The sequence below is a fragment of the Parasteatoda tepidariorum genome, chromosome 2, assembly GCF_982258835.1.
Source record: "Parasteatoda tepidariorum strain Cologne lab strain chromosome 2, Ptep-v5.0, whole genome shotgun sequence".
NCBI lineage: Eukaryota > Metazoa > Arthropoda > Arachnida > Araneae > Theridiidae > Parasteatoda > Parasteatoda tepidariorum.
In genome coordinates, this window is record NC_141756.1 from 20,370,770 (window position 1) to 20,490,846 (window position 120,077).

General features: G+C 29.7%; 2 protein-coding genes across 3 annotated transcripts; one reads left to right on the plus strand and one right to left on the minus strand.

Moving 5' to 3' along the window:
* Window positions 1-605: 605 nt before the first annotated feature.
* On the minus strand, window positions 606-23,220 carry thoc7 (THO complex subunit 7). The gene is made up of 6 exons (XM_016049416.4): window positions 23,070-23,220; window positions 22,878-23,001; window positions 12,262-12,389; window positions 10,054-10,140; window positions 6,702-6,899; window positions 606-821 (listed from the first exon to the last, which is right to left on the minus strand). The coding sequence occupies exons 1-6, from the start codon at window positions 23,107-23,109 to the stop codon at window positions 793-795; spliced, it is 606 nt and encodes a 201-aa protein (XP_015904902.1). The 5' UTR covers window positions 23,110-23,220; the 3' UTR covers window positions 606-792.
* Window positions 23,221-23,311: 91 nt separating this feature from the next.
* Window positions 23,312-77,660, plus strand: LOC107437414 (pre-piRNA 3'-exonuclease trimmer). Of its 2 annotated transcripts, XM_043043152.3 has the most exons (23): window positions 23,312-23,521; window positions 24,093-24,173; window positions 26,193-26,244; window positions 26,396-26,469; window positions 28,098-28,134; window positions 28,897-28,972; window positions 30,480-30,527; window positions 32,391-32,485; window positions 33,365-33,492; window positions 34,341-34,417; window positions 35,642-35,709; window positions 35,791-35,851; window positions 36,706-36,775; window positions 38,899-38,984; window positions 39,073-39,137; window positions 40,619-40,683; window positions 41,126-41,179; window positions 42,334-42,379; window positions 42,474-42,573; window positions 47,808-47,897; window positions 66,424-66,515; window positions 74,892-74,990; window positions 77,497-77,660. In XM_043043152.3, exons 2-23 carry the CDS (start codon window positions 24,095-24,097, stop codon window positions 77,570-77,572), a joined length of 1,638 nt encoding a protein of 545 aa, XP_042899086.2. In that variant the 5' UTR covers window positions 23,312-23,521; window positions 24,093-24,094; the 3' UTR covers window positions 77,573-77,660. The 2 variants fall into 2 exon arrangements, with proteins under 2 accessions (XP_042899086.2, XP_087013080.1); XM_087156954.1 differs by lacking the exon at window positions 74,892-74,990.
* Window positions 77,661-120,077: the final 42,417 nt, after the last annotated feature.

Here is a 120,077-nt window from a genome sequence, read left to right on the forward strand (position 1 = left end):
TATTAATTACTCATTTTTATTAATAAATTAACAAATATATATTGAGTTAACGAGCTAATTAGCTTAGTAATTTATTTAAAATGCATGCATATATTAATAAAATAATAAATGTATGTTTTGAAGTGTCTGTAGTTACGATTTAATAATTAAAATGATTAATAATAATCATGATTTAATGATAGTGAAGTAACTGCAAACTTTCAAAGACAAGTGCAACAAGGGGGTGTGGTGGCTATTTTTCCTTTCTCATATAAATCTATGTATTGACAGCAATGACAAACTAAATAAAAAGAGTTGAAAATAACAAAAGTTTAAGAAATCCATTGTAGAGTTTGGGGAAAAAATAAAGAAGGGTTGCGGAAAGAAAGGGCAAAAAGTGTATGGAGTCTATTACATCAGGGCACTAATTTACTCCAGGGACAACAGGATGGATTCTTTTGACTAAAAGGGCAGCAGGGTGCTGCGCCCTGTTTACCCTGCCTAGAATGAGCTCTGGATTACTGGTATTAATGATTTATCCTTCAATGTAAAATTTCATCTAGGATTCAATTTTATTCTTTGAGTAAAATCAATATTGAGATAAAATAGATAAATAATAAACTAAAAGAATTTAAATTTATGTTTATTTTTTTTATACATAAAACAAATGCGGATATATAAACATAATGAAGAAAATATTTTTACAACACTTCATATTGAATATGTTTATAAAATGTCGACTATATCACAGGATATGAAATTAAAGTCCAGTTAATTAATGACAAGAAATGAAAATTTCTATGAAGTTTCACATCAGTCAGAATCTGAACACGAATCATCATCTGGAAAAGAAAAAAATATTAAGAAACAAAAAAATTAGAAAGTAGGATTTCAATGTTTTAAATCCTGATAATTACTTGATTTAAAAGAAAATCTGATTTATAGGGTTCAGGAAAATACTCAAAGTTATTGCATCTTAAAATAGATGTCATCTAATTTTTTTTAAATTTGAGCATTCATTTCTTTTTGTCTATTACTTTAATTAAAAAAAATATTTTATAATATATCTCTAATTTTACATATTTTTTTGGGTTGTACATATTACATAAGTTTACATATTTTGTTGCAAAGATCTGCCATTTCAGAGTTGTTTAAGTAAGGAAAACAATAGTGTGAAAGCGTTCTTTTGCCCTGTATAAAATAGTTTGGACTCTCTAATTCAATCGCTTCAAGGGCAATTAAACTGGCAACACATTGCTGATTTTGTATACGTTATGCCAAGTAAGCTCAATGATCAACATAAATGGCATTGTAACCATATTTATGAATTCTAAAGTTATATAAAACCACAAGTTTATTTTGTATAAAGTCATGCTTTTAAAAGAAGTGTTTATAAAACTATATAATTAAAAACAATGGTATTTGAAATAAAAAGAAAAAAAGTTACATACTAAATAGAAAATAATAGGAAAAGGTACTCATTCGCCTGAGGAACTGAAAAAAATCAACATAGTATGATTGATATCGATAATACTTAATTTTGTTGATACATTTTAGTTTCATACATAATTTTGTAGCTTTGATTTCCACAGATTTAATGAATATTTACTTTCACTCTGTATGAAGAACAGATATTCCGCTAGTTAACTAGGGCCAGCGCTAAGGATTTTAAATTATTAGCTATTAAATCACCCAAATATCAAACCTATTCACCAATTTTTGAAAAATCTTCAAATGCAAATCGTAATAATTTTTTAGGATGAATTTTTTTCCCCATAGAAAACTATTTTACAGTAGTTTCTTTCAAACTTGATTTTTGAGGATCAAGTTAAATATATATTTTTCTTTCCAGTAGAAGAAAATCATTCACCAAAACACAATTTTATTCACCAAATTTACGATTTTATAGCATTTGGTAAGGTGGCGAATGCTTAGCGTTGGCCCTGTACATTAATTTATAAGATATCTTATCTAACTAACTAAAATGACTATCTGTGTGCATTACTTAATTTTAAGCCAACTTAATTGATGCAGAAGAAAAAAAAACAGCGAAACAAACTCTGTCTTCTTCAAAGCATGTGAGTCAATTATATATCTCAAAATATGGATGTACATTTAAATATTTATAAGTTATACTGTTTAAAATTTTTTACTGAAAATTTTAATCTTTTTTTAAAGCAATACCTTGAATTGATAGAAATTCAAAACTTTGCTTCTTAAGAAATGTATAAGCAAAGAAAGAATTTTAATAATAATTTTTTTTTAGATCATAACTGTAAAGAGCATTAACAAAAACTGACTAAGAAACAAGTATATATACACATTTTTTTAAGTAAATGAGTATTGTTTTAATTAAAGACTGCATTTTTAACACTAATGTATTTTTTATTCAAAAAATCATCACTTTAATAAATTCAAAAATATGTGAAGAAAAGAGATTTATTTGTAAATAATTCATAAAATTCTTTTATTTGCAATAGTTTTAAAGGAAAAAATTTCTTATTTGCTAGAGTAATTCTTTGTGATAATATAAAATTTAATTTAAAATAACATTTAAACAACACAAATCGTAAAATTAAAACCTAGCATCACATTGGTACACCTTTATGAGTAAGATAAATGGCCTGAATGGAAAAACAGAGAATTTCAAGAAATTTGTCTTAAATGATTTAAAATGTAAATTTTTTTATTTTTTATGTAGGAGGTTTTCAGACGCAGTGATTATTTTGACGCATTATAACAGGTTATGTATGCTAAAAATCATAAAAGGAACAAATCCTCTGGGAAAAGCAATTCCCCGCTTCAAAAAAAAAAAAAAAAAAAAAAAAAAAAAAAAAAAAAAAGTTATGTCAGCAAAATTGAACCAAACATTTAAAAGAAAAATGGAACAAAATTTCTTTTTCTTCTGTATTAGAAAGAGAAAATTAAAATAATTCTGAGTATTAAATTACATGGGTGCTTTTGCTTGATGCAGGTGATTGATCAGTCCTAATTAAACATAGAGTAATAAATAAGAGGAGACGGCATGCCCGCACACTCGTGAAGCCTTAACCGCAACCGCGGCGCCATATTGGTACAACCAAAACACATCGAACTTCGTTGAACTAGAGCTGTATGTGTTTAAACATTCTTCAAACTGAGTTCTAAAATGTTCTAGAAGAGATTGTGTGTTTCTTTTAACAATTTTATATAATTTAAATTATTGTATTTATTAAAAGTAATTTAAATTTTTGGTTGTTTTCTTTAATATAATTCCTTTAACATAACTCTCTTTCCTAAAAAGCAGGGTTCTCCAAGTGGGCCCACCTTGAAAAAACCCACTTGGAACGAAAAGTGGTTTTTTAAAAAAAAAATAATAAAAAAAATTTATAATAATGTTTTTATTAAAAGTTAGTGTTGCACATTCACTTATATATAATTTATTATGCAGCATAAATTTGTCTGATTAAGTTTCTAATATTTGTAAAGTAAAAGAAATTCGAATCTTACAATTTTGTAGTACTATTGAAAACTTTGAGCGGGTTTTTTCAGAAAATAATATTTTAATGATATTAAATCAAATAGAAATATAAATAATACAGTCTGAAAAGATCAATTTTTCAAATATAGTTGCATACTTTATATATTAACAAATAGATTATAATTATTAATTCATATGTTTAAAAAAATTGAAAAGAAACAATTTTTTCTTTTTTTTTTACTAAGTGATACATTAACAAATTTAAACAGTTTTATTTTCTGAATTTAAAAAAGTAAGCTAAAACTTTTTATAAGAGAACTTTTTAAAATTATTTATCTAAAAATGAAATAATTTTCTTAGGGTTAATTATTTGAAAAAAAATGGGACAAGTACCAGATACTCTTTATAATTACATGTAATTTTAATTTCACTTTCTATTAATCTTATTATAAAAACATGGAAGACCATTAAATATTTATTTCAGTTTTTTATTAAAGTCAAAAGTCAGATGAAATTTTAGTTTTCACTGATTATAAATATTTACAGATCATAATTTTATGATATATATATATATATATATATATATATATATATATATATATATGTGTGTGTATGTTTAATAAATATAGTAAATAAATGTGTGTAAAAACAAAAAGATTAATAAACTTGTTCTTTTTATACTACTGCATTTATATTTTACAATGCTTGAGTTAAAAATTGTGAAACATTAATATTATGTACTTAACACTAAAAAAGATTCAAACATATATTAGTGATAATGCGTTATTTAAACTTAATATAAAACACATATAACAAAATTTAAATAACTTTTTGGATTTATTTCTATTTTTAAGCTTATACGACACTTTTTAATAAATAAAAATATTTACACAGTAAATGAAAAAATCCAATTTTCCCCGGGTTTTTTTTAATAAAACCCAGGCGGGTTGGGCTTTTTCAAATCCTGCTAAAATCAGCAAGTAATTATATATTTACTCATTGTACTTTCAAAGTGTTGACATTTAAATCTTGTACTTTGCAGGATTTCTATGTGCCTTAAAAAGGCTTTAGTATTCATTTTATCTTTTAAAGTTCCTTAAGAGCCTTAAAATTTGTTTCATCTGAGCCTCCACCTTCCTCCACTAACGTCTCAATTGCTGTCTCAAAGCTTTAATTCATTATAGAGCATTCATTATAGATAATAATGCCTGGGCATTTATTTGCTCATACACTTCATGTATTTTGTGAATGAGATAGAGCCTTTCATGAGTGGAGTTTAACCCTTTGGGGACGGGTGATTCAGAAAAGAATTCGTACAAAATCAGAATCAAGTTGTAATTAAAGAAAAAACGGTAACTTAAATGTAGTCGTTGCTAATTTGACGGACTCACTTTGCTTTTAATTTAATTATTGTTAGTTTAAACATATATATAATCAATGTTAATTCAAAGTATAACTAAATAGTTTTATTTTGAACACAGGATTGGTGAATTAAATAAATCAAACAATTATTACTCCGCCCACAAATAAACTGTTAAAGAAATACTTTGATTACCAGTTTTATATTTTTAACCTGATTGATGCGGTTTTATGCTGTCACGTATTTGTGACAGTCGACCCGAAAGGGTTAAACCTCAATTGGAAAATAAATATTCCTATATATTAAGTACTCTGGTTATTTACCTTTAAAAATAAATACACAGTTATTTTACGTTGTTATTTGTAAATTACAGTTTTGTGCACTTCATATGATGAAGTGCTTTGAAAAAGAAATTAGACTTCTCTGTTTAGTAATGAACAGTAGGTTATGGACTAGTTTTATTACCCAAGTGTTTACTCAAATGGCTTAATGTTGATTATTGCTATTCTTTTAGTACAAACCAATATTTTTCCCTTTTAATATTCTAACTTTTAAGGAAAAGTGCGTTTCATATTATTTTGTTTGTATTCAAAATAGTGTGGTTTTAATGTGATATTCTTTGAATAAATTTTTAATTGTAAAGCTGCCCCCTTAAATAACAATAATATATTACTTTTAATGCCTAGAGAAAATATAAAGGAACCTAAGTTCCCGAAAACTGCTGTAAAGTTCTTTTTTTAATTCAGTTTTAAAATAGAGCTATCTTAAAAACGTTATTTTTTGGGAAGAAGAAAAGAAACTAATGTTGAAAAATTGAATGAAAAAAGGTGTTATGTATTAACAACAAAACTATTTCAATCTAGTTTTCGAAATTTTCTAATCATAAGAGAAAAGATCAAAAGCAACCTAACTATTCCTCTTGAAACCTGAGCGACTTCGCCAGGTTTCTGGTTATACCAACATGGCCGCCGCTACTTGACAGTTACTTCACTCGCGCTAACAGGGAAAGGGAGGAATGCCCACTCCTTCTTATTTATAACTCTATGTAATTAAAAGCCTTAAATATTCAAATACTTTTTTCGTGTTTTGGAATTCTTTAGTTGATAGAATGTAATTATAAATGGACATATTAATGGATGCAAAAAGAAGTAAAAAATATATTCTCTGATCCATATCCCAGATCATTGATTATATTTCTTTATGGGAATACATTTACTTATTTGTTGTTGACTCAAAGTTATTAGTAACTGCTCAAATTTTGAATATTTCTACATACAAGAAGTAAATTATCAGTAGTATTATCCAATTTTGCCTGATATACCTGTTTTATCCTGCCATTAGCAAAAAAATTTTTTTTAAATGACCAATTCAGTATTACGAATTAAGAACACACTAAAAAGGAGAGTATGTCTTTTATTATCTTTTGAAAAGTCTGATTTCCAACTTTTTAAAGATAATTGATACAGAAATTTTAGTTTTAATATTTGTTGAACTATTACAAAATCAATTACTGGTTCCAATTTCCCCCCTAATAATTAAATATTTACTTCTTTTAGTGTACTCTTTCTTTGTACCTATAATTAGAGATTTATATAATATTAAATATGGACCTCTTTTCAGCAAAAAAGTATGAATAAATTTGGAAGTTTTTAGTCCTAAATACTTAAAAGGAGCTAAAGGGTTCTGTAGTTTCTCAAAATCTAGCAAAATTACTGCAAACCAAATAATTATTTCAGCAAAAATTCGAAATTCTTTACTGTAAAATAAAATACCCTAAAGGGATGTATCTTCAAATAATATAGATCTCAATAATAACAATAAGCAACACATTTGATCATTAAGCTGTAGGATCAGGTGAAAAAGTAAGTAAATGATAGAGGGTTAAAATATTTCAATGCTTACTCTTTTCAACAAATTTTTGCAATTCATATGCTGCACCCAGTAGCACTTGAAGCTCTTTATGTCTTTTATCTAATTTTTTCTCTAAATTCATTTTGGACACAGCAAGACTTTCAATTTCTTCATTTAATGCTTTGAGCTTAGCTTCTGTCTCTTTTCGATCCGGTTGCTGTGCGATGATTCTTGCTAAAGCATCATATTCTAACGTATACAAAAAAATAAATTAGAGAATATTTTTAAATTCATAAATAGGGATAAACATTTAAACTAAGAGTTTTATGGAACACTGATAAAAATCTTGCAACAGATTAAAAAGGAAAACGAAAATCATATTATATAAAACCATAATTACAACCTAGCTCACATATAGTTCAGAAACCTGACATGAGGAAATTACAAGAAAATTGGCTAGCTATTTCAGAGAGAAAATTTTTGAGAAGAATTCTGGGTGTAGGGAATATCAATGGTACAAGGCGGCACAAATGCAATTACAATTTGTTTGGGCTGTATAGAGAGGTAAATATTACCAATTGCATAAAAGTAAATCACATCGAATTTGCAGGATGTATCAGCAAAACTGATTCATCCTTCTTAACATCCAGAATCTTTCACATTAAACTGATCGGAACTTGTACAAAAAGTCTAGACTAAGGTGTACTACTGGAACACTCTGGTGAGGGGAAAAGCAGAATGGAAAAAGATTCCAATGAAGGCTTTGGCTCCCAAATTGCTGTTATGTCAGTAAAGAAGTCATTCACTTTCTGTGATATATATTTTTAATTTAGAAATGTCATAATTACACTTTCAGGATAAAATTTATTTATCAAAAATTTATTATTTATATTATGTTATTATCTTCCTCCGGGTCATGAGTTTCATGGACATTGTTTAGCCCTGCTAACTTTGGGGATAAGGAAGAAGAAGATGTTTTTATACAAAGAAACAAATAACCAATAGCATTTTTATGGAAATTGTTTTTAAAAGATACGAATTTTAATATAAATATATATATCTCAGAAACTAAGAGAATATAGTCTAATTTAAAATATTGTCAAATAAGTAAGGAGCTGTTCACTAAAATATCAACTAAGGGAAGGAATCTATTTTAATCATACACTATCTTATTTTCAACTTAAAACACAAATATTTTAACAGTTTAGAACACAGAAAACAAACCCATAAAAGCAAGGGTAGAAATTAAGAACAGCAAGTCACTAGTCTGGAGATCCATTCACATTTTAATGAAACAGTTTACATGCCCTAACTAGATTTTCTTTTTAAAAAAAAGTTCATAAAATTAATTAAAATGAAGAATTACAATGCAGAAAATGTATAATATTCACAATTATGGTAAAATATACTGTTTTGTGACAAAAACATTGACCAAAACCGGAAGAAAAAAAAAAAAAGAAACCACACAACAACATACATCTTTTTACATCAATTCCTGCAAGAAACTTTAACTTAAATATGGAATTTAAAACCATAAATATTTTTAAACGAAAATTTAAATTAATTTCTTCATAGTTCAGGTATGAGCATGCAAAAACAGAAAAATAAAAAATATTTGCAGCAAATTAATAAATAAACAGTATTTTTGTTTACTGCTTATTCATCTAAAATAATAAAACATACTACAAGCTTTGAAAAATTAAAAACAATTTTAGGAGAAGAAAATTAATAACAAACAATATTTTAGTTTAAATGCTGCTTAATTCTTTTACAGTAATAAAATTTACTGCAAGTTTAATATAAACAGTAAAACAAAAACTGCGAAAAAAATCAATAAAATAACAATACTTTTGCTTAAATGTTACTTGAATTAATTCTTTTACAGTAAAATTTAGTGTTTGAAAAACTTTAAAATAATCTTACAATGATGGAATGTTAGTAACATAAATTTTAACGAAAGAAACCTCAGTTAAATTGACAAATTTAATTTTTAAAAAAATAAAAACTGCTTATAAGAAAATTAATTAGTCCTAATAAGTGACAATGAAGAATCCAGTTTACTAGCATCTGATCTTTAACAGTACAAAGATTAAAAAATTTAATTTATAAATTTCTAAACATTTTAAAAAAATACAGGAGAGAATCTTTTTAAAAGAGAAATTATTTATCAATGTCCTTAGAAATGTAATAAAATAATGAAAAATTGGGAACACACAGGAAGGACCTTGATAAATGTCAATAATTCATTTCCAATGTAGTTAAGAGTAGCTGTGCAATGCTAACCACACTGCCACCATTATGCTGTTGGTCAAAATATTGTGGAGCCCTGATTTCTGTGACCCCTCCGAGTGCACGTTGAGCTGTTGCCAAAAGCATTACTCAGTTAAGAGTAGCTATATTTAAGAAAACAGATTTTTAAAAAAAATTACAACCCTTAAAATATATTTTTTACTTTACAGATCATCAATTTGAATTACGTTTAATATTCTAAAACGTACATTAACTTTTTAAATTATTAACAATAAAACAACTTATATCTCAATTCAGTGAAAATCCACAATAAGATAATAAGTCATTTTAAGAATAACTAATCAAGGTCACTCTTAAATATTTCGCATATTTAACCATTTTTTAAAAAAATTAAAATTAATAACAATAAAAAAAACTATTGTTGTCTGCAAAAATCAATTCATGCCAGAAATTTCATATATAAATTTAAAACAATTATTAGAATTAATGTTTACCTTAATTAGAGTTTTGATTTTTTTGAGTACCTAAATTACAATTTTAAATAAATGAACATTAATTAAAATGAACATAATCATTACAAACATATTTTTTATTGAAAATATCTTTAAAGTTACTCCTATAACTTAATATAAAATAATAAAAAACTGATTTCATTCAAAAATCATCTTATTATGTGACTTCATAATGCCATGGTAATAATCATCATTTTACTGATACCTCTTAAGTTGATTTTTTTCTGGTCTTACTAAAAAGTTCCTTACAACTTTATGCATAAAACAGAACAAAACATTGCAATAATTGAAGCTTGGCAATAACAGTTAAAACAATTTTAAAACGAGATATAGATCTAAAAATTTCAGAAAAAAATAGAAGTTCGTCAGTAATTGTAGATACGTCTGGAACTGCGAATCACAAAAACATCATTGATATGATACAATGATTATGACAGTTATCTAGTGGTTTGATGAATAATATGTTGTTTAATGAATAATGACTGAAAATTTTTATTATTACATGTATACACCTTTTACTTTAAAAGTTTTGACCTTGCTAACTTATTTTTCAAACTATTAAAAAAAAAGAACAATACATTCAATTTTTACAATAACACTGAATCTAAATTTAACAAAATATTTTTTCCACCATAACTCACGTTGTTTATGTTCACGAATTTTCTTTGCTTGCTGTAAATCCAGCTTTTTTTGCACAATGGTGTCTTTAACTTCAGAAATATTTTTTCCTGAAAAAAAAAAAAAATATTTATAACATAAAGTAAATTGCATTTAAAACAAGATAACACTATAAGTCACATTTTAAAGTATTTTGAGAATTGATATAATTAAAAGTTGAGAATTAAATGACATTCTCATAAAATATAGGAAAAAAAAAATATTCTAAAATAGCATTTTTTATTTGATTTTATTAAAGTGCATTTTTAAGGAAATGGATCGTTTTTTAAATAAGGCATTCATTTTATTGAACTTAACCAAACATAACGCAAACTAATTAATTAATTAGCTTCTTACTGCAATTCTTTATTTTCAAAGATCCGAGTAAAAATAAAATGAGGTCGTAAAGGCCTTACTAAAATTTTTTTTAAGCGGGATCTGCTGAAATTGAATTTTAGTATGATTACATTCAAATGAAACAGATTTAAAATAACTGATATTTTTTAAAAATCTTTTAAATATTTAAAGAGCATATTCTTTATCTCCTTGAAACAATACCTCTAATAAAAACCGATTCTCACAAGGATTATAAACAGGTGCAAGTTAAATGCTGAACAATTAATATATTTTATTTCCCTCTCTTCTCTCCTGAGGACAATTTTAAAATCTTTTCTTTCTATTTTAGTCAATGTTCCTTCTTAGACTTAAAATAATAACTTGTTCAACGTTAAGAGAAAATTGTTCTTTTGAAAGCTAAATTTATGTTTTGAGAATGATTTTCAATTCAGTAAGTTAATGATTTTTTCTACCATGCATACTTATGCTTAAATAATTAAAATGAATATATACAATGAAACATTGAGAACAGGGTGCATAGACAAATTTTTCAACAAAAAATAAGCACCTTTTAATCACTTTTGAAGCACTCAAGAATATTTTTAAGCACTTTTAAGACATTATAATAAGGCAGGGTTGGCAAGTTTTCGACAATTGACAATTTTATCCGGATTTAACAGTCATGTCAAAAAAAAACTTTTGGCATTGTTTTTGACAATAGTCAAAAACCATGAAATTTTGAATCATAAAACGAATGGATTCATACACTAAGGACCGATGGTAAGCCAAAATAGATTAGGGTTGAAATAATTGTGAAAACGTTGAATAGAACAATATGAACAGTGTCTTTTTGTATAATGCGTGGCTAAAATCAACTAAGTAAGGGAAAATTAAGTATTTTTTAAAAACACCCAACGAAAAAAGCACCTTCAAGGGCTTTAAAAAAAACCTAAATAAGCACCTTTAAAAAATGCTATGCATCCCGGTGAATTATCTTGCAGCAGAGCTCTTTAAGTGCTGTCAAAATTGAACAACATTCTGGGTGTTTAGGTTTTTATTCTCTACCATTCAATAATTTTTTTCTTTTTCACGTGAAGAGAGGCAGTTGGGAAGAATTTGTGATAACTAGCAGAAATGAGAACACATGGTAGTTTAGTGAGAAAATATACATTCGAGTTTAGATATTAGCATATCACTTTTTCCACCACAATTACATTATATTTTGGCACTGAAAATTAAATATGCCAATAATACAAATACAGAGATGCCAACTTGCTCTGGACAGAGGATAAGTATTTTTGAGTGGTAGTCTTTTAATGTATGATTCTTCGTTTAGTAAATTCTATTTATGATTATACTCACCACTACTTCTAAATAATTTGAAGGGTTATGTGACATGCAATTTTGTTGCTTTTAAATAGTGTTGAGCGTTTTAAAAAGTTGGCAAAATTAACCAAAAATCTGCAAATTTCAGTTTGTAGATTTTATCTTGATCTCTGGATTTTATCCTATTTGGAGCAGATGGCATCTTTGCTAATCAATGATTTTTATTCATAGTGTATTTAGTTCTTGAAAACCACAGTCACACTGCACTTAATCAGGTTTATTTCAGTCTAGCAAAAAAAGAAACTCAACTAATTTATTTGCATAGGTAAAAAGTCTCGCTCTGCTATTCACAAAGCTCATTTGATACAGATGTCTGACCAGTCTTAATCAAAAGCCTTGATTGCTCAAATATAATTTCTAACTAGCTTTACTTAATTTAAATATTTTTTAGAAAAATATCATAAGTATTTACTACTCAAAGGTAAAGTATTTATTACATTGTCAATTTTGAAAATAATTAAACAACATACCAATTTCATCTTCTAATTGTTTATAATTTTCAATTTCTGCTTCATTTGCAACTTGTGCTCGATGAGATTTAACCATGAGAAGTTCACAGGTGGATAAAGAAGCTAACAGATTTTCATACCCAGAAACACTGTAGTAAAAACAAATATAATACATGAGTAAAACTTTGGATTACTACCAGTAAACATTTTAAATTACAATCTATTCAGTGTAACTTACTAAGTGTACTTAATTTAATCATTTATAAATAAATAAATTTTTGACAATAACATGCTTTTAATTCTTTTCAGCTGAGGAAGTTTGGGATGAAGATTTAAATCAAACAGCCAGCAAATTACCAGCTACAATTGTAAATAGTTAAGTTCAACTTACTTCGGCACTATACGCAGCTTCAGAAATAACTGTTGCTGAAATAAGATTAACAATAAAAAAAAAAAAAAAAAAAATAGCTTCCCTTTTTAGTGGTTTGCAATTGTGCAAGTATTGGAATATTAATAGTATTGGAATAAGTGATCCCAGTCTGCATAGAAAGCATTTAAATTTAGTAACAAAAACAAAGGCTTTTCATATTCTTTTTGCTTTGTTCAATAATAGATCAAATTATGAATAAAATATATAAAAAGTTAGCTTCGAAATATAAACACAATATATTCCTGATTGTTGAGAAAATTAAAAAAAAAAAAAAAAGGGTATGTATGGACACCAGCACAGGGGCTCTATATGAAAAGGTCAATTTTCTTACCTTCTAAGATAATAATTTTTCTATGGTCAAATTTTTTGCATTTAAAAATGTATTAAAAAAAAAGTCATTTATATGCATTAAATTTGGAAATGAATATTGAGTCGTAGCTTTAGCTACCACTAGATAAAATTTAAATACAAAGAGCATAAAAACTGACAGTTATGATGTAAATTCTCAATAAAACCTACAACAAAGCATCTATATAAAAAATAAATTATATCTTAAATTGTTTACGGCAAAAGAAGAAATGTACTGAAAAAGTTAGATCCTAAAAACTATTTATAGTTATCTCTAGGAACATTTTTAGAAAGGTAACCCATGCCACCTGCTTTTCTTACATGCTTTTCTCATATCTACCCTATTTGTTAAAATATTAGCTCCTAATTTAGAAAACAAAACATTCTATTGTTATTTGTATGAATAACCATTTAAACTTTCTATAAATATATGCAAGGTTGAAAAAAGTTTTTTTTTTCCCTTTAAAAAATAAATGTTTCTTCTTTTATTTTAAATAAAATGTTAAGCGTAATACTTTATCCTCTAAATTAAAAATACGTAATTAAGCTATTATAAAGTATAATTGTAAAAACTTATTAAGAATTAATTAATATTATCAATCATCTAAAAAATATCTATTTTCCTTCTATAAAAAAAAGGTATACACAACAAAAAGGAATAACATGAAATTTTAATATACATTTACATTAATGTTACTTAACATGCAAATAAGAATTTAATTTTAAAATGATAGATTAGTTATGTAAGTAAAAGAATGAGTTCTCCTTTGCCACTGCATATGAAAATATTATAATTTGGTATTATTTAATGTCAGTATTTAACAGTATTCAATTTATATTACTTGCAAAAATTTATTACTAAAAATGAAAAATGCAAGGTAGGATGACCCGGGGTAATTCTTGATCAAAAAATGCAAACATCTATTTTGTGAAAAAACTATTCAAGATAGAATTTTAATATTTACTGGAAGTTTGAGGCTATATGAGATGAGTCCTATGCCTCTTTCTTTTGTTTGAAAATCTAATTAGAATTTAAAAGATTTTAAATTTTTAGTGATCAGGAATTACCCCTGGTCTTGATCATTTCTGGGGTAATTCCTGATCACTTCTGGGATAATTACTGATCACCAGTTTTTATTGTAAAGGGGCTGTTTAAAAATAATTATATAATGGTAATTAACAAATAAGACATCAAGATCAAACAAATAAACCAAAAAGATATGTTTAAGCAGCTAATAAAACTATTTATTTAAAAGCAAGAAGAAAGATTAACACTTTAAATTGCAAAAAATCTTTGCATCATGCCATACATTTTAGGCAATCAGCCAACTCATTCTCATGTTCTGCTGAAATATAAGAGAGTTCCCTCATGGATTACTTTTGCTGGATTTTTTAACTTCATTAAGTGAAAGTGTAAGGTAAAGTAAGGTATGTCAACTCAACAGCTCTGGCAGCAGCTCTCACATTGAAATTTTCATTTTCAATCATTAAAAGAAATTAACTAATTTAGCTTCTATAAGCTTAGTATCCTTTTTAGGCTAATAATTTCTCATCATATTTATACTAAGCTAATTTATAAACTTAAAAATTATTCTAACAATGTACACACATAAAATTAAGATAGAAGCAAGGTATGACAAACCAGAAATGGTGCAAATCAGAATACAGTCTTGTATACCGTTAAAAACAAATTTTGTGATGATAGTTAAAATATATTTGTAATGTTTGGCAACTGTTTGGCGATCGTTCAGGCGCACTTGGCGCATTGTGTCACCCCTTCGGGGGCATGCTAGGAATCGAGGGAGATGTATGTTTTTCTTGGTCGGGAGAGGTTCTCCCTTGGTTGTTTAAGAGCTGGATGCTCGAATATAAAAATAATGACTAGTTTCTTTTAATTTTTAATAAAGTTAAGTTTATTGTTATGGAAATCTGGTGTGATTATTTGTATGAAATATAGTCATTACAACACGCTCTCTTTCGAGAACCAGAGATTTGCACTTATAGAAAGCAATTTCGGAAGTAGAATCAGAAGTTAGTTGGAGAATTCTGATCAGAGTGAAAAATGTTCAAAAACGTACGAAAAGAAGATTTGGTGACAGTTTTGTCAGAGATAGGTGAAGAAGCCAGTTTGGAACTGAAATTAACGGAGCTGAAACATATGTTGCAAAATAGCAAGGAATACTTAGACGATCCGGACTTTGTTAAAGAAATACTAAATACTACAGTAGAAAACAGGAAGAGAGCTGAAGAGACAGAAAAAGCGAAATTAGAAGAAGAAAAAATACGATTAGAACGGGAACACGAAATTGAGCTGGCGAAGATCCGAACGACACGAAGTATCGAAAGCAGAAGTCCAACCCCAGACGCTCAACACAGCCGTGGAGAAAGCGAAATTTCCCTGGATAAACTGATAAAAGGAGTAGAAACCTTGACGATTCCAGTACCGAAGAAAGCGGAAGCATGGAATATGTTTTTCGACTCCATCGAAAGAGCATTTAAACATAAGAATGTTTCGGACGAATTCAAAGCAGAGATATTGTTGAAATTAATTGGGGATAAAGCGGCCACTGTTCTTGTTTATATCAAGGGAGAAGATTTAAAGGACTATCAAAAAGTAAAAACACTGATTCTGAAGGAATATGAACCGACCCCCCAAACCTGTTTGGAAAATTTCCGAAGAGCAAAACGATATTCAGGAGAGACACACATCCAGTTCGCTTCACGAATGACCGCAACATGGGATTATTACTGTAAATTAAGAAATGCAGAAGATATTGATACACTTAAAGAACTAATTATATCCGATAAGATATTCCAAACTTTAGACGGAGAGACAGCGTCCCATATCACAATACGACAAGGAAATACATGGTTGAAGCCTCAGGAATTAGCTAGAGAGTGTGATATTTACTTTTCAGCGCGAAGAAAATCTTTTGATGAATTCCGAAGTGAAGGAAAACGCCCGAGATTTGGAGACGCAACATATTCACCCGAAAAGTATGTTCCCCCTCAACTGAGAAAAGAATATCCGAGACAAGAAAACAATTTCGTCAGGCAAAGAGAATGCTACATTTGTGGGAGCTATCGACACATTGCGAGAGACTGTTCCGATAGAAAGAAAAAGAATGAAATGACGGGAAAGCGAAATGAAAGGGATCACACAAAAATTTCAAGAAATTCGAATAAAGTATCAAGCCGAGAAGAAGCGGTAGTAGCGAAAGTAGATTCATCTCATCTACGGAGTGACGTCAGAGAAACCATTATTAAACCCCTGCAGAAAGTTAATATTTTTATCAACTCCGAAGAAATCGAAGCAATCGTCGATTCTGGAACTCAGATTTCAATTCTACATTCGTCATTCATTCCGGATGTAAAGGAGAGAGATGGAGGGAAAATTTTGTTAACTTCTGCATTCGGACAACAGATTGAAGCAAAAGTTTGCCGTACGCCGATTTATTTAAGAAATGATGGAACTAACTTATTTAATTCAGTGGATACCTTTATTGCTGTGACGGATGAATTAAATGTGCCTTGTTTATTAACTCCCGAAATACATGAACTGTTGATCAACCCCCCAGAAAAGAACATGGATTCCGACATCGCAGAAGAAAGGCGTCAGAACGAAGAAGAAAAAATGTTCGTTTTATTTACTGAAACAGAAAAAGAGAAACAAAATACGACAGAAGAGAGAAATGAAGAGGTGGAGGAGAGGGAGAAGGGCATTGCATCAGTTGCCCCTGGCAACCAGTCAAGCTTTGGGGAGTGGCTAGAGGATGATGCAACAGCCAATCCCATCGAGTCTACTGCATCGCCAGCCAAACAGCTGTTCGTAGAACAACAAACATGCCCGACTTTACACGAGCCTTGGAAGTTGTCGAAGGAAAGGAAGGGAAACTATTTTATTATGGACGGACTCTTCCATCATGAAGAAAAATTGTTTGGAGAAAAAATACGCCAATTAGTTCTCCCATTAAGTAGAAGACAGAAGGTACTTGATCTAGCTCACAACTCGGTATTTGGATGCCATATGGGCATGCGGAAGACAAAAGAAAGAATAAGGTATTCCTTCTACTGGCCAGGAGTTTCTCAAGATGTGGAACACTTTTGTAAAACATGCAGCGAATGTCAATTAAGAAGCCCTGAGAAAAGGTCGGATAAAATTCCAATAACCCCAGTAGCAAGACCTGGACTGCCATTCGAAATAGTTAACATCGATATTATTGGGCCCATTGATCCACCCTCTGCTAGGAAGCACAAATATATTTTATGTCTTATAGATCAACACTCAAGATGGCCGGAGGCCATTCCTCTAAAAAGCTTAAGTGCAAAAGCTACTTGCACAGCTCTCCTCGAAATATTCATGCGAACAGGAATCCCGCATACTATTGCAAGTGATAATGGTACAAATTTCGTGTCAAGACTGACTAAAGAATTTCAAGAAAGATTGGGTGCCCATCCTAGATTTTCAACCCCTGGATACAGTGCTTCCAATGGACTAGTTGAACGATGGAATAGGAGTTTACAGCAGATGCTACATCATGTGATAAGGAGCGACCCATCTAACTGGGATAAGCATATCCCATTCCTGTTATTTGCTTATCGGGAAATCCCCAACTGCACCACTGGAATATCACCTTTTCAATTGATGTATGGAAGACAGCCAAGAGGACCTTTGGCAGTGCTAAAATCATCATGGTCTGGTGAAATACCCATTCCTCCAAATTTGAGTGAATCAGCTGTCGAATACTTACAACAGTTGAAAATAAGAATGGAGCAAGCTGCAGAACAAGCTGAATTGATCGCAAGTGGAAAACAACAAAAATACACTGAATATTTCAATCGAAGATCTGTGCCAAAAAGTTTCAAGAATGGTGACCTAGTTTATTTACTTATACCGGACTCTAACAACAAGCTTTATGCTAGATGGAGTGGTCCTGGAGAAATAGTGAGTCTTATTCCTCCTCACTCGTACAAAGTAAGACTACCAGATGGAAAAATAAAACATGTTCATTCCAACAAAATAAGAAAATTTCAAGCTCGTGTCAACGCCGTTGGAGTGATATTCGAAAATGAAGAAGATTTTGAAGAAGTCATAACTCTACCAAGAAAAGACTTATCAACCCCTTTGGAATATTTAAAAATTGAAGGAAATTTAGATCTAGAAAATTTGGATAAAACTCAGAAGAATAGTTTAATGACCCTCATCAACCAGCATCAAGCATTATTTACAGGAAAAGTAAAAATGGCTAAAGTGGAATCCCACAAGATCAGATTGATTCCAAATGTAGAAAGAAAGAAACCACATGTATATAGGATCCCAGAAGCGTTGAAAACAAGAGTTGATGCAGAAATAGAAGATTTGTTAAGTTCAGGACTAATAGAGGAGAGTGAAGCTGAGATAGCTCACCCAGTAGTTTGTGTAAACAAGAAAGATGGAAGCATCAGACTCTGTGTTGATTATAGAGCTCTGAATGCGGTTACCAAAGCAGACGATTTTCCGATGGAAGATGCAGTGGATCTAATGTACAATATAGGAAGAGCCAATGTAATAAGCACGCTTGATCTTCTCAAAGGCTATTACGCCGTTCCTATGGAGGAAGAAAGCAAAGAATTTACATCTTTCAAAACTCACCGTGGGCAGTATCAATTTAAAGTTCTCCCATTTGGATTGAAAAATGCCGCTGCCACTTTTCAGCGAGTTATGAACAAGTCACTGAAAGAGTTCAAAGAATTTTCAAGATCATATATTGACGATATTGCTATTTTCTCAAAAGACTTCGAAACCCATCTTCAAGATTTAGAAAAAGTCTTTACAAAATTAGAATTATTAGGATTTACCATCAACGTGAAGAAATGTTCTTTTGCGAAACCTCAAATAAAATATTTAGGGCACGTGATTGGATCAGGAAAACATCAACCTGACCCGGAGAAAATAATAGCCATTCAAAAATTGGAATCACCAAAGACGAAAACTCATCTGAAAAGCCTTCTAGGACTGACGAATTACTACAGGGAATACATCCCAAACTATGCAGACCTCGCATACCCCCTCACCGAACTCACGAGAAAAAAACAACCGGAGATGCTTGAATGGAGAGAAACACATGAGTCTGCTTTCCAACGGCTGAAGGAGAAATTGGCGAAAACAACGGAATTGATTACCCCTACCCCCAACGAGCATTTCATCATCCACTCTGATGCTTCACAGGTGGGAGTAGGTGCCTGCTTGTCTCAACGGAAAGGCGACTCAGAAATACCAGTGTGTTATGCCAGCCAAAAGCTTTCTAAATCTCAACAGAATTGGCCCACTATTGAGCGAGAGGCCTATGGAATAGTGTGGGCATTGAAGAAATTCGAGCCTTGGATATTTGGCTCCCCAATCAAAATTGTGACCGACCACAACCCACTGGCTTTCATTGTTAAAAATGCTCCCCAATCGTCTAAGCTCCAAAGGTGGGCGCTTGTATATAATTTAAGTATCGAGCACTGTCCGGGAAGAAATCTTAAAAACGCAGATGCCCTTTCCAGACTCCCAATCTCAGGTGATTAAAAATATATTAAAAATAAATAAACTGTCGAGGTCAATGCAGACTAGGTCAGTTAGTGTTAAAAGTTATTTCATGACTCTTATATTATTTTATTAGAGACTCTAAGTGTTTATATGCTTATATTGATATTTACTTGTGGATAAATTTAAAATAACAGATATTTGAGGTAAGTGCTTAATTAATTTGAAAACATATTTTAAAGTAAGATCTTTATAATTCAAAAAAAAAAAAAAAAAAAAAAAAAAATGAAGGATTTAGTGTTTGAAAAATAGTAAATTTCATTGTTTACTTGCATAATTTTAAGATATGATTGAAATCCATGGAAATATAATTATTGAATTGTAATGTTTATACATGATCTTTAAGGTGTTATGGTTTAAAAATATTTTTTTATTTTGGTTTGTAGCAATAATTGTTTAATTAATAATGTGAGTATTAAATATTATTAGTATTACTGTGTGTCAGTAGGGTATAGTTAAGGTGGATAATTATTCTTGTATTAGATATTATTTTATAACTATTTTTGCTATAAAAAAAAAGGTTATATAGGATTGAATTGTTGATTGCTAGCGTTATAGTGTATAATTAATGATAACTGAGTTTATATATGAGTAGTTTGAATATCTCATCTGTTTATTATTCCTATTATGTTGTCATTGGAAATATTGCATAATCATGTTTATCGTATGTATCATTCTGTATTATTATTTTTTTTGATCGCAAACAGTTGTTTTTTTTTTAATTTTCAGATTAACGATTAATTATTGTGTAATATAATCATTATCTTAGGGGGAAAGGTGTAATGTTTGGCAACTGTTTGGCGATCGTTCAGGCGCACTTGGCGCATTGTGTCACCCCTTCGGGGGCATGCTAGGAATCGAGGGAGATGTATGTTTTTCTTGGTTGGGAGAGGTTCTCCCTTGGTTGTTTAAGAGCTGGATGCTCGAATATAAAAATAATGACTAGTTTCTTTTAATTTTTAATAAAGTTAAGTTTATTGTTATGGAAATCTGGTGTGATTATTTGTATGAAATATAGTCATTACAATATTTTATAGTTGTTCCACTTAAAAAATATGAACTGTTATTTAAGAAAAGACAATTAGCTATTTTATATACTATTTATAAGAAGAAATGACAGTGATCAGGAATTACCCCAGTGATCAATAATTACCCCATCTGCAGGGGGCAACATTTGATACAGTTTTCTATAATCAATTATAATGTTTACAGTAGATGTGAAACAATTAAACAAAAGCTTACACTATTTCTATATAAAAGAAATATAAAGTAACTCAAAATATTTATCATTAAGAGAAGGAGGGGGATCTTTGCAGAAATGTGCACATTTTGAAACCCATCTTAGAAATTGAAAATACAGAAAGCAGTTTAAAAGATACTTATTTTGTTAGATAAAACAAAAAGCTATTATTAAGTAAATGTAGTTATACTTTAGTAAAGTGTACAAGCATTCTTGTCCATGTCTCAAATTTAAACTTTTTTTTTTTTTTTAAAAATATAACTTAGGTGATCATTATTTACCCCAGAAACAGAGTGATCGTGAATTACCCCGGGTCACCCTAATAATTTTTTCTATTAAAAAATATCTCAAAATAATGGAATGATGAAAATGACTAAAAATGCCAAATGGGCTACATACATGTCTTAGTACTAAAGGTTTAAAAATAGATAAAGAATAAACTGTTAAAATAAATGAAATTTCTTTTAACACAACAAAGCTTTAAACATAACAATGCTTATGAATAATGCAGCATTAAATGAAATAATAAACATTGATAATGTTTCAAATTAATTTTGAATGCTTTTCAATAATTTTTAATCATGCTCTTGCATTGTATTTTGAAATTATTCAAATAATTTATAAAGACATATACTGCATGCATACAATTTGATATCAGAAGAAACTAAAAAAATAACTGCTAAATAAAATATAAAAGAGCACATCTTTCCTCATTTATGTTTTTGACTATTATCTTAACATAACATACTATTTGTTTAACAAGAATAAAAAACAGAGAAACCTTTGACCTTTATAATTATATTTTGTTAAATAATTTTAAAAACTATCAGAACATAAAGTTGGTGATAGGTGTCAATTAAAATTTTTTTAGTGACATTATGACATAATTTTACATTCACTAACATTAATTATGTCATAAATATATTTTTGTAGACAAGTAATATACTTATAAAACTTACATGTCATAGATGTTTACTTAAAGTAACTAAGATTTTATGGATATATTTACCGTTTTTTTTTAATTGGTTATATTTAAATTAAAGGTATTTATATAAATAATAGAAAAATAAGATATTTAAAGAAATTTTTTTTCTCCAAATAAATACCTATATATAAACTTGCTTTTCTTCTTTAAAATAAAAACATGTCTGGTTTTAATTGTAGTTTAAACCAGCCAACCCTGAATAATTGTTCAAATAACAAATAAGTGTTTATAAATAGTGTTTTTAAAAACTAGTTATCCATATTTTAGAGGAACAAATAAGTGTTTTTAAAAATTGAAGTTATCCATATTTTAGAGGCAAGCACTTTATCTTATTTTTTAATTTCTTGGGAGTTCTTTTCCATATATTTATAGACAATTAACAAAAACCAAAAATTGAAAAAGAAACGTATTTTGTGTCAATGACCATAATCAAGAGCCAAGACTGAAAAATATTAAATGTAAAGGAGTACACTGTTTGTGTCCACAAGGCGACTGAAGGAGTTTCACACTTCGATTTGAAGATGCCTACATCGATGGATGGTATACATTGAACAGTTGACTTGCTATTAGTGACTGCAACATTGTCCTCCTCACACTGTTGCTAATCATTCTCAATCACACACCATTGGAGATGGTACACACTTGACTACTAATAGAACACAGTAGCTACCACGTACACACAACTGTGATTTTAATACAACGCAGTAAATCCAGTAAACTTAATATAGCTTTCATCACCAGAGCTCACAATCCGATGAAGTTAATACAGCTCTCCCAGTCTTTTGAAAAGAGGCAATGAATCAAGTTGTGATATCCATTCATGGAACTTTACCCTAGATAAAATTCTGGTGGAGGTGGTGTGGGGGGAAGGCAGTTTAACTACCATTACAATAATAGAACTCCAATTCACTTGTATATAAAACATGCTAACTAACTATAGGTACCTTTTGATAGATGAAGGTCGACATCGTCCGCATCCAAACCCTCACAACGCAATAAAAATAGAATTATTCGAAATTAAAAGAATTGAATATCTATAGTACTGATATTAAGGAGTAATGCTTACATTTGTTCTTCAGATAAACCTTTAGAATCACACCAATTGTAAAAACTTTTCAATAATAGTGTCAGTCTTCGTTCATCACCCATCCCTTCGCCATCCATTAAAAGTTTACGTCGGAACACCTCATCTGAAATAAAAACTAATTGAAAGAACAATAGTTTAAAAGAATAAATATAAATTTAAAACAGAACCTACCATCAGTGATTTGTATTTGTTCTTGAACAGGAGTAGCCATTATTTGATAATCTTTAATATGTTAAATACCATTCGCAAGCAACGAAATCTACATTTACAAACAACCGGTACTACAACAATAATATTTCGACTGCCTATTTTTGTATGATCAAAATTTTAATCAGGGTAATTTTTAAACCTAAATTGTTGTTGACGCTTGAAGCTTACATTGTTAGTTATTCATTTTTCTCCAAGTATTTTTCAGAATGGCAACATATTAGACATGTGTTAGTTTCTATTTGTAAACAAACATAACTCGAAATCAAATATCAAAAAATAAAAAAAGAATTTTTTTAAAAATTCACCGATTTTTTTCGTCTGTGAATTTTTACATTTTTATACTTTTAAACTGTGATAATTTTTACTAGTTTTTATTAGCATTTTTGATGATTTCAAGTCCTTAAAACTAGCCGGTAACAAATTAAATACTGGAATGTTTTTATGCTTTACTATCTATTTATAGTACTTGAAAATTGCGTTATGTACAGTTATTTAATAACGAAGTAATTTCGTTACTTCATATTTTCTATTTATTTACTGTTATCTAAGTTAATCATTTATATCTTTCTTTGAATTTAACAAATACATACAAAATTGCAAACTATAATTAAAATGGTGAAATTTCAATTATTGTTTTGACTAATAATAAAATAAGCATTGAAAGACCCTTTTCATTAACTTATTGTTAGTAAAATGTTGGAAGTGTTAAAAATAAAATATTCGAAAATTTTCTTTTATTTTATGTTATTTTTCGTTTTTGAACTACGAAAATTATATGTTTGGCATTGTGACTAAAGTTTTATCAAATTTTGGTATTCTTTTTTTTTTAATTACAGGAGTCATAAGTTTGTTTCTTCTTTTTTTACAATACAGCTTTGAAAATATGCTAGTTCTAACATATATAGCTTTGTCCATTCTATAATACACTTTCATTGAAATTTTCAGTGCTTTCATTTATGTCTTATTGTTTTATTCTTTTTATAGTTATGGTTGAAGTTACTAATTCTAATTTTAAGGAGTTGTTACCACAAATTAAAAATGCAATTGATGAATCTAGTTTTATTGGTAAGTTCTTATTTGTGATCATATGATTTAAAAATGGTTTGTTTTATTTTTAATAATTTCTTATCTTTATTATTAATTATAAATAACTTAGTCTTAGGAACAGTCTATAAATTATATTAAGCTTAGAGAGAGGGTGCAAGGAAAAGTTACAAGAAATTGTAAAAAGAGAGAAGGATGGGTTGACAAGTAGACTTAGATAAAATGAAAACCTTTCTGTTGGCACAATATCTCAATTAAAAAACTTTCTGCACGCATTGTTTAACTCTTTGTTGCCACCTCATTTTGGCAAAATTAGTTTGAAAATCTAGGATTCTTTTAAATTTTTTATAAAACTCTATGTTGATTCATACCTCAGAGATGTGTATATGGGTTTGGTGACAAAAAGTATGACATTAAATATTTTGGTAGAAAAATATTTTTAAAATCATCAAATTTAATCAATAATATTTATAAGATGTCATCAGAACATGTGTCATAAAAACATATTGTTAAAATTTAAAAATGAAATTTTAAGTATGATCTATGATGTGCATTTTGTTTTTTAATTGCTAGCATTTGTTTATAGATTATAACACGACCAGTGGTCAGAGAAACTACATTATATTTGTAGTTAACTATAACTACTTTATAACAAATGTTTTAACTACTTTTTTTTCTTTAAATGTGGTGACGGCTAACAATTTTCAAGATGTAGTCCCTTCGCTTTTTAAGGTGTCTAACTTTGTTAGAGAACTTAATTTACACCCATGTCCAAAATGATTTTGAATAAAAAATTGGTCAATCCGTAAGGAAATAAGAAATATTTATTGATCATCATAACCAGTTAGTTAGTTATTCAAACCATTTTTTACAAATTGTTTTTTTAACCCTCAACTTTTTATGCTAGAAAATATTTAATTTAAGAAGCGTTAGAAAATTACCAAATATTTTTCAATTTTGTTAAGTGTTTAATGCTTTTCTATTTCCTTCTAAGAAATAAAGTACACCAAAAATTACACGAAAATATGTTCCTTTCCTTTTAAATAAGATCAATGATTCATGAGTGTACTCTTGCATTTAAAAAGTGACGAAACTAATAACTTAGCTATTATTCCTAACAGCTTGTTTTAATATTACTAATGCTTAATTCTTATTAACACTCGGTCATAAGGGCCATTCTCATTGCATCCATTGATGAACTGCGAAGACTTGTACCTATCAGATTTGAAAAATTAGTTGCAAACTTTGTTTCTTTACTAAACAAATGTAGAAGTAGAAATCTGTAAAAGTAGTTGCTAGGAATTGCTACAAACTACTGTTTATTTATAACACACTACATTGTACTATTTTTTTTAAAAGTAGCACGCTACACTACAAACTACTAAGGAAACTTTGCTACTTCAGACCATTGAACATGACATGTGACAAGCAAAGATAGGAGTTATGGTTTAGTGTGACATTTTGTGATAAAAAAGATGAGAGGTCAAAGTATTGGAAAAAAGTTTAATATCATGTATGGATGGTTCCTTATTGCATTATTTGAAACTAATTTTGTTTTATCTTGTAATGTGTAAATCTGATTTTTAAATTTTTTTTATTTTATAAAGCTGTTTAATTATTGGCCACAAAATAAACTGCAATAATTGCTTATTTTTATCGATAAAATCCTTGGAAAGAATTTTATCAATAATGGAAGCAAAGTAATGTACTAAATATTTTTGATTTTGTATGAGGAAATGGAAATAATTGAGGTTATAATCAGTGTTTTCACTACAGCGCGAGAACGCGAAAATCTCGCTTATTTTTTTCTTTTCTCGCATTAAAAAATTATCAACGCGAGAAGATCAGTAAGATCAGAATATTAAGAAACTAATTTTAAAAGATTAATAACTTTGGTATAGGAATGTTTTATGATTTAATGGGGATACATCATTAAATTTGGTTTGGAGTACTAAAGCATGTAATTGGAGATGTATTTTTTTGTTTGTTGGTACCGTATGAAAGGAAGAAATTGAAATTAAACATGTTATTCTTTTTTAGCTATTGATGCAGAATTCACTGGTCTATATTTAGGTGCTACAAATGAAGCAAGGTATACAATTTGTGGTTTTTTCATTTTATAAACAGTTTCAAATTAGGAACAATAGTTTGTTAAATATATTTGATTTAGATATAAGATAAGATAGATTTTATTAGATTTATTTATTTTTACCTACTAACTTTTTTTGCTTTTTTTTTTAAAGCTTGTTTGATAGCATGGAAAATCGATACCAGAAGCTGAAAGCAAGAGCTTCATCTTTTTTACCATGCCAGATTGGTATGTATGCTGGAGTATAAAATTTCATGGCTTTTATGGAGTTTTACATTTCTAGTTCTTAAATTTAATATTAATTTTGCTTACACAAACAGAAATATTATTCCTAAGAAATTTGAAAAAAAAAAACAACAACTTATGTGCTTGTTAATATAATTTTAAATCTTGAAACAATATATACTTTAAAAAGACTATTATTCCAGTCTAAAAAAAAGACTATTATTCTGGCCTATTTTACTTTTGGTTTATTTATTTTAAATTGACTGTATGTATAGCAGTATGAATTGGTAATTAAATGAAGTAGAACTATCTATCAACTAGCAGATAAATGCTTATATCCTGTATCAAAATGATCACTTCTTGATTTTCAGCAGAGTATAAATGTTCATTTTTTTTTTTTTGTAATAATCCTATCAGTTTTTAGAGGTGTCCTAATCAAACATTCAAGCTGATTATTTTTATAGTATTGAACTACTATAATGGCTTATAAAGTATTCTCTTATTATATTTAAAATATATAAAAACAGTCCTCAAAGTTGCGTAAATTAAATTAATAGTATTAGCATATCTTTTAGCTTTTATTTTTGTCTGTATGCAGATTTCCTTGGTAAGCAAAGTTCCTCCTCCTAATAATGGCATAGAAATTGGTTCTTGTGTATATAACAAGAATTGTAGAATTAAAACGTTAAATTATTATTGATTAACAGTTAAATTGTTTTTTTTGTTGTTGTTACCCGGTTAATTTAAGTTTAATTACAAAAAAAAAAAAAAAATCCTAATAAAATTTTGATACAGGACTTTCCACAAGTAAATTTTTATCTATCTCTATTATTCTTGAAAAGAAATTAAGCAAGAAAACTGTGTGGAGAACTGAAGGTCCGAAGTAAATATTTTAAGTGAGAAGAAACTAAAGCAATTCTTAATGCTGATAAATCATTAATTGATATCAGGAAAAGCAATTAAAAAGGAAAATTTTAATTGTCTAGTGAGACAGAAATGTATTTGCCTTTGGGTCAGAGTTGCTTTTAAGTTTCCTCCTTAAATAAAACTGATTTTACATGATTCTTCTGTTACTCTTATTGACTTTATTAGTGATTTGTTTCAAACCAACCACTATTAAGGTTATTAAGACTCTTTGCTTAAATACTAATTTGAAACTCCACTGTGCCCATATTTTTTGCTTCATTTTTCTTCAAGAATTTTAAATTAAAGTATTAAAATCAATATTTGCATAGTTGTACTTTCCTGGGAAAAATGGTAACTAGCAATTTCAAGCTCTGTAGAAAATTAAGGGGAACAGTTTAAAATCTTATTCTTATCTTGAATCATGGTTTTTAGCTCGTACATTTTTGCTTGATCAATATTCATGTCTAGGTTTTGATACAAATTGCATGCTGTTAAAGTACCAAATTTAACAAAAACTTTATAAATAAAAATTATAAGTTGCTCCATTTCATCTTCTCCAAAAAATAAAATAAAAATAAAAGCAGGTATATTTTGATAGAAATATTTTCATTATTTGTGAATGTGGATTATAGCACTTTCGTTTCATTTAGTTTTGCTTCTATTAATGTAAATAATATAGATGATCATCTCATGAATTCTTAATTTTCTTTCCATTGTTTCATTAGGTCTATCGACGTTTAAAAAAGATGGGGAGGAAAACATGTAAGACTTTACTTAAATATAAATATTCTATAATTTTGTGTGTTTGTTATGAATGAGAATTTGTAATTTAATTATTTTCCCTATATTGTTTTTATCATTAAAGTAAGTGGAAATAAAGTAATATCTTAACATAAAGAAACAAGTAAAAACCTGTAAATTACACTTATTTCAAACCTTAACATGAAATTTATTTTAAAATTAGTGAATTAAATAATACAAAAAATAAGTTCATTATTTATTAGATTATGAAAGTGTGCCATTTTGAATTTATAAATTTAGAAATTCTCTATAGTGCATCCATTTAAATAGTTTTAGTTTTTATTGTTCTATTATACTTTTTTTTGATATTGTATAATAGAATAATTACCATAAAAACAATTGAGATATTACGGTATGTGAAAGAAGGACTGATTGTTTATAATTATAATATCAATGTGCATTCTTATTTCTTTTGTAACTATTAGTAACCAAATATTGAATTTGTTTCTGTAATTTTGAACAATAATTTGATTGAGGGAGGAATGAATATGTTAGAAGAATATAAAACAGAAATTAAGATAACTTTTTTTGTAAATAGATCTTTTTTATAGGCATATTTGCACCATTATATTAATAAAATGTTTTAAAAACTTGATTGACCTTTATATTCCATTTTTAATCTCAATTCTCTTTTAGTTTAATTACTTTGTTTTTGCATATTATTCTAAGATCTGTTTTTTAAAAATTGAATTGTTAATTTCCGTTTTATACTTTTGTATTTAGATACTTGGTGGAAACTTATGTATTTTACATAAGACCTTACATGTGTGGTAGCATTGATCGAAGATTTATGTGTCAGGTTTGTATATTATTTATATGAAATTATATTCAATATATCATAATATCTTTGTATACTCTATACATTTTGCATGATGCAAAATGTATTCAGTATACAAATGAATTTTGCATGCTAATTTAAAAGATCACAAGTAAAAAAGTATGCATTAAAAAAAACTTTGATGTCTTATGTTCTTTGAAAAAATTTTAAAATAAAGAAAAAGTTTTTTTAAATTAATTTTATAAATAATCTATTTTGTGTTCTCTTTTATTTTTGTTCAATTTATACTGTTCCTTGAAGCTGAAAAATGAAAGATGTGTTAAATTTTTTTTTTATTTGAAATTTATGATCATTTATAAATAACACTGATAATACTTTATTATGTGCTCTATTATAAAATAATCTAGTATTTCTGATAAAAAAATAGGTAAATAAATAATTATTTATGTCTGAAAATGTGTTTTAAATTAACTAATAAACCATAATTTAAATGTTGTTTCACAGCACATATTAGTTCATTAATTTTGCTATTAGCAGATTGCATTAGATTATTTAAAAGTTATTCTTTAAAACAATTTAATTTGTTAAAAAGTAACTTTTCTGGATTTTTTCTTCGTAAAAAGTGCCTTTTTAAGTATGCATGTTAAGTAATGAGGGCAATTATTATACGTTAAGCTGTGGTAAAGTGCTAGTCATCACTTATCTTTGTAGTCATCACTTATCTCATTACGACTCAATGAAATAAAAAATACAAGCAAAAAAACACTGAATGATGAACACTAAAAAATTCTTATTAGCTGCCATATTTAAATTGGATGAAAAGGAAACAGTCACCTTCATTGCTTTGGTTTGGTTCAAGCAATCTAATCCTACTAAATATAGTTTGTTTGCTTATTTCACTTCTTTTAGATGAATAATGTATCACTACGGTAATAAGTTTAGGGAAAACCGTCAATATCAATTAACAATCAGTCAATTTGATACAGAAATTTTTAAACTTTTGTGTTAACCCCTTCCTTCTTGCTCTCCTGAAAATGACGGGGGGAAATTTCGCCTGCTATTTCTTGCTCCCGTGATATTGACGGGCTGGAGTGTTCAGTAGTAACGCGCCAATAAGAATAAAACTAATTCATTTCTTTTTGCCCGGAAAACATTTTATTTCTCATTTTACGCACCTGATGACAGTACCAGGATATTTTTAAGGTAATTGTGGATAGTTAGTTTATTTTAAACTAGTTGCAGCACTAATCAAATACGTAATACAAATACAAAAGCCAAAAAAATAGGCACTTTTATGACCTTTTCTTGATAAATTAACCGATCGTTAAGGGATTAACAAATATTGATTTTGTTCAGGTATGAGTACCGAGCAAATATCTAGGGTCTGATATTATAGCTAAAATAGTTGTGTTAGGTAAATATTAAATTATTTCAATTTATATCTAGATTGTCGATCATAGTAACAACGTTTTTTTATCTATAATATTTCCAGATTTTTTAATTATAGTGTTTATTTTTTTTTCTATAGGCATCATGCTTAGATTTCCTTTGCCAATATGACTTTGATTTTAATAAGGTAATTAGTTGAATTTTTTTCCTATCTTGTTGCAAATTTGAAACATGTTTCAGTCATTGTAGAACTGTCTTTATTCTCAAACTCAAATTGCTATCATTCAAATTAATTTTAAGAGTGATGACAAATATTTCTAATGATCCCTGTTATAATTTATCACTATCTAAGAATATTGTTTGACTAGCCCTGTTATTGTTGTTATCATAATTCCTAATTTTTATTAAAGTTAATTTTTATTTTACATTTATTAAGAAATCTTCTGACTTAAGAAATATGTAAAGATATAAAGATTAGAAATATATAAAGATTAGAAATATATAAAGATATGTTTAGAAATATGTACTGTAACTTTGAGAATTTACATAAAAAAATACAAATTTGAAATATAAGTTTTCATGTAAAAAAAGTTTTCTGCCTAAACTGGTATCAATTATTATAATCAGTTTCAAAGCACACTTACTCTGCTTTCAATGCCAAACTTACAGTTGTTGAAATATATTAATAGAGGATTTAAAAAGATTTTACTATTGTATTTTGTTACTCCATGATAGATTTTCTGTAAATTATTGTACTAACATCTTTCTATGTATTTTTTAACTAAACTTTTAAAAAGTAGTAATAATATGCAAATAGTAGTAGTGTATATAGTAGTACAGTAGCTTCAATGACATTTTTAAATAGTAATATTTTTTATGAAACTAAATTAACATGGTCAGTTGTGTAAGATTTTATATCATATAACTAGCTTTTGTTGAACTGATTTAAAAAATAACTGAGATAAGCTTGAAGTCTTACTAGAAGGAAAAGAATTCTAAATTTTACACAAAGAAGACAATTGTATCAAAGTATTTTTTAGAATCCTGGGCATTAAATTAAGCAGTAACTATATTTCTGCTGCATCGTTTCAAATATATTTCAGTTGCTATTTTGTTGTTTAATTCAAATTGAAACTCTGGCCAATATAATTTAAAAAAATTTTCTTGGAAGTACATTCAATTGTATTGTGAAGTTTAAAATTCAATTTTGTAGTTTTTATTTTATTAATTATTTAAGCATCATCTTGCTAAAATGCTAGACAATTCAGTGAGGGGTCCGTAAGCAACAAGTTTAAGTGGGTGATCAACATGGTCACCAAAGACGGCTGGTATACATTACCGTATATTTAATTAAGTAATAAATTAATAAAATAGAAAATGTAAATTGAATAAATCAATAAAAAAACTATTAATGATTATAAATAATGTTGTTGAAGTACAACAACTGTTAGTAAATGGACATTTCTCCATTACTTTATGTAAATATGTTGTATGTGCTATATTTATTAATGAGTTTTTTTATTGATGTCCATGTTGGCATAGGGAAATATAAATTTTGAAGTAGCATTATTTGCTCAAAGAAATACAGAAAAAACATTATGTGAATAAAAAAATTTTCACTTGTATTCATTTGTATAAATTAGGTTTGTTCAAATTTTTTCATTACCTTGCGCCACCTAGCTCTTGTAGACACCATATAAAATGAGTATTTCTCAATAAATCTAATCTAGAAAAATTCGTAAAATAAGTAGTTTTTATGATTCCATAAGTGCACAGAGGAGCCAACTATTATGATTTGTCTGTAATTATTATGATTTCCGATTCAAGATTATTATCTTGAGATTGAATAATAAATGTATGATTAATATTTTATACAGTATATTTCTGTGTTATTTTACTTTTGATTACTGATAGTTAGTTTTGAATATTAGCATCTCTGAGCATGGATTGCAAATTTTCAATATCTGTATCTTAATTTTTCTTTTCAATTTAAATTTGATTTAAACATTTATGTTTCGATAAACCTTTCTACGATTGTATATATTTGTAGTTTATTAAAGAAGGGATTCCATATCTCAATGAAGTGGAGGAAATTGAAATCCGGAAACAAATCGAAGAAAATACAATCAGTTACAGTCATATGAAGTAAGTATTTGAATAATTTCTTGTCAAATTTTTTTAAACTTTATTACTTGCATTTATACTGTGTGACTATTTTCACTGGAAACAAAGGAAAACTGGAATCACAGAAATTTTCTGTTCATTCTGGAAATTCTTTAGGTATTAGCTCATAAAAATCACACATAACTTTATTGCAAGCATGTTTCAATCTATTCTGAGTCTTTGTTATGTAATTAATCATATCTTATACAAATTAATTTAGTGATATTATCAATTATTATCATTAATGATATTTTAATGAACATTTTTAATAAATTTTTCGGACAAGCTTTTTTTAAAAATTTAAATTAAATATTTAAAAAAATTAAGATTTTATCTATTTTAGAAAATTATTTCATTTCTAGAAATTTTTATAAAACTCGTAGTGAGTTTATTATATATAGACTTTGTTTAATATCATGAATTTTTCAGTATGAAGATCTGAAGACTAGTAATTATTTCCCCTTTTTTCTGTTTATTTTTTAAAAAAGCAGCTTTATTTTACCGCATCATTTGATCAGCTTATTTGCTATACATATTACCATTTTCATTTGGCAAAGTATGATCCACTCTGATCTTGTACCATTTAATTCAGCATTCAATTCAGAAGTAAGTAAAACCACAATTGGAAAAAATAACATTTAAATTTTGATGTGTATTAAATTTCAAAAATATTTCTTTCGTCCCGAAGACCTTTACTTTTCTCTACAAAATCTGAATTTTACTAAGCAAAATCGATATAATTATAATAATATTACAAAAATTTGTATTAAAAAAATTTAAATAAAGTAACTTTTTTAGCTATATAGTATATTTTTTAAAAATATGATTTGTTGTAACTTACATGTATACATATATTTTTAGATTAATGGCATCAAAATCAAAAATAGAACTAGATATGCTGATAAATAGTTTTCTTAAATTAAAACCAAGCAATAATATCAGTCAAGAAACTGAAAAGGCAAACAGATTAGTTCTTGATAGGGAGACAAGTAAGTAATGCCTATATATTTTATTAAATTTAGAAACTTTTTAAAAATTTTCATTCACTTTTCCTATTTCAAATTATATTCAAATATTTTATTTCAGTATCATTTGAATGTCAGGTCTAATCAGTAAACATTAAGTATATGATTAAATATATTCAGTACTATTTCAGTATTCATTACATGCAATTTTAAATACCCTGAATTTTTAAATCCAATTTATAAAAGGAAATACAATAGCATTTCCTTATATTGTGCCTGGTTAAATTCCAGATTCGGCTCTACAGCTTTCAGGTACATAGACACATTGAATGTCTCCTGAATAAACAAATGGTAACCCTCATACGATTTCTATTTTACAAAATTCTGGAAATAAATGCAAGATGTTTTTAAAAAATGAATGATGTAGAAAAGCAATTGTGGTTACAACAATACAGTAATTGTATGATAATTAAAAATTTTCTTGATTAATTTATATAAATATTAATATTGAGTCCTTTTATTAAATTAATCAATTTTTTTAGAAATAAAGGCAGACTATGTGGTCATGTTCGTCTTCCAAAAAATTGAAAAGAAATAAGAACTTCTGTTAATCTTTCAGATTTATATAAGTGAATTTCGGTAAGAAGTATATATCGTAAAAATTTTCTGAAACAATGACAATGTCATGAACTTTTTTTTTTTTTAAATCAAGATGTATTTTGATCAGTACATGCATCGAATGAAAAACAAATATTTGACTCTAGAAAATCTATTTACATTTTTATATTTTTTACCATTTTAAATATCCACATTATACCATGTAATTTTTACATTTTAATTTACCAATAAATTCTCAAGCATTTTTTTTTCAGTTTACCATGAGTATTTTCAAATTAGTGAATTAAGGCGGAAGTATCCTACTTTGAAAATTTATTCCGAAAATGATAAGGTATGATAATGTTAGTTTTTGGTTTTATTGAATTTTTATTTGTTGCGTGATATGTTATTTTACTTTATAGTTTTGTTTATTTAATTGATATTTTGATTATATTTGTTGTATGTTTATTGTCATCATTTGTGTGTAGCAAAACTGTTTAAAATACTGCATCACAAAATTATAACCTCACTTCTTTTTTTTAGGCTCTTTTTAGATCAATTCTTCAAATTAAAAGATATCCTAAATTATTATTTAAAGGAGAAAGTGATGAAAATGTTCATCTGCTAATTATTTCAGACAAACCAGAAAATACTCTTTGAATTGTTTGTGTAAACTTTTAGGCGTTATCTAATTTCCAGTATGGCAGCAAGTTCCCTTGATATTTAATTTTTAAATACTTTCATCTTGAAGCTTCCATAATTTTCAAAATAATTCACTTATTGCTAAAATTAAAGTTTTGATAAAGACATTGATATGGTTTATTTAATATTTTTAAATGAAAACGAAATCATTTAGTAAAGAGCATAATTTTTTTTAGTAAAAAGCATAAACTTTTAAAAAAAGTATAGCAGTGAATGTTTAAATAGTATAGCAGAGAATATAATATAGTATAGTAGAGAATTATAAGATACTCCCATTGAAACTGTTTTACTTTTTGCTTAAATTTGATAGATCATATTATATAAAAGTTTTTTTTTAAAATTAAATTTCCAATTCTTTAACATAAAATTATTTTTATGGACAGTTGCGAAGTTTTTTAAACTGTTGTTGCATTTTCAGTCTTTAATTGTTCGTTTAATTAAAGAAAAATCTTTTACGGCTTATAGCGTACGTAAACCTTGTAAAATAGGTTTTAATAATAGGTTTTTTAGAAATACAACAGATCTTTTATTATCTGAATTGATGTGTACCAAGAATAATTTGGATACTAAAAAAATCCACTAAAGCGAAAAGTGTAAATAAAATAAATCATGTATTGTGAAATGTATATTTTAACATACATAAGAGTTATATTAATAAACCATCTGCATTTTATGTAAAAATTTTATTTTTTTATTAACAATGAATGACAAAAACAATTAACTATTTTATATATATATAAACATTTCTTTTCATTGGGAAAGTTAATGAATTTTTTATTTGTAACATTGTGCTGCTGTTTATTTATTCTAATGCAAACTTATAAAAAAAAATTAAAGTGGTAAACAAGTGCTTGATTTCATAATTTTTTTTTAGATAATTGTTGAAAAGTGTACTAAGGAAAATAATGAATTTGTTTTAAATTATGAAGCTGAGAAAGAAAAGTAAGTAAATAGTTCTTATTTAAACAAAAATGTCTTCAATTCAGTTATTATTTTGGTTCTGACCATAAAACATTTTTTTAGTCTCATAGAACATTATATTGGCTTTTCTAAAGTCTTGAAGCATTTAAAGTCATGTAATAAAGTAAGTTAATTAAATTAATAATAAAATTGAATTTTAATTACTACATTATTATTTAGTATGAAATATAGATATTTTTTGTTATAGGATTGTTTGTGTGATAATATTGATTCCTCATTTACATGAAATTTACTTGTTTGGCTTTAAGAATATCTTTTTTAAAAAGCTTGTCAGAAAAAACTTAGCTTAGTTAATTGTCATCGTTTTAAGTATCATTATAATCTTAAGTATTATTGTTTTTTGAAGTTGGTTTGTTATCATTGTTTGTAGTTGCTTGAGAGAATCCTTTTGTTAGGTGTAGATATATTTGAGAATCAGTTGCTAAACATGTATTTTCATTAAATAACAACTTGTTTAAACTGTTAATAAATAATAATAATAATATTTTTTACCTGCAGCAAGCCATAACTTGTTTGAAACTATGGGATTAGATGTAAAAAAATACAACACTTAACATTTCATTTATTACATAAGTCCTACATATATTAGATATTTTTATATAATCACAAAACAAACTGTTGTTTGTTAAATTGTATGTTTTCCCTTTATTTAGTCATATCTCAAAACATAATCTGATTGTCAAACTGAAGCGTTTTTTTTAATATTTAAATAAACAGAAGAACTTAAAATGGCACTGAAAATATTTAAAGATAGGTACTCAGCACTAAAAAAAAAGGGGGGGGGGGAACTGAAATATTTCTGGTAAAATTTTATTTTTTCTGTTGATTAAATACCAGTTTTAAAAAAAAGATTTGTAGTAAATGTTTTTCTTAAATGCAATATTTGTACTTATTATTCATTTCTTTTGAAAGAATATATATTTCTTTTTTTTAACAAACCTTTTTTTTAAAATTTAGCCTATGATTGGGCATAATCTTCTTATGGATTTATTACTCCTCTTTCACAATTTCTACAAGCCTCTTCCAAGTAAGTCCTAAATAACTTTATTTTCACAGATTTTAATTGATTTTTTTAAAGTATTTTTAGTTATGCATTTTCTTCTAAATTTTTAATTGATTTTTTTCTAAATTTTTAATTGATTTTCTTAAATTTTTTTTCTTGTATTAAAAACAGGATTCAATGAATTACCTAATATATTTTTCAAAATCAAAAATTCTTTGAGTTCAGGCAGCATTTATGAATTCTCCAGGGAAATAATTTGTTTAAATAAATAATTGTCTAAAAGAAGGAATTTGCAAATCGCAATTTTTTATCAAGATTTAATAATTTATGAATGTCAAAGAAATAAAATGATTATTTAAACTACTTAAGCTATTTGTTTGTGAAAATAATAATTTTGCTTTTTGTATGCTTAAAAATGTGTTAAAACATTTAAACTGTTGAATTATTGTTTTGTTCTTTGCAAAATATTTGTTTGGGCATTTGTGCTTTATAATATATATTTTGAACCTAACAAGTAATTTTCTCTCTGTTTTTAATGAACATTAAAATAAATTGATTGCATTTTTTTTATCTTAGCTAAATTATTTTTTTCATTGATATTGTTCTTATTTCGTAATAAATAATATTTTATGTGCATATGATTGTATTTCCTCTATTTGTTATTAAAATCACAATATTGTGTATTGTACTCTGGTGTTCAATATTAAAAGAAATTTTATATTTCATTTATTATCTCCAGAACTATTTGGCAGATTTTAATAAAATTTGGTTTCAGTATAGGTTAATTTATTCAAAAATAATAACCATTCAACAGTTATAATGGACGCATATGATCATGCATAACACTCATCAGAATTGGACGTTATCCAAAAGTGGTTATAGAATTGAATTTGAAAAATGGTTAAATATGCAACATGGCCCCCTTGTACACATATATAGGCCTCATGCTGTAATTTTATACTAGAAATAAAGCAGCTTATGAGTTCCTGTGGCATTTTGTCCCATTCGTTCAGTAGCACCGTTTTTAGACACTGGATTGTTCTCGGAGGGAGGTTGCGTGTTGCAATTGCCCTCCCCACAGCATCTTAAGCATAGTCTATAAGGTCGAGGTCTGGAGATCTGGTTGTCTAATCCAACCAGGAAATATCTCCCTTTTCCTGAAAATGGTTGACCAGAAATGCTCTGTGTGGTTTTACATTCTCATCCATTAAAATGAAATTTGGGCCCTATTCACCCACATAAAGGCAAATATAGGGCTTCAAAATCTCAGCCATAAGCCTCACACCAGTCACAAAAGTCAAAGACATGGGATCCCTGGTTCTGTCCATATAAAAGTGCGTCTAGAGTCAATAATCAGGCTGAAGTGGAGCTCATCCTTGAAGGAACATTTGACTTTTGATCCTTTCTCCAATTTATATGATCTCTGCACTGTACTAAATGAACTCTTCTGTTAGCAGCGGGATGTAAACAGCCGTTTCTCATGAAGCTTTCTGGAAATAGTCATGCTTTAAATTCGGTTTCCTGTGGTCACAAGAGGAACTGAGTAGCTGCAGCATTCTTGATACAATTCATATTAGTTGACAAATACCCGCCATTGTGGCTTGTGGTCGACCTTGGTCAGGTTTTCTCTTTATAGATCCAGAATCCTGAAATTATTTCCATAATTTGCACAAATCGCTGGGCATTAAATTGAATTCTCTACCAATCTGGACATCTTACTGTTCTGCTTCAAATCTCCTCACTATTCTCCACCTCATTCCATCATTTAAATGTTAGTGGTTACTTTTTGTTGTTTGAAATTAAATCAAAAGAGTCAGTTAAGATTTTTACTTAAAACTCCAAGAAATTTAGCAAAATGTGAGAGGGCACAAAATGCAAACTTCACCATGAGCACTTATAAAGTCTATTCCTTTTCTTGCTCCGCCCACACGTTTGTATGCATTTACATATTCCACACTCAAGATTTACATCCTTGTTTCAAATTTTTTCAGAAAATGCAGCAAATTCAATGCATATTCTCTTAATTTTTAACAGTGTATAATTTTGATCTGTTGAAGTTAAATCTTCTATTTATTAGATGCCTTTTACTTAACTCTATACGCGCTGTTTTTGATGAATATCCTTAATAAATATATGATTAATTTTAGATACTTATAAGGAATTCAAGCAAGAATTGCATGGTTTGTTTCCTCTGATTTTTGACACAAGACATATTTGGTTGCATGTAAAAAAAGTATGTTTGGAAATTTTTTGTTAGAAACTTACTAATTTGATGTATTATTTAGATTTTACTCTTTTATTAATTATTGTTCTGTTTTCAGTTCTACAAGTTTAAAGAAATTTCAACACAATCTGGTTTATTTGACTTATTCGAGATGTTCAAAAAGTGAGTTTACAACCCTCTAAAATTTCACTTACTCATTTGCTTTGTTTCTGTTGGGTAAAAATGTTTTTTAATAATACTCCATTATCCAGTACATTGTGATGCAAACTTACATGGTTTTAATGATATTACTGTGATTACGAAAACTTTTAGGAGGATTTTTTAGTTTCTTAAAGTATTGTGAGGCAGCCATTACCTTTTTAAAGGTAACTTGTTGATCTGCAAGAAGTGGTGCTTGGTTATGAATATAATTAAAAATAGTATTTTCCCTCTTTTATTAAAAAACCATGAATTGAAAGTCAAAATGATTGATAATGATGCAATATTCGTAAGTAGAATTTGCATTTTGTTTTAACTGTTCTTAAATTCTTGTCAACACATTTTCTAATCCCATTTTGAAGTGAACGTATTTAAACCTTTTCTGTATTTACTTTTGTTTTGTTTTTCATCAAGTTAATTGCAAACCGAAATGTGTTTAATAATATTAAATATTCATTAAAAAAGATAACTTTCCGTTTAAAAAACATAATTGTATATTTTAAAAATTAAAAGCAAGTTTGTGTTTATTCCTTATTTAATTTGTTAACGATTAAATCAGCTTCTAGAAAATATTGCTTCATAAGATAAGAAATAAGAGAAGTTTATTAAAAATTTTTAATTTTGGTACAAATCAGTAATTAACACTCATATTATATTTGATAATATTGATTTCATAGAATACTGGTTTTAAAGCAAATTAAATTTTGCTTAGTGTTTATTTTCTTTAGGTACATAAATGGTACAAGACCCTGAGATGCCTCAGCAATTTTTTTGATTTTTGTTGCTCCAAATTTAATTTGTGACACTATTTCATTTGATTGCATTTAACTTCTGATAACTTTTGTGCTTGACACAGCATGTAGCTGTTTCTGTCTAATTGTATTTTAACACTAGTGTCAAGCAATCAATCAATATCAGATTTGTGATTATATTAATGTTCAACTTCCTAGCTTTGTAATACTAAACTCAAGCCAGAAAACAAAAGAGCTCCAGAATCAAATATTCAGCTCTCCTTTCTAGAAAACTTTCTGAAAATTAATCATAATTTAGAATAATTATAATGTGTTAGATAAATTATGTGAAGATGAGAAACACGAAAACTTTCAGCGGTTGGTCCAAAAATTAGGTGAATCTAACGCATGATCTTTCTATCATAGAATATTTTTTTTAGTATTGTACAGAAAGCAGTATGCAAATTGACCGACCATTGTCGGGATTCAAACCTGGATGGCTTCAGGGTCTCTCCTCTGTACAATCCCGTCTTTCTTACTGTCTCTTTTCTACTTACTAAATTATGTTTTATTAAAAAGTCATATTTCTTTATCATTTTATGTTGTGAAATAATTTGCATGTTCTTATTACTTGTGTATTTTTGTTATAAGGATGAAATTTGCATAAAATGTTTTTGTTTTTTATAACTTTATTCGTTTTCTATTTTATTTTAGGCCTAACGACAGTTTATCAACGCTGTTTTCGCCAGATGTTAAACACACTAACTCTGATAAATATCGTAAGTGGTTTTCATTATTTTATATTGGTGGAGTTTTATGCATATCCTTTGTGATGATTTTTGAAAGTTTTAGTTAATTATTTTAACTTATATTTTTATAAATACATGCTTATCGTAAAACATTTTCTATTTAAATGATTAAAAACGTTCTTGTGAGCAATCCTGACAAAAATGGTTAAGTCACTTTTCTTGATTATATTGTCAATATTGAGTTAGACTAAAAATCTGTAGTAATCAAAACCAGTAATATTACTTAGTAGCCACCCTGTAAAATAAAAAAAGTGAACAAAATACAAAATAATGCAAATTTTGATCCACAAAGATTTGTCTGTCTTTAAATTAAATTACATATTATGTATTCTTTTATTATATTTATTTTTTGATACATAATTCTAAGTACTTTCATTGTATATATTTATGCTCAATTTATTTTTTATTTTAGTATCTGAGAAATTTCCCCATGAATCTGGTTATGATTCTTACGTGACAGGATGGGGTATGTATCTGCTTTGTATCCTAATTCAATTCTTTAAAATATCCAAATAAATTAAAACTCTTTATTTATTAGTTACTAATTATTTTTTTAGAATTTGAACAAAAAATGCTCCTTACTTCCCGAATTTCTTTTTGATGTAGTGCTATTTTTAATAAAAAAAGTAAATTATAAAAAATTGTTTTTTTGCAGTAATTCTTATTCAGCAATTCATAGTATAATGTTTTTAAAGTTACATATTAATTATGAATGACTTGTTTTTCAATTAATTAATCAATTTTTAGCAATTAAGTGATTTATACATTATAATTAGAGGAATTAGTATAATTCTTCTTAACTGTTAAATGAATCAATGTGATTCATTTTTAAATGTACCTTTGTAGTATTTACAATATTGTACGCTTAATTAATAATTTCCAAAACTCCAAAAATGATGTCTTATTTTTTTTAAAAAAAATATAAAAATCTCTTTTTATTTCTGTAATATTTTTATCACATGAAAAATTGAATGTTTCTCTAATTTTCTATGCAATTGCTAAATTGATAATTTCATTTTTGTAGGTGCTTTGGCAATTTTTACACTCATAGTAATTGCAATTCCTTGCCACGTCTTTGAGAGAATGATGTTTAAAGTTATAAAATTGCAAGACATTCATAAATTTTTAAATTTTTCAAAAATGCATAAATGGTTAAAAAATCTGAAATTTGGTATTTTTAAACATTTTTCTAGTTCTACCATACCAACTAATGAACCAGAAATAAGTTAGGTACAATCATTGGTAGATTTAGAGTAGAATCACTCTAATGTGTTGTAATGTTTCTTAATTTTAGTAGCTGTTTTTTTTTTTAAAATTTAAATATTGTACTACTTAAGTGTTCATTTATTAATTTAGAAATTCATTCTAGTTATCAAATTATCTTTTTTTTATTAAAAAAGGTTATTTATTTATTTTCTTAAGTATTAAGCGAAAAAATATGGTTTTATTTCATTAGATATTTGCACTAATTTTTATTTTCTCTTTCTTTTCTTTTTAGTGTTCCTTAAAATTTGTCATGCTCTAGCATTACTTATTTTCTTAAGTATTAAGCGAAAAAATATGGTTTTATTTCATTAGATATTTGCACTCATTTTTATTTTCTCTTTCTTTTCTTTTTAGTGTTCCTTAAAATTTGTCATGCTCTAGCATTAAACAAAATTTCGAAGTAAGTATAAAACATGTTAATTTTTTTAAATAGGGTCATTTTATGTGTCTAAAGAGAAACATAAATATTGATGAATAATTTTTCTTTTTTTCAGCCCTGTATTTGTTCGACCTCAAACTTTTAAGCAACATTTAAAAGCTGTATACCCATTCCAGAACAAAATTAATATTGCTAGATCAAAAATCAGATATATTGTAAGTTTATTTATTTATTATTATTTTTTTTTTACAGTTTGTTATTATAAATTAATGTGCCTAATATACTATTCAATGTATAATAAACCAACACTTTTCCTTTTTCAAACAATTAAATGAAAGATTATTTTCAATAGAGTAAGCCTGCGGTTTCCAACCTTCTTAGGTAAATGGAGCCTAATTTCTTTTTAAAAATTTGAGCCGAACTGACTAGGTACTAAATATACAAGTAAAAAATATTACAATTAGACGCATATTGTATATTTATGACAAATATATATATATACAGTGAACTCTCGCTACTACGATATCCAATACAACAATAACTCCCTCTATTACAATAATGTTACGTGATCTGCACGAACTTGCATATGAATTAATGTTATCCACCTCTTAATGTTGCGATATTCTCTGAAGCAATAAACCTCTGTAAAACGTTTTCTTTCTAATTTCAACCTTATTCCCTCCATTTATTATTGGTTTTCAAATAATGTAAAAAATCTTATTTTATCATATTTTGTCATTTTTTTTCTGACAAGAGAAGACTCAGTGCTGATTATCAGGGGTCTGTCCAGGCCGAATTTACTACCGTTTAGCGGTACCTTCACAAATTCAACTTTAGGAAAAACGGTAGTTTCACAAATTCAATTTTAGGAAAAACGGTAGCTTCACAAAATACTTTTTCTTAAAATTTCATTTTTGCATCCCTTAAGAAACGATAAATCCATATTTTTGTGTTGATTTTTTAATATAATTTTTAATTTTTCACAAATTATGTCTAAATTTTCACAAAATAGGTACCTCTCAGAAAAACCTAGACAGACCCCTGATTATGTACTTGTCTTATTTCTTTTCACCACAGTGAATAGCTTTTGTATTCAGATTTCAACACCCCATCCTTGTTGTACATAGACCCCCCCCCCAAGACCTTCCATTCTTAGAATTGCCTATTACCTATCTGATTGCGAATTTAACTATAATTACCACTTTGCAAATTCAATTTTTTAAAAATAAATAAATAGATTTATAGTTAATACGGTAGCGTATCTACCACTACAAAATTACAACTACAATTCACTAGTATATAAGACATTTTAACTCGACTCTATGCCGGGGTACCTTTTCCTTTTCATAGATGACGGTTGACATGGTCTGTAACTCCGCTCCCCACATTGGTGGCCTTCGGACGTGATGTGAACACACCTACCTCGGCAGTAACGCCCACTTCGATATGAACACGCCTACCTAGACAGTAACGCCTACTTCGATGGATGATCCACATTGAACAGTTGACTTGCTACTTGTGACTGCGGCATTATCCACCTCCTCTCACTGTTGCTACTCAGTCTCGTCTCGATCACGCACAACTTCGGCTTGCATACTTGTGATTACTTGACTGCTAACGGCAACAGAGGAGCGACTGCGACCGTGAAGTTAATACACCTCTCACATTCAGCACTCAAAAAATACGGTGATCATAGTACAGCTCTCCCGGCTTCTCACAAAACAGCAATGAATCAACTAGTGGTATTCGTTCATCGAATTCTATCACAGGTATAATTCTAGTGGGGGAGTACTGTAGCGTATCTACCACTACAAAATTACAACTACAATTCACTAGTATATAAGACATGTTAACTCGACTCTATGCCGGGGTACCTTTTCATAGATGACGGTTGACATGGTCTGTGACTCCGCTCCCCACAATACGTATATAGAATTAAAATCTAAAATTTTTTTTTATTGTGTCCCCAAAGTATGTAGGCCCTTGATTTAATAATATATCCCTCTACAACAATATACATACTAAGTCCCCAAAATATTGTTGTAGCGAGGTTTTACTGTATATACAGTTAAACCTCGATTAAGCAGGCATTCTTGAGCCCGAAAAAATTTTTGGTTTATAAGAGTTGTCCATTATGGGGTAGGATACACTAATAGCAAAGACCTATGCCATAAATTGTTTTTAGAATAATTGCAATGATATAGAAATAATTAAATAATCTATAATAGCTGTTTACATTGACATTTATTTAAACTTAAAGAAATTATAATATTTACCGTAAAAAAAGAGAAAATTAATAATTCTGCTACATGCCTTTGTTCTACATTTATCCAGTTGAAAAGAAAGATATAATAGAAGTTTGTTTTAAGCTGTTCCAACTAACCGTATCTTTATGATACATTTTTTAAATAATTTTGTATTTTTGCACCAATTCCATCAGTTTTGAATAGGAAAAATTAGTCTCAGTTCCTCAATACAAGTTTGAGCATCATATAAAGTTTTCACTTTTGGTTTGTTTTCAGAAAGTAATTAAGTAACAGTTTCTTTATTTTCACTCTCGGCGTCATTATTTGCCACCATTTCAACAATTTTGCTCTTATTTGAATAATTCTTTTGTCATTCAATGTTTACAAAATCATTACCGTTGATAACAATTGTCCAATCACGTGAATCAAATTTGTTAATTCAGAAATGGGATCATCAGAATTTGTGTCATCTATGACATCTGCAAGGATATTGCTTTCTGATGTATCCTATTTGAAGCCTGCTTTAATGAAACAGTTTAAAATGGTTGAGATTATTACCTTCCAGACTGCAATTATCCTCAAAGAAGCTTTGAAGAATTACATTTTTTTATTTAGAAATTTTATGAAAAATAACTTTTTTTTAATTTTTTTAATTCTGAATCAAATTTGTTAATTCAGAAATGGGATCATCAGAATTTGTATCATCTATGACATCTGCAAGGATATTGCTTTCTGATGTATCCTATTTGAAGCCTGCTTTAATGAAACAGTTTAAAATGGTTGAGCTTATTACCTCCCAGACTGCAATTATCCATAAAGAAGCTTTGAAGAATTAAATTTTTTTATTTAGCCCATCTAAGCTCGTAATCAAGTGTTTTCGAATTAGTTGCCAAAGCCACTCTGAAGTTTTTAAGAATACCTTGATCAAGTCGTTGGCAAACAGACATTACATTTGGAGGAAAAAAATGCAATTTTTACATTTTTTAGATTAATGTTAGGATGAGATGCTGCATTATCAAGGAAAGGAAGAACCAGTCTCATCAGCATTTAAGATGTCTCCAGATGCATAGTCCTTAAATAAGGATGGTAACTTCTCAATCGTTCTTTAACCGTGTCAGCATCCACAGAAGCGGACTCTCTGCTTATTGATTTAAAGGAAATGCCTCTTTCTTAACTTTTTTAACTATCCATTAGAAGCTTTAAAATCCTTTATCCCTAGTTTCTCAGCTATTTCTCTAGCTTTTTCCTGTAATGTTAGTCCTGATACTAAATATTTATTGCTTCTAATTTGAGAAAACAATTTAAGAACATATTTGCCGATTTTGAATCCAGGTCCATTTTCCAAACACATTCTAATTTGGTACTTATTTACATTTTTGTAAGAAAGTTTTATTCATCATTATCATCAAGATTCTTTTTACGCAAGTCTGGCGCATTTGAGTCTCATCACTCATCGCTTGCGGTCCAAAGCAGCCTCCCTAACCAAACTTCAGCTGGACCATCCAGGTGCAGAGAGGTTTAATTAGTTTTTCTTTATTTTTAATAACGTTTGAGAAAATAAATAGTAGCAATGAGTAAAATAATAAAAACATCTTTAGTACAATATATTATGCTTAAACTTTTGATTATATTGAAATTCTTGTTATCAGATTTTCACACTGTAACATATTTCATATTAATTATCTTACAACTTAGAAAAAAACATAATAAAAATTTAAAACTAGCTAAAAATTCTATCATGGGAGAAAAACATTTTGACACTTTCTCATTTTTTTATTTTTATGAAAATAACAAAAATAAAAGTTTTATACATACTTACTTTACACTAATAGAATTATTATATGTTGTCTCTATTTTTTTAGTTTTTAATTATCAAGTTTAACTTTTTGATGCTTCGATATTATTTAAATTTTCGGTGTCTCTGGTATCTAGTAGCAAGAGCACCTGGCCTGGATAAAGGGGGGGGGGGATTACGGGTTTATACCCCAGACCTCCAAATTTTTTTGAGCCTCACCTGAGAACCCAAAAAAAGTCAAATTGATTTTTATATTGTTTATTTTTTAAATTTTTTTTTTCATTTTGTTTAATATACCCCTTAAAAAAGACATATTAAGTAAATTTTAGCAGCAGTCCCTTCCCAATTCTTTATTTTTATTGATTATCATCTTTTTCAAGTTAACAGGGTTTGATATTTTTAACCATCCATTTGCAACCACCTATGAAACAAATTAACTTTTCTTGGGTTCTGGGACAATAATGTAACAAGCTTATTATGTTAGTGAGCATCAATTTTTTATTTAAAGTTGTCTTTTTTTCAACTTTCATACCATTTCTGCAGATACTGTTTTTTTATCCACTAAAAATATCACCTCCTTTTAAAGTGATTTTTAAATTTATTTCCATCTATAATTCTATTTAATTTCCATGTATTTTGTTCGAGTGTATTTTAAATTCTCCTAACAATCATAGAAGGACTGTAATATAAACTGTAAAATTAGCATTTTACAGGTCATATATATAATATTCAGTTTCATTCAGAGTTTTTCTTTAGCTATTATAAATACTCAACAGTTAACATATTTTAATGTACAATTCATTTTATATAAAAATCTAAAGATTTTTTTTAAATGTAAAGAAAATAAGATATAAAAAAAATTGAAATTTTTAAATTTTTTTTTATTTAAAAAAAACATTAAACGTATTAAGGTGCATTTTCTTTCTATATTTTTGTAAAATCTGTTCAAAATTGCTGTTTTTGGACTGTAGAACAATTTTTTCTTCTAGTCACTAATTGTAATCACTTTCTCTAATTGTAATATCACAGTGTACCAATTTTTCTATTATACTTTTGCTCCAAATTTTTAAGAAACATAAGTTTAAAATTTATAATTTAAAAAAGAGTAATATATATTTGCTGTATGTAAAATGATAATTTGCTAAAAACATTTTTACTGTTTTTCTCATTTTTAAAAAAGTGTTTAATAAATAATAAAATAAAACATAACAGATATTCAGATGCAAAATATAAAGAAATCTATAGCTGTTGTTTAAGTTTAAACTCGAAACGTAATTTCATTACTTTTCATAAAAGTTTCCCTGCACTTAAACACTTGGTAATACAACTGCTTTAATTACAAATTTGAACCAAAATTATATAATTTACAGTATGTTTTAGTGATATTTGCAAATTTTAATTGTATTAGGACTTAAGTGGCGACGATCCAACTCCAGTGGAATCACAATTACTGCACATACGAGTACGAAATAACAAGAAACTACTAAATCAATCTGAAGTAAGAAAATTACTTTTTCTTTTCTAAGCCTTTGATTTTTATTTTCTCAAGAACTATTCAATCATTTTCATTCTAATTTTGAATTTAGCATTCAACAATTTGATGTCTTAACGGAATGAAAAATTTGTATTAATCTGTAGCTCCAATTATTATTAAATATCATACCCAAAATTTCAAATAAACTAAAAAGTTTTAACATTGTCACATATTTATAAATTATTTAAAGTGACCTTTGGCCATAACATAGAGCTGTAAACGTCATTAAGTTTTTTGCTATGGGCCGCAACTCTCCCATCTATATTTTGTCACATTCCGCACCTAAATATTTTTATAGGGATGCCAAAGTCTTATGAAGTTCAGTAAAAACCTGTTTCTCCAAAATAAATTAAACTTGCAGTTTAAATATGGTGGCTATTATTCTGTTGTAAAAAAGTTTAAAAAAATTGCCTTTCATCATTGAGTTTTTTTCGGCCTGTGCACTGATGTAGATGCTGTTGGGAGATGTAGTTCTGGTTTTCAAAGAACTTAAGTGACCTAACAAGTATAAAATCTTCTGAAATAAATAGGGGTTGTGATAAAACTATTCGGTTTTTCAATTCGCCCTAAATTATTTTTTTTGTCTACTTGTATTTATTCATGGTTTAGTATATAGAGAATAGATATATTGCATCATTGAATGTTTTTAACTCTGTGTGCTGGAACAGATTTTGTTGAAAGTTTTGATTTTCAAAGAACTCAGTGACTGAAAAAGTATAAAACCTTCCAAAACGAGCCCAACCTACTGATGAGTTGCGATAAAAATATTTGGTTTTAAACTTAAGTTAGATATTTGTCATCCTGTATTATTTTATCTTCATCGTTAAGTATACAGAGATATATTCTTTACTTTACAACTCATTGGTGCATTTCTTTAACTACACTTTTCAGCGGTATTTTTAAATTTACCCATACATGCTCAAAACTCCCTTTTTTAGTTAACGAGGCTTCTCTCTGTAATTAACTCCCATCTTTTAATTTAAAACACATCCTTTAAAGAAAAAAGTTTTAATGATGAATAAGGTTACCATGGCCTTGAAGTGTTTAAATGACATGCCTTTGTTTTTATTCTGTTTCTTCATCGAAAATAATTTCTAGCACTATTTAATTTTCTCCTTTTAATTGCATATATTAGCAGAGATTTATGACCTTGAGTTTGGTGCAGCATAGCCACTGCTGTCTCTTATCCACATTCAAGTCATTCTTATTTAACTGTGAGTACCTGTTCTGATACAGCTACAAGCTACTTATAAGTGCAACTTTCAGGGTACATTTAATCTTTTTCATCAACTTTTTTTCATTTCGGAACGGGTTTTGTGCTTTATTTATTATTATTTTTTAAAAAAAAATAAATCAGATTTATTTGATTTAAATTAAGATTTTCTTTAGTGAAATAAAATTTTCTTAAATGGTACTTTGAGAATTTTACTTTAAAATTAGATAAATTCTATAAATATAAATATGATTGAAATATAAAAAATAAATCATAACAAACTGTATTACTGCATTAAAAATTGTTTTGCGGTAAAAGATATAATATGTACAAATGCAGGTTTCAAATTAATTGAAAATGAAATTAAACAAAAAGCAGGTTAAAGTTACAAAATTAAATTCACACATTTAAAAAAAAAAGTTAAATGACAAAATAGATTGTGTGCCTTATACCTTATTTTAACTGCATATTGACAAGTATTTCTAAATAAAGTAACTTAACCTCCCCATTTAATAAAAAAAATACTTCACTACAAGAAATAGATAGATAAATTTCCCTTTAAACACATTTTTACACCTGCCTAGCATTGTTTCCTTAAATTTTGTATGTACTTAAAGGTTTAGAATTAAATTTGCAATATTGAAATAAAATTTATTTCTAAACGTTGTGTTTTTTAACTAGCATTTGGTAGAATTTTCATTACCATCATGTTTTTTGCAAAAGATCCTTATATCCATATTTTTTACAGATGCATTGAATTTTGAAATTTTTTTTTTCACTTCGCCCTAATTTTGCATTCTAAAATATTAATCACAATTATAAGATTTTTAAAAGTTAATTTTAAAAATGCTATAATTTATGTAGTTTTAATAATTGAACTTAACATTCTTATTTACATAGCAATTTTTAATTATATTTTTAATATTGAAATAAAATGTAATTCTAAAGGTTGTGTTTTAAAACTAGCATTTGGTAGAATTTTCTTCATAATAATGTTTTTTTTTTTTTTTTTTTTTTTTTTGCAAAAAAGCTTTAAATCCCTATTTGATAACTATTTTTTACAGATGCATTACATTTTGAAAATTTTTTTCACTTTGCTCTAATTTTACATTCTAAAAAATTTATCAGAATTATAAGATTTTTAAAATTTAATTTTAAAAGTGCTATAATTTATGTAATTAGTCTGATTGAACTTAACATTCTTATTAACGTAGCAGTAAATTTACATTAAATTTTGAACTTATGAAAATCAATAAAAAATTTAAATAGTCTCTTACCAAAATGCATTGAACATTTTGAAATGAAAGATTTCTTTTGAAATATCAGCTCATTTAAATAAATGAATTCTGATGAAAACCTTAATTATTTATAATCACAATTGTGATAAACCTGTTTTTTTAAATTTTTTATTTATTTATTTATTTTTTTGAAACGTAAGGTCAAAATGAAATTAAAAGATTACTAGTAGTTTCTTTTTAAATTCCTGGAAACATGTAGCCTCCAACATGTAAAATCTCACTTTTAATGAGTAAATGAGAATGATGAATTATTTATTTTAATTTTATTTATTACTTTTATTGCTATTTACAATCAATTTTTAAATTGTAGAATCATTGTATTTGTACAGTGCACAAAACAAAACTTTTGATCTAATGATTTGATTTTCTTCATGTTATTAGATTGAATCCTAAAGAGTCAAAGGATAAACCTTAAATGTTTTAATTAACTAAAGCTACAAAATTAGATTAAAGAATGGAACTTTTTCTAAATAAACTTTTTCTGCCTTATTTTTGATGGATATATATTTTTAACCCAAGGAGTATAAAGGGTAGTCGCAATCTGGGAAATATGTTGTTCTCAATCTCAATTATTTAGAATGCAGCTTGTTCGAAAATTCGGCTCCCTTAATATCACTATCTTTTCTTCTTTTTCTGTGTGTTTTTTTTCTTATCTCCAGAGCTATTTTATTTAATGAGAAGATTTTTATGCACAATTATAAAACTCTTTTTCCAAATATAATTCGGTGTAAAAACAAATTTATATAAATATTATAATTGTTTATTATTTTTATAATGTTTTTTAATACTGGTCAAACAATTTTTAATTATAAAGCATAGAAATTTTTACGTAATTTTTAAATGAGTAATATTCAATGACGAAAATCCAAATTTTTAGCAAAATCAGTCAAATAATTCTTGTGAAAAGTAAATTCATAAAGAGTCAAAGATATGACTCTGTTGATACTATTCAGTGTAGAATGGTGAAATTCAGGGATTGAAACATTCGACCCCTCTCCTGTCGAAGTTATTTTGACTATGTTCTTCAGATTGCAGCTATCCCACATATTTTGAAGGTCGAGAATCTAAATCAGTCGAAAAATAGTCCTGTTTATTCATAGAAAGTAGTTTTTTTGTGACTGATTTTGAAACTTATAATATTTTGAGGCTCGTGAATCTAAATCCGTCGAAAAAATTTCAAATTTATTCGTAGAAGGTTAGTTTTCTTTATAATCGATTATAAAAAAACTACTTTCTATGAATAAATTTGACATTTTTTCGTAATTTAAAATATTTTGAATATTTTAAAATAGATCGAAAAACTGAATCCGTAGAAGGAAATAATGTTTATTCATGGAAGGAAAGTAGTTTTTTCATAACCGAATTCGCAGTAAAAAATGTTTTGAAGGTCGAGAATCTGAATCCGTCAAAAGAAATTGTGTTTGTTCGAAGAAAGTTGTTTTTTGCGACCAATTTCGTAGCTTAAAATATTTTGACGGTCAACAATCTAAATCCGTCTAAAAAAAAAGTCATCGTTATTCATAGAAAGTAGTTTTTTTTACAACCGATTTCGTAGTTTACGTTCTTACAAGATATTTTGAAGGTCGAGAATCTGAATCCGTCGAAAGAAATTATGTTTATTCATAGGAAGTAGTTTTTTGTGTCTGATTTCGTAGCTTAAAATATTTCGAGGGTCAACTATCTGAATCCGTCGAGAAAAAAAAAAGCCATGTTTATATATAAAGCAGTTTTTTTCGTGACTGATTCCATAGCTTAAAATATTTAGAGGGTCGTGAATCTAAATTTGTTGAAGAAAAAGTCATGTTTATTCATAGAAAGTAGTTTTTTAAAAACCAAATTCGCAGTAAAAAATATTTTGAAGGTCGAGAATCTGGATCCGTCAAAAGAAATTACGTTTGTTCAAAGAAAGTAGTTTTTTGTGACCAATTTCGTAGCTTAAAATATTTTGACGGTCAACAATCTAAATCTGTCTATAAAAAAAAAGTCATCGTTATTAATAGAAAGTAGTTTTTTTTTACAACCGATTTCGTAGTTTATGTTTTTACTTATATTTTGAAGGTCGAGAATCTGAATCCGTCGAAAGAAATTATGCAAAGTAGTTTTTTGTGATCGATTTCGTAGCTTAAAATATTTTGAGGGTCAACAATCTAAATCCATTGAAAAAAAGCCATGTTTATATATAAAGTAGTTTTTTGTGACTGATTCCATAGCTTAAAATGTTTTGAGGGTCGTGAATCTAAACCTGTTGAAGAGAAAAAGTCATGTTTATTCATAGAAAGTAGTTTTTTTAAAACCAAATTCAAAGTGAAAAATATTTTGAAGGTCGAATATCTGGATCCGTCAAAAGAAATTATGTTTATTCAAAGAAAGTTGTTTTTTGTGATCAATTTCGTAGCTTAAAATATTTTGACGGTCAACAATGTTAATCCGTCTGAAAAAAAAGTAATCGTTATTCGTAGAAAGTAATTTTTTTTAAAAACCGATTTCGTAGTTTACGTTTTTACAGATATTTTGAAGATCGAGAATCTGAATCCGACGAAAGAAATTATGTTTATTCATAGAAAGTAGTTTTTTGTGTCTGATTTCGTAGCTTAAAATATTTTGAGGAGCAACAATCTAAATCCGTCGTAAAAGAAAAGTCACGTTTAATTAGAGAAAGTAGTTTTTGTATTTGATTTCCTAAATTACAGTATCGTCTGTACAAACAAACAAAACGTTTGTAAGATGAATCTGAAATTAGCATATTTGAGATTAATCTTACTTACGATTCTTGATAGTCCGAATTTTAAATCAAAAGTTATTAAAGTATTCTCTTTTTTATTTTTAACACTGTACATTGTCTTTCGTGAAATGAAATTGAGAAGTATGATTTTTTACAAAATTAAATTTAAATTATCATTCGTAATTGTTTTAGTTCAAAATTTATTCTGATCGATAAAGTAAATTTTTTGGCACCACACTTCTGTCTTTAATCTTTGGAAGAAAAGTTCATTAGTTGTTATACGCTTAGTCTATAGTCATGGAGAGTTTAAAAAATAACATTGTTTTATCTTATTTAACTTATGAATGCTGTTATTTTGAGAATTTTAATCTTTAAGTTTGTGATTAAAAGCTATTTTTTACCAATTTTACGTCATTTGCTTTCGTCAGTAAAAGTATTCTTTCATGACATGATGCACAGACATTATAATGTTTGACGTGGTTATTGATAAAAGAGCGATTTTATTTTATGTAATGTTTTTCAAAGTGATTCAGTATAAACAAGATAAGCTGAACTCACTATTTGGAATCTTTATCAACTTTCTGTGATAAAGAACAAAAGATGTGTATCTTAATCTTCTTTTTTTTGAAAGAGTCATTGTGTTCTTTCTATTTTACTTTATCCTTCGATTATTTAATTTATTGAGACACACTTCTATCTTATGCAAAGCGGTGGCATTGTATTCCTAATTTTGTTGCAAATTCCTCCAATCGAGCTGGATGATAAATCGATATATCTTGAAATATTGATAATTATTAAACATTTTGTTAACAATATATTTTTTTCTTCTTATTATGTAACTGTCGTTGAACAGCTGACCCAATTTCGCGTCTACAACTGTCAATATTCAACTCCTTAATCTTGTAATTTTGAACCCAATCCAGATAATGAGGGAACTCCTGGACCATGCATTGGGAAAAAATTAGTCTTCGTGGAGGACTTTTTGAGGGAACTAAGTCGCATTACACGGAGAGGAAACCTCTCATGGTTAGCCTGACGGAAAGCGGAATCTGACCCATGATTGACTGATCATGGGTTGGAGTTCCCATCACTGACTCACTGAGCATATTTTACGTCAGCCCTGTGGTGTGCAGAATTCGACTTGGCCAGCCATCGCTGGGATTTGAACCTTGGTTACCTCATTTGGGAGGCAAACGCTCTATCCTCTGAGCCACCACGACTATTTTAAACACATTTTATTTATTTATTTTGTATTATAACCGTCGTTGAACAGCCGACCCAATTTTTGGGTTTGCGACTATTCCTGTTCAACTACTTAGCCTTGTAATTTTGAACCTAATCCAGAAGACAAGGGAGCACCTGGATCAAGTATTGGGAGAAATTTGCTTTCGTGGGGGACTTCTTGATGTAACTAACCCGCATTTGTTACACGGAGAAGAAAACCACGAGAACCTCCCACGGTTAGCCTGATAGCAAGGGGTCTAACCCATGATCCATCTACCACTCAGGATATTTCACGTCAGCACTGTGGTCGGTGCAAGCCGAAAGCGGAATTCGTATCGACCAGCCATCGCTGGGATTCGAACCCGGTTCACCGCAATGGAAGGCGAACGCTCTATCCCCTGAGCCATCACCACTCTTTTAAACACACATGTAAAATAATGGAAGAATATAAAAATTCACCTTTATAATTTTTTTTAATTTTAGAAATGGACTATTGACCGAAGCTGAACGTTAGTTTTACAGCCCTAGTTACAAAATTACTGTGAGTCTTCTTTCCTTTTCCCAAAACAAAAAAAATCTAATTTGCACAGTTGTAAAATTTTTGTTGTAAGAGCCTATATTAAAAATTATAGTTTTTATAGGTTTATGAGGGAATTATCTTTAGTATTCCTTTGAAATATTATTTGAAAAATACAATACTCTTTATATGGAATTAAAAAGGGTTCTGAGAAAATTGTTCCCTCTCCATTGGAGTAGGTCTTGATTGTTTTGTTCAATACAGGTGATAACTGACTTTTGAATTGTTTGAATTCAATGTAGGAGATATTTGTCTCACATTGCTTTGTCCAATATAGGAGGCAATTGTTTCTTCCCTTTTTTGTACAATAGATAACATGATTGTTATAATGAATCAGGTAAATATGGATTCTAGGATACCCAGGGTCCAGTCCAGGACACCTTCTTTTTCTACCTGTTTCTCTATCAGATTTAGTTTATATTGGTGTTTGATTAGTTTAATTTTCTGTTTAGTTTATTTACCTTAAGTATGCATGTGATTTACATTTAAGCATTTATACCAATCGATTCTATATGTGATCTAAAGCACCGTTTAAATATTACGTTATCATATTTTTGGACTCATATTTCCGGACTTCTCTTCCACCTTGTCAGCAAAAATAAGCCAATCACAAAAATCCTCCCACGCTTATGTATGAAATTCGTATCTCTGGTTCTTACTTGAACTTTTTTTTTGTTGATATAATAATCTAATTTTAGGACTAAATTCAAGTAAGCAGCGTAATTGTGTATCAAACAAATTTTATAATTTGAGACCTTTCACGAAATCTTGGGTGAAATATTCTTTAGAAATCTTTTCTGTTTCTTTTAATGTTCGAAACTCTTGACCTCTGATTTTTTTGCCCAATTTTTTCTTTCCCAAATTCAACTTTTATTATTGATTCGATTTTTATACGTTTTTTTTATTTTTTTCATTTTAAGGACATTTTAAAAATAAAATTATTTTAATGGCTTACGTAAGCATCGCTCATACCCTCCTCTCCCCTTGTCTGTAAGAATAAGCTAATTAGAACCTTGTTAAGTGCTTACCGTTAGTTTATTAAATAACCCCTTATCAGATGACCATCGCTTCCCCGCAGACCGTTCGCTTCCCAATAATGTGAACCGAGCTCGAATCCCAGCGATGGCTGGTCGATACGAATTCCGCACCCGGTTTGCACCGACCACAGTGCTGACGCAAAATATCCTCAGTGGTAGACGGATTATGCATTAGAGTTCTCTTGCAGTCAGGCTAATTCTTGGAGGTTTTCATGGTTTTTTTCTTTCCATGTAATGCTAATGCGGGGTTGTTTCATCAAAAAGTCCTCCACTGAGGCAAAATTTCTCCCAAAACTGGATCCTGGTCCTTTGTCTTCTGGATTGAGTTCAAAATTTCAAGGCTACGGAATTGAACATTGGTAGTCGTAAACTCGAAATTGTTTCGGCTGTTCAACGACGGTGATAAAATAAGAATAATATAAAATAGCCTATTGTGCTACTGCAGTGTGACGTAAAAAAAGAATTACTACTAGTAAAAAGCTTCATAGGGAAAAAAATTACATTTGGATTCGTAGCGAAATTGATAGCATACCTTTTGAAGGGAAATCTTCGAATGACCTATTATTTGTCATCTTTTGTAATGTATCTTAAACGTAATCTCATAGAATCTGATAACTATGTTCTTGTTATAACGGCATCACATTGGAAAGAAAAATAGTGTATAGACTGATTTAGAAATCATTAACTTTCTCTATCTTAGGAATAATTTATCCTTTAACCCCTTTCCTTCTCGCTCCTGTGAAAATGACGGGGTGAGTTTTCGCTCGCTATTTCTCTCTCCCGTGATATTGACGGGCTGGAGTGTTCAGTAGTAATGCACCAATAAGAATAAAACTAATTCATTTGTTTTGCCCGGAAAATATTTTATTTCTCATTTTACACACCATATAGCAGTACCAGGATATTTTTAGGGTAATTGTAAATAGTTAGTTTATTTGAAACTAGATACTTGCTCTAATCAAATACGTGTATTTGGCAATAGACACTTTTATGACCGTTTTCTTGAAAATTAACCGATCGTTAAGGGGTTAAAGAACAATCTTTGATTTATATAATTCTAAGTTAATAATTCTGCTTATACTGGTTTAGAAGTGATTGCGGTCAAACACAGAGCTCTAGTCGAGATTTGAGTTCTCTAGATTGGATCAAAGTGGTCGGAATTTCGATTGTTGAAAAATTCTGTTTGGCTTTAAAAATAACGATAAATTCTATATGTAGCTGACTGGAAACGATATAAACTTATATTGCCACGATTCATGGAGCTCCAGTAAAGATTGAGTGTTCTAGCTCCGCGTTTCCCACTTTTTTCGGTTACGGAACCCTAAATAATCTTCTTTGGACGAAGCTCCTACTTTGATGAAACAGTGCTGTAAGCTAGCAAACCTTTCTGATATCATCTTTTCATGACTGACAAAAAAAGTCTGCAGTTTATGTCTGAAGCAAAACCTATGAGAAAAACTCATTTTTCAAACGGACTAATTAATACTTTGGAAAATTTTTTTGGATTGGCATCTAAATCTGCCCCTTGAATCAACACCTCCTAGAATAAGGAAGGCCTCAGCACGGATCAATTTAGTAGTCCGATGTGACGAAGTTAACTGCGCAGTTGATGAAAAATAAGAAAGATGTCATTACGTTAGGGGTACTAAGCTGCGCAGTGGTTGAAAATACGAAATATGTTATTACTAGAGCCCGGATTTTGATGACCTAAAAAATCTCAACTAATGCCCTTAAAAAGTGCAAAAAATGCCCTTAAAAAGGGCAAAAAATGCCCTTAAAAATGCAAAAATTGCGCAAAAAATGCCTTAAATAAAGTAAAAATATTGAATTAAACAAATGTTTTGCTCTTTAAAATTATTATGAGTCATTTAAAAAATATAAAACAATGCAATACTTGTTCTACGTTCATTAAAGTTTGAAAAATATGTTTTATATCCTAAAATAACAAAAAAAGGAAAATATATTGACACCAAAATATTTTTATTTTGTATAGAAACTTTAATGGATATAGCAACTTCCATCTCATAATATTACTAAATATCAAAATTACATTGGATTATTAAATGTTTTTTGATAATTTGAAATGCAAACGAGCGTCTCTTGTCTGAAAGTAAATTTTCATTCCTGCAGAAGCTTCTTTCAACGTCTACTGATGTTATAGGTGTGTACTTGAAAAAGACGGTCTCACTTACTGACAATTCTTCTTCAATTTGAAAAGATTTTGCTTCACCTGTTAATATCCTATAGATTTTCTTCATTGTTTGGAAGCCAGTGTAATAATGAAAATTGATGAAAAATAATAAAAATTGGAAAAATTAACAAAAAACTTAAAAAAATGCATTAAAATGCAAAATACGCCCAAAAATTTAAAGAAAAATGCCCTATAAATCTAAAAAAATGCTCTAAAAGACAAAAAATGTCCAAAAATGCAAAAAATGCAAAAAAATGCAAATGTCATCAAAATCCGGGCCTTAGTTATTACGTTCGGACTACTAAAGGATATTTATGGTAACCCGTGCAGATGCCTACTCTTTTCTAGGAGGTGTTGCTTGAACCCGCTGTTCGAATTTTAGGACGCAAACTCTAATGGTTCTGGTGGGGAAAAAAGTTCTTCCTTTTATTATTATAGCTTTGATACCGATTAATGGTTTTACGGATAATGTCATTTCAAATTGGTTTGGTGAAGAGGTCAAGATTATTAAATGAGTTTACCATATTCGATGGGCGTCGCAGGTGTTCAGTTTTTTGATGGGATCGAAATTAAAATACATTAAATAAATTTCGCACGAACCAAAAAATATTTCTTAAATTTGATAAAAAAATCTGCAAAAAAGATTATTCTCTTTTTCGAGTTTGAATCGGTGACGATTCATGAAAATTTATTTTATTTGTCTGAAGAATTGAAGGGGTCTTTGAAAGATTACAAATTATTGAGGGGGCCATATATCCCCAGCAACGACGCCCATGCCATGATCATTAAACAAGAAAACACAAAGGACCTTGGATTTCTGTTCTTGTTTTCTCTCAATATTTGGAATTTAGAAAGGAAAAAAAAAGTTCTCTTACGTTTTTGCTAATTACACTTGCCGCTTACTTCGTTTAGGGGGAGAAAAATAAAGAAAAACCTGTTATGTATTCTGTAAGTTGCTAAATTGAAGTCTAGGATTTACTACCCTGAAAACAAAAATAAAACGCATCTTGGAACTGAGGATGAGGGGAGGGGAGTGAAACTCGGTTATTTTTATGTTGTCCTTGCTCCTTTGCTAATTTGGCGACATTCCCGCCTTGTTCTTTTAGGTACCCAAATTTTTTTTGCCACTCACTTTTTTAAACAGTTGAATCATACACGAGTTGATTTTTATAGGATTAAAAGGATTCTTGGAGTAACATTAGGGATTATTTTAATATGCTTTTAATGTTATTGTCACTTCTAACGATTTTTCCTCGTGTCACTCCAGAAAAGAACACTTGCTGACTCACCTCTATGCATTGTCTGATGTTCGTTGATTAATGCATTGTTCCATTTGATTTGGTTTAAAAGCATCAACGAGAAAAGATTGTGTTTGATTTCTAGACGTGATTTGGCAATGTGTCCATTCTCGCAGGGCCCGATTAACCTCTGAAAATAGGGGAAGCATAATAGGATTTTGGGGCCCCCCTAACTTGAGCAAAAGAAATTTTTGATATTTTTCGCCCATAAACAATAAATTTTAAAGAGACAAGAACCATGTGAAAACTATTAGAACCTTAGAAAGGAATACAGAGATCTTATGCAATCATGTTGGGCCCTTCTTTACGTGCTTTATAGTAACAAAAACATGTTAACGAAATTTAAATATTTTAATAAATTAAATTATAAAATTACTTGTTATACGAAAGGTTCTTTGCAAGATTAGTCTCTTATTTTACGCCAATTCGTTTACTAGCGGCAGAACAACACAAAATTCTAATTCAGCAGAAATTATTGTTACTGCACCAGAAAAATCATACCAAATAATTTTCAAACATGAAACAAAAATATTTTTCGTACTGATAGATATTTAAAAGTCTTGTGAGTTTAGTTCAACAATAAAAAGCAGAGTAAAATTAATTTGAGCCCACATGATAGAGAAAAAAGATTTTAAAAAAAATAAGAAAATTCATAGGTTTATTACCATTACATATGTTTTTTTCTCGCTGTTAAATTCGCAAAATCTTCAATAATAATATCTGCAAATTGTAACCTAATTGTAATATCTCTCTCTATTGCCCAAAAGGGCTAAACTACTTAATTTATTATTTGAAAGAGTTGATCTCCACCGATTTTTTATTCTTTTCAATACAGAAAATGAACGTTCACTAGTGCAGTTATAAGTCACTAGTGCATTTTCAAAAATAAGAAATTGGGCCCTTAATTTCAGTCGTTTGGGGGCCCCCCTAGAATTTTACAGGGGAAGCACTTGCTTCCTGTGCCTTTTCGGTAATCAGGCCCTGCATTCTCGTGTCCTTTTTGATAACATTTTTGCGCTCTTCTAGCCTTTTTATACTATATTGTGGTGCGTTACCAAAAATATATATTTGGACAACGTAGTTGTTTTGGCGAACTCCATTCTTTCTTTTTTGTTGCCATTTTTAAAAGCAAATTCCTTACTTTTCCGTTATTGAGTCTTATCCTCATGATTTTATATATAAATTCTGAACATTGTAAAAAAATGTATAGTCCAATATCGCGAAAATTTCTTCGTTTTTGACGAAACTGTTTCCTGGTATATGCTCCGAGCAAAAATTTCGCCACAGTGACGAAATAACTATCATCATTTCTTCAAGGAAACGAAATTCATTAGAAATAACGAAATATTTCGTAATTCTATCCCCCCCCCCAAAAAAAAGCGTAAATATAACCACGTAGTCCCTAATTTACTAACTTTTTTAATAATCACTTTATCGTGGGCACCATATTAGTGGATCAATATCACCCCAACAACAAAAAAAAAAGGACAGATGGAACAAGAAGCCTGTTTTGGACAAAATCCATTCCCGAAGCGGGATTCCAACTTTGTATCTTTCTGGTACGAGGCCAACTCCTTGACTATCATACAGGCCTGTCGGCCTATTTTTGATCATCTAGTCTTCATCCTAGTTTCGTCATTTTAGTTAACAATCTCCCACAATGCTCTACGATGAGGTTTCGAGTTTATGAAGCAATATCGTATTGGAGAGTTCGCGTTTCATGACAAATTACTTGATTTTGTGACGAAATGACGTCTCAAAATTAATGAAATACAGCTCAATTAATGAAATACATCTTGCTGAATCGACAAAAGTGAGTTTTATTTCTGGGAGCGAAGGAGTTAAATAAAAGATATCTTTGTAATCGGATTCGTAACCTTTTTTTAAAAAGTTTTTATTTTACTTATAAATTTAATAATTGATTTTTCTTATTTAAAATTACACCCCATTTTGATTTTCCACCAGCTTTCTGAACAAACACCTCCCGAATTACACCCTACTTTATGGGGAGGGGGTTTCATCGCTGATTTCCTTAAAGATATTTGTGTCTTCTCATATTGGTATTCCATTTTTGCCACAACGTAGCCTTCAGTACTAATGATATTTTAAAGTAAAGTGAATTTAAATTTGTATTGCTGGAATTCGTATTAACAGAGATTTCAAAACTTCTTCGCCACCGTAGCTACACTCTATAAAGCTAGATATAAAGCAAATAATGAACCGATGTTGTAAATCCGTGATGTGAAAATTCGTGATGGAATAAAATCGCAGCTTTAGAGGGTTGGGGATTTTTTTTTTAGCCATTCCCATCAGTCCCCAAAGGCAAGCTGTTGTCCATTTCCGTCTCATGACTGGACATGACTGGCTATCAGAGCATCTCCACCACTCCCTTAGTAATATTTCTGATCCAATGATTAGACATTGCCGCCGTTGATGGGCATCACTTTATGGCGAGTTTGAGACATCATTTTACTGGCGTGCTTATAGAACTTCTAAGGCAATAACTTCGGTAACTTTTTTTAAAGGTATTTTGCTTCTATTTTTATTATTGACCCGTGGTGGCTCAGGAGATAGAGCGTTCGCCCACCCATGAGGTGAACCAGGTTCAAAACCCAGCGATGGCTGGTCGATACAAATTCCGCATCCGGCTCGCGCTGACCACAGTGCTGACGTAAAATATCTTCTGTGGTAACCGTGTGACATTTTCTTGGGTTTCCTTTCCACTTAACGCAAATGCGGTTAGTTCCATTAAAAAGTCCACGAAGGCAAAATTTCTCCTAGCACTTGATCCAGGAGTTCCCTTATCATTTTTTATAATGGTATTTTCTTTCATTCTTCTATCAACGTTCTGATAAATATTAAATTAAAATATTTAAAAACCAGGAAGCTCCGTCCACTGCTCCTTTACCCCCAGATCCCTTCGGATTCATTCCATCTCATTGGATACCTTTTTATTTTCTTTCATTCTCGTTTGATTTTTTTTATTTGATTTTTACTTTTTTTCAGCGTTTTTATTATGTCGTTTTTCTTTAATGGTCACTTTTTTTCTAAATATACGACCATGTGAAAAAGTTAAATTAATATTTTTATCTTTCATTTAAAAATTAAGAACGATTTTTGTTTTGGCTTCTACCTAGCTTTTTCTTTTTCAAATAGACGTTTTTATTATGAAGTGGTAGTTAAGAGTGCTTCTATTCGACTTTTAATCTTCACTTTTTCTTCAAAATATGGTAATTGGAAAAACTGAATTGTTTTAGTTTTAAATTTTTCTTTTTTAAAATCAAGATTGATTTATATTTTTCTGTTTTGCTCTTGTGTATAACCTTTTTATTGGCGTTTTTATGACAGAGATGCATTTTAAGACTTTCTGATAGGCATTAACCTTTTAATGTTGTATGGATAATTTTTTTTCCGGAAAATATTATTTTTAACATTAAAGTATCTTTTTAAGAATTAAGAAGATTTTTTTTTCTTTTCTTTATTTTCAACTTTGCAACTAATTATCTTTATTGTCGTAATTATCTTAATTTATTATAACATTTCGATTAAATTTTTTTTTCCCTTTTCCCCATACCAATAATCTAGCTAAATTTTTTTTAAATTTTATTTTATAACCATTGTTGAACAGCCGACCCAATTTTTGGGTTTACGACTGCTAATGTTCAACTCCGTTGATTTGTAATTTTCAACCCAATCCAGAAGACAAGGGAACTCCTGTATAAAGTATTGGGAGAAATTTGCCTTCGTGGAGGACTTTTTGAAGGAGCTAACCCGCGTTTGCGTTACATGGAGCGGAAAACCACGATACTCCCACGGTTCGTCTGACGACAAGGGGACTGTAACCCATGATCCATCTACCAGTGAGGATATTTTACGTCAGCACTGTAGTCGGTGCAAGCCGGGTGCGGAATTCGTATCGACCAGCCATCGCAGGGATTCGAACCCGGTTCACCTCATTGGAAGGCGAACGTTCTATCCCCTGAGCCATCACGGCTTTAGCTATGTTTTGATTATTTTTCGATAATGGCAAAACAAAAGGGTGAAAAGTAATTGTGAATTTGTAAAGGAGGTAACTGCAAATAATATGACTTGAGATAATGAGAAAAAAATGTTATCAAAATGCTACTATGGAAAAGCAAGAAAGGGGAAACAACAGTTTCAGGTATCACACTGTAGCACTTTACTTATGTAAACACTGCACCTGTTGAAGTTAAAGTATTTACTTTGGTGGTTTATGAAAATGCAGAGTAAAAAATTATTTACTCTGTAGGAGAAAAGTACCCTAAAAGTGGCACCATAACCAGTTAAGAAGCATATTTCGGAAAAGTTAATATGAACCACAAATTTCAGACATCAAAAAAGTTTTTACTATATAAACAAAATGAGTTTTTGTCTATTTATGAAGACATTTGTAAATGGCCCAGCACAATTGAAAAGATATCTGATCCTACACTTATATCTTTTAATCAGTAGTCTAAGATTTAAATTCAATCTTTATTTCATTTCTAAATGACAAATTATTAATTATTACGCTTGTTAAAAATAATTTATAGTGTTCGTTTTAAGTTTTTTTTTTCCGAATGCTGATCATCACCAAGTTCTTATTATTTTTTAAATTAAAAAATTAAGTGATGTTATCGCGCAATCGCGAAAGAATATTTTGTAACCAGACATATTTTGATATTAAAAAATAAACTCTATTTATCAAACTGATATTTAATTATTCACTTTTTTTGTTGTTGTCTTTCCTGTAAAATGAGTCTTATTGAAGATTACCGAAGTTTCCGAACTCAGTGATTCAATTATATTTTTCCCGATGCGATTTTTCTTTTGTGATAGGTAAAGATTAATTTTTACAGCCGTAAAAATAAAATTACCTTTGCTTCTTTCTCATTTTTTTATCTGATTTTTCTATTATTTTTTGTTGTTATTGTCGTATGTCTGCTCTCAGCCACCTCAGCAAAGATGTTAGCCACAGCTTAATGGCAAACTACATATATTGCGGCACTGTGAAGATGTAAAAAGTAAAGATTGTTCTGTATGTTCAAACAGAAAAATTAAAGGCGAAAAACGCCAAACTAATTATTTTTGTGACACATTTTCTCGAAAACCAGGGCTTCATACTGGAGAATAGATTGAAAGATACCACACGATTAAGAACTATAAAATATTATTTTTACATAAAATTAAAACATTATTGTGTTACATATATCTGAAGTTTAAAAAAGAATTAAGACATTTTATTTTTGCTTCATAATCTTGCATATTATGTTCGTTCAACGAAAATTAATTCCGACCAGCATGACACCCATGTATAAACTTAATACGACTGCGAAGGGTTAAAAGAATCTTATTCAATTTTCGCCTACATACATATCAAATATTTCTTCAATAATTTTATTGAAAATATCGTTGAATAACTAAAATAATAATTTAAATATTTTAATATTATCATTGTTTTGTGTTTTATCAGATAAAAAAAATTTTCGAATTGAATCTTTCGCCATAATAAAACATTTTAAGTAAGATTTGAGCATTTTAAGGAAGATTTAAATTTTTAAAAGCTGACTTGTCGTTCTGTTATGAAAAACATTTAAAAATCTCCGTTATTATGAAAACTTTTGTTCTTGAAAAGTTTGTGCGATTTTTATCCTACATTTGAAGAATTTTGCGAAACAGATGAATAAAATTTTTCGAGTGATTTTGCTTGCCACTAACGATAATTATTATGATTCAAGATATTTTGTTTCTTCATCCATCGAAGAGATGGCGCTCTTGTCTCTTTCGCGCCATTTTCATTTATTACTCTTTAGATTTAGAAATAACTTTGGAATGTTGTTTTTAATTATCGTTTTCGTTTGATACAAATTTATTCAAGCATATTTACTTTGCATTACGATGTCACATAATATTTTATTAATTTAAAAAACAAACTAAAAAATGGAATTTGAATGTTCTAAAACAGCTTGAGGAAATTTAAATTTAAGGGCGATATAAACATAAGTAAAAGGTATGATTATATATTTCAATTCATCAATATAATATATTTAAAATTATTCAATGTAATCTATTGTAAATTTGGAGACTTTGTCGCAATTTTTAAGACAATTTACTGCTTTTTCCTGAGAATTTCTGAATTCAATTACTCAGATGCGGGTTTCAAAGTTTAGGGTCATATTATTTGAAATTTTAATCAGTAATCAGTTGATTTTATTTCTGTTATACTTAAGATTTATTTTCCAGTTGATTAGCGAAGGCAGTTAATGACCTTAAAAGTTGTGAAAATTCTCACTTTCTTGCTAATTTAAAAAAAAAATTTAAGCTCACGTTAAATGTACTCCACACAAATGTTTTTTTGTTTTTTTTTGGTTACTACTCATTAATACACATTCACAGAAATATACACTTTTGTGATTTACTGTAGGCATAAGTAGATTTTGACTGTCAAAATTTAAGAAAATAGCCTTATTTCGAAGATTTTTGTATGACCTTTGACCTTCGATGCACATGCAAACTAAAAGTATTTATCTCTGAATAGTAAGTGTAGAAATAGTAGAACATAAAATGATGGTCAGTGCTGTGGTTCTCTCATTTCACGTAAAGTAGTAAATAGACTTGTTTTTCTTGAAATTCCACCAGTGGATTGTCAGTTTTCACCACCCCTTTCTTTCAAAAAAATTCTTTTTGTAATCAAGAAAAAAACGTCGAACAATTTTACATGAACATATAATGAAAATTTCGACAAAATCAAAAATGTCAAGCTCCCGAACCTTGCCTAATTTGCCTGTTTCTTGAAATAAAAAAAGAAAAGAAAACTGGCTCGTATACTATTTTAATCTATCATTTAAAAATTTCAAAGTTTTTAAGCGACCGCTGTTTTCCATTCCGCTTCTTTTTCTGTTATAATTTATTTTTCAAAATATTTTATAGCTATCCAGACTGTTTGATAAGTATGGACTGATAGAATTCAAGCTGAACCAAAATAAAAAAGAAGCAATTCTAGCCATTGGAAATTTGCGGAGGTAAGTAAAAAAATATAAATTTTTCAGCGAAATATAAACGCGTGCTTATTTATTAACATGACTGTATTTGTAATTAGTAAAATAAATAAAAAATAAACTTCCAACCTATCTTGTTACATGCCCTCTTTTTCACTATTGGTAGAACTTTATTTCGTAACTAGTTTAAAAATATAAAGCACAAAAGCATTTAAATCTACCAATACTTTCACAGTTCCCCCTCAACAAATTAATCCTTTTAGTGTAAGAAAAAATTCTTCAACTGACAGAAAAAAAGTATTAGTACAGCAAACTAGAGTGTTATTAGGCACTCTTTTGTTTAAAAGAATGCATGTGATTGTCTTCACGAATTCATCAATACACAGAGTAGCGTTGAAGGCAAAACACTGGTCACTTTCAACTTCTAATCTGTTTTTTTTTCCTGCAGTTTCAATTTCTCATTTGTAAATTTGAGAAGCTTTACTCATTAAGTTGAAGCAAATATCAAACGATAACTATTTCGGACACTTATGAATAAAACTAGCACAATGAAAACCAAAATTCAGCGATTTATTTCAATTCAAATATGTGCTTTAATTTAGGCCATTCTTCAGTGCGAAAAATTCATCTTATAAAATATCATCATCTTATAAATATCATCATCAAATTAATCTTTTTTCATATGGAGAGAACCTACCCTGCAATAGCCGCGAAATAGAACATTATGACAGAGCAGGTTTAATGGGCTGGGCAGGCATCATGTTGGATTTCCGCACACCTCTCCATGTCTTTGAAAGAGGCTCTGCGACTGGTGTGAGGTATAGGGAGAAGATCTTGGAGCCATATGTTTGCTTTTTCAGGGGCCACGAGTTCATTTTAATGGACGATAACACGAGGCCACATGGAGCTCTTCTGGTCGATGAATTTCTAGAGAGTGAGGATATTAGCAAGATGGATTGGCCAGTCAGGTCTCTAGACCTCAACCCTATAAAGCATGCCTGGAACGCCCTTTGGAGGGTAATTGCCCCCGCCCAGCGGGTACCCCCCCTCCCACTGTCAATTTCATATGTATAGAATATTCTTTCAAGTCAATGGGCCATCGGACATTAATTGTTATATTAAAAAAAGATTCTTTTCAAAGTTTCAAGTATTTATGCAGCTGGTAACATGGTAAACAATAGTTTTGAAAATATGTTGAATACAGTAGTCATGAAATTAAGAAAAATCGGTTGAATTTTGTGATAAAAATTATTAACGAGGTTTGTTCAATACATTGGTTATTTTCATTTAAAAAAACAGTCAAAAAACATAATTTTTGTAACTGGGCGGGGCTACCCGACACATTTTGAAAAGAGCTGAAAAACATGTTTTTTTAAATTTCTATTTTTTTTAAGTTAAACTATTCTTTTTTTGGTTTATTATTTTTGCATTATTAAATTAGATGATAAAACAATAGATACATACAAAAATATTGATTATTACTCAATATTATACAGAAATATAAGCAATAATCCTTAAGTGGGCGGGGCTACCCGACTCTCCCCTATATTGTATTTCATAAACTAAATAATATTTTTAGCGATTTTTTTTTTCTAGCAATGATAAACGAGAGACAATCAGTGAGCGTAGCCTCCTTGTAAGTTTAAAACAATTAAGTTGGGTTTTTACTTTCCTCAGAGGAAGAGCTTCAAGAAATGGTCTTGATTGTTCCAATTTCATGTAGTCAGTTGTTCTAAAATTTAAATTAATGATATTCGTTTTTGAGTGAAAGTGGAATTTTTTCTTTCCCAGATATGGCGCCTGACAAGCGACGTGCTAAATGCCTGAAATCATTTGAGCGGTGAATATTTCTTATGCCAGCAACAACCCCTTGGCGGCAATCAGAGAACACACATGCTCCATTCGGTGGTCTAAATATATGACATTCGCACTTTGCAGTACAATGGAAAAGAGATAAATGTTTTTGGAATTCGTTCCCCTTATTTTTAGGTACTACGCCATATCCCCGCCATGACTGTTTTCTCCAGACATTTCTCCCCAGTTAGAGTCATTAAATTTTGAGGTATTCTTTTAACTTCCAATGACATCTCTACATTATGTTTCGTAATGGTTTTGATGAGAATTGTCAAATCTTTTGCCACCCTCGCCAACTGGCATCTTTTGAGTTGTGCAAAACTTTTTTTGGTAAAATAGGTAAATGAATGTTGATATTTTTATCACTTCTTGAAAACATTATTTTGGCGCATTTTTTTTTTATTGCTGCTTTATTTTTATTTTACCGTTTTACAAAACTAGTTTTTTGTTTTGTTAGAAAAGCATCACTACGAATATCGAACTTGTCGACTAAAATTATAGTACTTTTCGGATTTATTCTTTTGGTTCTTTTTTTGTTACTGCTATGTTTTTATTTTACTCTTTTACAAAACCAATTTTTTTTTCTTTTGTGGGAAAAGCAACACTACGAATATCGAACTTGTCGAGTACGTTCTTAAGGTTCTTGTTCTGCTAGTGCTTCATTTTTATTTTACTGTTTTATAAAACCATAGTATCTTCGTTGAGGGAAATGCAACTCTAAATTTATTGTAATTTTCGGATTTATTCTTTTGGTTCTTTTTCTATTACTGCTTTATTTTAATTTTACAGTTAACAAAAATATATCACGATTACAATAAAATGGATAAACAAATACTAAATCTAAGTTCAGTAATAGATGTAGATGAGAAAGAATTATATTTTAACAAATTTAATGTGCGATACAGCGTTGTATTTAATTAACTTCACGTTAATTAACATTCTAATTTATGTGGAGAATCTTAGCTCGACTCTGTATTGTTTAATAACAATCAGCTGGTACTGTGTTCATAGGTCACGTTTTTGGTATCAGTGATCGTTTTCTTCTCCAGTTGCAAGTATCCAACTGTCGAACTTTTCGGAACTTTCCTTTGGTTCTTTTTTTTTATTATTATTACTGTTTTATTTTTATTTCACTGTTTTTCTGAACCATAATTTTTTGTTCTGTTAAATTCAACTCTACAGTTGTCGATTTTATCGGATTTTGCTTTATTTTTATTCTACTGTTTTACAAAACCATAATTTCTTTGGTGAATGAAATGCAGCACTAAAATTGTCGAACTTTTGGATTTATCTTTTTGGCTCTTTTTTTATTCCTGCTTTATTTTTATTTTACTGTTTTACAAAACCGAAATTTCTTTGGTGAGGGAAATGCAACACTACAATTGTGGAACTTTCGGATTTTTCTTTTTGGTTCTTTTTTTATTCCTGCTTTATTTTTATTCTACTGTTTTACAAAACCATAACTTCTTTGGTGAGGGAAATGCAACACTACAATTGTCAAACTTTCGGATTTATCTTTTTGGTTCTTTTTTTATTCCTGCTTTATTTTTATTCTACTGTTTTACAAAACCATAATTTCTTTGGTGAGGGAAATGCAACACTACAATTGTCGAACTTTCGGATTTATCTTTTTGGTTCTTTTTTTATTCCTGCTTTATTTTTTATTTTACTGTTTTACAAAACCAGAATTTCTTTGGTGAGGGAAATGCAACACTACAATTGTGGAGCTTTCGGATTTATCTTTTTGGTTCTTTTTTTATTCCTACTTTACTTTTATTCTACTGTTTTACAAAACCTGAATTTCTTTGGTGAGTGATATGCAACACTACAATTGTCGAACTTTCGGATTTATCTTTTTAGTTCTTTTTTTATTCCTGCTTTATATTTATTCTACTGTTTTAAAAAATTCCTGCTTTATTTTTATTTTACTGTTTTACAAAACCGGAATTTCATTGGTGAGGGAAATGCAACACTACAATTGTCGAACTTTCGGATTTATCTTTTTGGTTCTTTTTTTATTCCTGCTTTATTTTTATTTTACTGCTTTACAAAACCAGAATTTCTTTCCTGCAAAACCATGCATTACAAACCAAAATTTTTGTTACTTTGTCAAAATTTACAAGTTATTACTTGTTGGTTACATTCTTTTCGTGATGTGATTCGGATAGCTTTAGTCCCCTTCTTTCATATTGTTCAGCACCTACTATTATATAAATCCTTGTTCTTCGCGCAGAAGAAAAAATCAATAAATCAATATTGAACAACACTAAAAAACCATGCACAAAACTGAAAAGTATATAGAGACAATATTAATAAAGCTAAAATAATTTTATTTATTATTATTATTTTTCACCCTTCCCGGTGATGTTACGTTATTAACCTTTTTCTTACGGCTGGTACAACTGATGGTCCAGAATAGCAAGTGCTATCAGACGCTGTAGGCAAAATTAAGCAAAGCTCGTTTTTAGTAGTTCATTCCATTAAAATAAAGAATCATTTGGGATGATGCTGTCGCTCGAGGCCAATTTATGGATTCTAACTGGTACTTATCCCTTACGAAGCTCCGTAAATACTTCTTTCCACAGTATCTATATTAAAACTGCAAAGTATTGATACGTTTTTAATAGCTACCAAGTATACTATAATTGTACCTATATTTGTATCTTCGGCACTTATTAAAAATTACCAAATAACCCTATTACCATAATACCAAAAGTGCCTATTACCGAATTTAATGAACCAATTTAGACGTCAAAAGTGGTATGGCTGTTTTTTACATTTCTCCTAGAACGAATCAGTATATTTTTATTTCATTAATTTTGCATTTTGGTACTGAGTTATAGTTTATTTTATAGTTTTTATTTTATTATTTTTTTCGTTTTAATTGATAGTGATTGTTAAACTTAATTGAGCACAATTAGCGCCAACAATTGTTTGGCGACATTATATGCCTCTCTTAAAAAAATTAGTACCGTTTCCCCATTAATTTTGTTTTTTACTACACAGATATTAAATTAAGCAAAATACTTTTTTAATAGTTCATCCCATCAGGATAGAGATTAACTGTAGTCGGCATCGCTTGGCATGATGCTATTTCTCGCGACCAACTCAAAAAAAAAACAAAATTTACCAATTTTGAGTAATTTTCTCCGGTTCAGGCCTTTGTACTTTATCAATAATAAAACTGCTTACTCATCGGTATTAAAACTGCTTAGTATTGGTGCAGTTTAAATAAATAAGTTCCTTAAGTGTAGATATTCCTGTTTATAAGATCAGCTACTTTATAAAATCAATTGTTCTCAAAGCGAACGTAATTTTAATATGCGGCTAGCACTGTACAGATTATGATGCTGTTGATCACACATTCATTTATTTTACCCATTACTCAATTTAGCACTTATACTTTGTTAACTTCCATTTTAAACCCTTAAGTTTATCTCTCTATGCGAGTTGTATGCTAATTCTTTCTTGCTTTTTTTTTAAAGATTGCTTATTAAATTTTAAAAGATTGCAACTCCCAGTCAATTGATTCTTATGCTCCTGTGATAAAAAATAAGAATTGAAATGAAAAGTATCTAAGTAATTTTGTGGTTGATTTCTACATTAATGATTCCAGCATCTCCGCCCAGATAATTTTAGTTATCGATGGTAATATTGTAATAGGTTTCACAAAATCATTATTATCTTTTTAAATTCATATCTCATTAACGTCTTTGTTATCGATTCGTTGAGGGCACCCAAGAAGTTCTGCGTAACAGGATTTGTAAGTTTGCCTATAGTTACAATATGTTTGACATAATTCCATGATTCTATCTCTCATTGTCTCCTTTTTTTTTACCTGAAACTAAAAGTTCTTTAGTTGCCAAAAGCAATTTATTTTCCCCTTTCTTTTTCCTCGATTTCAAAGTCGAATGGACCCTTTGTTTATCTAGGGCTCTGGAGAAAAGACCTTGAAAAATTCGAGCAAAACTTTACACACTAACCCTGATTCGGCGGCAATAACAAAATGCTGACTTAGGGAAGGCGTGCCAAAGACTGGTCCATAAAATAACACGAAATTGCTGTGTTGTTGAGAGGAAGTTCTTAGAAGAAATCGTTTTGCCTAACAACGGAAAATGGAATAAGGGGGAAAAAAAGATGGTGGAAAGCTCTGGGAGATCCAGTACCTTTTTTTAATTTGTCTTCTGGAACTGTTTCAGCCATTGGGAACCTATACGTAGCTTCAATTCACCACCGTACATGTAAGAGTCGATTCTCTTGGCAAGGAAAGCATTTCTATTTGGCGAGCTATTTTTTGCCTTGTCGTCTTTTATTACCTGTTTCGCAGTCGTGATCACCATCACATCACCAAGTGAATCCTTCTTTTATTATTGACTTTTGTCACTTTTTTTAGCGAGTTGGTCTCTTTTGTCATCGATTTGACATCGACTTCTTATTGTATCACACGCAAGTAAGACTGTTTGGGGAAGAAAAAAAGTGAAGGCCCATCATAGTTTTTTTTTTTTTACTGTTCAAGTTTGGCAAGATTTTATTATTCTAATATGACGTACAGAGAGCAAAATAAAATTTGGAACTCTTTAATAACTTTTCAATCTAGTGATCGGATTGTCTCGTACAAATGTCCAACCTTGATGGCGTGGCTTGATTTAAAAATTCGGGGGCCCTAGGCCAATACCTCGTAGAAAAGAGAAGGCCTTAGCACGGGTTACCATAAACAAGAAATTTGATCCTTTAGTAGTCCAAACGTGATGACATCTTTCGTATTTTCCACCACTGCGCAACTTAGTAGCCCAAACGTTGTGACATCTTTCTTCTTTTTCATCGACTGCGCAGTTTATGTTCGTCACGTCGGACTACTAAATTGATCCATGCTTAGGCCTTCGTTCTTCTAGGAGGTGTGGCCTGGGCGCAGAATTGCTGGGGTTTCATTGGTCTTTAAATTTCCATGTTATTCATTAGAAAATTCCTTTAAACTTTTTAAAACATAAGTAAATTATGATATATTACTAAATTGGTACTTATATTTATTTCAATCTTTGACTGACAATTCTTATAAAAAACACACATGCAAAAAATATTTAAGCATTTCTGGGGCCTCCAGACAAGTAGGAGCTTTAGCCTTAGTCCTTATGATGAATCAGGCAGTGCTTGATAGTATAAGGAATTAATATTGAAAACGCTATGTGCCAACTACGTCGCAGGTTGCGAAATTAGATATAAAAACGCACTTTCTCTGGGAAACAAAAACATACACACTTTTGTTCAATGAGCTCGGATTCGAGATACTCAAAATATGTGGGAGAGTCACCGCAATATGCAAAATATGGTCGCAATAATTAAAATCAGGAATCCAGTCCGAAGTGTGAGTGCCTTCAATGCTCATTTTAATTTATCTGTATTTTGCTGCGGTTTAGAACTACGTAGAAAATAATTATAGCATAAATAATAATCACATCTAAGAATTATTTAGAGCCGCATTGTCTCAGTAATTAAGACACTGAACTGTCATTTTAATTTATTTTATAACCGGTATTGAACAGTCAACCCAATTCTACGTTTACAACTTTCAATGTTCAATTCCGTAGCCCTGGAATTTTGAACCCAATCCAGAAGGCAAGGGAATTCCTGGATCAAGCGTTGGGACAAACTGACCTTTGCGGAGGACATTTGATGGAACTATACCTTATTTGCATTACATGAAGAGGTAAACCACAAAAACCTCCCACTATTAGCCGGACAGCAAGGATATTCTAACCCATACTGCGTCTACCATTGAGGATTTTTATGTCAGCACTATGGTCGGTGTGAGCTGGGTGCTGAATCCCAGCCAATGCTGGGATTGAACCTGGGTCACCTTGGGAGGTCAGCGCTCCATCCTATGAGCCACCGCTGCTCACTGAACTGTCATTTTGAAGGACTGAGGTTCGATTCCCAGTGGCGAATCGAAGCCCACCCAGCTCCAGATTGATGGGTATGGGGTTTATCTGAGGCGATGCTAACCACTTTGCCTCAAGTATGCCGTTGGTCACAAAATCGTGCAGCGTGTAACTATAAACTATCGTGTAACTATAAATTATTTATTATAATGCTAAACATAATATTTTTTACTTATTTTGATCTTAAATTAATACAAAATAATGAGAAGAGTATAAAAAATATGTTTAATAAAAATTCCTTGTCAAAGAGTTAAGAAGGAAGCGCGAAATAAAGTAATTTTGCAGAATATTGTAAAATATTCAAAATGATTCCATATTTATTGAATAATAATATGAGTGCATTTTAGACGAAAAAAGCAGTGGTTAGGTGGCGACTGAGACTTAGTTTCTTAATCGCCATTTGTTATCACCCTGCAGCCGTTAGCAACCGCTAATTTTGTCCTACATACTGAGCATAGAAAATTCAAAATTGTTCCTTATTATTATTCTTTCTGTCTGATTTATATCGATTTTTTTGATGAAATCAATTCATTTTCGAATAATTTGTTTGTTTTTAGCTGTGCATTTATTATTTTATGGTTAATTCACTCATGATTTCTTTTATTTCCAGTTTTAGAGAGATTTTAAAGGATTTTTCTAAGGATCCGGAATTTGATGTCTCGAAATACAATGTACTGAGGCATTCTCCAGTAGTAAACACTGCTATTTGGTCAGTTCCAATTTCCTCTTATTTTTCCATTGAAATTAAGTTCTTAATTAAGTTAATTGTTTTTAATTAAAACTGTAATTTTTGTGACCTAAAATTTAATATTTTAAACTGGTTAGTTAAATAAATAAATACACACACACGCACACACACAAATATATATACTCAAGTCAAAATTCTTCATGATCCCATCAAAACATTTGATGGTTTCAGTGCGATTCATGATGACCCGACATCATTTGATGGTCACCATCATCCAATATTTTCCATTATGCTTTCATGGTTTTTAATGTAAAAGCAAACTCCCTTCATTCCATGATGGAAAATGCTATTTTAATACTATGATGATTAACCATCATTTGAAGTTTGATTCTCATGGACCAACAATCCATGATGGCTCCAATTATACATTTCCATGATTGGTTTTTGGGGAATTCTTGTTGATTTGCTGGAAAATACCATCAAAATAATTTGGTTTCTTTTCTATGTTGGCCCATCATAAATCAGTCCGAATTCCTACATTGTGATGATGGTTGTGCATGATCATTCCAACATTTGATTTCTCTGAAACTGTGGTGGAAATTTCTGATGATTTAACATGAACAAACATCAAAACAAGTTGCTATTCTTATGTTGGACCATCATAAATCGATCCAAACTCCTACATTGGGGTGATGGTTATTTATGTTGGTTACCGTCAAAAATATAATGCTTCATGATGGAATTATTGATGGTTACCATCAAGATTATGTTGGTCCATCAATGGCAAACCATCAAAAATTTTGACTTGGGTATCTATATATATTGTTAATGATAGATACCAAGTATTTATTATGAATTATATTTTTTAAGATTGTTCAACATAGGTTTGAAAGTTACTGCCTCTCCTAAAAAATGCCTACCTATCATCACAAGTATTCCGAATTCCGATGTGAAAGTAATTCTGACCCCTGTTATTGATATAGTGAAGAACTTGGAAACTAAGTATGTTTAAGGATCTGCGACTCCCAAGAAACATTTTAAGATTCTAACCTGTGCTGAAACTGATCTAGAAGAAATTTCGAATAATTTAATTGAAGCTGGGTTTAAAACCATGAAAATCATCCAGTTTGAAAGTAAACAGGTTCTCCTGCTTTTTCTTGTGCTATTACCGGATGGGATCGATTGTACAACAACCAATTTTGGATTTGCTTTTTTTACAATGAATACCCAATTCCTGTTGAGAGATTTAGAAATTAGATGTTTTAAATGTTAAGCATACGTTCGATATAAATGCAATGGTTTAACAAGATGTATTAATTGTGAAGAGCATTATTCCTCTGTCAATGTCAAAAAGATAGGTCCTCACCTCCAAAGTATGCTAATTGTAACGTAAACCTTACTTCTAATTTCTTGGGGTTCCCCATTCACCCCAAGAAAACTATCATCAGAAAGTGATAAAAGATTCATTCAAGCACTACTACTTAACTTATGCACTGAGAGTTAGTTTCGGGAACTTGAAAACTTTTAACACATGATGAAGTCAAAACCTTTTTTTTCCTTCACAAATTTCTCATTTTTGTTAGTGGTAGTGTTTAGGTAGTGTTTTTTTTAGTGTAGTGTGTTTTTTCATGACCTTTAATATATAACTGTTAAAATAGATGAATTATTCTTCGCGCCAATATGGTGAGATATCTGCTATTTCCTATATTCCAATGCTATTGAAAAACTTAACATTATAATCATTTCAACATTTTAAAATATATTTAGTTATGCTTACAAAGCTATTCATTACAACGAGAGGTTTATGTTAACTTTTTATGTTTTTCACAATTCTGTGAAATTTTAATAGATAATATGATTGCATAAAAAATTTCCTGAAAAAAAAATTAACTTATGAAGGGGATTGAATAGCATTTAATAACACTTCTAGACACACTGAACTAATTTCAATGGCCATCACAGAAGATAAAATCGTGGCCATGTTAAAATAAGTTTTGTTCCCTTTTATAATGTGGGATGAATTTATTTCTTGATGATAGTGGTCAACTTGACAGGTTTTCCTGTATTATACTGTGTTTGATCGAACTTAAATAGATTTCATCTAGTAAAATAACAAAGCAAAAAGTATGTAAGTAATAATAATGTGCAATAAACGTGAAGCTTCGAATGCAAATCAGAAGTATCTATATATCGCTCATATGGTGAAACAATGACGTAACTGATAATTAGAGTAATTATCAGTTACGTCATTGTTTCACCTAATGAGCGATATGTCGTAATTTCTCGGAAAAAATCTAGCTCTTAATAAATACTGCCAGCATTTTGCAATGTGTCTGGCTAATTGATAATGTCTTCAGCATTTTCTAATATGTGTGATATATTTTAGGCTTATTTCACTCTGCTAATATGTGGTTAGACTTATTAGGAAATGTGCGAAGAATGAATCAAATGGAGTTAACTTTTTAACGAAACTTTAAAAACTAAGGTTGAAGCATTTTTGCGCTAATGTTATTATTTCTTTTTTCAGGTTAACATCTTTAGGAGTTTGTACAATAGCTGCTTTTTATTGTGCGAAATTTTATACTGCATCTCGTTGTTCTTAAAGATGCATATGCTATGAGAAATTTCTACAATGCATTTTTTACTTTTGAATGAATGAATGAAATAAAAATATTTATTCTTTTTAAAAAAGTGTCTGCTTTACTTGCTTATTCATGAATAAATGCATAAAAATATGTGATTTAGTGTTTCACTAAGTGATTTCCAAAAAGTTTTCCGTCTGAACCTTAGAGAAGATTAGCAAATGGGGTTCCTTTTGAAGGCACCTAAATGCGACAGTGCATTCTTACAACGATTTTAAATTTCTTACGATTAAAACTTGCTATCGAAATTCCGAACCTTTTCCTACTAGCTACAATGCTTCACGACAGTACAAGTTTAAATCTTTTTATGAGGAATAAAAGCAGCCTTTATCGATATTTTATCGCAAAATTAAGATTATCGTCAAACGAAATTTTAGAGCATTCCCGTTAGTCCTACTCATCTTTTTAATTGTTTGAGGCGGCCTCCTGGAAGTAGCTGTTGGTTGAGCAAGAGAAGATTTTCGATGTTCTCAGGCGACGGATTTTTTAGGACCAGGGGGACGAGTAACAACAACATAACTTAATTTCTGGTCCTGATACCTATACAAATTGCTAGGTACGCCAATATATGCATAAATTCTACGTGTAGTGCACAAAAAATTAATCGAACTACTCTGCATAACTTTTGATCTAATGATGGTATCTTAACGTTCTAGGACTTAATGATTCGAGGGGTGAGCTTAAATACGCTAATTAATTTGTGCTGAGGATATTTTAAATAACGAAATCAGATACGAAAACGTATTTTTTCTGATTAAACATACCTTTATTTTATTTTATCCGGCGTTGAACAGCCGACCCAATTTTGGGTTTACGACTACTAATGTTCAACTCCGTAGCCTTGTAAGTTTGAACCAATCCAGAAGACAAGGAAACTCCTGGATCATTACCCCCAGAGGTATTAATTTGTTATGGGAACATGGGGCACTTTGCGACTCTACAGATTTAACGTGCATCAGCCACCATTTACTACACGGGGCGGGGATCTAACCCACGAACTCTTGGGCATGGGCCCAGAGCCCTACCAACCAGGCTATCCCGGCCTTAAACATACCTTTTGACGGATTCGGATTTTTGATCCCCAAAGTATGGTTCTAGTAGAGCGGTCCGAAGTTTGGACCCCTTAATGTGAATTTTACTTTTTGCATATTTCACCATATCTCGAAATTTTTTTAAACGCATTGGAGTGAAATCTGTTGAATACTTCCGAATTTTAAAAAACGCGACTTTTTCAAAATTTGATTCAAATTTTGTATCTTTCCATTTGTATGCTTTGCAATTCAAAACTTTTTCGAGCATTATTAAATTAAATAATAAAAAATAATAAATATTTATTAAAAATTATGTTTTGCATAGAATTATCTTTGCTAAACGAATTTTATAATTGTGGGCAAAAATTTTTCAATTCGCTTAAAAAGTTCTCGAGATTACTCGTGAAATACGCAAAATGTTACATTAAGATGTTCGAAATTTAGACTGCTCTTCTGATCAAACTTATGGGACCAGATTTCATAGATTACGGCTACTCCCTATATCTTGGAATTCAGGAATCCGTCGAAAAAAAGGTATGTTTATTCAAATAAAGTACGTTTTTGTGTCTGATTTTGTAATTTAAAATATCGTCTGTGCTAATTAAGTAGCATATCTGAGGTCACCCCTTTCGAACCATTAATATTGAGTTATAGAACGTGAAGATTCGATTATTTAATCCAAGGTTATTTATGGTGGTCCGTTTATTTTTCTGTACATTGGAGAGTGGAGTAGTATTCTGGAATCATTTATAATAACATTACAAAGCTTTTCGTCAAAAAATATCTTAAATATTAATTTTTTCAGGAATCAAATTTTCGCTTTTTGGAACACTTTCTGTTTTAAGGCTGATCAAGGCTGTTTTTTGAATGCTCCATCGTCATATGAAATTATGCTTTATTCTGCGAATAATATGCTATTTTCATAACTGGTGTGAGTTTGCAACAGTTACCTTGCAGCAGTTACCTGCTAGGTCAATTTTAGCCTTCTAAAGCCGTCTGTGCTTATTCTGAAAATGTCACAAAGCGTCAATATGGAGAAAAGCCACAGTTTTGTAAAAACAAAAGGCATTTGTCATCTACTTTTTTAAATATTTAAGAACTTGCATTTAGGTTTTTAATATTTAAAAACCTAGGCTGCTTTTTTAATATTTAAAAACTTACATCTATTTTTCCTCTAGGTGGAAAAATTTATGTACTTAAATACAAATCATGTATTTACATCATGTATTACAGTACGCAAACAAATTTTGCGTGTACTACACACATTGAATGTACGCACATAAGTTAATACATAGTCTGTTTATACGTACCTTTATATATTGTATGTCCTATTGAACTAGAATTCGTACTGTAATCGCATAGTTTACTTGTATTCACAATTATTTGTAAATTTATGACAGAGACTCGTAATTATTTGTTATCGCATATTTCGATAGCTTGCATGTTATCGCGATAACTTGCAATCATGATTACTTGTTACCACACTTTTTGATTAATTGTAGTTATGATGACATGGAATCTTCAATTATGATCCCATGTGACCATGATTACTTATTCTGGCTACATTTCAGAGATGCCAACTTGCTCCGGACAGCAAATATGTATTTTAAAGTGGTAGTTTATCAATTGCGATTCTTGGTTTAATAAATTCAAATTTTTAAGTTTTTATCCACCACTATTTCTAAATAATTCGTAGGCTTATATAATTCACCACTTTATAGTATTTATGGCAAGCTATACCCTTTAAAAAGTAAGCAAAAATAGTTGAATATTTGCAAAATTTACATGGTAGTTATTTATTTTTATAATTATTTTGGTGCGCCCGGAGCAGTTGGCATCTCTGACATTTAATCATCACTACATGTAATCACAGATCATGGTTGCTTGTAATCGTAATTACTTTTAATTGCGATAATAAACAATTGATGACATAGCAGTAATTATATGTAAACAATTATAGATGTTATCAATTGCTGCAGGCTTAATTGCTTCAAACTTTACCAGTGAACTTCTTGCGATTAAGGAGGCACTCACATTTTATATTACCAATCAGGAGATTTCAGACACAACTGAGGGATTGGTAATTTTTTCCGACTCAAAAGCGGCCTTCGAGGCAATCAACAACGGTGAAACCATCGTCACCTCTGCTTTAAATGTCATACTCGAAGGCTTGCACGGCAATTTGAAATCCCGCTTGCTACAATGTATACCGGCGCACGTGAATATTGAGGGTAACGAGTGTGCGGACTCCTTGGCTAAGAAAGGCAGAGGTGCCGACCAACCTTGCACCACCATCACACTTGCAGACGCAAATGCAGTTGCAAGACGCAGACTTCTGCCCCATTCCGTCAGGAAACCCCTCATTACTGAGTTTGATTGTTCCCGAATCTTAACATCAACAATTACTAGACTAAGAACAAACCACTTTAAAGGGATGAAAATTCTTCCCGACGAAATAAGAACTTATATTCCCTGCAAGAACTGCACCGAGGTCCAACTTACTCCGGATCACATTCTCGAGTGACCAGCCCTTACCCCTTATGTTTTATAACTGGGTATCGTGCCACTGGCTTCAGAACTTCGTGAGATCCTTTACAGTAATGATGTATTGGAGCTTGCGGATGCTGTTTTGAAGGCATACGAGGCCATTTAATTGTCCATGGACACGATAAAAAAAAGAAAATTTAAAAAAAAAAATCGCTGAAATCGACACCTAACCCTGGACTTCAAACTGTCACGATTAGTATTACTCGAATCATCAGGCTCTAAGTGCCACGGTTATTTTTATTTTTTTATTACAAGCCCTCTAAAATAGATGCAAGTGGTGTTTTTCCTTTTTTCTTGTAGTAGATTAGGAACATTTCCCAACAAACGTTCAAGGTGGCATGTATGCATATTGTATGGTGAAAGTTGATTATTTTGGTAATTTATATCACGCTTACAGCTGTGATTATCAGTTTTATAGCACCCTATATAGGATTTAAGTTGCTAACGACTTTATGAAAGTGTTATACTAAAAAAAAAACACTTGAATTAAACTAGTAGGTTTGATTTTCTATTTGTGTAACTTATTGATCTAATACAAGCTCCATAAGTTTGATTTTTAAGGGAAAATAGAAGAAAAAAAAGAAAGGTTTTTCGAATAACCACCTTTGGGTGTCAACCTTTAATCTAACTGGTGTTGATGCTTTCAATTCTACTTCTACAGTAATTAATCCAGATAATGATTTGACAGATATTGAGGGCATTTTTTTAAACTCTTATATATTAATTTTGGATCATTTAAGTAAGGGTAGTTTTTTTTTTTAACTTCGTTTTTCATAAAATATCCAAAAATTGATGTTAGTGATTATGATACCCCATTATCTCTATCTATCTATGAGGAAGAAAAAAAAATCCGTCACGTCTGTTTTGAATGTTCAACATAACGTTAAATTTTTTTTTGTTGTGCATAAATTGTAAGATTTAGAAATTTAAAAATAAGAAGGTCAGTAGCAAAATGTACGATGGAATGAAAAAAGCTAACATTCGATAATTAGTTTGAGAATCATTAACTTTTGAACTTATAGTAAAAAATACCATTCGGGCCGCTCTGTCGGCAGCAAGATTGTAACGGTGGTTAATGATTACGAGTTTCTTTTTTTTGGAAATTTTTATTAGTTTGCCAATAATTGTAATTTTAAGTGCTTTTTTACGAATTTTTTCTTACTTTTTGCTTTAAATCATGACTATTTATCATTTTTGAGAAAAGATGCAACCATGAGAGTTGGTGAGCGGAGCGAGCATGGGGTGGAGCCTCCTAGTTTTGTAAACTACCTAAACAGTTTGCATAATTACAAGAAACACTGAAAGAGAAAATTTTGCTACGTAAGACTGAAATATTTAGTCTTTTTTCGTTTCCGTCACCCCATCTTGACATTATTTTCTTTGAATTCATTCCAATTTCTCGTTTCTTGAGTCTTTTATTTTTCGATCCCGGCTCTTTGATTACCGCTTTTCCCCACTTTCACGTGTTGAAAGTTTTCTCTATTTTATTTTTTCATTTACTTACTACAAAAAATGTCTTCCCCGCTAGTAAAGAGAGGAAGTAAAAAATATTTTTCTTTCTCATTTTGTGAGGAAAAAAGGAACTGGAATCTGCTTAAATTGAGTTACTTTGGTAGAGTACTGTTGTCGATTCAATTTAGATTTGACTCGAAAGTCTGCTCTGGGTTTCTCTTGGAGAAGTTCCTCAGTTTGTTTTAAAGTATAAAAATATGAAAACAGTACTGACCTGTTAAATAGATTCAGAATTTTTAAAAACAAATTTTTTTATATTTGCTATGCTGTTAGAATTTACATTCTAAGATTGCGGTAAAGTAACCGGAAGCAATCTGTCCATCCAATTAACCGTAAAGTTTACGGTGAAGAACATTTTTATTAACGGTTTTCAAACCTTCATAACTAATATGTTTAAAAAACCATGAATATGAAACTGAACTGTTTTTCAACCATTTAAAACTAGTGTGATTTCAAAACCGTAAAAAAAAATTAACTGGACATTGAAGCTAGAGTCTTCGTTTGGTAAGGGACATTAATTGGGTTGTATTTATGTGGTGTTTTATCAAATGAACCCGTGAAATGTGGTTTAATTAGTTTATCTGGTTGTTTCACCTACCGTTAGAGGTGGGAAATATTAGACTTTTTTGTATTAAGCAACTTTATGTTGCTGTTATCTATGCATGAATGAGATTATTGATTTCTAATAGTCAAAGGTCACAAATGGGGAGTGCAGGATACTGGAAACTTTTCATGTATTGAAAGAAATTTAGGAAATATTGTGGTGTCAACCCTGCGACTCGAACTCCCATTTTGTCGGCCATGAGATTGACAGATTAGCCTTCTTGGCTATAATATGTACCGAAAGGAGCCAAGTGGCTTCATTAAGCTGGTTTAGTACTGGTTATTTAACCAAATTAGGTGAAAGTAGTTACTAAACGTATTTTTTTCCACACTTAATAGTTTGATACTTATGGTTATTTGACTGTTTTGTTAGAATATGGTAAAATAACAATTAAATGAAATGTTTTTTAACCATTTTTTCTGAGAAATTTCTAGCAGCATAATAATTTAGAGTTTAAGTTTTTTATGGATGTTTTACAAAAAATTTTTTTTACTAAAATAAGATAAAATTATAATTAAAAAAATGATTGAAGACATAAATTGTGTTTACTAATATCTATTGACCAAAATATATTTGTACACTCGTTGACTCCCAGTAATCCGCCAAAATTATTAAAGTAGTAGCTTAGTATAAGCCATAAAATATATTTGTTAGTATAAAACATTCCAAAGCACCACAATGATTCGATATACGTACATGGAAATATATTATTCACTTAGTGAAAATTATTGACATAGATAGGGTTGCTAATTCAGATAAATTTTGTTCACTATCACCAAAATAAAATGCTCAAAACAATTAAAGGATATTGAGGTTGTGGGTTGATCTTGCACCTTATGAATTGTTTAAATGATTGATACATTATCGAGAGACGTAGTAGGTTATATGAGATAAAAATGACATTTGTTTGGCAGAACAAAATGCATTTTATTGAGCATTTGTGTACAAAAGGAAGAAAACACAATTCGTGCATTTGAGAAAAACAAATAAAAAAAGTGTTTCTTTAAAAGAAGATAGTTTTTAGTAGGGGAGGTATGGTTTCTCCGGACGGCCAGCAACGTTGAACACCTTTGAGGCATCGAGTCAATGTGATTAATAATAAAGGGTTGGTGAATTCTGTCCCACTCCTCCAGAAGAGCTCTTTCCAGTTCTTGGAAAGTTTGTGCGGGTGGTAGGCATCCAGGTTTTGGCCTGCCTAGAATTTGCCAAAAATGTTCCCTATATCGCCGACCGGTCAGAGATCAATTTCGAATGATATAGAGATGCCAGCATAGACTATCACTACCCCTTCTCCAAATCTTACACTTTCGTGCACGAAACCAGGATTTTTCTAGTGCCAGGTACCCTCCAGATGAAAATACGTCCATTATCAGGATAAACGGAAGAACGTGTTCATTTCTCCTCCAGTTCATATGTTTTGTTGCTCACTTCCTCCGGGCGCGATGGGGCCTTGCTGTTAACGTGACACACACATTTGGTCGGCTAGCATGCAGACCTACAGCGTGAAGGCAGTTTCGGGCAGTTTGTGTCGAAATTGTGGTGACTAAAAAACGTAATTCTTCTGAATCAACATACCGTTTTTTCGATGACTTTGGATTTCTGATCTCCAAAATATAAGGGGTAGCCGCAATCTGGGAAATATGGTTTCCATCCCCATAGTTTGGTCAGAAGTGCGACGCAAAGTTTAGGCCCCTTAATGCTTATTTTATTTTTTGCGTTATATTTTGCCATATGTCGAGAAATTATTTGGCGAATTACAAAAAAATTTGGCACGCAATTTTAAAATTAGCTTAAAGTTAATTCCGTGCAAGAAATGACTTTAAGTAAATATTTTTTTTAATTGTTTTATTTATTAGTAGTCGAAAAATTTTTGAATTGTAAGGTATACAATTTTTGACATAATTTTAAAGAATGTAATTTTATATACTGAGAAAAAAAATTTGAGCGAAATCGGTCAAATAGTTCCTAAGAAATTTTAAAAAAGTCAGATATTTAAAATTTGATTTCTCAGGAACTATTCGACCGATGTCACTCAAAGTTCGTGTTTTGTCGAGTTTGTTTGTGCTATCAGTCTATTTCAGAAATAAATAATGCATTGAAAACTACCACATCAAATGATAATGTGGGTCGGTATCAAATTCGATTTGGTTACGAACCGATAGAAAAAAACAACATCTTTAATGAAAACTTTTACTATTTTTTAATTTGGAATGTTTACTCTTAGTTCGGCATTTAAATAAATCGGATTACAATGACTTAAAATGATTTTTCTCTCCACTAATTTTTAATACCCTAAGTATCATATAACAAAATAAAGAAGTGTATGTGTGTCTGCATACCCAATTACGGGTAAACCGTATTCTCTTAAGAATACGTCATTCAACATGGAGCTGAATGATTACGATTGTAAACAAATTACGAAGCCCGATTTTCGAATTTTGAATTACATTTCTTATACAGAGACATTTAAAAAATGGAATTTTCTGATTGGTTTAGCGGAAGCCATTGTTTTAAAATAAGCTATAGAGGATTCAATTTTGTCAAATAAAGATAACATAGGTAATATTTACTAGCTTATAGCTCTAATCAAAACAGTTGTTTATTGCGCATTCTGTAATACCTAATTATTTTTTATTCGTTATGCCAGATTATCTGAATGATCAACGTGATCATTGAAGCATAGGCAGACTACGTGACCAAGGTTACGTGAATCCTAAGGTTACGTGAATCCACGTGTTTATTTTGTTTATAGTTATGCTTTTAAAACATGTTACTACAAAAAAATTGTACTAAAAATTGAAATTAATTTAGAAATGGTACTAATTCGTTGAGGATAAACGTAAAAATCGAAAATATAATTATTGATGCCAGTGATAATATGCCGTTGGGAATAACTGTACTCAGTTACAGCTGTGTAGGTAACCAATACGGTCAGTTCTGTGTCTTCAAAACGGTCAGTTCTGTGTCTTTAAAATATTCAAGTTTAATAAATCTCAGTTTCGCGTATGACGTACTGTCAGTGATGCGGTTTTAGTTGGCAGAAAACCTGTCTGCTGTATACATTCATCGGCAGATTTGTGGAGTTTACGAACCGTTCAACTGAAATTTTGCTACTCCATGACAATGACTCTCTGTACAGCTTAATCCCGATCTTTATCGGAGTTTTTTAGCTGGGAAGTTTTGGAGCACCCCTCAATACAGCCCAGACCTTGCGCTGAACCATTTTCATCTTTTTCGATGTTTCAAACACCATTAAGACGGCAACCAGAACAACGACGACGAAGGCGTGAAAACTGTCCTGACCTCTTGGGAGCTGGTAACAAGTTACTATGATGAGGGTAATCTAAAACTAGTTGTGAGCCACGTTGGCTCAGGGGTTAGAGCGTTCGCCTTCCAATGAGGTGAACCGGGGTTCGACCCCGGCGATAGCTGGTCGATACGGATTCCGCATCCGGCTTGCACCGACCACCTTGCTGCAGTGAAATATCTTCAGTGGTAGACGGATCATGGGTTTGAGTCCCCTTGCCGTTAGGCTAACCGTGGGAAGTTCTCGTGGTCTTCTTCTCCGTGTAACGAAAGAGCGGGTTAGCTCCATCAAAAAGTCCTCCATGAAGGCAAATATCTCCCAATACTTGATCCAGGAGCTCCCTTGTCTTCTGGATTGGGTTCAAAACTACAAGGCTACGGAGTTGAGCATTAGTAGTCGTAAACCCAACAATTGGGTCGGCTGTTCAAAGACGATTATAAAATAAAATAAAATAAATCTAGTTGTAAGGTATGATAAGTGCTGAAGGAAAGTTTTCATCCGTTTGGTTTTTTTTTCAAACAGCTTTTATTTAAAAAGCAGCCCTCGTGAAAAATATTGTAATTATTTTAGTTTTTTTGTTGACATGTGTCGGTAATTTGTCTTTCAATTTTGTGCACGATTTTGAAGTGACGTTCAGTACTGATTTATTTATTCTTTTACTCCCCCCCCCGAACCTAGAACGGCTATTCAGCTAGTTATAAATAAAAAAAAAAAGCTAACTAGCTTGTTTTCTTTTAACTGTTGATAAAGTTGATAAAATATATTTTTATGTAACTATGATTTCATTACTATTATAAATATTGGAGAGAGTTAAAACTTCCGAGATGACAGCTCTGCGTCTGTGAAGAAAATATTCTAGAAATATTTTAAAAATCTCCTTATTTGAGGAAAAATAAAGCGTAGAAGTATTAAGGTATATTTCTATTAAGGTATCTTTCTTTGAATTAAAAAAAAAGAAAATTTGTAACAATTCTTTTAGAAGTAATTCAACAAGTGATACATTTTCCGCTTTAAATTTGAGACATTTATTCATTGGGGAAATCCATGTATAAAAGAAGGATTCCCCCATGAGTGTCAACCGAACGTTTTGCGAAATATGATAAAAAGAAAAAATTTTCACACATTTTCGCTAAAGAAGTAATGAATGAATTCATTCCTGAAAATAAGCATTATGTAGCAAACTTATAATTTTTTATTGAAATATTTGGCAAACAAAACTAAGATTTAAAAACTAAACTGTTTTTTTAAAAAAAGAACAAGAACGTGTGAACATGGAAAAATATGGAGTATTTATTTAAAATTCATCGTAATATATTACATTAAAACTTGACATATACAGGGATGCTAATTTTCTACGCCTTTGGGAAAATTTCTTGTAGTGTTAGCTAAGTTTATGTTTTTATGTATTATTCTTAATTTTAAATGTAAGTTGAATAATTTTAGCATTGATTACTTCATACATAAGTACGTGCCCAAAGTAGTACTTTTTATACTTAAAATCTCTTGCTACTTTTGAACTATTTGTTCAATTGAATTTTGTATAATCTCATTTGGTTGAACGTGAACAAATTACATAAAAATAATGTCTAACGTATTTAGGTAGCATTATCAGATCTGTAAAAGTACAAATTTGTACTTTTTGTACATAAAACGCTTATAATTTTTCGATTGAGTGGTTTTATTCAATTCTGAGTCAAAAATACACCGAAAAACATGCCTCACTTGCTTGTTCCCAGTGATTCAAATTCTTCATCTCAAATCCCATACATTTCCCTCCAAAAAAGGAAAGAAAAGTACAGTGCTCAAAATTAAACCAGGACCATCCTAAATAACTTTTGTTCTAATGATCGGATCTTCACATTCTGGGATTCGATTTTAATGGTTAAAGAGGGGGACCTCAAATATGCTACATAATTAGTGCTGACGATGTTTAAAGCCACGAAATCAGACACAAAAACATACTTTCTCTGAATAAACATATGTATTTTTCGACTGATTCGGATTTCGGGTTCTCCAATATATAAGAGGTAGCCCTCATCTGGGAAATATGGTACTAATAGTTTGACCAGGAGAGCGATCTAAATTTCGAACCCCTTAATGTTAAATTTATTTCTTACGTATTTCGCCATATCTCAGGAACTTTTTAAGCGAATTGAAAAACTTTTGCACACAATTATAAAACTTGTTTATCCAAAGATAAAACTTTTAGTAAATATTTATAGTTTTTTATTATTTTATTTAACACTAGGTTGCCTAAAGGAAGTCATTTTGACTGCTTTTTAACTGCTTTTTCATTTGTAAAAAATGCACAAATATTAATGCACAAATTAATATTTTCCTTCCAAGTGAAGTAAATTTTTTTATTGTTAATATTTACTAATAACTCGTTATATAACCGTAAAAAATATAAAAAACATTAAAAATTAATTAAACAAACTTCTTAGTCATTTTGACTGCTTTTGGGCAATATAGGTATATACTAAGTTTCAGTCTTTCTAGTTAGTGTTAACAACAGTAAAAAATTTTGAATAGAAACGTATACAATTTTTTTACATCATTTTAAAGAAAGTAATTATAAATGGCAAAATACAAAATTTGAGCGAAATCGGTCGAATAGTTCGCGAGAAATCGAATTTAAAAGATACGACATTTTCGAAATTCGATCTCTCAGAAACTATTCTTCCAATTTCGCCATAATTCCTCGACCGTTCTTAAATGAAATAATAAAAAATAATAAATCTATATTGAAAGTTATCTTTCCTAAGGAATTATCTTAGGATAAACTAGTTTTATAATTGTATGCAAGAAATTACTCGCGATTTCTCGCAAAATATGCAAAAAGTTGCATTAGCAATAAAGGGGTCCGAAATTTGGACGGCTCTTCTGACCAAACTAATGGGACCATATTTCTCAGATTACGGCTATTCACTATATCTTGGGAGTCAGAAATCCGAATCCGTCGAAAAGAAGGTATGTTTATTCAGAGAAAGTACGTTTAAGTGTCTGATTTCGTAATTTAAAATATCGTTTGCGCTAATTAAGTAGAATATTTGAGGTCACCCCTTCCCAACCATTAATATTGATAGTTATAGAACGTGAAGATTCGATCCTTAGATCAAAAGTTATTTAAGGTGGCCCGTTTTTTTTTGCGCACTATATATTGAAGAGTCGAGTAGTTTTCAGGAGTCATTTATAATAACATGACAAAGTTTTTCCACAAAAAGTATCTTAAATATTATTTTTATTATTATTATTTTTGCTAAAATAATTGAACAAGGGCTGCCAAAACACTTTTTCGCTTTTTAGAACAGTTTCTTCCTGTGGTGATGAAGTTTATGTTTTAAGGCTGTTTTTCGAATGCTCCATCCTCATATGAAATGATGCTTTTTTGCGAATAATATGCTATTTTTATAACTGCTATGAGTTTGCAACAGTTACCTTACAATTACTGGTGACTGTTGGGTCAATTTCAGCCTATCTAAAGCCAGCGTTGTCTATGACTATTCTGAAAATGGCACAAAATGTCAACATGGAGAAAAGTCATAGCTTTGCAAAAACGAAGAGCTCGTGTAATAAAAATTTTTAATATTTAAAAACTTACTCCAATGTAGCACTATCTGGGATCATAAATATTTGCAAAAACTAATAATAAGGCAGTGATTTTAATATTTTTCATCTAGGTGAAAAAATGTCGCCAAATTGGCGATTTTTAAAAAAGTTTAATACTTTTTTAAAATATTTAAGTTATTTATCCATTCTAAAGCCCAGATAATTCTTAACGGTCACATGATATATATAGTTTAAAATCATTGCTTTTCTTCCATTGTATTTAAATTGTGGCTTTTTTATTTTCCTTGTTAACAGATCTTCTAAAAATCATGTTCATGTATTGTTTTACGCGCTACTACACGTTAATGAGCCGACGTGTAAGGATCAGGGAACTGGTCATGCATCAGAAAGGTTCTGGGTTCGAATTCTGGACAAGGCATGGATGTTCTTTCATTCTCTGCACTATCTGCCCTTACTGTTGGAGCAACGTTGGCCCACCTAATATTAGGGTGCCCCTGAAAGGGTGGCCAACGAATCTGCCCTGTAAATGCCTGAATGTTACGAAATGTTAACTTAGATGGATATTGGAAATATATAATAATAATAAAAACATGTTAATGATGTCCCTTTGTCGTCGGGCTATCCGGTGGAGGTTCTCGTTGTTTTCCTTTCCGTGTAACGCAAATGCAAGTTAGTTCCATCAAAAAGCCCTCCACGAAGGAAAATTTTTCCCAATATTTGATCTGTGAGTTCCTTGCCTTCTAGGTTGGGGCTTGAAATTACAAGGCTACGGAGTTGAACATTAGTAGTCGTAAACCCAATATTGGGTCGGCTGTTCAACGACTGTTATAAAATTAATGCAGTCTGAGGATATAATTAATTGACGCCTGTGCAAATCAGCCTGACATGCACCAGAAAACATTACTTTATAGTTTGTTCAGTATGTATCGCCATCTGTTTATGAATTTTGTAACTAATTTAGAAATTTGTAGAGGAAAAACAAATCATTTCATAAACAGAGAAACGTAAATTTTTATTCCTGAATTTGATAGTTTTAGTTGAAAAGTACTTGCGAAATTTTTTATAAATGCAAAGCCTTTTCATAATTTATTCAGTATATTGTAACAAAAAAAATATTTGTTTAAAAAAATTTCTCTGCTATTTTTCATAAATAAGTTCCTATAAGCAACCTAAACATTGAATAAATAATAGATTATTGATTGGATATAAATATAGTTATTACTGGTTAAAAACAGAGTTAACGGAACCCTAGGGTTCCGCGGAACATCGTTTTGGGAACCTCTGCCGTATACAATACGTGAATTTATAAAAACACCAATATTGTCATTAAACCACGATAAATTTCAGCAAGACGGTTCGTGAGAATAAAAAGGTCCCTGAAACAAATTTAGAAAATAATAAATTAAGAAGCTCTCTTTTTCTCGAGGGCAAGGTTATGAAAGCACAGATATATTTTTTAAAATTTAAGGTAATGCCAGAATGCTTTAAAATACCTCTTTTTTATGAAATCTACGGAAATAAACCACCAATGAGAAAGAAAAACAAATTTGGCCTAGAACAAAACAACAACAAAACAATATCCCTAACAATAACAAAATAAAAGTTGAAATTCTTGTGACAGTAAGTGTGTATTATTTATTTTAAAACGTAAATTTCAGGTGTTACAATAAGCAAGGGTTTCCAACTTCTGGGAGGGGCGGTTGGTGGTGGAAAAACGTACATATTTTTTTTTAACTCGCTAAAGTGTTGTTTACTTAAGTGTAGTAAACTTATAAATGGGATAAAATATTTTTAAAAAAAATTCTCAACTAAATCAGCTGGACTCAAACAATAAGGCATTTATTTATGTGCCATAAAACTGCCCGTAGGGCTACTCAATACAGACAAACGAGGTTAAATTCAATTATATTTTTATAAAAACAATAGCTTTTTAAAGGCATATCAACAGAAGAAAATTTTGAAAGCTGAAATAAAAAGTCTCCGACTAAAAGAAAAAAAGTGATCAAAAGAAACTGAAAGTTAATTCAATTTAAGTTATGAATTTGGTTGTGATACCTATTAATTCCTGACTAAGCTATTTTTATAATAGTTGTTTTTGTCATAATTTTATTTTGTCAAATCAAATTTCATTTGATTTAATTCGCTATTTCGTACGTTAATTGAAAGTCTAAGTTCCTTAACTTTGGGACATGAGTGTAGTTTAACGAAACGATTTATGTAGCGAAATAATTTAGCAAAAAATTTTTTTTTCGTCCGGTATGCGGCCATACTGATAAAATATTTTCAAAAATAAATAAATAAATAAAAAAAGTTTAAAAAAATTCAAAATATTCTCAGCTGAAAAGAATATAATTTGTGATCATATTTCTATTATCAGCCACCAAAGCTTTCTTACTACCCCAGCCGTATGTCTGCTCTTAGCCAACAAGGTTTTTTTTTTTTTTTTTTTTTTACTATTCTATACGTATGTCTACTCTCAGCCACCAAAATTTTTTACTGCTCCGGTCGAATGTTTGCTCTTAGTCACCAAAGCTTTTTTAATGTTCTAGTCGTATGTCTGCTCTCAGCGACCAAAGCTTTTTTTTTCTTCTCAGGATTAAGGATCACACACTCTGACCACTCGACAAGAGAAACATCGTACAAAAACTGCAAATCACTGTTAGAATAGGAAAGGGTATAATTTGAAGGGATTTGTTTCAATATTATAAAAAGTGACCACTTAAAACTATTTTGGAGAGTATGAATTTTATACAGATGTTTTTTTATTAAGAAATTCTAAAATAAATGTTTGAGATTTAATCACTGAAGGGCGACTAGCGACAATTGTGGTAAAAAATGGATGCAAGATTTGGGAATGACAATTTTTATGAGATTTACTCTTTATTCATTGATAACATAATTTTGTTTGCCCCATTCTACTTCAATGGCGTCCATCATAAATACCTGCTATCAACAAAACTTTCCGCAAAGTTTATCAATAAAAAATCTGTTGTATCTTATATTATTATTTTGCGGTTAAAGTTTACGCCAAGTGGGAATATTTTTTTCATTGATGGAGAAAAGATACTAAAATTTGCTTATTTTTTAAGAAAAATATTTTCATTTTGCCAGAACTTGAACACATTTGATTTTGGAATTCTTGAACTTGTGTCTCCAAAAACTCTTATCTTCATCTGAGATAAGAAAAATAAGTATTACCTTTTAAAGTTGCCCTATGAAACACGAATGGAATGTACCAAAAGCATACAGAGTTTCAAAAAGAGTTATCAAATATATCTTTGACACCGCTGAAAATATTCAGTCATGCTCCCCATGAATTCAAGGTTTTTTTAACATTGACTGCAGCGAATATATAACAGAAACATTTTTTTCTTTGAGCTATCGAAAAATTTACCAAACCGAGGTGCCAATTAGCAATGTTTGACTGTATAATATCTTATCAAATATTTCAATCATGAAATTTGTATTCAGGAGCCTGTAATCTCTAATCTTCGGCTGAGAACGAAAGAAAAAAAAAAGAAGTACCTTATAAAGGTGCCTTATGCAACGCGAATTGAATGTATCAAAAGCATACAGAGTTTCAAAGTGTGTTATCAAATATATCTTTGTCACCATTATCCCGGGGAGACGAAAAGGGAATGAGCTTTTTTTAAAACGGGAAGGGGACCACCCATTCATTACGGTTGGATTCCAATCCACACGAGGCAATGTGGAACAACCACCGATGAAAAGGTGTTTTTATCTTTGATTCCCCCTTCCTTTCCAGAACTATATTCGTCCAGAAGGTCGATTGTTTTTGTCACCAGCAGAACTCACACGGATCCAACCCAACCTTGGGAATGAGAATTGGAAATGGAAGAGGTATTTTTGGATTGGTACACCCCTTTGCCTCGTGCCCCCTCTGTGGTTTGGTGTCCGTCCAACTTTCTTTGCTATCAACCGGTAGAAATCTCGTCTACTGCGATGGTTAATCGCTCAGTTTCTGGGAACAGACATTACGAACAACATCGTTTTCTTCTTTGGGAATCAAACACATCGACCCAGTTCCACTTTCTTTTTTTTTACATCTTTATAAATAAGATATCGCAGGAAAATACATTGTTGCATACTAATTGAGAATGCAACATTTTGTTACGGGTGTGGGAATTATCACTCACAATTGGCATGTTGAAAAACTTTGAAAAGATTATCGTTTTTCTAATCAAAATTGGCGCAACGTTCTATGTCCCATTTTTCAGCATAGCTGCCACTTTAATCATTTTATCTGGAGTAACTTTTAGTGGTAGCATAATGTCTAGATCTTATTTAGTTTTATGTTTAATAAATGTGGTTTTAAACGATTCTGCCAACACCCAGTTTTTCAAATAATTCAGATATACGCCTGTCAGCTGAGCGTTAGTGTGACAAAAGCTGGCGAAATTAAAAATATTATGAATCTATATTGCTTTTTCAATAAAACTTAACATTGTTAAAGCTGAATGCCAGTAATATTTTCCTGAAAGCTCTAAATGAAAAGACTTTAAAAATTGTATAATTAATCAGAATTACGTACATTACTGATTTTATTTAAAGATGACAATTTTTTAATATTTTTTTTTACTTTTTGAACTCTTGACCTTTTTCATGTGCTAGTATACGGAAATGCCTTATACCCGGTAGGCACCAAAGAAAGAAATAAGGTATTTAATTCGTAGTAGGAAACCAATGCATTTAATTTATTTGTAAATTCTGTATGATCACCACTGCATTTTCAATTCATCAAATTCGTCAGATTAATCTCTGGGAGACATTTTCTAGAATAATAATATCAACCGTATATATCATATTAAAATTAATGTATAAATATTTGGATCTAATATTAATGCACATTTTTTTAAAAATATCTTTGTAAATATAAATAAATGTACATAGTGCGTATATATATCTATACATTGTACTTGACCCTAAATAGCTTTTAATTTAATGATAGGACTTAATTAATTAAGATTAAGTCAAGAATCTAAGACTTAATCTTAATGATTCGAGGACTTACATATGTTAATTAATTTGTGCAGATGATATTTTAAGTTACAAAATCAGACACAAAAACGTATTTTGTATGAATAAACACACCTTATTTTCGACGGATTTAGGCTCTTAACCCTCAAATTATGATAGTAACCGCAATCTGAAAAATATAGTCCTAATAGTTTACTGTATAAAATTTGCTTATCCAAGGATTACTCCATGCACAATCATTTTTTATCATTTCACATCAGAAATTTTTTTGAACTATTAGGTAAATAAATGTTTACATAATTTTAAAGCATGTGATTTTGAAAGAAAAAATATAAAATTTGTGAAAAAAATTTGGTCGGACATTTCTCGAGAAATTAACTTTTAAATATGCGATTTATTTAAAAATTTGATAAATCAGAAACAATTCGATCTCCTTCGTCATTCGTAGTTCAGTCTTTGTCTTTATAGAGTAGGTAGTTTTAAAAAAATCATACTTTTCTCTTTGAGAGTCAGCCATTTTTACTCAATTTTTCTAAAAAAAGTTTTCCGAACGGTTTTTTCAATGCTGAATTGGTTGAGAAAACAGGATTTAAAGAAATATTTTTGAAATGTGTTGTTGTTTCTAATGATACTTAGATAAACCAAGTTTGCCAGCTATTGACCACGCGAATGTGCAGCTTTTGTTGGACAGGAGAGTACCCCAAGGGTGAAAGCATGTCTTGATTCAAAACCCCAGAGACAGATGGCAGCAGAACTCATTTGTGACGCTACTTCATCAATTTAGACATAGATCCGAAGGGGAAGGAAATTTTCTCCAGATCCCTCTATCGACCAACCATAGGACTTTCGATTCCACAAATTTTACGAGCACATATATCACAAATTCTCTGTGGGTCTTAGTGGAGTTAAAAACCAAAACCCGGCCTAACCGACCCGGAGTCCGACTCTCTAATCACTGAGCTACCCATGGCCCATTTTTTTTAGATATTGTCAGCATTATTTTTTTAAATTTGAATTTTGTACGTACACTTTCTTTCTGAGGAAATTATGCTTTGAGGTTTTTCAGCATTAGTTTTAAATTATTTCCAAACCCGAGAAAGAACTATGAGAAACATCTAAATTTATTATTTCAGCATATTTTTTGGTTAAATAGGAGAATCGAATAAAAAAAACGCATTTTATTTCCTTAGACCAAAGCATATTTCGAATAATTCAACCTGTTTAAAAAAAACTATATATATAATCTGAATAATTGTTTGTTGATTTCGTTTGAATTTAAAAATAGAAGAATGCTGCCTCAGGTTGATGAACTATTAAACCCTTTTTGCAGTCCCGTTGCTAATATTAAACCCTTTAATAAATTCTCACCCTCGCTTCATTTAAAATTGTTTGAGTTGGCGTAAAAACAAAATGGCACACACTCTCTCTTTTTCTGGATTAACGAGGAAATCATAAATTCTGACACTTGCCATTTTAAAGTTTTGTGGGAGCATTATTTTAAAACATCACATTTGCGCTAAATATTTCAGAATGCTCGAAACAGAGAACTTTTCACTTCGTCTTTGACTGGCTTAAACATTAATTCAACGTACGTGCGAGAAAAATGGAAGGCACAAACTTGATTTTTTTCCCTTCCTATTCCACGAAACTCACGTGAAGCTACAGAGGGAAAAAATTTTGAAAATAACGATAAAATTCAGCCATGATGGCTCAGGGGATAGAGCGCTCGCTTCTCAATGAGGTGACCCAGGTTCCAATCTCAGTGATGGCTGGTCGTTACGAATTCAGCACCAGGCTCGCTCCGACAGTGGTATAAAGATCGTAGGTTTGAGTCCCTTACCGTGTGGCTAACCGCGGGAGGTTTTCGTGATAGTTCTCTCTATGTAACCCAAATGCGGGTTAGTTCCCTCAAAAAGTCCTCCACCAAAGGCGAATTTCCCCAAATACTTGATTTTGGAGTTCTCTTGTCTTTTGGATTGGTTTCAAAATTACAAGACTATTAAGTTGAACATTCGCAGTGGCAAACCCCAAATTGGGTCAGCTGTTCAACGATGGTTATAAAATATAAAGCATATAAAATACGTTTAACTTTCGATAGACTACCATTAAATTATCCGTTTAGGGTTTATCCATGATAGGATAATCCGGCGAAATGTTTCAAAATAGCTTTACAATAAATACAGCGTTACTGCGGAAAGTAGTATCAGGTAATTTATTGTGACACAAATACTTTTCGCACGGTGTTTGGGTCTATTGGAGTAAATTTAGGAAAAGGAATCAGCTTATGCTTGCGTAGTGGTTCAAGCGTCTTCGAACATCCAGCGAATAAAGATAGTCTTTTTCGCCAAAATCGTTTTGGCAAGTCAGTGAAGTAAACTATTCCCTTGATAAAAACGGTATTTTGGGGATCTTTAAATATCGTAAAACCAAGTCAACCGGTGGCACAAGCGAAGAGATCAGCAATAAAGCTCACATTGAAAGGATATTAGTGACCACCACCGTAGAAAATAATAGGCGTGTGATTAAACTCAGAGTCTCTGTCGTTCCAGTGTTCATTTAATGGAACAGACATTAAACGTTTCGAAAAGCCGCACATAAGATTTTGATGAGCAATCTTTGTCGACTATTATATAAAGACTTAACTCACCCTGATCAGGGATGGTGCACTCTTTTCCATGGTGTTTAAAGAACCTGGTTATGAGCATGGATGTTCATGGTCAGATTCCTGTTCAACAAACAAATTGCCTGAGACTCAAACAACGTCAAGGGTCGAGCTGTACTGGAACTGCAACCTCCCTAGTGGCTATACAGTTTTTCAACTTGTGAAACTCTCACGACTGACAATGAGTCCGACTTTCTTGTTATAGTTGTTTAGGACAAATAGCAAACAAATCGCCTGAGACTCAAACAGTCTCGAGATGCACCGGAACGGCAATTTTATTCACCACCATACGAATTTTCAAGTAGTGAAACGCTTGCGATTTAATGAGTCAGACTTTCTGGAGCCTGGATATGAATGCACTCCAGAAACTTCTAGAAGCGTTTTCATATATATGGCTGTTATCCGTGTTATAAAAATAAGATCTGTTCGTTCTCTTTTGGTGCGAAAGTCATAGCTCTCTTTTAAACAAAATAAAAAATCATTAAACATTTTCATTTTAGGGAGAAAGCTTGGAATAGTAGGAGGTGATCTATTTGCACTTTAAAATATCGCGTATATACAATCTGAAATTTTTAACTTCAATCTTGCTGCATCGCACTTTAATATGTTGTGCAAGAATTATAGCGATTGAAAAATGTATTATTTTACGACAATATTTAGTTTAGAATAATTTAAATTTATTATTATTTTCAGTTACTAATTTTATTAAAAGCCTTAATAGTTTTATAGGGCCGGGATAGCCTGGTCGATTGGGCGCTAGGCCCATGTCCGAGCTAGGCCCATTTTCGAGAGCTCGTGGGTTCGAACCCCGCTGGCCGAAGACCCCCGTGTAGTAAAGTGACTGATGCATGTTAAATCTGCCGAGTCGCAAAAGTCCTCCATGTTCCCATAACAAATCAACACCTCTGGGGGTACTGGATTGGAAACCGATCGTTCTCTGATTCAGGTCGAAATTACGATCTGTGGATGAATGAATGGATGTATGAATGGGTCTGCCCTATAAAACGGGTGCGACGTATGGTGTGGCAGAAGTCAAATTCTTGGTCATAGATGGCGCCACTGGAAAACAAGAACAATCGCACCCCTTCTGCCTAAACAGGCATGCGTGAACAACAACAACAATAGTATTTTAAATAGTATTTAAATTTTTTAAATAGATAATATTTTAAAGATTTCCGTTATTTTAAAATTGTATTAAGTATTTTGTATTTTAGATAGGTTATAACAAGAAACTAGAATACTTTAAAATGGAATATTTTTAAATTTAATGTAAATAAGTGATCTAGCAAGATATTATAGTTAGCATTTTTGTGAAATTGACCGAGGAAATTTTCAATTAAGGAACGGACGCTTTTTACATAATTATTATTGTTATTATTATTATTTGCACTGAAAGATTAACGAATTATTCTGTATTTTTTTACAATTATATTTCTTTGTTAATTTTTTTTAAACTTTTCATAGTTTATTGTTACGTGGTTGGTTGTTTGAAGTTTCCTGGAAATTTTTTGAGCACTAACAGCGATTAGTGTATGTTCCAAAGTATCCATTGGTCATTGGATGGCCTATGGAACGCTTTCTCGAGCAAATATTTTCTATACTTTCTGGAGTAATCGGCTCCTTATCAGGATCTTGAAGTCTGTGCATCCAAGCATGGTATTCTCTGTGCATAAATGCACTCCAGAAACTTGCAGAATCGATGCCCGTATTCATAAATACGGGCTGTTATCCGTTCAGAAAAAGATCCAGAAGATATTAATCTAAGGTTTCTAATCTACTTGACAGTGTGTGTTAGAACTGGAGACCTTATTGCTGTTTATTCAAGCACTCCATCTTTTTCTTTTGCTTAGGATACTTATTTTTTAATAAGTATTCGTACCCTATTTGTTTTGTTTCCAACATGCTTGGGATACGCACTTTGGATATTTTGCATCCTTAATTGCATCCTTATATTTTGCTTACTCAATATAGAGTTTCCTGACAGCTAAGCAATTGAGATTAATAATGGGGTTTTAAATCGTAGTGTTAAATATATTTAAATATAATATAGATTTTCTCATCATAGCGAAATGTTTATCTCTCAATAAAAAAAAAATCAGTTTTTTGTCATTTCCATTTTTATCACTTTTGGAAATTTTCAGACGTTCAACTTTTCAATTTTATGCCATTGTTATAGTTGAAACTATGAATTTTGATATCAGTTGGAAAGTTTAAATATGATAAAAGAATAATATTTGTCATAATTCTTTCGGACTTTTTTTTAACTGCTACATATCCGAAGAGACTGAAAGGGATGAAGAGACTTTGAACTGAGTAATGTAAATAATAAATGCCTGCAAAGTGACAATGATTTAGAAAATTAAGTTGAATGCAGTTAAAATGACATTGTAATGGAATACTATGAAGCTATTAAAAGGGAGAAACCCAGTAGAGACCCGTAAAAAAAGATCGATTTTTTAATGAATTTTGAAGAAATTAAAATTAACTTAATAATTTTTTAAAATTTCATTTTACATATTTTAATCTTCATTTTCTCACGTTACAAATACAAAAGTATAAAAAACTAGTGCTGATATAATAGAACGCTTATAACTTACTTCTTAAATTATTTATAGTTTGTTGTGCTTATAAATAGGAAAAAAAAACCACCCAAATTTGATTCTGTTTTGATTTTTTAAAACTATATGATTGTAGTTTTTGTTACACGAAGAGTTTTTAAAAAATAATTTTTTTTGCACTAAGTGACGATATATTGTCTTCATATTTATTTAATTTATTCATCAGAAAAATATTAAATTGATGAATTTAATAACTATATTAACTTTATTTTAAATTGAAAGCTATAGGATAGAGTAATTGAAAATTATAGGTAGAGGATTTTTTAACTAATCACTTCAAATTAAAAATATAAAACAATTACATGAATAACTGCAAAAATTTCGAACCTCCGTGTAACAAGATTTTTCTGCTGCGTATTTTTAAACAGGAGCCTAGCTATTTCGTTACATCGCCGCTCTCGTTACATCGTTAGAGTTAGTTACATCGAACGCTATTGAAACGTAATTCGCATATTTGGGCTACGTAGTTCTATAAAATTAAGCGATATATAATATAAATTCGACGACTGAATAAATTAGACGATATATTATATAAATATAGAATAATTTTGATATCAGGTATTACATTATCATATTATAATAATGCGTGCAGTCTAATAACTAGACCAAATTATTAGACGCACTGTAGTTACTTAATAATTACATGTTTTGCACGAGTTTATATGCAATACATTTATAATTAAGCATACATGTAATGGGTGTTTACGCAGGTGAGTTTTTATATACTTCCTACTTGTTTTTATTTTTAATGTATCGCATTGTAATGTTAACCAATTGATACACAAACGTAAACAAGTGCAAACCGGTTTCAGTCGCGTAAAGACAATAAAGCTGTATAGTACCAAAAAATAAATCTAACTATAACTTAAGAGTATCTAACAAAATAAATTTAAATAAATACTTAATGTATTACAAATTAATTAACGATACTTAAATTACTACTTAAGGCAATCTGTGAAAATGAATTGATGACTATAGTGTTGCCAATTTATATAGAGAAATAACCACGTTTTTTGAGTCACGTTAGAGAAATGAATAGTTATTTGGTTGAATTTCAAACGTGTTTCATTTTTTTGAATTCGAGAAAAAAGGGATGCTGTATTCCTTGGAAAACAGCAATTACGCATCTAAACATACTAATAGAATGGTCTATTTTTTATTCCTCCATCTAAATTTATTAAACCAAACAGTTATGACAACCATTTCTTTGTGTTTATGATACAAATTTGAAGTTTAAATCGTTGCTACACTTACTCACTGCACAATCGTTCATTCTCTTAAGGTTATGGCGTCACAAATCACGTGACAATAACTATTTTCATGAGAATTTCATTCTTGTTCCTGAGACATTTTTATGTTGATGGATTGATTGAAGATGGAAAAAAAAATAATAATCCAGTGCATTCAGACGTGACGCTGAGATGATTATAAATCAGTCAACTACTTTGTTAAAATTTTATTGACATTATTAGATGTAAATTGCACATCAGTATAAATTAAAAATATTAAAGTGTGGTGTGTGTTTATTAATTATTTCTTAATAAAGATCAAGGAGAATTACAGTAACAGTTTCTTTTGTGACAAAATAACATTCCATTGCTTAAAAAATACAGTTAATGCCATTACTTTTAACCATTTAGGGAAGGAAACAATTTCTTTTTACTTATTTATTGTCATCGATGTAATCAAGAAACTTTTTTCTTAATTTTCGGCCCTTTTATTTATATGTAAATTTTTTTTATGGAATAGAATGATATTTTTGTCGATCAAGTCTTTTTTTTGGCATTCTTTTATCACTGAAAATTCACGAAATTTTTTTTTAAAGATTCGCAAGAATTTTAAAGAAAATAATTTTTCTTAAAAAAAATTATTATCAACGAGAAGAATATCGAGTGGTGTTTCCTACAATTCCAAGACTATTCTTAAGAAAAATATCAAAGGAGGAAATTTGGTTCTGCGACCCTTATGCTTAATAGACATTCGTGTAGGGAATATCGGACAATGTGATTAATGTGTAAAAATTAATTAAATCACATTTGCCAAAAGTAGTAGTTGTAGTGAATAATCACTGGGTATTCTAAATAATAATTTAAAATTATATATCTTAGGAAATATTATAAATAATAATATTATTTTTACTAATTATAAATAATATAAATTAAAATATTTTAACAAGAATAAGAATGATATTATATATATTAACTGTGAATAATTAGAAATAATATTCTAAATAATAATCTGATCAACCAGGCAAATAGTCAGGCATTAAAACGGGAATCATTGCCCAGTTTTCACTTGCCCGGTATTTCCTACACTGATGTTTTTCCCCCACTTGGATGTGTTTCCTAAGTGGTGTGAAAGTCACAGTCCTCTTTCAAACAAAATAAAAAATCATTGAGCATTTTAATTTTGGGTAGAAAGCTTGGAATAACATTTTCATTTTGGTGAGAATGTTTGGAATAGAAGGTCGTGATCTATTTGCACGTTGAAACATGATGCATGCACAATATGAAATTTTAGACTTCAATCTTGATGAATCGAATATAAATTCAAAAGTATCCATTGGTCCACCTTATTTAACAGCCCTTGGTATAATTTCCAGAGGATCCAATGAAATATTTTCCGAGCAAATATTTTCTATACTTTCTGAAGCAGTTGAATGAGGGTTAATTAGACTTTCAGGAGAACAGATAGTCACATTTTCTGAACTGCCTTTCGCAAGGTAGTCATTGGTTACATTTTCCAAAGCAGGCATACTTTACAGAATAATTATTGATAAAATTTTGTTGTTGTTACAATTTTCAAATAATTGATCAGACATAGATACACTTTCTAGAACAGGCATTTTGGCGCATTTTTTAGAGCATAGATACACTTTTTAGAGCAGGATTACTATTACTATACTTTATAAAAGTTTGTCCTTATTTGAAGCTCGGGTCTCAGGAAATTGAATCACAAATAAAGAAAAATAATAAACTATAAAACATTCTTATTATCGCTTTAATAGTTGCAAACTGAGTATGAAATAGTTTTTCTAAAATATTAATCAACTCCTCGCTAAACTTTCTTTTGAGCAACATTTTATGTTCTCTTTATAAATAAGAAAGGCGTTTCAAGGTTACAGGATTTTTCCTACTCCCAACAGTTTTAACTTCTCTATTACCTTGGTCACCCAAATGTTGCTTTTTCCCCCACACAACTACAGCTCAACTTCTTAATGAAACCTATTGCGGTGAGCAAAAAGCAAGCTCTGGAGATACCATGGCAACGGAAAAGGGAAAAGCGTAGAGAGTGGGGTGAAAACGCTATTGAAATAATTCAGCCTTATAGTGTGTTCGAATTTATAAAAAAATATTTAATATCTTTCTTACTTTAGCTGTTTTTAAATTTTTTTAAGAATCGTACAAATCCTATCTAAACCAAATGAGATTGCCAAACAAGGTTAATCAGTTTAAGCATCGCTCATTGCTTAACCTAGTTAACCAAGTCCTCAGGTTAAGCATCAAACAATACATTTCATATAATACTCAAAATCATACTTTTTTCTATGTTGAAATCTTTTAAATAATTTTTCTGTACTAGTGGGCTGCGCCCCCTGCTCGCTAACGCTCGCCAGCCCCCGAAAATTGCTACGCAATCTTATATGGTTTGCTTCGCAAACCAAGCTCGCTTCGCTCGCTACTAACTAAGGTACATTGCAAATGCACAAAATTCTAAGAATTCAAAACAATCATTCAAACCCATATAAAAACTTTTTTTAAAAAAAATTACATCTTTTTAGTAAATACTAAGTCATTAAAATAAATTTGAATTCAAATAAATGACATGTAATTCGTTAAACCTATTAGAAATGTGCTATCGTGTAATTCGTGATATAAGTCAAAAATCGTCAAATAAATTCGTAATAATATAAATTCGTGAAAAAAAGCGCTTTCAACAAAATACTAAAATAGAGATCTATCGACAAAGACTACTCACTTATGCCTAGCTTAATAGTATGAGATTGCCGCAGCGGATGCTCTCTGGTTATTTCAGTTTCCGTTTTTAAAAGCCTATATGTTGAGCCACCTCAGCTAGATTTGGCATGTGACATTTTTAGCGGCAATCATTGGTCAATTCGCCGTGTAAGAGAAATAGTAACGTAAACAAAACAAAGGAAACGTTGACACCGGCGGAAAAGAAATACAGCCAAAATTTGGGAGCCACGTAAGAGAATTATATATGTGAAAGGTGTGATTCTGCTTTAATCAATTACTGAAGCCCCAAAATAAAGTTTAGTCAAAAAAAAAAATTAAAATTTATTTCGGAATCTTTAATCTCATCTTCTAGCGTCATATTAAAATAAAGTAATCAAATTAAATTGCGCACGTTCATAACGTGCTCAAAAGTTTTTTAGTTTTTTTTTAATATTCCTTATTAGAGTAATTTACACTTACTAATGCTCAGTGAGATAAAACGATTAGCCTAAACTAATTTTAATAAAAATATTTTACTTCGGCCAGGTCATTTTAAATAAATATGATTGATCAATAAAAAATGTATGAATGTATGTATGAATAAAATCATTATAAAATCACACCTTTTTCTACAACTATGCCCGCTTACGGATTTCTACTATAATGTCATTTGAAAATTATGTTAAATTTTGAATATCACACGTTAAATAATACTGTATGTATAGTAAATCTTGATTTTGATGAATTGAACTTCGTAGGTACAACAAATAAAAAAATAAGGTTGTGCGTAAGGTGCCATGAGTGGGTGTAATATGGTGACTTTAGGGTGTATGTCCGTTTTGGAGAGCAGTAAAAAACCAATTCCTCAGTACCAAAATTAGGAACCTAAATACAGTACGAATTCCACAGTACCAGTAACGACAATATCAGTGGTATGAGCTACGGTGGCGCGGGAGACAGAGCGTTCGCCTTTCAATAAAGTGAACTGTGTTTGAATCCCAGCGATGGCTGGTCGATTCGAAATAAGCACTCGGCTCGCACCGACCACAGTGCCGACTTAAATTATCCTCAGTAGTAAACGGATCATGTGTTAAAGTTCCCTTGCCGTTAGGCTAACCGTGGGAGGTTTTCGTGGTTTTACTCTCAATGTCACTCAAAGGCGGGTTAGTTTCATCAAAGAGTCCTTAATGAAAGCAAATTTCTCTCAATACTTCATCCAGCTGTTCCCTTGTCTTCTGAATTGGGTTCAAAATTACAAGGCTACTGAGATGAACATTCGTAGCCGTAAACCCCAAATTGGATCGGCTGCTCAACGACGGTTATAAAATATATATCAGTGGTATTTTAAATCACTTTTAATTAAGCATTACTGGCGTTAATAATAGTTAGGAGATTTTTTAACGCCTTTGAAAAAATAAGAACTGATATTAGCTTGATAAAAATGATCATAAAAATATTGCTGTCATTACTAATTACATTGGAAAGTAACAATAAAATAATTTTTGTAATTGGTAAAAATTGAAAAAAAGAGTTTTGTATAAAGACAAAACTTTTACATTATTTGCAGATTAATGGCTATTTAACTTTTATATAATACATTTGTATATTTTCATGTATAAAAACTATATCTATCAAGAAAAGGTTGCATATCATAAATGGACAGGGGGGGAGGGTGTTTCAAAGCTGGTTAAATAAAATCTCAATTCTCTTGTAGCGGATAAGAAATGATTGATACGCATACTTTCCTAAAGTAAAAAGCTCCGGTAAATATTTATGTGCTCTAGCTAATTGTGACTGATTGCAAGATTTCATCGTCACAATATACGAAAACGAGTTAATAAAGACTTAGTAAAATGTTTCTAAGTTAAATGTATACAAATTGAAAATGATTAATAATCGTTTTTCAATAGTATTATTTCTTAAATTATTATTTTTTATCTTTTGAATAATTCTTTTCGTATTCTGACGATCGCTTTATAAATCAGGTAATTATATAATAGTTAAATAAAAAACTTAGATAAAAACTTTGTAAATTCAGGCAAGATTATTGCATAATTTTATAAATCGATCAGATAATTTCAAACCAGTACTTTTACGAAATTGTTTTCTTGATTGTTTTCTCGTCGTTCCTAAAGACAGAAAATTGCAAACGATCCTAAAAGTATGACTTTTTCCTTGTCAATTGAAATCTTTTATGTATCCTTTATTGGGGTAGCATTCTTTGCAGTATTTTAATGAAAGGGCCTCGAATAAAAAAACTGTAAATAATTAAATAATAAACAAATAAGAAAATAATTAGTAGTTAAAAGAGTAGGATTATAAGTTCCGAAAATATATCAGGGTCTCAATAAGAACACAGAAAGCTTGGAATAAATCTTATTGATTCATTCCTTTTGACGAAGATATGGCTATTATTGATATTTGTAACGGTTAGGAAATGATTGAAACTTATATATTCCTTTTCCTCAAGTAAAAAGCTTCAGCAGATATTTGAGTGCTGTTACTGATCGGAAAATTAATTAGAACTGATTGATGGATTCAAATTCCCACAACATACGAAAACAATTTCATAAAGACGAGAAAATGTGATACATTTAAATTTTAAATTAGAAAACGATTATTAATCGTGTGTGTCATCAGTATGACTTCATTAATCATTATTTTTTAATCTTTCTCTTCCTTCTATTTGCACAATTTTTTTCTTTTTGTGTTATGACAGTCGTTTTATAAATTAGGTAATTATGTAGTAGTTGAATAATAAATTTACAATTAGGATTTCAATTAAGGTTGTGGCATCATTTTATAACTCTATCAGATAACCTCAGAACAGTATTTTTATGAGATTATTATCGTGACAGTTAATGTCCACATTGTTCTTCGAGACAGAAAATTGCAAACGATCCCAAAAGTTTCACTCTTTCTTTCTCATTTGAAATCTTTTATGTATGCCTTTATAGGGCTAGCATTCCTTGCAGCATTTTAAAGAAAGGGGCTTGAATAAGATTATAAATAAGTAAATAATAAACAAATGAGAAAATGGTTTAAAAAAATAGCAGGTGAAAGAGCGAGAGTATAAGTTCCGAAAATATCCCAGGGTCTCATTAAGAACACTGAAAGCTTAGAATAAATCTTATGGAGTGTTGAATTGCAAGACGTTAATCAGTTAATAACAATGGGCTGTAAAGAACATTACGGATTTTTTTTTCTTGTTCAAAATTTGTAAGGGTGACAAGCTAAAGTCTTATACACATGGGTATAAAATATTTATTTGGATATTCGTAAATTTTTTTTATTTCTAAAATCAAATTACTTTTTTAATAAGCTTATTAAATGAAAAACATAGATGATTTATATATATTTATTTAACTAATGATTAATAATATTTATACAGTTATTTAAAAAACAGACGAAGGGAAGAAATTAAACTTTTTACCTGAAAATTAAACAAGGAATCGGTATAAAGAGTTGTTGAATATATCCCACTTGAGAACAAAACACTAAATATGTCAAGATTTTTTGTTACCCTGAAAATATAAAAAATTGGTGATAAACCCATTCCATATTTAGTTTGATTTTAGGGAATTTTTAACTACCTACTCTTGTGGACAATTATAATCTAAATGCAGGACCTGAGGCACAGGGGATAAAAGCACACTTGGATACAGGAAGGATAAATAAGATAATTCTGAAACTTGTAGTAGGCTAATTGAATACCTGGTTCTTTGCGAACAGCTACAGTTATTTCGCGATTTGCAAGGCTAATTGAAAAAATCTCCAATGTTTCACCATCTATGAACCATGACAATTTTTGGGCTTATTGCAGTAAGCCCACATCATAATTTCAGACTTACTAGAAAACATATTATTGTTAAATTAATTGGCCTTGTTTATTTATGGCAATAAGAATAGGCAAAAAGCCTAGACAAGTAAAGGCTTATTTTGAATAATCTAACTGAAAGCCCTAGCGATATAGTGTTCGCCTTCCAATGAGATGAACCGGGTTCTAATCCTGGTGATAGCTGGTTGATACCAATTCAGCATCCGTCTTGCACCGAACACAGTGCTGACGTAAATATCCTCAGTGGTAGATGGATCATAGGTTAGAGTCCCCTTGCCGTCAGGCTAACCGAGGGAGGTTTTCTTCTCCATATAACGCAAATGTGAGCTAGTTCCATCAAAAAAAAACTCCACGAAGGCAAATTTCTCTCAATGCTTGATTCAGGAGTTTTCTTGCCTTCTGGATTGGGTTCAAAAATACAAGGCTACAGAATTGAACAATAGTAGTCGTAAACCCAAAAATTGGGTCGGCTGTTCAACAACCATCATAAAATATGAAAATAAAATGAGCCCCAGCAAATTCGGTCCTAAAGAAACATTCTTTTCGTATTTCTTTATTAGTCCAAAAACTTATAGGCTGATTGTAAAAGGCCTAAAAATATTCGACAGATTAGATAACCTTATATACTTTTTCACTGAGCCTTTCGCTTTGCAAAATTCAGACTATATTTGCTAAGAGCCGAAATTTTAAATTATCTTTCGAGATGTACATCAATTCTTCAGCTAATCTGTTAGATATAAAGAATATCCTAACTTAACGACACACATGTGGATAAAATAAAAATACACTTTAAGAATGTGTAAGGATCATTCAAATAATTCATAAACGCGAAATTTGGGAAAAGTGATTTTGATATTTTATTTTACTTGGCAAGGAAAGAGGGGGCCTGAAATTGCCAAAAACATGTTTACGTAATATTTGAACGACCCCTAGTAACGCTACAAGAAATTAATTTCTATGGAAATATGTGATAAATGTAAATTTCAATGTGATTTCAGTTGTGATTCGTTTAATAAGCGCATAGTCACGCAAACTTTTTAAAAAATGAATGTACATAGTTTATATCATACAATTTATTTAAATAACGGATCAACACGGAGGGAATAACTTTTGGATAAAATAAAATGGCGGAGAAATTCCAAAGTTAAAATAAAAGTTTTATTTTTAAGGTTCTATGGAAGCAGGTCATTTCAAATAAAGACTCTAATATAAGATTGTCACGGCCACAAAAATAAAATTCAAAAGAAATAACTGAGGTAGAAATAATTTTTTTGATTAAATGTAGTAAATAATTTCTCATTTTGGTCATCTTGCTTTTAAGCATTCTTCCATTGGATTAAATCCTTTGAAGCAGATGGGACACCGGTTTCTCTTTAAAATATTCATTTTCTGATGCTCTAATTACAAATAAAAAATAGTTTTGAATCTTTTAATTATAAAGAACTAATAGTTACTAAAAAATCTGTTTGATAATCAGAATCATTATTTGTACTAAAATGTAACATAAAAAAAAAGTTATTTGAAATTTCTTTTCATTCATACTTAAAAATTGGTTTTGTAAATTGAAGAGATTTCAATGATGGCTGAACGTTTCTCATAGATCTAAATACTTGTAAATAAGTATAAATTTGAAAAAAATATTGTTTGGAATTGAGCCGTGTTTGGAAAATTTTACTTTTAATGCAAAAAAAAAACACCGGTGTTTCATGCTATTTTTCGTAACAATAAATTATTAAAATGCTAAATTTTATTTAGTTTGACTCAAATTAATACAAAATAATGATAAGAGTATGAAAAATGTGTTTATTAAAAACTCTCCGTCAAAGGGTTAAAAGGAAATTTTTTATTACCTGATCTTAAACGTTTCGCATTTTCATTTCACTATGAACTTTTGTAAAATGATGGATTAATTTTTCAGAACACGGGACTTTAGGGGAATTAGTCGGACCAATACACTGTTGTGCAATTTAAAAATCACCGCAAGCAGCAAAAAATTCAAAATTGAGAATTTTCATATATATTTCATTATATGGTAAGCTATATATTGCAAAAATTAAATTTTGTTTTATTTGTTTCAAAATTAAATTTTGTTTTATCAGTTGTTTGTAGTGTTCATAGCATTAGCAACAGGAGAAAAGTGGTCAAGCCACTTTTTTCGGAATCAATCGTGAAGCACTTACGCTGTTTTTTAAATTGCATGGCAGTACGGATTTGCAAAGGATAAATACAGAATTGCAAGGAACCAATACAGAATTATTCTCAGAAGGCGGATGAGTTGCACAGTTCTAAACTTTAAGCATTGACAACAAGGAAGTTTAAATTTTATTCTCAATAAAAATATTAGGGTAAATTTATAATTCGGTCTTGTGTCAATAATCAGCATAAATTATTGCAAAATTTTTTTATAAATACCTTAAAATATAATTTTTTGCAATAAAAAGGGCTTATTTTTGACATTCACGATCTTAAGTGAACAAATGTAACACCAAAGAAAACGTCATTTAAATAAAGTCTATGTGATTTAATGCAATTTGATCAGGAAGTTCAACTTACAACTTAAATGATTTAGCTCAGCGCTACATGTAAACGTTTCAAACATACAGACACTTTATTTCAGTTATTTAATGAATAGCTTTTAAAAAGTTTTTGAAATTAATAATGGTTCTGGAAACTTTAGGTTTAAATTTTTCATCATTTAAAAAAAGTGTCTTACAGCTGACATGTTTCAGAAAATAGTTTTGGTACAGTTGACATGTTGGAAATGGCTAAATAATTAAAAAAATTTTGCGCATGTAATGCAACGGGGAAAAGGGGAAAAAGTTCTTGAAGGTTCATACAGTTTTAATGCAACAAAGTTAAAAAGAATACTTTAAAAAAAAACAATTTTTTTAATAAAAAGCATTAAATAATTTTTTTTGAAAAAAATTACTTTATTTCAAGCAACAAACAATTTATTATAAAAGTTAAGCAATTTAGTTTTTAATGTTTTACAAATAAGTATGACCTGATAAAATAATGAATAATGCACAAAAAATTAAAAATTTGAGTTTAACTTCATAAATTTCTGGAAATGTACAGGGTCTTAAAATTTTGTCGAGTTTGACTGGTGAAAACGAAATTTTTTACGCGGCCGGTAACCTGTGACTGGTGCAAAAACAGATGCAAAAATAGATAGATATAGATTATAGATGTATTTAGGCCTTTATGCGAAACATTGTAAAAATCATTTAAATCTTCTATCGAATAAATGTTTTGCTAGTTATAGTCCAAAATAAATTTACAACGCACATACACAAATAAAAGCATGTGCGTTTATTTTTGCAGTTTTCAACCTGTTTGAATATATTATAAAAAGATGCGATACTTAAAAATATTTGTAAAAGAAATTCAGGGAAACTGCTATGATGAAAAATATTTAAAATTTGACCGTATGACTGCCTATAAAGTTAAATACGTTAATCATCAAAAATGTTCTCTCGCCTCTCACTCACGTAAAGGTGGCAGCACCATAGGACTGCTAAATTATCACCAATACTCAGTTAAATTTCTTTTCCACGGTTTTGAAAGCATGATAGTAGTAAATAGTTAAAAAACTGTATAATTTTGTATTCTTGGTTCTTTTTAACCATATTAGTTTGCAAACGGTTTCAAAACCGTGAAGGAAAATATGTTCTTTACCGTAAAATATCCGTACCGTACTTTATCTTCAACATTTCTTTTCATGCAATTACACAAAAATAACTGAAATATTAAATAAATGATGGATCTAAATACAATAGTATTTTTCAAAAAATTTTTAAAAAAATACTTCTATAATATCTATAACAGGGAGCTATAGGGCCCCGCGGAACGCCATTTGGGTACCCCACTGCTGTAGAGTACTTTTCATAGATATCCCGAGCAGACCTGAATGATTAAATTATTTGTGTGCCATTTCTCCTCATTCCTGAATACTTTAAACTATAATTCAAAAGAATAATGTTTGTTTGTAAAGATTAATGTTACCCATTTATTCTGTGACTATCACTGTCTTCTATCTACATCCTTAGAACAAGGATATTTTCTATCGTACAAAACAGACAAATGGTACCGTTTTATTATCTTGAACTCGATCTATTTCAAAATAGACTTTTGAGAGTCCACCGTATTTTGTATCAAATCGTACTAAGAATTATTTTTCTCCACTAGTATTGAATAAACTCTTTTTTGCTTATTCGGCATCTTCTATGCAAGGACCGCTGAGAATACAGCAGTTTAGAATGTTTAAAAAAAGATTCTTTCACAGACGATTGATGTATCTTGTTTATATTTAAGGAAAACGATGTTGGCAACAGCTAACGCTTAACACGCTGATTCGTTGATGATTAGCAATATTTTTAAAGAACCTGGTGCCGAAAAAGTTTTAGAAGGAAAGAAGAATCTACAGGGGATTTTTTTTTTAAATCTTTATCACTACCATTTAAAAAAACCTGGAAAAAGTCCTCATATTTCGTTATTTTATTATTAAAGATCAAAAACTGAAACAAAACATTATCGTACATGCCAACTTCTATTTACTTTTGATTTGCACTTTTTACACGTAAGACTGTTGCAACTTTTAAACTATTTGTAGTATCATATTACGAGTGGTATCATTCTATGCAGCGTAAAAAAACGTAGAGAGAAAAACTTTACTTGAATAGAGTATAAAAAAAATAACAAGGTGAAACGAATGAACAAGTTGAAGTTAAAGTTGGTACTTTTTAATTGTAAAAAAATCCTTGTAACTTCAATGTCAGATTCATTGGCTTGGTCTTGGTTTTATTTGATTCAGCCACAAGAATGCATAGAGCAACATGCTCCATTTGCCTCTCGATAGCAAAGTTAGATGCCCAGATACGCACATCAATACGCACACCAATGCACTTTTTGTTCAGAAAATCATGAACTACTAGTTCTTTCTTTTCGGGATGTGCTTCATTCGATTTTGCATTATAACTGCACTAAAATCAATTCCTTATAATTTAAAATGCGGTAAATAAGTTTCTCTGCTACTTTCATTTTTCATTTACTCCTCGCAACCCACTCCCTAGGCCAAGCAGTTTTTTTACCACTTACTATACATTTGTTGCGCAGATATTTAGTTTACAAGTATTTTTGATTCATAGTAATTGATTAAAACCTGGATCTTTTTCTAGGAGATTTAAAATGTTTCTGGAATGTAGTTACTCTGAAATGCGGAAAACTATCGTTTTAACTTATGCGTTCACAAAACTTTTGTCTATGTAACGTATCTTAACAATTTTATGCGTCTTACAACACAATTTACAAAATAAACTATTAAAATAATTAATGGTTTAGTAGCTAAATACTAAACTAAACTAACAAAATAACTAAATGAAATTTAATTACCTGTGTAAACTAGATAAAATTGGAACATATTTCAATTGCTTGTTAAGTGGAAATGATTTGTATAAAGACAAACCTTTATGATAAACCTTTGAAGTTGTATTACTTAATTTAAGTTTATTTAAAAGGAAGTTATTTGTTTCAAAATTAAAAGAGAAAAAAGGAAAAAAAGAAGGAATTTAAGACGAAAAAAAACGTATTTGCACTAGGAGGTTTATAAATTAATGTCAAAATCTATTACGGATCTTTTGATATATTCTTGCGCTCCAAATAAAATTATTATTTTTTTCATTTTGTTTTTAACATTTATTTAATTCAAAAGCACAGCATTCTTCAGTTGAGAGGTACAAGATTTTTGAAAATTACTCGATATTAAGTCATAAACCCTTGCGACGTTTTTTGCTTAATATTTTATGCTTTAGTAAAAGTTTTTAAATTAGGATGTTTATAAATTAATGTCCAAATGTATCTTCTAACTATATATTTATTTAAAATAAAATTGTCATATTTTATTATGCTTTTGACATTAGTTCAATTCAAAAATCTAACCTTCTCTAAATGAGCTATAAAAGGATTTTGAAGATTATCAGAAGCTTAAAAATAATACATATTTATATGACATTAGCTTTTATAATATTTTTTACATAATTTTTTAATGCATGTTTTTAGACTAAATGGCTTACAAATTAATGTCAAACTCGATTATGACTTTTTTAATACATTTTTGCATTAACAAACAAAAGTTTTTTTTGTTTGTTTTATAACGTTTTTAACAATAGTTTAATTCAGAAACCCAAAATTTTCCAGTTAAGTTATTTTTAAAAGTTATCGGAGACTTAAGAATTTTCAATATCTATGCTTCACGAACTTTTAAGACTTTTTCATATTATTTTATATGTTTTGATACATATTTTCACCTAGACATGTGTTTTCAAACTAAAAGGTTTATAAATTAATGCAAAATTTATCACGATCTTTGAAATATGTTTTTATGTTAACAAAATAATTGATAATTATTAGTCTGTTTTAACGTTAGTTTAGCTAAAGAATTCGGCATTCTCTAATTAACAAAATGAATCGAATCTTAAAAATATTGCATATTTAAGCGTCACAAACTTTTACGATTTTTTTCACATCATTTTTTATCTTATAATATATGGTTTTAACTAGAAGTATGTTTTTTAAATTAGGTGGTTCATAAATTGATGTCAAAATTCATAATTTCTCTCTAAATATATTTTTATATTAACATATAAAATTGTAATTTTTTTTGTTTCAGAAAGTTTCGAACATTACGCTTAATCAAAACATCACACATTCTCCAATAAAGCTGTAAAAGGTGTTTAAAAATGACTCGATGCATTGCATATTTCAGCGTCACAAACTTTTACGAATTTCTTCAAATCATTTTTAATGTTATAATATATGTTTTTAACTGGAAGTATTTTTTTAAATAGGTGGTTTATATATTGATGTCAAAATTTATAAATTTTCTCTAAATAAATTTCTGTATTTACAAATAAAATTGTAATTTTTCATTTTAGAAAGTCTCTAACATAAGTTTAATTAAAAAATCGCATATTCTCTAATTAAGCTGTAAAAGGTTTTTCAAAATGAATCGATAGTTAAAAAAATATTGCATATTTAAGCATTACAAACTTTTACGAATTATTTCAAATAATTTTTTATGTTATAATGTGTTTTTAACTCGAAGTAGGTTTTCAAAAATTGATAGTTTATATGTTGATGTCAAAATTTATAATTGGTTTCTAAATATATTTTTATATTAACAAATAAAATTGTGAATTTTTTTATTTCAGAAAGTTTCTAACATAAGTTTAATTAAAACATCAAGCATTCTCTAATTAAGTTGTAAAAGGCTTTTCAAAATGACTCTATGCTTAAAAATATTGCATATTTAAGCGTCACACAATTTTACGAATTTTTTCTCATAATTTTTTATCTTATAAAATATAGTTTTAACTAGAAGTATGTCTTTTAAATTAGGTGGCTTATAAATTGATGTCAAAATTTATAAGTGTTCCCTAAATATACTTTTAAATTAACAAAAAAATTGCAATTTTTTGTTTGTTTAATAAAGTTTCTAACATTAAGTTTAATTAAAACATCACGTATTCTCTAATTAAGTTGCAAAAATGAATTATATGAATATTCTCTAATTAAGTTTAAAAATGATTCGATGCTTAAAAACATAACATATTTAAGCGTCACAAAATTTTACGAATTTTTTCTCATAATTTTTTATCTTATAAAATATGGTTTTAACTAGAAGTATGTTTTTTAAATTAGGTGGCTTATAAATTGATGTCAAAATTTATAAGTGCTTTCTAAATATATTTTTAAATTAACAAAAAATTTGCAATTTTTTTTTTGTTTAATAAAGTTTCAAACATTAAGTTTAATTAAAACATCACGTATTCTCTAATTAAGCTGCAAAAATGAATTATATGAATATTCTCTAATTAAGTTTAAAAATGATTCGATGATTAAAAATATTGCATATTTAAGCGTCACAAACTTTTACTACTTATTCACGTCATTTTTTTTAAAATTTTAAACAAAAGGGATAGGGGTTTCCAGAAAGAGTAGAAGCCACTAAGTAGATGCTAACAGTATAATTCTGCAGGTTTTTGATCACAGCGTGATGACGTCGAAACCTGTAAGATAGCATCATGATCAATCAATGGCAATGACTCCGTGTGAATTTCAGCCTGAAGAGGCGCCACTAAGTTGCATTAAAAGAGAAATCTCAAGTTACAACACTTCCCTTCCAATTATATATTTGTGATTAAGGTAAGAAGAGAGAAGATATTTTGAGAGAGCGAATTGTTTCCCTTTGCTGTGTAAAGGATTCACCCAATTCGTTTTGACCTTCTTTCTGTTCCTCGCGTGTCTTTAACAGAAGACAGAGAAAAGAAATAAAGAAGAAGAGTGCTTACTTATTGGAGAATAAACTGGAAGTTGTAAGCGCTCTAACTAACACTGTGATGGATGCAGTTTAAAATGTGTTTAACAGATAACAAGTTAATGGAATAATCGTTGAAAGAGTGGCACAAATAAGTTTTGTTCTCTTTTTTTTTTAGGTAACAGGGGTCTGAATCGTATTCGCAAATCAGTAAACCGTGTCCCCAGTAGCAAAACCAGAGCGTCGCAAATGCTGTCGCCACAGATTTATTTTCTCTTTCCATACAAAAATATTGCTACGCTATTTCCAAATGGATTTTAAAACTACATAATTTTTTTTTAATACGATGCTATTACAGCACGTTAAGCTTTTTAAAATATCAGAATTCAGCAACAATACAGTGCTTTTAACCTATTAGCCTATATATATATATATATATATATATATATATATATATATATATATATATATATATATATATATATATATATATATATATATATATATATATATATATATATATATATATATATATATATATATATATATATATATATATATATATATATATATATATATATATGTAACATAAAAAGCTTCAATTAATCTTTTTATGTTAGTTTCTTTTATAAAACTTCATCCTAATTAATTATTCTAAACGAAATACTTTCTCACACTTTTAAAAGCCACATCCTGTTCTTAAATCTATTTTTGGCTCAAGTATGCATTTAATTAAGAGCAGGACATTTTTCCCTTTGCTCTTGTGTGGGAAACGTTCGATCTATCTCATAAACCAATAGCAACTACTAAGATTTCCCTCTTTCCCTAAATTAAGACATTTTACGGATTTTACTTTGCAAGATTTTCCCTAACATATAACCAAGGAGCGCAACTTTTCGTGTGCACTTTTACTCTTTCTCATGACTGCTCTTGTCTAATAATTAATAAATAAATTTTGTACCCTCCTTCCCGAAAAAAAAAAAAAAAATAAAAAAAAAAAAAAAAAAAAAAAAAATAAAAAAAAAAAAAAAAAATTTCAAATAGCAGAATTGAAAATTATCTTGTGTTTTCTAATATTCTTGAGACTAAATATGATAATGGTGCGTAACATTGTCAAAATCATGTTGACAGAATTGTGCAAATCCAAGAAAATTAATAAATTCCTAACTTCAGGTGATTTTGCAAAAAAATTTTCAAATATTTTGCGATTAAAGTGACAAAAAATGTAAGGTAAATAATAAATAAAGTGAAATGAAGTAAATATTGAAATCTTGGACTTCAGAATAACGACCACTGTGTCATTTTTGTTTTCAAACAAGGTAAACAAAACTCAAATCTAATTTCAGATTGAAATTTTTCCAGGAAAAATGTTTTTTGTATTTTGTGTTTTACATTTTAAATTATTACACATTTCTAACAAATGTTTAGAAATTTTTGTCATCATGATTGAAGAGTTAACGTAAATAGTTTTTATTATGAAGAATACTTCTTATAGTGAAAAAGCTGTGTTGTGATCTTTAAACAAAATATTTTTGAAACTGAAAAAATTGTTAAGTCAAAAAAACTGTTGAAAATGAAAATTTTAAATTTGCTGATGATGCTACTACAGGTTTTTGATTGTGTTAAAATTTTTACCATGAAAATATATGAAAATGTTTTATAATTCAAATTACTATTATATATTGTTAAAATTACAAATTTGATTATCTTAAAAGTGCTTCAATCAGAGGGAAGATTTTGCAAATGGAAAATTTTTTAAAATTATGGATTGTACATTATTGGCGAGGGGGGATGTAACATAAAAAGCTTCAATTAATCTTTTTATGTTAGTTTCTTTTATAAAACTTCATCCTAATTAATTATTCTAAACGAAATACTTTCTCACACTTTTAAAAGCCACATCCTGTTCTTAAATCTATTTTTGGCTCAAGTATGCATTTAATTAAGAGCAGGACATTTTTCCCTTTGCTCTTGTGTGGGAAACGTTCGATCTATCTCATAAACCAATAGCAACTACTAAGATTTCCCTCTTTCCCTAAATTAAGACATTTTACGGATTTTACTTTGCAAGATTTTCCCTAACATATAACCAAGGAGCGCAACTTTTCGTGTGCACTTTTACTCTTTCTCATGACTGCTCTTGTCTAATAATTAATAAATAAATTTTGTACCCTCCTTCCCGACCTATGACCTGTTTTAATCCTTCCACTCGGCAACGACGTTATATATATATATATATATATATAAATATATAAAAAAATATATATATTTTTTAATTTTATTTTATTCGATTCAAGCTATAAGATTTCTATATATACTTCCGATATTTTACATCTTCGCGATTTTTGTTAACTGTTTTATTATTGTACTTTTAAACCTAAACCGCGTTTTAATTCACGCCGGTAAGTTTGATTTCTTTTTACTTTTTTTCTTTTATTTCATGATTTTTTACAACATAAGGTTTTTTGCGATATCGACACATATAAAGAATAATTTTTATCTTAGGATAATTATTCTTTATTCAGAAATATCGCATTTATAGCAATAGATGTGTCTTGATAACGACTATTTGCTTTTACCATTCTTGTTTCTCTACAATTTAGTTTTTTATTTTATTCATGTTTTTCATGTTAATTTGTGTATATATATATATATATATATATATATATATATATATATATATATATATATATATATATATATATATATATATATATATATATATATATATATATAAGTTCAAAGTGAAGAATAAAACAAAGAGAAATTAAAGATATATGAAAAAAAGGGGGAAATAATAAGTAATAAGTAAAAAAATGACAAACAACAGTTTAAAAAAAAAAAGCCGGAGAAAAAAGAAAAAGTCTTTTTATCAGCCCACACGATTATATCTGTAAAACAGAGTGCTTTCTGACATTGTATCAATAAAGCCAAAGCAAAATATATTAATGCAATAGTGTGAGGAGCACTCAAATTTTTTTTTATAAAAATTGCAACAAATAAAATAGAACACAAAAAGTAAAAATAAGTAAAATTAACATGTAAAAACAGAAAGTAAAATAAAATAAAAAGAAAAAAACAGTAAAAATGTACTATAAAGCGAGTAGCGAAATCAAATCAACTTACATGAGCGGAAATTTTTCAAGAATGATTTAAAAATGTTTTCGCAGAAAGGGTTGCCAGATTACAAAATATGAAAACAAAAGCGCAAATAGGGTATAATATGAAAAAAGCACAACTACTTCCACTTACTAGGAATAACATTAACCTTTTAGTTTAATTAATAAACTGAGTTTTAAATATGCTTACTAAATTCATAAACTTCGGTAAAACAACAATATAAATTATTTTCAAAGGAACTAGACTAATACAATTCCAACCTGGCGAGTAGCGACTTATAACAAGACACTTCGTTTGATGCTTTTACTTGTTGCTAGAAATCAGGTTCGCAGAAAATGCTGTTTACTAGTTAGATTTAGTAGGAATAACACGATCTGTGACGTAGGCTA

Excerpts from the sequence above, each read along its gene's own strand:
- thoc7 (XM_016049416.4), bottom strand. The coding sequence starts at position 23,109 with ATGGCTACTCCTGTTCAAGAACAAATACAAATCACTGATG. Across the intron at positions 23,002-23,069 it reads ACAAATACAAATCACTGATG|ATGAGGTGTTCCGACGTAAA; the intron begins GTAGGTTCTGTT and ends TTTTTATTTCAG. Across the intron at positions 6,900-10,053 it reads AATTCGTGAACATAAACAAC|AATATGATGCTTTAGCAAGA; the intron begins GTGAGTTATGGT and ends TGTATACGTTAG.
- LOC107437414 (XM_043043152.3), top strand. The coding sequence starts at position 24,095 with ATGGTTGAAGTTACTAATTCTAATTTTAAGGAGTTGTTACCACAAATT. Across the intron at positions 42,574-47,807 it reads GATCAAAAATCAGATATATT|GACTTAAGTGGCGACGATCC; the intron begins GTAAGTTTATTT and ends TAATTGTATTAG. Across the intron at positions 47,898-66,423 it reads AACTACTAAATCAATCTGAA|CTATCCAGACTGTTTGATAA; the intron begins GTAAGAAAATTA and ends AATATTTTATAG.